We start from the raw sequence: 144,179 nt of genomic DNA, 5'->3' as shown, positions 1-144,179 counted from the left end.
CTTCAGGAAAGTGCGATGAAGTTTTACATATGTCTCAGTGGCATATTTCAAAAGTTTTTATCTCTAAATAAATTTTTTAAAAAATTTAATTCAGGCATGTTCACTCCTTATGGCCTTTCATGGAGCCAAACCTTCAGTAAGCTATTAATAAGTAATATATTTTTGTTTGGTGTTATTATCCCCACTTTACAAATGAGAAGAAACCTAGCATAGAATGCCACTTTATGTATTTCATCTAAGTTAGTCATCTCAACATCCCTGTAATACAGGCATCATTATCTCAATTTGACAGCAGTGGAAGAGAATTAACTGACTTGCCCGGGTCACACAGCTAGTGGCAGAGGTCACTGTGGTTGCCTCCATCTACCTGAGGTAAACTGGTCATTGGGACAAAAATGGACAGTGATGCAGGTGCAAGTTCCTCCAAACGGACAATGCCGTGCAGGTGCCACTGACTCACCCCCACCCAGCCTCCCTCTCAGGTAGGGCTTGGGAGGAAGAGGGAAGGAATGTGTAGGTGCTAAAGAACTTTTTGAACTCCCTGAACAAGAGGGCTTTGTTTTCTAAAGAAACCAGATAGTGTCAAGAGATAATTGTCACCCAGAATTGCAATTCTGGGCAGCAAACAGGACAGCTTTCAGATCTGTTAGTCTTTTTGCCCAGCCCTTGTTGACCTTACTTCTTACATCTGACTAGTACATTTAGGAAGGAAGTAGGCAGAAGTCCTGCACTCAGAGTTTCACAGGAATATTCTTTACTACCCCAGCCCTGCATAGTTTTAAGCTGAGAGGGGGAAAAGGGAAGCCCAAGCCTTGAAAATTCAGGAAATTGTGGGTGGAGGAGAGTGAGGAAAATGTTAACCTGACATTCAAAATTAAAAGTTGTTCATAAGGTGGTTAGTCGATTGTATTAATTGGCAAGTAATTGCCAGGGTGTGGGGAGGAAAAGACCTCATCAGAGGAAGCTAAGTATAATTTAAGTAATGATCTCACTGAGACACAAAATAGACGCTGTCTTTAGATGTTTGGAAATCTGACTTTAAATGTAATTTATGGGTGGAGGGGGACTCAGGTTTGCCTTTATTTTGAAGGCACTGAACATTGCCACACTATTCCAGGTTTAGATTTGTATGTTTTAATGTTGGGCGGGGGAAGGGAGAAATGGGCAATAAGGTGTTAGCTTCCCAAATAAATGATGCCGTTTCTTTCTTAGCTGCAAAAACAGTTTGATAAATCATCCTGGGTCCAGTGGTCCACATGCAAAGGCCAACTAGGATAAGGGGATAAAAGCAGAGAGGAAGATGAAAAATTAAACAGAGATTGCAGAAACGTATCTAAAAAATAAATAGCAACAAAAATTCGGGTTGGCATTTTTGTCTTCTACTGTGCCCTGGATCCACTTGGAAATCTGATGAATATGGATAGAAATACACATGACTCTGTGCAAATCTAAGGTGCTCACTGTCCCGCTGCAGCCCCAGCATGGACCTTCTAGGCATCTCGAGTCTAGATTAAAAAGCCCTAATCTTGGCAGAAACCAGCTTTAATCTGGCAAGTGGCATCATGAGTCTCCTTTAATTTTGGAATAATTAGCTGAGACAACTTTTAGAGCTAGCTATCTCTGGAACTGCTCCAAGAAATCATTTTACTTAATCATCTGTGCTAGTTTATTAAGTATTGGTTTCCCCTGAAAAATTGATCTGCAACTTGCCAATACTTGTGACTTATTGGAATTAATAAAAGACAACCACCAACAGCCTTTCTGGCTGGAGAGAAAATACTGAATACAATGGCCTGGTTTCGTGATGTGGAGTTTGGGATGGGATCTTTAAATCCCACGAACCATTGATTCCCAGGGAATTGGTTTTGGCCTTGGCAAAGCACACAGCAAGATAGGATGGATCTTTGTTGTGCTTATCTGACAAGGGTTGTCTTCTCCCATGCAGGAAGTCATCAGCAAACATTTGGGGGAGGGTAGAGATGGTAAACCTCAGGATCCAGGGGAAATGTTCTGGGTTCCCCACCCTGAACTGGAGCTGATATTCCTCCTCTGTTCTCAGGCCATAGATCTCACTTGAACTCTCCCTATGGCTAGCCGTGGATGGTGAAACTCATGAGCCTTTAACAATTCACTCATAGGTCTTGGCTAACTTTGGTTAAGTTCAAGGAGTGATGGAAAGAAGGCCAATGACTGGCCAGTGACAGAGTCTCTCTCCTCATACTTGAGCAAGGAAGGTGCTATCTAATTACTTTCAATACTGCCAGGCCCCTCCAGAACAATGCCCTCTAAGATGTATGTGAGTCATCATCCTACCGGAAGCAGCTTCCTCTGCATGGGACTACAATGTTTTCTGAACCAAGATGTGGACCGGGGGGATTTCTGATCTGGTGTGCAATAGGGTATGTGGAGGGTAAGGTGAGTTGGGGCAGGGCTAGTCTGAGAAGCTGAGAGTCACCATAACTGTCCCTTACAATGGCTCCCCACCTGGAACGGAACCTAAATGGCCTGCACAGGCTGGTGATTTTAGGTCACAGTGACTGGAGTCTTGACACTATAGAATACCTTCAATTGTTCATAAGTAAACTCATGACAAGTTGATTACACCTCACTAGAGTCTAGATTCTGGTTCACATAAGCACTTCAGGTGGTTTTTAAGAAAAAAAGTTTTTTAATTCTTAAAATTGAGAAGAATGATATCATTAACCTAATTTTCCACCCTTTCATCTCCTTCTTGCTCCTCCCCCTATGAACTGGGGAAAGACCTGAGTTCTTTGCCTTAGAAAAAATCACCCCAATCTAACCTGTGATGCAAGAGCCTCAGCTGGGAGCCATTGGCTTAAGCTTTTAAAAGAGGCATGATGGAGAGGGGACTTAGGGAATAGAGAGAGGGAGGGAGTGAAAGAGAATATTTGCATTAGTGTTAACTGGATTAAATCTTAATATTGTCTAATTATAGCAGGCGTCTCCTCAGCCTGGCTTCTTGTTTCTCAAAAAATCATAGTTTCTCACCCAACTTTCCATTAAGCCTAACAATTTAGCTCTATTTCCAGTAGTCTGAATGGCAGTCTGGTGTGGACTCAGTGAGATTTATTTCTATTCATATTTTCTGAAAATACTTAAAATGAGAGTATAAAAAGTTATATTTATTTGTGGCTCCATAGCAATGAGGAGGTGGCTGCTGGAGTAGTTTTAGGAGGCCAGAAGCCATCCTCACCCCAGAACTCTCCTTCCACTGGCTTCCCCCATGGCCTCAAATACTTCCCAGTACATTGTCCAAGAAGTATTTCTGGATGGCAGTAGGCATATTGGAAAGAGAACAGACCAGGGAGTGAAGCAAACGCAGACTTAAATCCTATGATTTATTAGCTGATAACCTTAGACAATTATGCAGCCTTGTAGAAACCCAGTTTCTTCTCTATGGAAATGAGTGTTGTATGTATTTGTCTGGGTCTGAATACTAAAACTGATGATATAAGAAATCGATTGATACGTCATAGTACTCAATGCACATTGGTTTCAGTATTAGAGAAACAGAAAGCAAATTCTGAGGATATAACACAGGAGGAATTTAATGCAAGGAATTGATTAGACAGATGATGGGAAAAGTTAAAAAGTCGACCAAGGGACACCCGGAGATGGCAATAGCAGGAAGTTACCACTGCCTGAGGCTGGAGGTACACAGAGAGGAGACAGGCTCTCAAGGCCCGGTACCAAGGTCACCAGAAGAAAACTGGGCCACAGTGGGTGACCCGGGGTCATGAGAGAAATTCAGCTGCTGCCAGAGATGGCATCCAAGCAGGAGAGGAAAAAATTCTGTACTTCTACCCACCCCAACCTACTCTCCAATCTCCCGCCAATGAATCCCCTAGGCAACATCTGGCCAGCAGCCTGCTGACCAAGCACCCTGGGAAGCAGAGCCTGAAGAGCCCACTCTCTGCCATACAGAGCAGAGGGGAGGCTGAGGAAGAGGCCTGAGGGCAAGCAGGCCCGGACTGGACATCTTGATGCCCTGGCCTCCCGACACTGATGCCTCTCTGGACTCAGGACTGCCATCCTCCTGGTTCCAGGCCTGGGGCATTAACCCTGCTCATCTTCTCTCATTAAAGCTGTCACCATCTCTGTGTCTTGCTAAACTGACACTTGGGTAAACAGATCTTCTTTCCTCTTTTTCTATGCAATGCTATGTTCCCTGGCTGCAAACACACAGCTCCCGCTCTAAACCCATCATGTTGGGCAGGGTGGGCTGGACAGCAGCTAGAGTCGAGGGCATACAGGTTTCCAGGGCAACAGGCAGAGAACTGTCCTCAGGCCTGGGCTGAGGCACCACTGCTCTGGGCCTCACCTTTAAAACGCCAGGATTCTAAGTGCCAAGGGCAACTGGCCACCCTGCCTCTCCCTTCACCACTCCCACCTCTGGGTGTTTGGGACACTTGAATTCCCCATCCAGACAATGGGGAACATGTTTGCAGGGCCTGATTGCCTTTTCCCCTGGTCTGTCCTCCCAATGATGGACCGTGCCCACATCATGAGCATCCTTGGACTTGAGGGGCAACATTTTGCGGGGGAGTGGGCAGGGAAGGGAGGCTTGTGTTTGTTAACACAGCTTACACACCACACAGCTGGGCTGTCCATGCATCTGCACGTGAAGCCCCTTGTGGTAAGGGGTATATGTGGGGTGTGAAAAGAAAGGAACGGGCTGCATGCCAGGCACTGACGTGACATTCCAGTGCAGAATTTCAAGTTCTAAATTTGAATGTGAACTTCCAGAATGTTATGAAGGTGTAACTGTTGAGTTATGAGGATGGAACATAGTTTATTTTGTGGTTGTTAGCTTGATTTGTAACATTCATGTATTGTGGGCTGCCATTATACTCCCACCACAGCTCTCACACTTATAAAGGGAGGAATTGGTTCTTTAACCAGTGTTTGGGCTCTGAGGATGTGGGGCTCAGGCAAAGAAGGAAGAAGAGGAGGGCCCAGACCCACAGATGTTCGTGGGATGCGTGAGGGCTCTGTACCTGCACATAGCATTGGGTCCCAGGCTGCTGAATCTGGTGGCCCCGGCCCTCTGAGAAAACTGCTTTAGGCTTCGCAGGATGGCACACCCTCTGATCCTTCTAAACTAACATTTATAGACTATGGCAGACTTTGTCCTAAACACATTTCATGTATTGTCACATTTAATCCTCCGATGAGGTGGGTGATGTTATTATCCCCATTTCACAATAAGTAAACAAAGAGATTAAGCAACTGTCCAAGGCATGTCCATGAGTCTGAGTCTCAAGTGGAGCTCTTAACCACACCCTATACTCCCTCCCATTCTGTGAAAACTGGGGTCGGGAGTGGGGGAACAGGGCTTCACTGAGCACTTAAAGAAGTCTCGGAGCCCCAAGAAGTGAGGGACCACTTGCTATCGTTCTCTTAAACACTTAGTCCGCATCCTCGTCTAAGCCTTCCCTTTTCTGGGCTGAACATTGCATCTCTGTACTTTTTGTTCACGTGACAGTATCTGGACCTTTTACCACCCAGCCTGCTCTTTAGTGGAGTCAATCTAACCTGCTTCATTGCCTCTTTTGAAGTGTGGAACCCAGAACTGAAACCCACATTCAAGTTGTCTGATCTGCCCTGGGTGAGCAGAACTAAAAATCATTTCTACCCATCATCAAGGATTAGCAAAAGACAGAATTAGCCTTTAGCCAGATGCTTTTCACAAGCATTTGTTTAATACCTACTCTGCGAGTGAAAAAGCCCTTGTCCTCGAGACCTGTACAGTCCACTGAAGGAAACGGACAAGAAGATTGGTCATTTGAACAGTGTGCTGAGTGCCAGATGGAGCTGCTAGACTGGATCTTAAAGAGTGAATAGGTATCTGCAGGTAAGCTGGAGAAGAAGGGAGAACAACGCAGGCAGAGGTATGGAGGTGTGCAAGAACAAGGCGCATTCCAGAATCTGTCAAGTGACTGGTAGCCAGATCACACTTGGATCTGATCCTGTGGTGGGACCTAGCATCTTGCAGGCAGAGAGGAGCCATGAGCCTCTTATTAGGGCTTGATTCTATAAACTCATATGGAGCTTTTAGTCCACGAAGTCCTTAAGTCCTTTTCTCCCTGTGCCACTGATTTATTTATTTATTCCAATTATGTTTCATCCTATTAGATCCTGCCCATTATTTCAGTCTTTCTGGATCCTATTTCTACTTCCAAGCTATTATCCTTCCCAATACTGCATCATCTGCCCTTTATGTTATTAATAAAAATATCCCAAATAATAGGTTCGGGGCAGAGCTTTATTACCCACCACTACAGACTTCCTCAGGTTAGGTATTCAGCTGGTTATGAGTTATTCTAAATTAAAACATATCTAGTTCAAAATGTTTTGGCTTTGACTACAAAAAATTCATGAGAGACACCATCAGCTGTCTGGCCGAAATCTGGATGTACCACCTCATCACCAGCTCCCTGACCTACCCCATTAGAAGAGGAAGGGAGAGGAAACTGGCATGACTTGCTGTGAGTGGATCCCTGAAGCTTCTTAGTGATCTGCACTCCTCTCTCTAAGGAGCACAAACTGTTCACTTGGTAGCACTCACTACAATTTTATTGGGGCTCCCCTCATACCTGTAGGTATGCAGTTTGCAGAATCCGAAGTGTTCTCTCTTTTGGAAATGAAGACTTTTGCCCACCCCATTCTCTGGGGCTCTCTCCCTTTTGAGATGGTCTGTGAAATGTTCATGACAGCCACTGGGCAAGCTGAGCTACAATGCTCTTCCTGGTCAGGGGAGGGGACCGCGACCCCCTTCCAACCCTGTCATGATCCTCAGCCATCTTCTTACTAACCTTGGGCTCTGATTCCAACTCAGTAGGGTTAGTTTTCCCTTTCCTGCTTGAAGATTATTCTTAAAAGAGAAAAGGGCAATGGGGGTTTGGCATTTTGTCATACTCTTTTTAGTGCTTTGCATTGCAAGCTGAACAGGCTGAACTTGATCTGGTAAATAGAGAAGTCATCAAAAATTTTTGAAAAAAAAAAGGAGTGACGTAATCTTAATTTGGATAAAGAGTTTTAAGGTTTTCTATGGTTTCACAGCATCAGTATATTGCTCTTAACATCAACATTGAACACTAGCAACTGCTGGTAAGCATGACAGGCAGTCCAAAATATACTAGCTAAGGTCTATCATTTTATCTGTAGTGTGAGGCAGGAAGGGGAAGTGGCTATGAGTAGGATTTGGAGTCTGACAGGACTGTATTTAAATACCAACTCCATCTTTAAAGGCAGGAGGCCTTAAACAAGCACCTTATCGCCTCTGAGCCTCAGTTTTCTCATTTGTAGAATAGGAATAATAACTGCACCCACTTCACAAGGTTGATGTGAGGGTGAAGATAATGAATGTAAACCGCCTGGCTCCACAGGCAGAGTAAGTGTTCGATAAGGGGTCCTTCATCTGAATCCTCCATCTTTAGGTGTTATGACTACACAGTGGTTACCTTGCAGAATTCCCTAGATCCCCAAGACCAAGAGCCATACTCCTGGAGCAGCCTGAGGAGAGGGGTGACCTGCCATCAGATATGGGCTTCTGAAAGCAACTGCCTCCCAGAAATGGAGATGGTGCCTGCTTGTTGCATGACTCTGAGTCGATGGCTGCCAAGAGCTGCGAAGGCCCCAACCCCTGAGTAACCTGCAGCGGAGGCTGGCACTAAATTCCTAGAGTTCTGATCTCTCTCCTCCCTAATTAGCCCCACCTGGGTGTATGTTTTGTCAGGAGTTGCAGGAGTAGTAGCCAGAAGAACCGGTTTTAAAATGCACCCTCAGGAGTTAGTCTGGGTGATCCTTCAGTGGAGACTGGAGCCTGGCTGGGAGGCGCCAACCCTCAGAATTGTCATGTGTCTCAAGGCCCCATCTGAGATACCTGCAGCTTCCTGCACATGTGGCTTATCACCTCCCACACACCTGGGCCGCCCCCTCCCACTCAACATGGGTGTGTGGAGAAGAAAAATAAATTATGCCTGTGGAGGCATGGTTGGGGAAGCACCAGCCACCCCTGCATCCCACTGTTGTTAAATTATGTAAAATAAAATTTACCATCTTAACCACTGTCAAATGTATAGTTCAGCAGTATATTCGCTTTGTTGTGAAACAGATCTCCAGAACTTTTTCAACTTGCAAATCTACAACTATACTCATTACACAGCAGCTTCCCTTTCCTCTATCTCCCTGGCATCTACAAACTACCATTCTCCTTTCAGGCTCTTTGGGTTTGACTATTTTGATACCTCACATAATTGTAGTCAGACAGTACTTGTCTTTTACCGACTGGCTTATTTCACCTGGCATAATTAGTCTTCAAGCTTCATTCATGTTGTAGCATATGACAGGATTTCCTTCCTTTTTAAGACTAATATTCCATTGTCTGTATGTACTGCCATTTGTTTATCTATTCATCCCTCACTGGACACTTAGGTGGCTTTCACCTCTTGGCTATTGTGAATAATGCTGCTAAAAATGTAGGTGCGCAAACATCTCTTCGAGATCTTGCTTTCGATTCTTTTGGGAATATACCTAGAAGTAGGACTGCTGCATCATATGGTCGCTCTATTTTTAATTTTTGAGGAAACTCCATAGTGTTTCGCATCGAGGATACACCATTTCACATTCCCACGCATAGCGCACAAAGGTTCCAATTTCTCTACATCCATGCCAACCCTTGTTATTTTCTGGGGTTTTTTTGTTTTTTGTTTTTTTGTTTTTTTGATAGCAGCCATCCTGATGTGCGTGAGCTGTGGAGCCTTAACTCTTGAGGGAGAAGTCCTGCACAGACTGACTGGAGCCTTGGCTCTCCCAAATGTCAGGACTGAGACTCACACGTGGCAAGAAGAGATCTAGTGACATTTTCCCCATGGCCAAAGAAGCCAAATGATTCCTGCTGACTGGCTGCAAACCCTGAGGCAGCTTAGACTCAGAGACTCCCTGAGAGAAGGCTTTGGTTCAGTGAGCCTTTCATGGGTGACTACTGTTTTCCGTGGGTGTTGAGTGGACGTTAGTGATCATAGAAATGTAAGCTCCACGAAAGCAGAGACATGTATCTTGATCATCTCTGTACCCCTAGTACTTGGCAATAAGTGCTCAATAAATACTTGTTGAATGAAGAAATGGATAGCTTTCTAAGACTAGAAGGCAGTCCCTCTGAACTAATGTGACTGACAATGGCAGCCATTTGCAGACTGCTGGTTCCTACCACTGGTGCCTCGCAGACTTTTTTCCATGAGAGCCCCACTGTCCCTCCTTCCTCTTTGCTAAAGCATTATGTGTCTGGCTTCCAGCCACTGGCCCATTCCTGTCACTCCTCTCTCTTGAGAATAACTCTGGACTTTGTCGTTCTGACTGGGCTGACAAGGAGAGAGTTTAAAAAGTTTGACAATGATGCCTTAGAGGGAGGTTTTGGCAGGCAGTGTGACAAATTGTTAACTTTACTTCGGGAAAAAAAAAAAAAAGTGCATCTCTCCTTGCTCCTCACAGGGGAGATTTTAAGGATCTCAGCACTTTTTTCTGCAAACAATGAGATCTCAGAGTCCACCAACTCCACCTTTAGACACAAAGACACTTCAGTGGGGAATGAGAATAAAGGGATTTCGGTCTACTACAGACACAATAAAACTTGTTTCCTCCAGGGCAATATGAAGAGAGGACAACAAATATGAGGAGAGTTTGTGCTCGCCCCAATTCCGCACTCTGCTGTCACAGTCGGTAAAAAATTCAGTGAGAAAACATCCCCCCATCAGTCTTAAGGGATATATAGTACTGTCATACCCATTGTACAGATGGTGAAACCAAGCTTCCGAGAGGTTAGGTCACCGGCCCACGGTCACACAGCTGACTGGGATTTGGATGCAGGCAGGTTGTTCCACAGTCTGGGCTCTTATCTCCAAACTAGGCTGGCTCTCTTCGGTTATTTATTAATTCATTTGTTAATTCAACAACAATTTATAAAGAGCCTATTGTGGCTGGCACCAACCCCAGCAGTGAACAGACCACAGGCCTCACCCTTCCAGGCTCTCAGTCTAGCAAGGATGTTCATTCCATGTGCCTTTTCTGTTAGAGTAGCCCAGGGTGAGTGGGAATCCAGACCCACACATCGCCAAACCAGGTTCAAATTCGCCTGGTGATCAAGAGAGTCCTGACAAAGTATTACTTAGGAGCCAAAATTTAATCTTCTTTAAAGAAAACAGCTCTAAATATAGGTGTGTTTTAAAGGTAAAGCTGGCCCAGGGCAGAGACTTTGGAGCGGCTGAATGGGTGGAGGGAGCTGCTGATGCTACTGCACGCCCTTGGCACAGGGCGCACCTGCGGAACCCAGAACCAAGGAAGGCCAAGGTTTCTTCATGAAAATACCAACTTATATTAATGTCAGGTGAATTCCTGCACTGAAGTAGGAACAAAGGGGCTTCTGGGATTGCCCTCAGCTCTTCTGGGGAGCCCAGCCAAGTAATATTCATGAACTCCAATACGCCCTGGTTTCCAGGTGAGCACACTGAAAACCCAGAATGGCGAATGCCTTGCATCCCACAGACTCTCTGGGGAGAGACAGAGTGTGTATGTGTCTCTGCTTGCGGCGCAGTGGGGCAGTTCGGAGCACAGGCCGGGGGTTAATCCCAGGCCAGGGTTCACGCAGGGGACTCACCTTTCATCCTCCAGTCTCCACATCTATAAAATAGGACTATAACAACTACTAGTCACACCTTCTGCATAGAGTGATTAAGGATGAAAGGAAAGAATCTGGTAGAGTACTTGGCACAGTGTCTGGCTAGAGAAATGCACGGTAATGTTAGCTATTGTTATTATATTATCTTATTATATACTATCTACAAGTGAGTTCATCAGTTTTTAAATTCATTACATTTAAATACGTGTGCTAAGAGTATTTTATATGAGAATTTTTCCTGTGTCACTTGCAGGTAAAGCATTAACCCTATCAGACATGTAGTAAGACTGAGGCCCATTTTTTTTTTAAGTTTTCAGTGAGGTGGCAATTGTAGTAGGACCCTCGACCTCCAATTCAACGTTCTGTCCAGTAACTCAAACTTCCTCCCTTCAGCTCTGGCTTTGGTCCATTTTACATGTTCAGAATTGGAGGGCTTTGCCCAGTCCTCCCATCATGACTCCCAGCTCTGTCTGAGGTTGGCTCCCCCGGAAAACTGACTTTCTGTGCAAGTTATTTATTAAGGACGTGCTCCCAGAGGTAACCACTGAGGGAGCGGGGAAGGAGAACAGAGAAGGAGAGAAGGCCATGCAAGGGTGAGGTCTCAGCAAAGTCTCACAGAGGACAGCTTTAGAGTGACCCTGCAGGAGACCCTGCGTTGTCCCTGCCTTCGTGGGGAGAAGGCAGCCTGAAACGCAGACAAGGGAAGGGCAGGCAATGGGAATGGCAACTGTCTTCAAGTCAGGCAGATTTCCAAGGGTGCAAAGCTTCTTTGAGAGCAAGTACAGTCGTTGATTCATTCTTTACGTCTTTCTTTAGTTCACTTTCATGAAGCACCTGCTGCATAAACAGGCATTGGGCTTGGCATGGGATTGGTGACAAAACAGACTCAGGACATGCCCTTATGGTTTAAAAGGGAGACAATCACTAAATAAATACACATATAGATATGGAAGTACAAATTGTGATGGCTGTCTTGAAGGAAAAATGTAGAATGCCATGAAAGAGAAAAACAGGGTGAACTAAATTAAATCGAATTGTCAGGAAAGAGTTCTCTGAAGAAATGGCGTGTAAATTAAATCTTAAAGAATAAGTGGGAGTTAAACCATGGGGGAAAGGAGGTCGAGCTGTTGGGTGGGGTGGCCTTTCTGGGCAGAGAGAACAGCCTGTGCCAAGACCTGGAGTTAGGAAAGATAGAGACTGACTAATCTGAGCAAGAAGGCAAATTGAAACACCCCATTTTCTCTGAAGGATCCAAGCAAAAGCTGGAGCACGTTTCTTTCCATACGTGTGCAGTAGGGGTGGGTTTCAGGAGGGGATGGAGTCTGCAGTGGTGATAAACATTAGCTCCCAAATCTACTCTGGGTAGGATACGTAAATCAGACAAGACAGAGTAGTCTCAGCACATAGAACCAGACAGCTCCAGGGATTGCCATGCCCTCTGTCTGCAATCTCTAAAGAGGGCTACCTGGAGTAGGCAGTATGTAGCCTGTGCAGCAGCCATCACATGACTTGGGAAACAGAACTAGCGGGAAAGAGGCTCTTTGGAGAAGTCAGTAAAATAGTTTCATCACTGAGGAGAAAAGAGGAGGTTAGTTTAACAGTTGAGTTTTTAGTGTTTGAAGAAGCTGGAGACCCGTGAGGTGAGATGGGAGAAATAGAAGTGTGAGATGTGTTGAGATTTTTTTTCTACAACAGAAAATATTTGTGGAGTTTTATGCTGAGTAGATAATATTAAGTTAAAAAGGTGAGATCCTACCCTCATAAAGCTTACAGTCCAGTGGGGGAGGAAAGACATTAATTTAAATACTATAAAAACAAGTGTGTAATTGTAAGTTGAGAACAGGCATGCAGGAGAGGCCCACGGTGGTGGGTGTGGTTGAGTGTGTGTGCCAGGGTCGCAGCTAAGACTGGGGCGTGTGCCGGGGCAGCTTCCCTAAGGAAGTGGTGTTTAAGTTGAGAGCTAAAAGAAGAGCAATGGTTAATTAGACAAAGTGGTAGAGTGGGATTAAGGGGGAGAACGTTCTAGGCATTGGGAAGGGCATAAGCAAAGGCCTGGGGATGGGGACACCTGAAGAAATAGAAGGAACTTGGTGACTGGGCACAGAGAACATAAGAGCAGAGGAAGTCATTGAAAGGATCCTGAGACTTATCCTACTCCTTCATAACAAACGAACTGAGGAGGCAGGAGAATGAGCAGAGACTAGTTAGGAAGCTCTCAGAATGGTACGGATGAGAGCTCAGGGTGGCCTGGACCGGGGGGCGGGGAGGGGGGGGGGGGGGCGGTGGCAAGGGGGCTGCAGTGATGGAATAGGTTTGAGATATCTTTCAGATATCAATTTGGTTGAAAATTGTGATAAACTGAATATGGAGGAGCAGGCGGACTTCGAGAAGAAAGATTCATTTGATGTGAACTCTGAAAAGGAATTTATGAGATGGACTCCCCCTGGTCAACAGAGAGCTCAAATTCCATAAATAAGAATTCCACGCCATTTGCTTCTCATGCACTCTGTATGCCAGTAGGAACCTCAGACTGAGCTCTCAGCTTCCCACACTATGCCCTGTTGGTTTATGCTACCTGTGTCAACTATTGAAGGAGAGTTCTTGGTTTTGCCTTTTGACCAATGGACTCAGATCTACTCTGTCCAATCAGAACTGCTCCATGATAACCAATCAGGATGCATAATGCTGACTAATCAGGACTTCGCGATTTGGATCAATCAGAAGCATACGATGTATGTATGTTTTATGTAGATACCTCATCTACATAAAGTGAACCTAATTGGGAACCTGAGTGTGAACTTTTGCTATAAAAGGCAGTCTCCCCTTTGTCTCTGGGAGAACACAATTTAGGTTGCTACCTGAATCTGTGTCTCCTGGGCTGCGGCTCTTTTTGCTCAAATAAATGTTGTTTATTCTTTATTATAGTCTAAAATTAATTTTGGTTTACAGGGTTGTGAGGGATGGGGGGCAGAAAAGTGTCAATTGGGTGGATACTGGAGCCAGTCATCAAGTTGGGGGACCCTAAAAAGGTCCAGGCATGGGATAAAGAGTACTAATCTTGATTTTAGACATTTTGAACAGATGAGTTGGAGGTATCCAAGTGGAAGCAATTGGGTAAATAGATCTGGACCTCAGGGAGAGGTCTGGACTAGCGATATCGGTATGGGAGTCATTGGAATATGAGGATTGCTGAGGCCTTGGGCATGGAGAAGGCCCCACAGGGAGAGTATGAAAGTATGAATGTGTCTAAAGATGTGACATAGTCAGTTAACTTAGTTTGGAAAACACTGGGTTAAACATTCTTAAACTGATTTTGTTGCTGTAGGACTTCTCAGGGCCTTTAAAAAGCTAATAAATACTTATATTTCTAGAGTGGGAGAAAAAAGCTAATGAGCACTGGGAATCTCCAAAGGCAGAGATACCTTAATTCAGAAATTCCTAAATTTTTTTGACCACAGAATTCTTCTATCACAGGGCATCTTACTGTCTAAACAAATCTTTCTGACAATTAAATATGGAAACCAGGACACTACTTTTTTTTTCCCATGAGGATAAAACCAATAGAAATACCTCATATTTGAATAGTGTATCACACACTTGACTGGGTACTTTCCTATTACTTTTTAAACTCCCAAAACAACCCTGTTGGGGTGGTCTTATCCCCACTCACAGACACAGTTCAGATACATTGAGTGGCATGCCCAATGTCCAGCGTCTCACAGCTGGCAAGGGACCCATCTGGAACTAAAGCCAGTGACAGCCAGGTCACTAACTCCAAAATCATGTTGTTTTATGACCCTTAGCTATTCCCACATGCAAACACAGTCTTTAATGATATTATTAATTTAATAGTAGTGAGGCCAATGCTTGGATCCTCAGAGTCTTCATCTGATAGCTGAAAAGCCTATGCTTCTGACCCAGGCAGCTGGCCTGCTTCCTCTTAATAACCTAAGGATGGCTACACTGAGTCAGCCCCAAGGTCCACGCTGTGGAAGCATGTGGTTGTCCTCAGGGAGGTCAACATTAAAGGCAGGAGCCAAACGCCAAGCATCCCAGCTTCTCTTTAATAGTCAATTACGGATCAAATACCCACGGATTTATCTAAAAATTTTAAAAACCTATTTATGATTTTAATCTTGCATCACGACTTGGGATAGTGACATCTATAGGTTATTTCTTCCTGTAGTAAGATCTCTTTTTAATCTTTTATATGTTGATTGAAAATTAGGCTATCAGAAGAAATAAATTTCTCAAAGAGAAAGGATGATTCTTAGAGGTGAGACAAACCAAGACTACCTTCTAACACAAGCACGGGACTCCTCTCTTCATAGAATTAAATATATACTATTAGTGATGTCCTTAAATAATATCTGGTTTATTACAAAAATAGACACTGAACACCTCTTCTTGTCAAAGGTCTGGGCTGACTGCAGTAGGAAAACAGAATACACTCTCTGTAAGGAATTTTTGCTTTTCTTAATACATAAATTTTTATTAAATTTTAATATATATCCAGGTAGGTACTCAAGTCATGCATTTTCACAAAATGTAACCACCACCCAGATCAAGAAATACAACACCAGCTACCTATAAGCTACCTGTGCCCTTCTCCTGACCTTATACATTCCCTCCTTCCTTAGACAACCAGTGTTCTGACCGTCTATTAGTTTCCTGTTGCTGTTGTAACTAATTACCATAAACTTAGTGGTTTAAAATAATACATACTTGTTCTCTTACAGCTCTGGAGAACAGCCATCCAAAATCAGTATTAGTGAGCTACAACTAAGGTGACAGCAGGGTAAGTTCCTTCCAAAGGCTCTAGGTGAGAATCTGTTTCCTTCCCGTTTCCAGCCTCAACAGAACTGCGTTTTTTGACTTATGACCTCCTTTCTGTATCTTCGAAGCCAACATCATAGCATTTTCTCTCTGACTCTGATCCTCCTGCTCCCCTCATATTAGGTCCCTTATAATTAGATTGGGCACACTGGATAATCCAGGTACTCTCCCCATCTCAAAATCCTTAATCACATCTCCAAAAACCTCTTTTACTTTATAAGATAATATATTTGAAGGTTCAGGGGATTAGGATGGGAACCTCTCGAGGGGACCACTATTCAGCCGACCACAGACTGCAATACCATGAATTCATTTTGCCTGGTTTTGAATTTTATATATATGGAATCATACACTCCTTTAATGATGTCTTTTGATTTTAAAATTTTTTAATTTTTGAGTCTTATTTTGAGTCTAATATACCAATCTTTTGCTTTAAGGTGCTCTTTGTCTTTTTTAGAGAAATATTTCCTACCCCAATAATGAAGTTATTCTATGTTTCTTCTAGTTGCAGTAGTGTTTTACCTACCACATTTAAACCTACAGTATACCTAGGAATAGTGTTTGTAGATGGTGTGATGTAGTTAAAGGTTCATATTTTCCTAATATGTATACCCAAGTGACCCAGCCTGATTTGGAAAAGACTATCCTTCCTTCACTGGTCTGCATTGCCACTTTTGTCTTAATAAAACATCTGTTTTAGTGCCATACCATACTGTCTTGATTACTGTACCTTTAAAATAAATTCAGATAACCACTGATGCAAGTTTTACAATTTTGTCCTTCTTCAAGATTATCTTGGCCATTCTTGGGCTTTTTCATTGTCATATAAATTTAGAATCAGTTTACCAATTTCTTGAAATTTAATTGGGACTGCACTGACTCTGTAGATTATTTGGGAGAGCATCTTTATAATGTTGAGTCACCTATTGCCTGAACATATATTTGGGTTTTAACTTAGCTCAATAACATGTTATTATTTTTTCACAAAATGTTGTACATCATCCATTGGCTATATTCCTAACTACTTAATATTTTATACTACTATAATGATGTAATATCATTAAAAATTTTTATTTTCTGATTGTTTATTTTTGGTATATAGAAATTGACTTTTTTAGACTGATCTTATATTTAGCTACTTTGCTAAATTCATTTACTAATATATATATTATGTAGTCTTTTGGATTTTTTCTCTATACCTTTAGCTATATAAATATATGTGTACACACACATCATATACATTTCTATATATTATCCATGATGCTGACGAATAATGGCAATTTTATTTCTTCCTTTTTCAACTTGATACATATTTCTTTTTTCTTTTCTTTTCTTTTTTTTTTTTTTTTGTCTCATTGCAGAAGCTATGAATCTCCAGTTCAATGATAAATAAATGTCATAATAAATGTCATGATAATAGACATCCTTGTCTCATTTCCAAATTAGGGGGATTATGAGGTTTGCTATTTGTGGATATCCTTAGGCTGTGGTCTCCAACCTTTTTGGCACCAGGGACTGGTGCTCCTATGAGAATCTAATGCCTAATGATCTGAGGTGGAGCTGAGGTAGTGATGCTAATGCTGGGGAGCGGCTGCAAATACAGATGAAGCTGTGCTTGCTCAATCGCTATTCACCTCCTATGCAGCCTGGTTCCTAACAGGCCACAGGCCAGTACCATACAGGTCTGTGGCCTGGGGCTTGGGGATCCCTGCTTTATAAGATGAAGAAAGTTTCTTATATTTTTAATTTGCTACAAATTTTTAAAAAATCATGAGTGTTGAATTTTATTAACTTTTTTCTGTATTTATTGAGATGATCATAAGATCTCTCATTTTATTCTGTTCATGTAGAAAATTACATTAATTGAATTATCTTTTCATTTTAAATAATTTTAGACTTACAGAAGAGTTGCAAAAATAATGAGTTCCCTTATACCCAACACCCAGTTTCCCCTAATGGTCATTTTATATAACTATAGAACAATTATCAAAACTTAACTAATTAACACTGATATAATACTTTTAATACATACTTTATTCATACTTTACTAGTTTTTCCTCTAATGTTTTTCTTCTATTTCAGGATCTGTTTAATACAGTGCCTTTTTCAAATAATTTGTCCATTTCATATTTTCAAATTTATTGGCAGAAACTTACTCATAATATTCTTGTATTCTCTTTTAAATATCTGTATGATCTGTGTTGAGGTGCTCTTTTTCATTCCTGATATTCTTTGTTTTATCACTTTTTTCTTAATTATTCTTACAATAGGTTTATCAATGTTACTGTTCTTTTTGTAGAACCAACCTTAGGTTTTGTTGATTTTCTCATTGTATACTTGTTTACTATTTCTGTAATTTTCTGCTTTTATCTTTATTAAGTTCTTCTACTTTTTTGGGTTTAATTTGCTGAGTTTTTTTTACCCCTTATTTCTTGAAATAGATTCTTACATAATTGACTTTCAGCCTTTCTTCCTGTTTAACATGTGCATTTGAAGCTATAAATTGCCATCGCTGCCCCAGCAGAGCTTTTACTGAATCCCATGTGTTTTGATGTGTTGTATTTTCATTATCATTTAGTCAAAAGATTATCTCATTTTTTTCTTTGATTCACAGATTATTTAGAAGTTTATTGCTAAATTTCTAAAAAGTTGGGAATTTTTCTAAGTATATTTTATTATTGAGTTCTAACCGAATTTTACTGTGGCCATAGAACCATAAATTCTGTCCAGAAAAGGAAAAAACATTTACTACTCATTTTGTGAAGGTAATTTAACGTTAATACTAAAACCCTAGAAAGATATTATGTGGGGGAAAAAATGAAGGAAAAGATTATTTAAATCCATTGAAATTTGTCAAGATTTGTGTCATAGACCAGCATACTGTTGATTTTGGTAAACGTACCATGTGTTCTCACAATTTTTAAAGCGAATTCTGTAATTGTGTGCAATATCCCATAAGGGATAATTTAGGTCACAGTTGCATTTAATTGTGTTGTTCAAATCTTTTATATGCCTGTGATCCTCCCCCTGTTCCTCTACCCCTTGTTCTAATGGTTAGTGAGAGAAGTAAAAGGTGTATTAAAATATCCTATTATAATTGTGGATTTGTCTCTTTTTCTTTTTAGTTCTGAGCTGTCAATTTTTGCTTTATAAAATTTGAGGATGTGTTATAGGTGCAGTTGGAAATTGTTATAACTTCCAGATGGGTTGATGTTTTTATCCTCATGAAATATACTTTTTTTCTTTATCTCTTACAAAACTTCTTGCCTTAAAGATTACTTTGTTCGGTAATAGCATAGACATAGCAGTTTTCTTTCACTTAGTTAGAAATATATTTTTTTTCTTCTTTTTACTTTCATTCTTTCTATATGATTATATTTGGGTGCAGTGGTATGTTTAATTTTTAATCCGTCTGTTAGTTTTGTCTTTTAGAGTATTTAATCTGTTTACATTTAATATACTTACTGACATATTTGGGTTTAAACCTACCATCTTATTTGTTTTCTGATTGTTACAATTGTTCTGTTTTCCTGCTCTTTCTTACATTCTTTTGGATTAATCAAGTATTTTTTTATGATTCCATTTCCCACTTCTATTAACTATTTATTGATTCTTTTACTATCCTTTAATTGGTTACCTTCGACCTAAAGATTACAACATGCTGCTTTGATTTATTGAAGTTCAATATAAATTAGTACTTTTTAAAATTCCTGGATAGTGTTAAGGAGATTGGGATACTTTTAACTCCTTTTTCCTATTTCTTTTATTTTCTATATTGTTGCATGTTTTCATTCTACATATATTCTAACTCTCTCAAGATAGTATTATTTGATAGTCGATATTAATTTAGATTTTCCCATGCATTTATGCCTTACTATGCTTCTCATTTTTTTATGCCTCTCATTTTGCATAATTTTGCTTCCCTCTGGGACTCTTTTCCTTTTACCTGATAAAATCCATTTAGTTTTTTTTTTCTTTACTGTCTGTTGGCTAGTTATAAATCATCTCAGTTTTTATTTGGCTGGAAATGTCTTATTTCATTTTCATTTTTTAGAGACACTTTGTGTGGGTATAGAATTTTTGGTGAGCAGTTATTTCCTTTTAGTCTTTAGAAGTGTCCTTCCATTGTTTTATTGGCCTCCACTGTTGTCATTGAAAATTTCAGTCTTATTATTGTGTCTCTGCACAAAATTGCGTTTTGTTGTTGTTTTTTTCTTTTTATGGTAACCGCTTTTACAATTTTCTTCCTTTAATTATATCTCAGCTATTTTACTACATTATGCCTAGTTGTGGCTTTCCTTGTATTCACCTACTCGGGATTTGTAGCACTGCTTGAACCTGTGGTTTTACGTAATTTGTCAGTTTGTAAATCCTCAGATATTGTCTCTTCAAATTTGTTTATGCTACATTATTTTTCTCCTTTCCCCCCTCCCCACCCAGGACTCTAATTACACAAATGTTTATACTGGGTCTCATATGTGTCTGAAGAGCTTTTCTGTATTTCCTAAACTTTTTGTCTTACTGTAATGGTAACGAAGTCCTCATATTTTCTTTGGACCTATATTCAAGTTCATGAATTATCTCTTCAGTTGTGCCTAATCTTCTTTTAAATCTTTCTGTCGAGTTCTTAATTTCAGTCCTAGAATTTTGATTTGATTCTTTTTAAAAGAGTCAGCATATCTGATTAAATCATAACATTTTTTTCCCCTTGGTTTTCAGTTATTTGGTGCTCTTGGTACGCCTTGTATATATATTTTTGCAATGCCAGATACTATGATGCTTTTTTTATTCTGCCAGAAAAATCGTAGTGAAATTTGAGACTCTGGATGATGTTATCTTCCTCCAAAGAAAATTTACTGTGTTTCTGGGTGGCAGTTAGCTAGGAAAAAAAAATCTCCTTAATCTAATCTGAGATTAAACTGATTGAGATCTGAGTTTCAGTCTCTGTGAGTGCTAGTCAATTTTAGGGCTAGCTTTACTACCAGGGTGTTGTCCTCCAACGTTTCTAGCTAAAAGACTAAAATGTTTATGAGGACTCATCCTTTTAGAAAGTCTTGAATCCCAATTTTTTTGTTTCTTTGGCCCTATAAGACTGCCAACAGTCTGCTCAGCATCTCAGTATTTATGTAGAGTCAGCCAATGCATCGTGGGGAAAGTAGCTGCATATGTCAAGCCTCTCACCTCTGTGCTTCCTTTTTCTCTGGCACCTTAGACCCCGTTTTAGTACATTATGTAGGCTATCGGATTACAGCAAATGCGTAGGCAAAAAGGTAATTTACAAGCCTCAAACTACTTCCCCACTATTTCCCCAGTAAGTACTCCAGAAAACTAGTTGACAGCTACAGACAAACAATGAGCAAGTTTTCCTTCCACTTGTGTGCTTCCTAGTGGAGATGATAAAATGTCTGAGGTAAGCAGTAGAGAAGAATTAACAGGAGGAGGAGAAGAAAGAACAGCCAAGAGCTATGTCAACTGTCCCTGAGTATCAAGAATCAGCTTTATTTGCATTCGGCAGACACCAAATAATTGCAGGTTTGGGCCATGTGAATAAATTGGGTGACAGAAATGAGATAAGAATAGAATGCAGTGATATGGTATAATGGTCTAAGACCCTGCCAAAGAGAAATGAAGAGGATATATAGGCTATTTACCCAGATAAGCGGAAATGTACACCAAATACCAGGCATAGAGCATAGAAAATAGTAATCCCAGTCTAATTTCAGCTCTCAGCAAGACACTCTCCAAGGCCTAATACTCCTCACCTACTGTATCGTTAGGCCTAGATAATAAACAGTGTGAGCCTCATTCTTGCTATTGGGTGAAATTCTATTCTCTCCCTCTGTACTCCAGATGGAGTACCAGTTTCTACTACTGAAAACAGTCTGAGGTGGTTGGAGCATAGGCTGGAGAATAAACCTGCCTTGGTTTAAACCTTGGTCCAACTGCCACCTGGTTGACCTTGGGCAAATTATTTAACCTCTCTGAGCCTCAATATCCTCATTGTGAAATAGGGATGATGATAATAACAGTTATCAAGATGACATGAGATAATGCTAGTGAAGTGCTTGGCAAAGAAATAAAAGCAAAATAAATGTTGGCTACGGCTATTATTTAACTTAATTTAGGGTCCTGCTGTGTGTGGGAAGGTCTTACACTATGCTTATCTATTGCATTCCTCATTTGAGAGGCATCCTCGAGAGTGCTGTGGGAGGAGAAAGAAGAGCTGGAAAACACAGGAACTTCCTCAGTTTCATGGGTGAGCTTAAGTTTAATGCAACAATAATAGTGCTCCTAAGGCTGTTATCTAGATCTTTTTGGAGAAATGTTGCAAAATATATCAATATGGGTGGTTATAAGCCAGGTTTCCTGTTCTCACTCCTCCCTGGGAGGAAACTGGTTCTATTTCAGGGACATCAGATATTTCAACTTCCCCATCTACCCATTCCAGAAATACGAAGGCTGCAATGGCCTTGGACTGATCATGAATAGATGATGCCACCCCACTCTTGGGATCAAAAATGCTCCTTCATGAAGTTCGAGGGCCTCTGCTCATCCAAATCTCTTCTCGGTCAAGTATTAAACGTTAATTATTTAGATCTTAATGTAAATCTCTTAATGTAAATTGAATTAATGTGTCTTACCCAAGTGAATTTGCAATTTATGCCTTACCCTCACTCTAGAATGAAAGGCCTGTGTCTCCACAGCAAGAAGGAGAGATATGGCAGACAGTCATCTTATGAGTCAGAAGACCCCCATCTCCACTTCCAGTTCTCATGTGTGGCTTTGGGTAATTTATTTTTCCTCTGTTGTCCTCAACATCCTCATTAAAGGGTCTTGAAAGTCTCTTCCAGCTCTCAAAGCTATATCTATGAGAGTAGTTTTAGTTGGAGGACCTGAGGCAGGCCCAGAAATCACCCACTGGCATATATAGTCATCCCATACCTGGCCTGGCCCAGGGAGCTTTGAACACACCCAATGTTCCTTCTCACCCACCCCTCCCCCAGTCCCACGTGAGTCCCCCACCCTCAGGACAGGATCTCTCCTGAGCCCAGCTCTGAGGATGGTGGTAACCCAACCCCCACCCCAGCCTCACTGCGCAGCTCTCTTCCCTCCCCTCCAAATCCCCATTTCCTTTCTAGCAGATTTATGATGCAGTTCAAAGAAAGAAGGATGATATAACAGCTTTCCTGCTCCCTCCCTCTCCCAACTGACTTAGTTTAACTGGCTGGGGGCCAACAGTTTTGTTCTCCACAGCCTCCCATATGTAAAAATACTTCATGCCCCAGCCCTCCTGCCTGCGACATGGCGTCAGCTCCCAAGCCCACTGGTCAGGCTTTGCTAGTGGGTGGGAAGGAGGCAGCCCTGCAGAGCGCTGGAGTCTAATTAAGCTCTGAGGAAATAAACCATGGGCTTCAATTTTAGCTCTGAAAATAGCTGGGGCCCAGGATTCCTCTCTCTGGCCTGAGCTGGGAGACTTGTCCTGTTGCTGTGTCCTCCTGCACCTGGGCTTTGGGATTTTCTAAAGGAAATTCAGTGCTGGGGAGAGGACAGGGATCTGAGGAGCAGAGGGGGCCAACAGAGGATCAGAGTGCTGAAGCCAGTGGGAGGAGCAGACTTTGGAAAGAGGGAGATTAGAGCCCAGGGGGACGGACTATTCAATACCCTTCATCCCTATTTGGCATCCTACCCCCTTCCTCTAGAATGTGCTGGCACCTAGTTTGTAGGACATCCAGGAGTTTGGGGTTCCTCTGAATATATCTTCAGAGCCCTATGTGGCCAAGAATACTAAGCTCTAGCCAACACTGAGGTAATTCTCCAGGACGATCATAGATTTCAGTTTTGTGCATAATCAAGCCACTTGAACAATGAGGATGAGGAAAAACATCAACATGTCAGTGGACATATGGAAATAAAAGTTGTGAGTCAACCAATGTCTAACTGGTGCCTGAGCATCTTCCCGTCCACCTCTCCACTTGGAAGGAGAGAAGTCAGCCTGCTGAGAGAGACAAATGAGGAACAAGACCAATCAAAGTGAAGAAGAGGGGCGGTCCGTGTGAACTGTGGGACGGATGTCCAGAGGGGTCATCAGATTTGCCATCTGGGTTAACTCCTCGGTCACTCACCACATCCCAACTCTGACACTGCATCGTTATTAGTTGCCCACCTCCCCTTTAGACAATGGACAGAGGCTCCATATTATCTCCTCCCCTCCCCCATTCCCTGAGACATAGCAGGTGCCCGACTTAAATGCTTTTGTTTCTGTTCTGTCGCCCCTTTGTAACAGTCAGTACTGAATTTGCTTTATACAGTCATGAGCAGTCTTACTTCTGCATCAAAGGATCAAGATCAAGAGCAAGCTAAGAGTTCCACGAACAAGCTTACCCCAGCTGCCTTCTGCACGGCTGGGCTGACCCAGAGGGGACGGCGAAACTGGGGTGAGGCCGCCGGCAACAATGGTGGCTGTGAAGACCGATGTCCCATATGCCTAACACTAAGCCAGCACTCACTGCTTCTGGGGAATAGAACAAAAAGGAATGAGAAACTCAAAGGAAATCAGACTCAACGGACAGGAGTGAAGACTTTTACCTGCCAGTCCTTTGGGAAAGTGTTTCCATCAGGACAAAATTGCCAGGCAGGTGGTTCCCCTTCAGCTCATTCTTGGAGATATCTTCAGATTTCCTTCTTCTCTTCAGATTCATTCAATTCATCAATGCGTTTTGAGCAGCTACCATGCTACATGTGGTAGGTGCAATGGGGGCACAGCCAGCCACATCAATAATTACAATACTGTGTCACATTGGGAAGGGGACAGAGGGTCAAATGAAGACAGGACAGAAGGCACCTAAGGCTGGCTCCCTGGCAGTCATGGAAGTCTTCCCAGAGGGGGTGGAGCTACCTCAGGCCTGCTCCAGGCTCACTGCCTTTCCACTTCCCTTCCTCCCCTTCCTCAGCATGGCAGTTCTAACCGTCCTCTTAAGGGGCCCTGTGCTGTGGGAGACAGGCCGTCAGGAAACACGGTTCTTTCTCCAGAGCGCCTCTGGCCCCTGGTCTCCTGCTTGTCTGCTTTCAGGTGCCTCCTAGGGCCCAGCTGTTGCTCAGGCACCCCTTCTCCTGGCGGAGTCTGAGGACAGAATATGGGCGACACCGGGGCAGTAATAATAATGCTGAGAAGAGGGAGGGAATGGAGCGGCGGAGGAGAAACACCACTTTACCCTCAAGCCCCACCCTGTGGGTAACTGTCTCAACCCATAACTGTGCTTGTGGAGGCACAGCTCAGTGTGGCCAAACCACAAAGTCCCCATTTGGAAGATCCCGTTTCCTAACCGCCTTGGCCCAACATCAATAGCAATATTGCCCCACAAGGAGTGGCAAGCCATTTACTGTGGAACCACCAGTGCCACGGCTCAAAACCCAAGTTCAGACACGAAGAACTCCCCTCTGGAGTGTAAAACGGAGTTCAGAAATAAGAAAAACAAAGTTTTCAGCCCAAGTTTCCTCCATGGAGACACCCTCAGCGCCCCTCCTCACAGCTGCCTAGGCCTCCTTCCCGGGCTGGCCTCTCATTAGGGACTAATGGTCCCCAGCTGTGCCAGCTTCCAGCCTCCTCTTTAACCCCTTGGTTTCCTCCGTCGCTGGCAGAAAACTTTAGGCCTCGGAAACCCTGTGCAGCGAGCGCTGAGAGGCAGAGGGCACTCAGCACGCAAGTTAATGGTGCGTACGTTCCCTCAGTGCGCCTTACCCATGGGCGTCATTAGCCCTTCTGTCACCTCTCAGCTTCGCAGCAACACTGGGAGACAGGAGTCGTTTCACCCATTATATGAGTGAGAACACTTGAGGCTTCGCAGCTCGCAAGGAGTGATAGGATTTAAACTCGGCTCAGTTCTCTTTTTTGCCCACCTTATCACTCGCGTTGAGCTAAGTTTTATTCTCAAATATGCAGATTAAAGAGATAATGACCACTCTTGTTTTGTCCAGCTGTAGAAGTTTCAAAACTTTAAAATCAGAAAACAATAGTTTGGGAATCGGAAGAACCAGGTTTTCTCCTCAACCAAGTTGGCGTGTTGACTTTGGACAAGTATCAGCTCCCTTGAGCTCCCACAACCTTATCTTCAAAATAGTGCAAGTAAAAATATCTGCCTGTCTTGGGCTTGTTGGAAGATCAAATAGATACAGCTGGGCGAAAACATCCTAAGCTACAGGGAAGGACAATGATGCTCGATGACTTCCCTGTGGGACACAACACCTTCTAAGGACAGAGAAGCTCACCCAGGTGGTTTCAGAGTAAGTTTGGGGGCCTAATTCCAAGATCCTTTTATTTGTGAGAAGCTTGTGCCAACGGTGGTCACCTGTGGAAGGTGTAAAATGCCCAGGGCCCCATCCCAGATGACCTGATTCCCTGCATCAGGGGTAAACCCCAAAGTCTGTGTCTTAAACAAATTTCCTAGGTTATTTTGGTTCAGGTGCTTAATGGCCCGCATTTTTGAGGCCCACTATTAGGCCCTTCTTCATTATATAGGAATTAAATTCTTCTGCGAGCAGACCCCTTTTACGCCTCTGTGTTTCCATCAGTAAAACGGAGGCAATTCGTTAGTCTCTGGCTTCGTAGCCATCCGAAATGGGAAGATATTCAGGTCCATGTGGGAGATGCTCCAAGGTGTCACCTGCATTCCAGTAAGCTTGGCAGCATTGACGATCTGCTCCTCTGGGGTCTGTAGCCCCAACACCTTTTCCCATAAGCTGGCATCTTGGAATTTACCCAACCTTTTGAAAAAAGGAAGCTTTAACCTTAAGAGGATATTGTTAAGATGGTGAAATCTTTGAGTTCCCTCACAGAAAGAAACCCCAGGCGAGAGGCATGTCCTTCTGGGATGAGCATAATTCTGAGCTCTAGAACCAGTCAAAGAAAAGAAGATGTGAACCTGTGTTCAAATATCAGTTCCATCACTTACCATCTGTGTGATTCTGGGCGAGTGATTTCATTTCTTGGAATCTAAAATTCTTACATTCGAATTCTTCAAGTATAAAATGGGGCTGATAACTGTACTTACTTTGCGGGGATATTATGGGTTTTGAAAGACTCATGCTGAAGTATTTAGAGGTGAAGTGGTACGATGGCTGAACAGGGGCTAAGTAACTTACCGAGGTTATGCGGACAAAGCCAGACACCTCCCCATCTCCTTCCTTCTCTTTTTCTAAGGAGCTCTTAACCACCAACTCTAGCACAGTGCTGGCACACAGTAGGCCCTCAATAAATATATCCTGAATTACAGGATGAATAAATAGGTAGGCACTTTGTATGTACTTACCCTAATCCTCTAAAGGGAGGTATTATTATTATCCCCAGGAAACAGACAAGGTCCAGAAACTTGGAGAGGATAAGACCCCATCACTGTGTCCGACACCAAAGTCCATATGCTTCTCACGGCACCAGGGCCATGCAAGTGGCGGTCCACGTGTTCTCACAAAGGATTGTTTTCACATCATGTAGTTATCAGTACACAAAAATCTTACTGCTTTAATAGTTAAAACTGGCTTTGAGTTCTGTAGTTAACAAGTGGCTTCTATCAACAAGAACCTAATCATACAACATCAGACTCCACCACTCAGGAAAAGTCTTCTTACTCCACCGAAGGTAGAGCTAGCACTAGGCAGAGCCAAGCCTGGGGGAAGTGGCCTAAGCCTTTACACTCAGGGAGGTGCACACAGCAATTAAAAGCTTCAAACCACCCAGGTAGGTTCTCTTTAATTCAATTCTTCTGCAGACACCTAGCAGGTCCAAGCGTGCCCTAGGGGAGGGATTTATTGAAGAAGCCATCCAGGCCAGTCCTGGAGACAGAAACATCAGAGGGGTGGTCTGTCTCTCTCTCTCTGTCTCTCTCTGTCTCTCCCCCCCCCCCACACACACGCGCCCGCACACACACGCCACATGCACACCAGGGGACAGTTTCCCTTCATTACCTGGGAAGCTCCCAGCCTGCTGCCATTCCCTGGACCCTCAAAACTAGCAGTGAATTGTTCTGGCCTCCTGTCTGCATCCAACAGGGCTTCCAGCTGGACCACTTCGGCCCCTGCATCATTTCACTTCTGTAGGACAGAAACTGTGTCACCAGCCAGGGTACAGGGCTCACATCTGTGTAGGGTGCACCACCTCCTCCAAAATGGACTTCACAGGTCAAGCCACTCTTTCCCACTGTCCCTGCCACACCCCACCTTCACACTCCCCCTCCCTTATCTCCCATTCTCTCTTTCTCTCTTCATCTGTTTCTCTTTCTTCATTTCTTCGTTATGTGTTTTGGATACCTGGGGCAGAGCGGGGTGGGTTGCAACAAGAAATCATGAAGCATTGAGCTTCCTTTAGACTCTGCCTTAGTTTCCCCTCTGGAAAACGAATGCGTCAGCATTTTGCCAACTTCCTGACTCACCACAGCGTCTGTGGTCCTGATGCTTGCTTTGCGGTTGGTAAAGTGTGTGCCCCATCTCTGTGCTTGTCACGACAGCTTCGTGAAGCGTATGAAGTGGACTTTGCAGATGTCGAAACTGATGCCCAGAGAGAGGGAAAGGACTCACTCAAGGCCACATAGCATTTAGTGGCAGAGCCAGGAGCAGAGCAAGTCTTCCAATCTTCTCTAGCCATGACACTTGAGTTCTTCATGATAATGGTACCAATTCATGGCACACGGCACAGAAGACATGGACCATGAATATGACCCATAGATCTGAAGAACATCAAAGAAACTGAGACAGAAAACCTTACATGTTGGTTACCTTTTATGCTTAATTACTATGCAACCTAATTATACTGATGGGGCTCATTAGTATATCAAATTTTGTTTTATGTTTTTATATGATAAAAACCAACCCCACAGAGTGTGGGCCCATGGGTTGTGTATGAAGAGAGAGGACTTCTGATGAAGGGCTTGCTGCTGACTTGTTGGAGGTGTGCGCAGTACTTCAAGGCACTCAGGTGGCCCCTCATGCCCCCACTCCCAGCATGGGCAGCATTGTTCCCATTTCACAAATGAGAAAGCGAAGGTTCAGATAAGTTAATCGACCTGCTTGTGGCAAGGCTGGGTTCAGATCAAGGTCTGTCCTGTTCCAAAGTTGAGCCTCCCTCCCCTACTGCAGGACACCGGCTCCCTCAGGGGCATGAAGGCCCTATTAGTTAGGTGACTCAGTTTCCTCTTCTGTCAAGGCCTGCCTCCTGGTTTCTGCATTTACTAATGAGAGCCTCTCCACCCCCCACCTGCCTCACCCATGTGCCAACCAGCATGGCAGGGCAGGAAAAGAATTCCTGGGCCACCAGCCTGTAGGAGAATGTTGGAGCCTTTCCTTTGGAGGAGCAAGTTCCCCTCACTTGGTGGAGGAGCCAGTCAGACCCTCAAGGCCCCTGAGTCCCCAGGGAACAGCCCTGCTCTGAAAGCTGGCAGCCATGCCCAGGGGCACGGTTGGGTCAGGGCCGGGCCCCAGAGCAGCTCTGCTCGCCCCGTGCCCAGCCAGGCTATCCTCCAGGTGGTTGTGCAATCTTGCTATGAATAGGTCTAGGTGTATGGTTTGGTGCCAAAGAGACCAGACTTGTTTCCTTCGGGTGACAGCTCCCCTCTGGAACTCTGGGAGGTGAGGGAGTGCAGCTGTGAGGTCAGGCTGCTGCCCCTGAGGCTGGGCGGGCCAAACTGGTGGCGTGAGGGGCGGAGCATGTGGCCAGACTGGATGGACAGGTTGGCAGTATGACTTTTCAGTGTGTTGGCACAAGGATGGGTGTTCAATTTTGAGTGCCAAGAGCTCCTTCTCTGTCACCAGGCCATCTTGAGTCTGCCTCCCAAGCATCTCATTCAACCCCCGCCCCTCTGGCCAGGCCCTTTTTACCTTAGGTGCAGACTTTAAACAAAGGAACTTGAGGAGAGGAAAACCAGATTTGCAATTTAATTTTTAAAATATAGAGAATATGAGGCTGCGGATTAACAGGGATTCTCATATATTGTTAGTGTTCTGAGGTGGTACTTTGGAGGGCAATTAGATCCATCTCTCTATATATACCCTTTGATCCAGCAATTCCACATTTGGGCACTAATCCTACAAAGATTCTTGCTTGTGGATGTAATATATGTATAAGGTTATTCACTGCCATGTTGCTGGTAATAACAGATGTTTAGAAGAAATTCACCATCCAGTGTCTATCAATAGGGGACCCCTGGTTAAATAAATTTTGATGTATTAATACAGCGGAATATATGCAACTATTAAAATATCTCCTCCTTGTGTGAGAAAAATCATTAACAACCCAAGATGTCCAATAGGATGTATAATGTACTTTTTGTGTAATAAAAAGGGGGAAATAAGAATGTTTTTATTGATTGTAGGTGCATGAGAAATTCTGGAAGGATACACGAGAAACTTTGGGGCGGTAGGAACTAGGAAGAAAACTAGACAGGGATGGGAAGAAAGCGTTCCCCGAGTGTACCTACATGCTTTCTGGCTTTTGAATCATCTGAAGGCATTACCTTTTAAAAGATTTAAAAACTGCAACAAAACAAAGATAATTTTGAGGAAAAAAATATCTATAACCCAATTGCCAGAATACAATGGACACATCACATCCCACATGAGAACCTTCTTTGTAAGTGGGGAGGTCAGCCAAGGGGAGCATCTTGATGAGAAGGGCCATCCTCCTCTACCAGAATGGGCCGTGGTTCCTGATGCCCCCTACCAGCAGGCAGCTCAAGTGCTCTCTGACTTTGAATTTTGAGGAAATGATCAAGGAATACTTATAGATTATTTGTGGTGGCAAACAGTGAGGTCCTGAGTCCAGTGTCGAGGCCAAATGTGTCCAGGACACAAGACTTATTTCAATTTTTGCGTTTTATCTCTTAGTACTTCTCCCCAGTCATAATTTGCACTGGCATATACTATTCCTATTTATATTTTTCTTATATCAGTATAGAAGGTTGTAAGAGCAATAATTACATTTTTAATAGTGCATCTGATATGGGCATTTTTTACGTATATGAATCCTTTTAACAGATGTATAATATTCCTTTGTTCTGATTAGGTATTTCCTATACTATGATATTCAAGATGTTAATAGAAGGAAATCATGAAAACTCAAAGTTATGAAGACACAACTTCGCGATGATACTACCTATCAGTCAGATTTCTTGTAAAGAGTAGAGATCTTTCATTTCTCCACTTTTGTTCCTCCCTAAGATGCTTCTCCCACCTTATTTCTTATTCCCTCCAGTCTCGGAAGAGGAGTCAGAGCCAGCCTCTCTGCCTTGGCTCTTTGGAAACTACATTTATACTTATAAAAGTAGCACACTCCCACTTTGATAAATTAATAGATGAGGTGAAATGTTGAAAGCCAAAGCCCTTTCTCCGATCCCCAGACTTAACCATTATCAAGCTTCTTGTGGTTTCTTCTAGATCAAGGCTTCTGAACTTGGTTGGAAAGTTATAGGGGTGCTGAGTTATGGATCCCTCAGCCCTTGGAGCAACCTGTAGGGCCAGAGACCTGGAGCAGCTTACTGTTTTTTGTTTGTTTGTTTGTTTTTGTTTTTTTAATATGGTGTGCCATTTAAACATCATCATTTTCTGTGGGTAAAATATTATGAAAATAGTTCTAGAATAACCATGACTTCTCATTTCAACATCTGCCTTCTAGGATTCAGTTCCAGTGTGCCAAGGTCCTTCCTTAAGGCCTACTCTGATCAGGTTCCTGCCCTGCTGGCTTCCCATTACCCCAGCAGAGTCCAAGCGACTTGGACTGGAACTTTCCAGGAGCCTACTTCTCTTGCCTGGCATCTCACCTGTCTTCTCTGAGCCCATCAAGACCCAAACAAGCCCACCGTTTCCTGAATATGTTCCAATCTTTCCTCCCTCCTGCCTCTGTCCCTGAGATTCATCATTTCAGCTAGAAAGCCCACCCCATTTCCGCCCTTCTGCTCAAATGTTCACTTCCTCTAGTTTACCTTGGCTCTAATTCCTTTTCCTCCATCATACCCTTAGCAGCATTCATGGATTCATCCACTCAAGCACTCATACCAGCAGGCCCACATAGCTCAGTTCAGCCCCTTTTGGCCCATCTCCCTAGGACAAACAGTGCCTAGCACATAGTAGGTGCTGGTGGAATGGACGAATGTCAGACTTACAGAGGAGGTCCTGTGCCAATATAAGAAGGGCATATAGATTTTTCTTCCCCAAGTGGGAATGGGGATGTTTGTAGTGTTTCTAGAAAATCCTGAGACGAAAGGCAAAAACAGTTTTGAGCCATTACTACGATAGGCACTGGGTAGAACTGCACACACACATACACAACTTAACTTCTTCAGATCTTAGATATTGCTAAGTCTTCTCTTAACCTTTGAATGACGAAAACCCAGTGGGAAGAGCCCTACTTCCTCCAGGCTACATCTAGTCCTTAGACCAGCACCATTGCATCTCTTTGGAGATGAAAGCAGAGCTGGAGTGGGTACCTTTCCGAATGTTCCTTTCTTCACCACTGCACCTCAAATGTCCTGCTATTCTCACCACAGGGTGAGCTGAGAGGCACCCAGGACACCACAGGTGTCTCCCTATCTCTATACCCCTACTGCCCATAGCCATCTCCCTGCCTTTCCAAGTCCCAAGGGAGTAGTGGAGGGGGGTGGACTATCTGGCAGATAGTGTTTATGAATTCTACCTCTCTCCACCTTTGACCACTGTTCTCCTACTTGGTGTGGGTGACTTGGCTGATACGTGTCACATTTGCTGGCTTAAAGTTTTGCCCTCATTATAGATCTTGAACATCTGCAAGATCAAAGCCTTAAAAGGTATTTTAGAGATTAGTCTAAATTCTTCCTCCTTTAAACAAGATGAAGTAGGGAGTCAGCAAGAATTAATTCTTTATTCATCAAAGTACAGCAGATAGGTTAGACCTAGAGTAGAAACTCATGGAGGGCAGGGCCCAGGTCCTAGTTCTTTTGGTGCCCATCATAGGACCTGGCCCATTGCCACACTTGAGATTGACTCGGTTGTAATTGATCATTAACTTTGTTTTTTGGTTGAATTTTTACCTGGTTTGGGAGCATGCTCTACTGAGGTTCTTGTGATAGCCGCCATTAGATTTCCATCTTTAACCTTTTGGGAGACAGAATCAAAATTGGGATGCAATCTCGAATGAAATCCATTACCCCACTTGGCTTGGGTATTAGAAGATGGTGAGGTTTTACCTTTATAGGTAATTAAGACAATGGTAAGGATAAACTTACAAAAGCATGACTCTCAGCCAATGTAGACTTTATCCCAAAAGCCAAACTTTAAAATCTTTTTTATCCACTTGATCTGAAACAAGAGTCCATCATGTTGCTAGGGACTTTGAATCCAATCCTAGTGGATTTGTAAAAGCTGAATAATTTTTATAACGTCTATTAAAACGAGAAACACAGCCCAGGCTACTGGGAATAACTTTATAATACAGTAGAATTCTCCCTAACTTGACTGAGGGGGCCTGAATGTTCACACAGAGGAAGTAATTATGCTGTAATATTGTGTTTGCTTTTGATTTGCAAGAGGGCACTGGCCATGACCGATGTTTATCCGCTGGACTCATGTGAGGAGGACCTTTACTAGGTCCAAAACTTTAACAGGTCAAAACCTCTGACAGTGAAGGCAAAGAGTGTGAAGCCCACCTCTTGACTTAAAAGCTTTTTCAAACACGACTCAGCGCACACCAAAAGTGCCACCAGCCACCACTAACGACACCATAAGTCTGCTTTTATTAAATCATCTGGTTGTCTTTGGAGGTCCAAAGCGGGTCAGAGAAAAAGTTTGCTAGATTCATTTAATTTACAGATCTCATGATAGAGTCTCTTAGCTTTGTGCCTCCCCCAGCCTGTGAAGTAATTTCACAGGAAGACCTTGAGATAAACTCAGCTATTCCTTTTCTGAGATTAAAGAAAGAAGAAAGAACAAAAGACTTCTTGGAGTAAGATAGAGTGTCATTGATGCTTTATTTACATGCGTCACCAGCTCTTTTACAAACTAGATTACGGTTTTAAATGGAATACACAAGGCAATATCTACAAACACCAAGGAAAGTAAGTACTGCATCTCTATTTCATTTGGAAAGGGGAAGACTCCCAAATCAAACTGGCTTTGATTCTTGAGAAGGAAGGTGGTAGAGTTAATTCATGGCAACATATGGTTAGACAAAATCCTCAGTACAAATGCAATATGATAGTGTTCGCGTTGAAAGAAAGGATGAGGCGCTTCAAACCAAAGTATCAACTGCTTGACTCTTAGGTGTCTGAATATGGCCATGCACCATATTTAATTCTAGTTGTATGGGGTATGAGCAAGAAATTGAAACAGATAAGACAGTTTTACAGATACTGTATACAGTTATTTTTCCCATTCATGCAACTTTTTTTTTTCTTAAAAAAAGTTAAACATGTGAAGCCAAAATGCACAATACATTTTTTTTAATATTAACTAATTTTTCTGGCCCTCCTTCACACCTGTTTACATTTCCCAAGTATATAATGTGCTAGGACAAGTATACGAGAGAAGACTGATTGCCAGGCAATGAGATAACTTTAGAGAAATAAGTGACCAGACACAATTTTTAAAAGCAGCTACACAAGTATTTCTGGAGCGTGGCAGAGGCCTCATAACCAATCATTCATCCAAAAACATCAAAAAACCTTACAAATAAAACTAAATAAGAGAAAAATATTTCATTCATTCAAACTGCATAAAATGTTACCCACAAAAGATTTAAAGCAAAAATAATATATTCTTTTCAGTTACTTGGGCATCTGCTATCAGATTTTGACATGATTTCACAAGGACTTCACTTCCCCTCCATTTGACCTTGTTTCCTCAAGTCTCCAGGAGAGGCTGGCTTTTTCGTACCTCTTTGCTAGTGATTGCATTTTTAAGAAATGTTTTGCTTTTCTTGATTAAAAAAAAAATATTATGCCTAATCATACAGTGTTCCCCAAATATAGCGAGAGAAAGAAAATCAGAGTTCAGAGCTGTCACGGTGTTGTTTCTGCGTTCAGAGAGAAAGGGTTACATTTTTATTTCCCCTTGCCAGCTGGAGGCAGTAGTGCTCAAAAGGGAACTGGCTGTTTGACTGTTTTTCTCCTGATGGTCCAAGAGAATCAGATGTTCCTTATTTTTTAAGAGTGTGTGTGTGTGTGTGTGTGTGTGTGTGTGTTGGTGGCAGTGGCGGCGGCAGAGGGAGGAGGTCATTAGGTAGAGACGAAGTCTGTGCCAACCATCTTTAACAGGTTTGGAAGCCACTGCAAATGACACCCTGAGACGGAGCATACCTGCCCTGAGCAGCGAGCCACGAGGTCCTGTCCTCAGGGTAGGGAAGCCTGTCATGTAATGCTAAAACCCAACACCAAGCACAGGAGTCCGCCTTGTACTATGTGTGTGTGTGCACAATCCTCCTGTCAATAGGAAAGAGACTTCAGAAATCTTAAAAACTGTGTTTCAGCAATCATTATATTACAGAGGATGCAATAAAGAAAACTGACCTCAGATTCATTCACAGTTAATGGGGTATGCTGAACCTGGCAGTCAGTCCTCATACCAGGACAGTGAAAGCTTGTGATAAAGCTCTTTTCTAACTTTGGTAAAAGTTATCTGGTTCTGGAACTCTGAAGAAAGCAACAGAGGCCCAGAACACATGTCCTGCTTTCGACATTAGTTATTCTCCTAAGTTCCCATCAAAAAGTGGAAGGCTCCCTAGAGCAGCTTATTTCGAGGCTGAGGGTTGCCTCAGATAGTTCTCATCAGGATGTAAACATGACAGTGGCCAGGCCCCCAGAGGCTTCTAAGCATTCTGTTGAGATGCTTCAGAACAGAAACTTACTGTGAGGGGCCCGTGACACTTAGAACTCCACATGGTGGCCAACAGTTGGCCCTTCCTGAAAGCAGGTCTTGATATAAGAGAAAGAGGGCTTAGGTCGAACCTCTGCTCAGTATGACCACTTTCGAACCCAGCAGGTCTAAGGGAGCCTGGCTTCTGGATGGGTAGCCAGCTGAGGATGGCCAAGGGTGACAGTACAGCTGCCATAATCCTGGACAGGCCCAATTACTCCATTCTGACCCCCTCCTGGGACTGATGCTGGCACTTGACTTTGCCCTGATCTCAGCTGTCCACAAGTCTCTACATGTAGTTGCTGTTTGAGTTATTAAAAAAATAAAAGATGCAAGGCACCCCTTCCCCTCCATTTGCCCGATCTGGTCTGTGGCCGCCCTGCTCTCATACCAGCTCTATTCCGCCCTCAGCTGTTTTAGATTACATTATAATCTGGTTCTTGGACATGTGGTAGGACACTCTGCCTGAAATCTAACAAACGCTGGCGGGGGGAGGGGGAGAATAAATGAGATGTCATATGTCTGAAAGGAGTTTAAAGTTGGAACACATTTGAGGGTTGCCTTTCTTATTCCAAAAGTAGCTCCCAGGGTCTATAAAGCTGCGAAGGCAAATAGCTATTTTGTTAGTTTGCTTGTTTCTTTGAGCTCAGGAGAGAAATTCTCAGCGCTCTCACGTTGGAAGCGCTCTGGATGCTCCCTTGTATCCAATATCCCTCCACCCACCTCCTTCCCGCTCAGCGCTCAGCCGCTGCCACTGTCTCTGAACTGCACCTCCACCCAGGGCAGCATCACTCAGAAACCCAGAGAGGCAGCCCTCCCTCTTTCACTGATCCTAGACAGTGCTTGTGCAGAGCAGACTAGCAAAGAATCGAGGAAGTGGCTAGCATTATATAAAGGAATATAGTAAGCAAAGTCTGTCTCACTGACAAGCAGACCGTGAATAGAATACATCTTTTAAAAAATTACATACTTTTAAAATGAAGATTATAAACTTGTAGCAGTTTAGAAAAGGCGACACGCGCTACGGGTCTACTATAACCACGGTTGCACAACAATTTACAGAGTCAGTAAAAGGCAGGGTGAAATCAACAGGGCCGTCGCTCAAACATGACGACCCAAGCGAGGTGGGAGACGTGACAATACCAAATGGAACTTTCCTTATGTAGGAGTTGTTATCACCACCAGTATTAGTTACCCCCAGAGACGTTATAAAGCAAAGGTGCACAAGGGGGCCCCTGGTGGCTAGTGGCGAGTGCAGGGGTACGGGTGGCACGTCTGTGTTGGTGGAAGGGAGTCAGTGCCCACTGCACGGGGCGAGCGTCAGCGAGAACTCATGCAGGGAGGTCTGTGCTGAAATACTAGCCTGTATTCCTAACGTCCATGCAGAATGTTCCATTTTTGTACTGTACACGATAAAATATATTTATACATTTATACGCCTAATGCATTTTATGCAAAGAAAAGGGTCTTCATATATCACTGTGGAGAAGTATGCATATGCTGTGCTAATCAGAGCGTTGTTACACCAGTTTCATCTGTACCCAAGGTGTTCCCAGCTATTCTGTCTGCCAAAGAAGGTCACTAGTATGATCACACTTTCCAGGTTAGACAGAAAGCACCTATACAGCACCATAACTTTTGAAAACAAAACAAAATGAAATCCATACAAGCAGGAAATTGGGGGTGGGGGGAGGAGTCAAAATCGCCATATCTTATGCTTCCATTGTGTCACTTGTACAATTACGATCTAAGATTATAAGATTATATATATAAAAAAATCAGTTTGTATGCTATTGCCTCTCACTCACACATCTAGTAGATTGGATTATACACAGCAAGGCTTAAAAATAATCAAGGGGTGTACTTAGGAAAACAGTGAAGTTAGAATTCCCTCAGCACTGACTTGGGTTTGTCCTTCTCACACATCTCTCACTGCAGGCTTAATGCTCACCTGCAAGTTCATTTTTTCTGCAAAACGAAACAGGACTTTTTTTTTTCCTTTTCTCCTTAAAATTAAATCCTTTAGTGGCATTCGACAATTAGTGGACAGGTGAGCTGATGTATTTCCTGAAAAGATCCGAATTTCTAACCAACACAGCATTGCTATTCACTGCGTTAGCTGAGGAGACTGACAGAAGACCGCAGGCCCTACCGATGTGGCGACGGCAGACCAGGTGCTGGGGTCTTGTCCCCGGCCACCCTGACTCAGGACTGAAGTGCACTGGGTCAGTGGCCATGCTCCATTCGTTCTGCCTATGCAGGGTTCAGCCCTGGACCGGTGCGCACAGCAAACAGTTGTGCCATTGTTCAGTTTTCAAAAAAGGATAGTTTTCTACCAAACAAAAGAAGAAAGAAAATCTCCCTCTAGTTTATGTAATTTGTTAGTTTATGTAGTTCCACAGACTCAAACGCTTGTGATGCCCAAAGCCAGAATGGTAACTGGTACATTTTCCTTCTGTTTTTAAATTTGACAGGGAAAGAACGATTAACATTTTAAGAAAATGCCGCAAGTTAATGCATGTGAAAAAACTCAGAAAGTCAAAAGAAAACAAACACAAAACATTTAAAACATCCCATAAACCATCGCGATATTAAAACACCACAGAAAAGCCAACAGGGGGCTCACACGGGGTGCTCGAGCCGAAGGTGGGCGGTGCTGACAGGGTGCTGTCCTTTGCTGGCAGGTGGCACATAGCCCCGTACAAGGAAGAGTTGCATACTTTATATATAGAGTTCTGTTCCCAGGGTAAGTGCTTCACCCAGGATAAGGGGCCATTATTAACAGTCTCTGCTGGGTTAGGAAAATGGCGTGGGATTCACAAAGGTGTTAAGCTGTAAACGGTATCACTGTCCACTTGCTGAGAGCAGATTTGGCAAAGGGTTTTCTCTGTAGGTCTTGTGTCAGTTTGAGGGTCTAAAAAAGGAAAAAAGAAAACCAGAAATGATTAAGGATGTTTGAACGGCGAGAGTGAGCGCCTCAGGGTCGCACAGCCGCTTCCCCTCTCCTCCCCCCACCCCTGCGCCTAGGTCACTTGCCGTAAAGCCATTTTGTGACACCAGCTTCAAAGGTCTCGGAGCCCAAGGACAAGGCATGGTGACGACTTACCTTCCACGCTTGATTACAAAATGCTCTCAAGGTGAAAAGCCCAAAGGAAACGGGGCCAACTCACTTTGGGAGGCTAACGAAGATGAGCGAAACGGAGGTGTTTCAGTGTGCCCCTGAAAGTGAGGGGAGCCCGGGGTGCAGGTGGCATTCAGTCCTGGACTTTTGGGCCAGGAATTTGATGGGACCTGGGACTTTTATGCTAAAACTGGGAAGCTGGGCACTCTAAACAGACCAGCTGTGCTTTTCTGGTTCTTTCCCACTACCTCTATGAACTGATCGACCTTGCTAACCAACCACCCTTCCACTAATACCCCCAAACCTGAAGAGATCAAATGGCCATTTTCCACAAAGGCTTAAAAGGCTGCACTGCTGGGTGGGGGTGAGGGGGTGGGGTCATCCCCTACTATAAAAGGACTAAGTAATCTCTAGGTAGGCAGTCAGTATTAGCATTTGTAATATTACATACCCAAGGTCAAGTTACCCAGGTTATAGCTCAAATTCTTAGGAATTGGCTTTTTATATTAAAAATCAGCAGAGAAAATTATACATCGCACGCATATGGTGAAAGACACCTCCCATAAAACATCCTTTTAACAATTAATAACATTATTATTTTGCCTCCAACAGTCTTCAGGGATAAGGCACAAAAGGAGGTCCACTTAGAGCATCTAATTTATACAAGTCTTATCAGACTTCATGAGAGCACTAAGCCTGCAAAAATTAGAGGATTTGTTAAAGGTACAGTTGACCTTGAACAACGTGGGGGTTAGGGGTGCCAACCCCTAAGTGCACTTGAAATCTGCATATAACTTTTAACTCCCCCAAAACTTAACTACCAATAGCCTACTGTTGACCGATAACAAACAAGTCGATTAACATTTAACTTCTGAATTATATGTATCATATATTGTAGTCTTACAATAAAATAAACTAGGAAAAAGAAAATGTTACTGAGAAAATCATAAGAGAAAATACCTACATGTGTTTTATGCATTCATGACATGCTTCAAAATTTTTTGATATTTCTAAGCTATATGGTTCATCTGTCAGTGTTTTCAAATTGTAGCAAATCTACAAAAAATTTTCCAATAGATTTTGAGGGTATAGTTGGATCCGTGCACTTCAAACCCATGTTGTGCAAGGGCCAACTGTATACTCGTAGAGATGTAGCTAAAATAACTGACATGACAGGTCTCAAGACAGAAAACCTTTTGTTTATAAAGACAGTGCTGGCTGTCATGATAAAATGGGGAAAAATGGCTCTAGTCCAAGAAATGGATAGAAAAGGGGTAGTGAAGCAACATGAACTCATGATCTGCTCACCAGATAAGGTGAATAAGTAATGAAAAATGCATCAATAAGCTCACGCACATATTATATACTTCTGCTTCCCCAACTGCAGGAGATATTGTCATGAGTTCATTTGGAATTTTCACAAGTATACTTGGTACTTTAGTCTCTTCTGTGACTGTACTGGTTGGCAGTCTTACCTTTCACCTCCAATATTCGAAAGGATAGTAGGGCTTAGTATTTGTAATATTACATACCTGAGATCAAGATACCCAGGTTATAGCTCTAAATAAAAGAATTAAGGTGGTTTTACTGGTAGCAGAGACAATAAAGCAGGAAAAGAAGCTCCTTCTTTTCCCCAACCCCAGTATTTAGTTTTCCTAGCTGATGGCTTTTTACGGAGTTACTCTTTGCTTTGTAAGAGTATGAGACAATATATCCTGGACTATAAAACAATGGCTTGTTGATTTTGGAGGAATAAAAAGCTAACCTAGACACCAGATCTCATTATCTGTGAGGAATTTAACCTCAAGAGCCAGTGCTATTCTAGTGACTCTATCTGGGACCCCTGACACATGTATGGACAGGGGTGCAGACAGGGAGGGTCCTTTGGAAGAAGATTCGTTTTTTTCCTCTACAATAACATTTATTAAACCAGAACCTACCATCAGAGGACTTTGGTCCCCAAGTCCCAATTCTGACTCACTGAAAGTACCAAGGGAGAAGCTATAAAGTATTACCTAATTCAGACCCCATCCCCCAGTTCCCTTTGGTGTTAATTATTCTGCCTAAGAACTGGGATGGTGACACATTTCTTCCCCAGGCACACAGGCCAAGCATGCAGCTTACTCTAATGCTTGGGCTCGGTCAGCACAGGAGGGAAGGAGGTGGAGGGCACCTATAGTCCCCGATGTGGCATCATTCTAGGCAGAACAGGGCATTCGCCTGCAAACCAGGGGCACGAGGCCACATGGGGCGATCTAGATCAATAACCAACAACAATCCCCAGCCCAATGTCCACTCCCGCATCAAAAGGCCCAGAATCTTCAGGGAGCATCATCACTAAAAAGGAGATGGCTGATCATCACTCTTCCCCTTTCTGTGTAATGGGATTGGGGACCCCTGTGGCACTATGTCCAGCCCCCCACCCCACCCTAGTCCCACAGGCACTGCCTCCCAGCCAGCTCAGGAAATGGCCTGTGGCCAGAGGCTAAGCTGGGAGAGGCCCAGGTCCAGGTTTAAAGGCAGCTCTCACAGGGAACAAATTTTATTTAAAAAAAAAAAACTCTCACTCCACAGAACAGACTTAGGCAACTTGTTTTCTCTGTGATAGAAGGCAAACAGATTGTAAAATATTATGAAAACATAAAGGAACCAGATACATGTTGAACAGAAATACAACCATCTTTCCAAGAGGAAAATCAGAATAACCAGTCACTAGAAAGACCTATGATTAAAAACAGTCATAAAAAAAGCAATCCTCATCTGCCTTAGATTTTAAACTGTTCTTATGGTGGCTCAATGTTTGTTTGTTTATCTGACTCCATCAAGGACTGAAAGAAGAGAGGGAGCACATTTAGGGGTGAGACCACTCCTGAGCTGGGAGCTTAATGATACCTACGTTGGGTACAAGTCTCATGGAGTTCAACGAAGCTCCCACCTTTCTTACACTGTTTAAAGCAAGATGTTTTAGCTAACTGTGAGGTTTATGTGTATACATTGACACCCTTCTAAATTTAAAAACACATCAGATTAAGCAAAACTTTTGAAAGGAAAAGGAAGCATGCAGCTGAAGTGAATTACAGCTATCGCTTCGCAGTTGCTAGGCAACAGGCCAACTAACAATAAATAAGAAGATGTCCTGTCCCACCAGTAGCTTTCATTAATAGGGAGAAGACCCCCTCACCCCACCCCACCCCTTGCCCAATAAATAAATTTGAAATCAGGCTGTTGATGCAAGGAAAATGAAATGGGGAGATAAAATGATGAAGCCCATTCTAAAAATATCTATGGATGCTGTCATCTGGTCTCTGGTGAGAGTAAATCCCTCTATAATCTTGGCATCTGTAGGGAAGACAAGTTTCTGCCTAATTATCACCACTAAATCACATGATGTTCTAAGAAAGGGCAACGCCTCCAAAAAAACTCTACACAAAACATAACAACCCCAATCAACTTTAATCTGGGAATAAACATGAATGTTCCCACTGCTGTCCTCCCACAATGTAACTCCACAGTGACACATTTGGATTTTTCGGTTGTGTTTTTATCTTCTTGGCAGAGGAGAAAGGAATAGGACCCCAATACTAAATATGAATGACATAGAAGGAAAAAGCCAGTAGGATGAAACTCTCACATCCACAAGCCCAGAAAGGTCATCCATAGCTTTCCTAGCCCAAACTAAAAGATGGTTGGAGGAAAGTCTGCCTGAAAAACAAAATTAAAGCGAAATACCACTTTCTCTACTCTTTAAACATAAAGATAATTTAAGTCAAATTCACAACCCCTGGGGCAAACTGGGGACTCAATATGGACATTTAGGTTAGAAAAGGAAATGAATGGATGTTCACTCCATCGGACAGGGAGGCCTCAGGTGGAATTCAGAGCACAGGTGTGTGTTTCAGAGTGTCAACGCTTCCACCCCCAAGTGGGGGGCACAGAAAGCTGCCTGCTCCCATCTCTGCTTCACCCCAGAGGGGTCTGCTGGATGCTCGAGTCACTGTGAGCCACACGCATCTGCCAGCATCCACCAAGGCTTTTGTAGCTGGTGTCACCCCAGGAATAAAAACAGCATTTTTGTGGGTCCTGAGTTAGACAGCTATATCTTTTTTTGGAACACCAAAATGGCGGCAGTTCTGTTGGGAGTCAACTCCATAGGCAAAATATGAAGCAGCTCAGAAATCATGCTAATGGACACAACTCTAGCTTAATCTGATAATTTTTCAATATATTCCAGGTTGGAATGGGTGATAAAGAGGACTTATGCATGAAATGCATGAAAATCAGCCTGGTGGTCACTGACATCAAAGGCCGGGCCGACTAAAATCCAGCCCTCGGCCTGCCGTGCTGGGAAACAGAGCCATCCCCTAAGACTGCCAGAGGAGGGGCGTTAGGAGGTGAGGCTGCCTAAAAGTACATTTGGCAAACACTGTCAACTTGCTGGTTTAGACGCTAAAGAGTTTACAAGGGAAACAGAACAGGTGTGGAAGTTCTGGCCAAACTGGAGGACAACGTGTATTGGGCTGAGGAGCCTCTAAAAGACAGTCAAGTTTCCAGGAAATGCAGCCCATTGGTCCTGGTGCTTTCTGACGCTCACAGAGGAGGTGAGGATGTTACAGAGCGGCTTAAAATAAGCTTTTAGCAAAGGTGACACTAAAAAGATACTAGAAAGACACTCAGCTATACGCACTATTTAAAAAAAAAGCTTAGTGTGTATAAGAGAAAAGCCTACCTTGTGTAAGTACTCCTTTCATCTATTTCTCTTAACTACTGGGCTTTCTCAAGGTGGCAGGTGAAGCCTGTCTGTGATGACTGGCGACAGGCCCCTGAAGAGCCTTTGCCTTCTGGAAATGTCAAAACCTAGACCTAGCAGGGACTGCCTTCCCTGCCTGCTTCAGTGCTGTGCTGATAAAACAGTGGAGACACAGGAGAGAGGCAACCGTCCTAGCACTCACGGCTGAGGGACAAAGGGCAGGGGTGACTTGCAAAGTCGCACTGACTTCCCTGTTGCTTAAACTATGGGGATTACCAATGGTTAAAATATGCTTAACTTAAGAATGTCCTATCTCTGTCTTTATTATTGGGGCAGGGATTATGTCAACTAATATTCTTTGTGCATAGAGTGTCAAATATGGTGGCTGACATGGCAGAAATATGTATTAACCTGTCAATAGCAAAGTTGCAGAGATTTCATGTTTTAAGATTCTTGGATTTCAAAACGTGTAAAATTTTTATTTTTTTACATTCTTTTAAAGAACCATTTTTAAGGCAAAAGACTTTAAGGGGCATTTGGATCCTTTCTAGACTTATAGTTAATTATAATATCCAAAAAGCCTTAGCTGGCAGAGACCTGTGGGGTCAGGCTCCACCGTCCTCGCCCAGCTTTACTCCCCACTACTGCTGATGGGACCAGACCCTCCTCGCCCTTGGATCAGGTGCAGCACACTGCGTCTGGTTTGCTCTCCTCACCCACGTGAAGCACACCCATACGTCTAGCCCCATGCTCCCTGGGCTGTCCCCTACTAAAGTCCTAAGACACTCACCTGGCACAGAACTCCTAAAAAGCAGAGCAGAGCCTTCCAATCCAATCCTACATTTAGGGAGAACCTACAATTTTAAGAGTACTGTCTTAAGACGTGGTATTTACCCTCAAGAAACACATATTCCAGTCAGAGAAATAAAATGTTCTGGATGTCCCAAACAGCCTGGAAAGTTGAAATATGGACTAGGAGGTGCACGGTAAATGCTGGTCAAATGAAGGGAAGAGCAGTGTGTCTGCAACAGCCCCCTCTCCTCTGCTGCCAGTTCTAATTCTTAACACCTTCCCAGTGCAGCAGCGTCTAGAAGCCTTGCAGACCTACTCCCATTTGCTAAGACTTGGTCTTATTTGAATCCAGGCAGAACCCACTGCTTGTGGGACAAGACCTAGAATTTTAATGTCTTTTTGGGGGAGGGTGGTTTCCAATCACGTTTCTAGAACTCGTATTTCTTATGAAACCTCCTAAGGAGCAACATGAGGCACAATTTTAACATCCAACTAATTTAATATTTTAAAATTAATCATTAACACATTTAAAATAGTATTTAATAAAGAATTTACCTTTTCACATCCTTTCTGTATATCCCACCATATATATCCTTTATTGCCAGCCCCCAAATTAAAAGTCCTGCTATTCCAACTCTCAAATCACTGTCATTGCTAATGTTCGCCATTCACAAACAAAGGGGAACTGTAGTCCAGGAGGAAATGCTCAGAGCCATAAACCAGGACCTGACTATTGCCATGTTTATGTTTGCTGTCTGCGGCCCCATCCTGTGTGATCCTGGAGGTGGGGTGGGGCCGGGTTGTACACAGGAGGGCACAGCCACCCCTCCAAGGCTGGGATGCCCTACAGCCCTTAGAGCTGGGTGTAAGTGTAATACATCAGCTTACCTAAGGATCCCACTACTAAGTATAAATGAGAAAAACCTCCAAAGTCTTCTTTTCCTACTTTAGATAAACAAAGTTTTGAAGATCATCTAATTTTCCCAATAATGATCCTGAAACTGAAAACACAAAATCAGCTATTTTAGTTCCATAAATAATCCAAACCACTCATCCACCTGTAAGGTATGACCACAACATGCAGGTGACACAGATGGTAGCCAAGAGGCAACAACCACACAGAGGAAGGAAACCAAGAAGGAACTAAAAGGAGCAACTCAGAGGTGGATGAAGATCAACAGAGAGACAAAGGACCATCCTGATGCCAGCAGTCTGGCTAGAAGCCCAGATCCAGGTAAATCTGCATTTTGTGTGGCATGAGTGGCCCTCGCCACCCTGCTCAGCCTGGCCGGCACTATGGTGGCCAGCACCTAGCATGGGGCTCCCGACCCCAGCCAGCAGGGCAACCTGAGTTAACTGAGGTCTGGCAGGGAATGCTCTGGCTTGAGGTACTCAGGTGGCAGGCAAAAGGAACACCTTCTAAAAGGTCTATCAGTCAACACATATATTCTGACTGCTTGTAAATATGTTGGACTGTATTGCTTTCTGATCATTTCTGAACATATACATATGACCAAAGGAGATTCCAAGTGATTAGAGTGGCATGGATACAAACGAAGGCACAGTGGAAATTAATTTAAAAATTGAACCTCAGAACCTCTGGCCTTCTCTTCTTGGCCATTAATTTCCCCTAAGGAATCAAATCGAGTACTCTATATGGACATGAATCTTTTTATTTATTTATTTATTTATTTATTTATTTATTTATTTATTTATTTAATGGTCCAAACTTCTTTCATCAGAAGAAAAAAAAAAAGAGAGAGATAGAGAGAAATGGTAGGGGAAGGGAGATGGAGAGAGGGAGAGGACATACTGATGTGCAAACCTTCAATCAAGCCAAGACTGACAATTAAAGTTTTATCCTTCAGAAACACTGGAATTACCTCTGAGGCCTTCATGACTAAGTACTTCTCATCCTTTAATATATAAATATTGTAGATTTTAGCAAAGAAGAGGTTATTTAAAAAAAAAAAAAAACCCCAGAAAATCTAGAATTACAGAGTTAGGTGCACATCTATTATTGGGAAGGGAAAGAAGTCAAACAAAACACCTGCAACCAGGTGCACAGAGCGCTTCACAGAGCAGTGTGTTTCAGTTCCAGGCTTGGTCCCGCTTCTCTGATATCTTGAATCAAATCCTTTTTCTTTCAAGAAACCGTAGGACCAGTGTTCTAAGGGAGCCCTGAAAGAAATCCTGCCCTAGAGTATTGCTAAAAAACGTCAACAACCCCTTGAGAACTACAGATTCTTTACCTGCCCCCTTTCACCCCCGTCCCTGGATTCTTGCTGAGTTTTTTATATGCCCTTGCCATACATCAAGCTCTTCTCAGCTATGGATTGGGTGCTATTCTTAGAGGAGCTGCCTGGCAAAACAGGCCCTGTACTGGTGTAAGTGTTTGAGAAAAGCCTGAACTCATTCAACAAAATTCATTTAGTGAGTACCTGGCAGTGTGCTAGGCACAAGGGATAGAGGTAAATACAACAGTGTCTCGCCTCAAGGAATGCATGGCCTGGCTGGGAAGGTGGTGCAGCGATGACCATTTGTCATAGAGGAAAAGTCTGCCTTGCATACAAGGTTGGAGCAAAGGACCCAAGGGTGTGAGGCAACTTTACATGCTTGGTTTTCTGGGACAAACCTGCTTTCGAATGTCCTATTCCATTATCACATGGTCTGTTTTTGTTTGGGGGATAAAAACAGGCCCTACTAATTCAGGCACTCTATACTAACAGGGCAGAGTTCAGACTAAATCCAGACATTGGTTTCTGTTAAAAGTCCTCAGGATGCTTGCTTTAGTTGATGTTTGATTTCTACAGCCGGTTCATCACAGTTGGACATGAGCCAGCCACCCACTTCGGCTGGCTGTCCCTGGGGCTCTGCTCTGAAACATTATTTATAAAACGTTGAATATTGAGCATTATGAACACTCTAAAAAGAAGCATTTAATGGAAGCTTTAAGTTTACAAGAATTTCCAGTAGTAATTCTGGGGATTTTTCACCCCATTTATTTATGCTCTATATAAGCTCTGTGGCTAAAGAGACCTTCCAGAAACCCACTTACAAATGCAACTTAAAGTGAGAGTCACTCAGGCTCTGTCCCCACACTTAGCGGGCTAGCTAGAGGTGACCCCAGATTGCATTAAATAACTAAAAGGCCCAGGAATAATAGCCTTAGTGCTGGATGTCACTACTTTCCAGGGAAAAGAATGCGTGTGAGGAGTGTACTGGCCTCTGCGCAGAAAGCCCCTTTTCACAACTGTGTCGATTTTCCTTTATTGCTGTCAACACTAAAAAGATTCAGACAGCCATTCTCTCTACGAATGACACTTCGGACTTCAAGCTTTTTAAAAGGTAAGAATAAAGAGCCCTGCAGATGCAGAATTCTTGAGGCCAGTGTGTTATAACCAAAGACTAGACTACAGTTTTAAGTGCAAGTAACAGACTATATTCTCCATCCAATATGTACAGATTTCTATTTACCATATGCTACGTTCCCTAACACAGAAATATCTACATGGAGAAAAAAACATGAAATGAATAGCCTACAGTATTTGGGCAGAATTAGTCTGTCCCTCACAATGTATATTTAAAGACATTATAGAACTAGAGCATTCGAATATCAGTCCAATAGGTATCAAAGAATTGCTCCTTTTGAGAAATAGCCTCATGGTAAATCCTAATGGCCTCCAGCATTGGAGCCTGCTGTTTCCACAGTAGCGTACCACTGTTTCTTTATCTTCCATATATCATCACGTATCTCTTCCTAGGGCCATTTCACAGACAGAATGTTAGGTTTCAGGTTTAAAATTATACACATACTGTACCTTTAAAACTCTATGATTCTGTCCTCTTTTGACAGATGAGAAGACTACTATTCTAAAAGACTGATTATTCTAAGAGATTGACTGGAGATATGACCAGTGGCAGAAACAGAGAGAACTTCCCTCTCTCTTCTCTCCAGCTTTTCCTGATTGTTTTCCAATCTTTATCATAAGGTAGTTTAAAACAAAACTAAATACTGGGCTGCTCCCTAACGGGGTCTCCACATGCCAAAAGATGAAGATGAAGGAGCAAGCTTGTGAATTTAGGCATCTATGACATCCAAACCACAGTGAGACTGATGCTGCTTTCCCTCCAAGAGGAGACACATGTCAAACTCAGGAGTGCTTACTGGAGGCTCCGCTTCGCAATCACCACACTAGCTCACAGACATCTCTGCTGCCAACTTTAAGTAGGTTTTTTCACCAAGCTTTATGAGTGCCTAAGAGAAGACAGTGCCCTTCACACCTCAGTAGCTGGCACTCATAAAAAGATATGGTGATTTTTCCCTTTTCCAGATAGATTCATAGGTCGAAGGATTTTACACACAGTCTCAAATGAATGACACGTGTGAAACACCCAGCCCTCCAGAGCAGCATTTCACCACAGCCCTCCAGCGAGACTGTCAGTCAACTGGACAGAACTGCTCTATTAAACTCCACAACTAGACAGCTCCAATTCAGGGTCGCATAACCTTCAGTTAGCAAGCCAGGAAGTGAGTCTGGAGGATACCTTGACTACTGGTTAAAAAAAAAAAGCCAAAAGAAGAAAATCATTATAGAGTTCTTGGGCTGCTTAATTTGGGACCTCAGGTCTGTTTTGTGAATTTCAGAGAAAGTCTTTAATAAAGTGATAGCCACCAAGTTACGTTTAAAAGTAAAGTACATACGTCTGGCCGCACATGCTTTTGTCTGTTTAGAGGAGCAATTCATCCCAAAGCAAAATGGAAATCCTAAACCCAGAAACTAGGCGCCCTCACAGCCCCCACTGTCTTTGCCACATCTGATCTCTTGCTTTGGTCATATTGTGGTTTACTTTGGTGACTTGTCATCCTTAACTTGAAGAAATATCTTCTCAAAACTACCTCCTCCAAAATCTTCTTAGAAAAACGTGATTAAACGACCCTAAGATTCCATCAGGACGTACTAAAATGTGTTATCCCAAAAGTAGTTCTTTAGTATCACAACAATTTATTATGTTTTAAAAACTTAAGTATTTAAATCTCCCTTAAAATATTTTTACACAATCTTTTGAAATTATGTACAAAAAAAGTTCTGCTATTCAACTCAAAGGAAAACCTACACTGAAAAAAAAAATCAGACAAAAGTTGATAGTACATTCTCTTCCAAACATACTCTTTTCCATAAACCAGAAAGCGGCCTCCTTATAACCACATCAAAATTAAAGCTTGTGTCTTTTGAAGTCACAATTGCATTCATCTTCTTACAGGAAGACAAACTGTTTATTCTTCTAAAAGTCAAATATCTAAATTTCTCAAGGCAAGTCTCCACCAGTCCGACACTGAACTAACTAGCATGGAAGTGTGTCACCCTATTTAGCTTCCATTACAGTCTTTTTGCCATCTCAAGGGCTTTAAATGACTGAAAACAGATGTCTGAGTTCCACCAGGGGCCTGCTGATGCCTGGGAAAGCCAAGGAGCTTCCGCATTGTGACACTCGACATGCCCCTTTCTATAGCTACTCCCGAGCTGGAGTGTGCTCACCATAGGAGACCCTTGTAATTCCTTCACCAGGGCAGAGGGTTAAACAAGGCTTAGGTTTTTATGCTTTGAATCCCATTTCTCTTTACGCCATTTAAATAAGGGTGTAAGTAGCTGAGATTTTTTTTTTTTAAAAAAAGGAGCTAGGGCACAGAGCAGAGCCCTTGAACATGGGAGGGTCTGGGGTTGCAAACCTGTCAGCAGAATGCGCCTGTGCTCATCTTACTTCGTGAGAAGATGTCAGGGCAAGCTCGTCTATTACCTGCTACTCTGGCTTTAGTTCAGAGCATTTCCCATTTTATTATGATCTAGATGAAATTAGGAAGCACTGTTATGGTTCAAGCCACTCAAGATATATGGATTCTGGGTCCAGCTGTGTGACCCTGGGCAAACTCCTTAACCTCTCTGGACTCCCTGCTTACTTATCTGTCAGTCAGTATGTGTACCTAATTACAGCATGCAGATTTCAGCCCACCGCAGTTTTACAAAGCATTTTCACATACTTCTGTGCATCTGAATCTTACAATAACCCTGTGAAGTAACAGGGACTATTTTATCTTCATTTTATAAAACTGGACGGCGAGGTTCAGGGGCTAAATGACACACTTTCAATAGCAGTCAGAAAGTAGGAATGGGACCAAACACTCAACTTCCGATTCCGATCAAATGCTTTTCTTACTACATCATGTTGCGTGATCTCTCTAGTTCCAGCGGTGTTAAAATGCCACAATTTAAAAAAATCTGTCACCCATCATGATCCACGTCACTCTCTTTGGAACCTGATATTTATACATTGGGGAACACGAAGCATATGAGTAAGCACTCTCACATAAAACTTATGCTTTCAATTTAATTATTTTGCTGTTCTGTTCTTTATTAGATGCTGAACGCTAATCTTAGTACTATGGTGAGGAATCTAACACATCCTACTTTTTGTGGAAATACTCATGTGTGAAGGAGTCTGGAATATATACTCTACAGTTAAATTAGAAGTGCCTACAAACTGTTACTTTAGTGAGATGAAGAAACGATAACGTCGAAGATCAACAATGGCAGTGTTGGACCTGAGAGTCTAAGAAAGTCCTTTGGCTGGGTCTTTGACCTCAAAGTTTGTGTGACCTAAGGTCCCCCTCCTCCCCTTCCCTGCTACCCTCATCCATCAAGTAGGGGGACAGCAAGGGTAACTGGATATAAAGAAAAATGACATCTCTGAATGTGTATGTTCTTTCTACTGGCAATAAAATTCCTGAGCTGTCAGCAAACTGTTGGGAGGGGCACCTGACAGCGCTATTTTTTCTGCAGGTAAAACTCTGAGATGAATTGGTTAGGTGGGAGCCATGTTACTGGGCACCACTGCTCCATGGGTCTCTATTTCTCCACATGGAGTAAAGTTCAAAGTTAATAAAAGGCAGCCTCTCCCCCACCCCCATCATCCCCACTTTGTTATTATGCCATAGCACTGGGCACTGACCTGCTTTGCCCACTTCCCCTTTCCTCGGTGATCCTTCAGCCTGGCACCCAGCTCTGAGATGAGGCCTGCTTAGCACCAGTGAAGTTCCCCACGTTCAAACCAACAACGTTCTGTGTGGAGATGAGGGAATCAAAGTTAAAATCCAACCCATCGGCATCCATGAGTTCACTACGGATGATGGACTCCATGTCACATTCCAAGCTCCCATTGAACATGTCCAGGTCCAAGTCGCTGGGGAACTTCTCATGGCCCATGACGGAAAGGTTTGCACTAGTTGAGTACAAGGAGGAGCCTGAGAGAGAGTCCGAGAGGGTTTGCATAGACTGGCTGACAGGAGACTGCTGCTGGTGTTTGGCTGACCCAAGGGTGCTGGAGTCGCTCAAGCCCATGTTGCTGACAGAATTCGACAAGGCACGGCTGCCACCGAGAGCGCCCTGGGTTTGGTGCTGGTGGTGGAGCAAGTTCTGATTGACCAAACTCCCCTGGTTAGGCTGGGCGGCAAAGGACATCATTGGGTCATTGCGAAGCATCACGTTTCGGCGGGAATTCTGGGCAGACACAGCGGTGCTGGCCTGAGACATCAAGGGGTCCGACTGGGTCATCATGACATCGCTGTGGCTGAGTGAGTCTGAAGCGAGCAGGTCCTGGAGTGTCTGGGTGCTATAGTGTGACATGGAAGAGAAGGTGGCTGGCTTGTTCTCTTGGATGGTCTGCATGGGAGACTGACGCAGGGAATTCAGAGATGAGGGTCCAAACACCGTGCTGTTAAAGGAGCTGGCTGGAGAGCCCAGGCCAGAGCCCTTGGTGGTGTACGGGAAGCTGGAGCTCCGCTGCATGAGCCCTCCGGTGGGGGATGGCTGGGATGACGGCAGCGTGATGTTATCCAGCAGGTCATCCATGAGGTTGTCAGCCAGCCCATCATTCAGATTCATGGTGCCCGTCATGTCGGTCAGCCGCGGCAGCTCCACGGTGCACGGCTTGCTTACAGAGGGCGAAAGGCTGGCTGAGCTGCTGTAGAGCATGGGGGAGAGGGGTGCATCATCGTCCTGGACGTCATCCAATTCTGTGCTCGCCAGGATGGGTGACAGACGGCCGCTGACCGTGCTGGCATTGGAATTGGTGCGCGAGCGGAAGTCCGTCCACGCATCCAGCTCATCGCTGCTGCGCGAGGTGGGGCTGCCAGGCCACTTGGAGAGCTGGGAGGGACTGTCGTCCGCTGACTCGGGAGCCGCCTGCAGAGCTGCCTTCTTCTTGGCTGCGCGGTTTCGGCTCTTGGTATACTTGTTGCTGTTGTCCATGGAGACAGCCCGCCGCCGGGGTGCCTTCCCGCTCTTCCCTCCATCAGGGTTGATAATCCACCAAGAGCTCTTGCCGGTCCCCTCGTTCTGGACGCGCATGAACCGACTATGTAGTGACAGGTTGTGCCGGATAGAATTCTGCAGCGAGAGAAATGAAAATGCGGCATATGAGCCAGAACGGTCTAAAAACTGAGTACCAAGAAGAAATAATTAATAAGACTCAATTTTGAAGGCTGCTCAATTTCAGAGGCTTAAAAAAAGAAAAGAAAAAAAAAAACAAAACAAAACAAATGACAAACACCTGCACGACCTTCCGTGCTTGGCGCTCAATGACAACATGGTAAATGACAAGTTTCATATTTAGGAGGTGGGAGATGTTTTCACACCCAGGAGATGCATAGGCTCACTGACGTTCCTAAGTTTTGTTATCCTTTCTGTAATTGTATTGCCTATACCGAAGTTCCCATTTATAATTTATCATCACACCACTCTCTCCTTGCACTTTGCAACAAACCTCCCTGGCTCTCTAAGGGTAATTAATCGTCTAGGGGGCTATTTTAGTCTCTCGTGATCCCTTCTTCCACTAGAGTAGAGGAAGCATCTACCTTTTCTTAACCACTTCTATAAACTCAGAACTGGTGTGAATTTTTACCTATTTCTCCAACTCCTCCAGGCACAATTTCACACCTGACAGGCATAAAAAAAAAAATGGCAGAGTAGAATTTGCTGAGTTGACAGAAGTAGGCAAGTCTCCTATTCAGAAAAATTCTAAATAATTTATATGAATACTTTCCTCTCAAGGCAATGTGGTCTGAGCACGGTAACATCATTCCAAAGAGTACCGTATGGAAGGGGGGAAGAGAGTAACTTTATAGTGGAGACACCTGACAGATGGTATCTCAGCCAGGTGATCAAGGGCAACATCGACGTGTGTAAGTCATGCTGATAATATCTACTCTTGATATGACATGATGAAAATGGCTCCTTCCTCTGTGGCCTTCCTTCCGAAACACATCACCCCAGTCTCATCATGACAAAAACATCAGACAAATCCCAGTTACGGGACATTTAACAAATGCCAGTCTAGTATTCCTCGAAACGGTCAGAAGCAGGAGAAACCTAAGGAAGCGTGATGACGAAATGTAACGCATCCTGGGTGGGATGCTGGAACACAAAAAGGACATCAGGTAAAAACAAAGGCAATCTAAATAAACTAAGAACTTTAGTTCTTAATAATATACCGATACTGGTTTATTAGTTGTGACAAATGTACTAAATTAATACAAGATGCTTACAACAGGGGAAACTTGATACTGGGTATGAGAACTCTCTGTAATAGTTTTGCAATTTTTCTGTAAATCTAAAATTATTCTGAATTTAAATATATATGCATTTTTTTTAAAAAAGAAATAGGGCAAAATATCCCCCAAACACTAATGATGACACTCATCTTGGAAGAATGCTCCTGGCTTGGTAGATAAGCACAGTTGACAGGAATGACCCAGATCCAGTTTTATCTCTGCCACTGACCAACCATGTCACCTTGAGCAAATCATTTAATCTGTCGGCAGCAACTTCACTTCTCCATCTTCATTACAGCCATAACAACATCCAAACCATTCCTCCCTGACAGGAATGATATAAGGATGATATATGATAATATACTTCAGGAGCCTGTCACGCTACCAAGGCAGGGCGTTCTTACTGCTTTATAAGGTACAGAGTCCATGGTGGAGAGAGCTTACTGCCTGGTGCAGGCTCATTCTAATTTGTAAAATGCCTCATGGGCAGTAAAAGAGAGGAGTTGGTGGTATTCTCTATATTGGGAACAGCACCTGCAGGCCAGATGAGTTTGTATTTACAGTGTGAAGACAAAAGATATTGCCTGATGCTGTATATTAAATATGAAATATACTACATGTTACCCTAGTTTTTAAAAAGTTGGCAATCACCAACTGTATTTATGTACAAGATACAAATACATGTGTTCTACCAAATGTTTTTAAAACACAGAAAGTCAACAGGCTTTTATCATAAGTAAATAACCCAAAATACAGAGTTTCTCACATATATGTCTCCATGCAAGAAGGGCCTATAGTTTAGGCTGGGCAATGTGCAGTAGCAGTCATGGGTCGTAAGCTGGCATTTCTACCATGGCCACAAAGATGCATTTGAGAGAAGAAAAAAGGCAGCATGCTGAGTATCTGATGAGACAAACGTTGCCCAAGAGACTATATATCTTGCTTCCCTTTTACCCTTATGGTTTTTAAAAGAATAATGACATATCTACTAATGGTTCAGAAATTACATTTCTTTAAAAAGGAAAACACTTTCTCAAAATTGATATGAAGCATGCTCTTAAAACTCACCGTGCAGAGTTCAAAAAGCTGACAAGTACATGGTGGCTCTACTACTGAGCACCAAGATGACTAGATATATTAAATAAAAACTTAAGCTTCTTGGTGAAAAAACAGGAAGGTCCTAAGGCTGTGTGGGGGCAATGTGGACCTGGCCTAATTACCCCTACCCTGGCCAGACACCTTCGCTCTAGATTTTGTAAAGAGTTCATACTAGCACCCCAAATTAATGACCAATCATTAAATATCCAATCACCATCTCCCCCTTTAAAAAGCATTTAGGGAACAGTATTTTTTGAAATGCATTTTTAGCTTCACCAATTCCAAATCAACAGAGAAAAAAAATGAAACACTTTACAGACCTCCCAAATTCCCTGTATGGATTTTCTAATGGTCATCTATCACTGGAATTCTAAATCTTAACAATGCATGTGTGTAATTTTATAAAATTACAAGGTACAACTAGTTAACATTAGTAGATAGAAATTAAGCTTCTGTAAGGGCATGTGGTAAAGGGGCTGGATAGCCACGTCTAGGACCAGAACCAGAGAATGTCAGGGCCCAGGTCCCTAACTGCAAGGGCACAAAAATGAGAGCCTACCTGATTACACAGCACTGTCAGCCACTGGGACGTGGGTCTTAGATTCATTGTCTTTAATCCTCACAACAAGCCTGCAAAGTTGGTATCAGTGCTGTCATCACAGATACGAAGGCTCAGGCTGAGATATTAAATAACTTATACAAGGTCACACAGCTAGTGTCTATAAGAATCAAAACAGAAATTTGTTTTCTCAACTCTAATCCACTGCTTTTACTACAACCTTTCATAGATCTGTCACCAAATTATTCAGGAATCATCATTTAACCTATCTGTGCTATCATTTAAAGAATGAGCTCATGTTTGTTTCTATACTAAGTGGCCATGACAGCATTCGTTCTAAGGAGAAGACAGTGGTTACCATACAAACCAATGTTAACTACCTTAGATTTCAAAACAAAACCCAACATATTAAATGGGTGATTAGCTTTAGTGCTCAATCTTTGCTCAATTCTTCATTTCAGAGGTTATTAGTGGCAGAATACACTCCCTAAGGCATCCTACCTACAAAACACTCAGACAGGTTTTTCCAGTTACATTACTAAGACAAAACAAACACAAACTGCGCCACAGTCCCGTATCTCAGCAGCCTTCTATCCATACAGGCCGACCAGCCTTCTATTTATAAAATCCATTCCATGAAGGTGGGAGCATTGACAAAGGCCAACGAATATGGCCCCTCTCTGTTCACTTCTAGTTCAAACGCTTCCCTCGCCCTGCCAAAGTCAGATGATGTAAATGTATGCCCCCCGCCCCCATCCACCAGGTCATGATTCAAATCGCTAGCTTCTCTAAATTTTGGCAAAGCATGAAAAGGTAAGTAAATAAATGCCAGAATTACAATAGCTCCGCATGCCTTCCTCGATAACAGAAGTTAATGGAGATATGCTCTCTGTATGATTTCACACTGTTCCTCCCTCGCTTCAGTCCCAGGAGTGAAGAAACGGGATTTGTAAAGATGGACAAGCCAAATGTAAAACCCTCTCACAATCTGTAGTTTCAAGTTCTATAAAGACCTCTCCATCAGGGTCTGTAAATTACTTTCCAATTTACTGTGTATTTTAAACTACGAAACTGCTATTAAAAATATTCTATGGTTTTCCGCTAATTCACATATTATCCCAAATTGTCTAAATTTCTGAGATTTTACATTAGTTTGGAGGTTGGGAGCTGAAGGTAAAGGAGGTCTGCTTTGACAGGACTTGAGTGATTTTTAAAAATCATATCTAAATATACTTTGAAATACCTTTTGAAGCAGGCCAGTGTTAACTAGCTGAAGTACTAGGGACGTGCTTTCCTTAGGGCTCAGGTGATAAATAGTATGAACCAGGACTCCTACTGCTAGAGCTCAGGCCATTCTGTCATCACATTTACTTACTGAAAGGGGCCAAGAAACAACTATAACTCCAACCCGAAACCATGTGACTAGTTCTGTTTATTTAAATCCACTACTAAAAAATCCAGATACTGATGAATTACAAAAAAGCAAACATCTCTATGAAGAAACTTTAGCATCAGGTACAAACATCCCAGTTTTTCTCCAACTTGGGCCCAAAGATTTAGAGAACCCTGAAAGCAACTTTACAATTATCACAATGTGACTTAACTGAGAAAAAAAAATAAAAATACTCTTCATCTTATTTTTATGTCAATCTTCTCTTTTATAAAATGATTTACACTGACGGAAAACCCTGCCCTGGGGCAGAAATGCTTTAGATGTATTTAGTTAGTGGCAGACCTGGCAAACTTATGTCCTACATGATTGCAGCTGTAATCGGTGGCCCTATCCCTCAAGGAGCCATGTGCAGTAGGTGTGTGAAGGAGGCAGCATGAGGGACCTCATGTTTCACAGTCCTGCGATTGTGGCAGGGCGGGCCACAGCTTCGAGGTCTCTTTGCTTGGTCCTCCTCAGAGAAATTAGCATAAAGTTGACTGTACTTACCAGAATCTTTGGCAATTATCTTTCTTGCTATCGTGAAGACAGCTATCTACTGCAAGATACATTTATTGCCAATGCTAAAGTACACATGGTCACTACATACACGCATGCCAACTAGTGAAGACAGATGGACCCAAAACAGGTTAGATTAGGTGTTGGAGAGCAGCTGCCTGAAATGAAAAAGTATTGCACCAATACTTTACAAAGCGGATAATTCATACACGCAGTTTAAGGCGGGCAGTGGAGGGAAGCAGTGTGATGTTGGAGGAAGGACCACTGGCTCTGGCGTCGGCCAGCTCTGAGTTGGAATCCTAGCCCTGGCATGTGCTTGTGACCTTGGCCAACTGACTAAACTTCGGTTGCCCCTTTCATAAACTGGGGATAAAAACACCTGCTCTGCCATACTCTAAGATCTTCGGGAGGATTAAATGAAATTACGCATGCAAAGTACTCATCAGAGTGCCAAGCACAAAGAGGCTCTCAACTGTCAGAAGCAGTGACATCACAGACATTCACTTACTGTTTTCTGAGCGCTATATACTTGAAACCAAAAGGTGAGAGGGTGGCTCCTTCCAGGAAAAGATTTCAAACTCTTAAAAGTATTTTAAAGGTGCTGTGCCAGTCAGGAAATAACTGGTAATTTCTTAACTGTTGCTACCCTATGTCCTCTCCAGCCCCTTCCAAACCATGTTTACCTTGTGCAGACTGTCCACTAACCCAGACACCAGCTGCATGTGCTTCCCCTGGAACACAGAGAGGGTTTTGTCTGGAAGCAACATGTGGTATCAATTTATCTTTCTCAGCAACGGCAACAAGGAATCCACTGACTTTAAAAATAAAAAGGGAGTTGTGTAATTTAACTCTTAAAGGCCCCTGTCTTTTTAAAAAAGACAGCTTGCTTTTTTTTTTTTTGCCACCTCCAAAAGAACAAAATGAGAGTTCTGGTTGTCCATTCCCAAGCCTGACCCATTGCTTCTCACCAAGCAGAATGCAGGAGTCTCCCTGGTCCTTACAAGGGAGTCTGGTGGGGACAATCTGCAAAGGGCTGCCTCTAAACACAGTACTCCTCCAGTTTGCACAGAGGACCAGCATTTCAAGTCGGTCTCACTGCTCTGCCTTGTGGGCACTGACAGACAATTCACAATGAGGCTGCCAAACGCCCAAATTCTACTACGTGCATCCGCTGACAGCAGAAGATAAAGGTCACATGAAAAGCCCAATGGAAACCACAAGTCATGGGAAACCCAGGGTGCTGTGTGCCACGGCAGAGCAGCCCAAAGGTGTAGCTTCAGGAGAGGGGCTGGGAAGCGGCGTTTGATTTATAATGGCAGGTTCTTTCAAAGGCAGTTGTCTGGGTGAGGCCCTGATTTCTCTCAAGTATTAGTTATTCACTCTGGCTGCCCATTAGAACCACCAGGGGAGACTTTGTTAAATACTCTCACCCCACACTCCTGGAGATTCTGATTCAATAGTTGTGGGGAAGGCCTGGATAGAGGAACATATTTAAAGCTCCCCAGATTATTCTGATGTGCAATTAGAGCTGACTGAGAATCTGATTCCAATCTAATGATTCCTTGTCTGCACAGGCCTGGTGTTCTTTAAATCCAAATTTCTGCCATTTAGACCAGAATGAGAATCGGGGCCATATATTAAAGCTCTGATTATATGTGCAGAGTAAAATGAAGAGTTAGAGCAATTTCTCAGATCACTGGGGTCTAGTTATCTTTCTTCTTATAAAAAGGAGTAAGAGGAAGGGGAAAAGGTCCTTGACCTTGCACTATCTTGTACATAGTCATCCATTCTGCACTGTGCCATTTCTCCATCTACCATGGATAGTCATGGACAGGAAAGAGGGTAAGTGGACTTTTGCAAAAGTTGGGCTGATGTGGGCTGGGACAGTCATTGATCCCTGTACTTTTCAGAAGCCTCCTTGAACTGGCATGCAATCTCACACAATCCCTTTTATAGACTGTCCTTCAAGCAAAACACCAGAAGATTGGGTAAAAATAACCCAATCCTGAGGTGCTTATTAGCTTCCACAGTTAAGAATACAGCAAAGTATTACTTAATGAACTTCCCTGAGAACCAAAGTACATATTCGGATAGCTTTAAGAACATTAACAACAACCACATGCTGTTTCTCATCCATCAACTGGACAGAACACTTCACCATTACAGTCAGTGCAGAGACCCTGGGGTGGACGCTGCCAAGGGCCAAGAAGCACCCCCAACTGAGGGAGCAAGGAGGGCTGGCCCTAATCAGACATTGCTAGAGTCTAGGTGTGAGCTGGCTGGCCCTCTTCTCAATTTAATCTACTCTGGAGCTGGCTAACCTGTTGCTTAAAAGCAAGTATAAAAAGTATGATGGAATAAAACAGACTCAAAATCAAAAAGTTTTTATTTCTGATTATATGGAATACCAGTTAAAAGAGCCAAACAAGCCTTTCAGGCTGAGAAGAGAACTTAAAATAAACACATAAGAGATTGCATAATCGACCCTGATGTGTAAGACAAGTTCCAGGCTGGCTCAGTCTTATCCTTGCCTAAAATACTAAAAGTTTAAACCATTAGGGGCCTTATTTTAAAAAGATGATGTTCTAAAATAAATATTGTCAGGAACTTGGCTAAAAGATTAAATTTCCAGCTAAAAACAAGATTTCCGTTAAATTTGCTGACAATAATCCTCTACTCACAGAGATCTCTGAAAACTAGCATTTGTTTCAGGTTTTCACACTGTAAGCAACAGGTTCTGGTCCTTTATTAAGAAGAATAAGATAACAGTAATAATAATAATCATGTGATCAGCATAATGAACCCATTTTCTATCCAAGCAAAATGAGACACGTGAGGCCTCCTTAGGAGAGGAAGGGCTGGGCAGACAACGTGCATTGCCCTCAACTAAAAAGGAAATCCTAGAATCCTTATTCTATTACAGACCGTTCTGTTGGGTTTTCTAGCATGGGTTTTATTTTCATATTATTATTTTTTTTCATTTAGCAATCTTCTTTTCAAGCTCTTCCACAGCTGTTTCTGCTCTTGGAGGGCAAGAGGGAACATTCCATTCCTCACAGCCAAACCTGCACTTCCGGCACACAGAGAACCCTGGCAGCCTTGCAACCTCTGCCCACACCCACTCCCTGCAGCACCCGCCCCTCCCCCCGCCCCTCCCATTTCCAGCCCCACATCCTTCTTCCCACCGACTGAGGAAGCAGCAGCTAAGGACGTGCAATCAATGGAATCAGTCTCCAGAAATCAGGTTAAAGCTGCAGTATTTGCGCCCCACCCCACTCTCCAAGCTTCTTCCCTGATCTCACTGAATCCATTTCTCCTTCCCAGAGGGCTCAGCAAACACAGGCGACTTAAATCACTTTGAAGCCCATGTATGGTTAGCCACACAAAGTGGATGCTTCCAAGGGTTAAAAGCCATAGTTACAGAACATTCTTGAAACCGACTCTGCTAAGTAGAAGACATAGAACAGAAATAACTTTATTATTAACATAATTTTCACTTAATTAAAAAAAAAACATAATAAAGCTGCAAGTTTTACCAGTTTGAAAACTTATTATAGGTGGAACTGGAGAGACTAAAAGGACATTAGAAACACATCTAGAATTTAGGAACACGTCAGAGAGTTGAATCACTTTTTATCACTTTAATGGCATTATATAAGTGACCAAAGCAGGAAGTTCAGTGAAAAGTAATGGAGAAGGCTGTGAAACCCATCTAGTAATAAGCAGCCTGAACTTTACGTGAAAGAAACCGAGGGCCAGAGACATACGGGGCGTACCTGAATTCAACCAACTAGTTAAGTAGCAGCTGAGCTAAGACAAACTCAGATCTCCTGTCTTGAGGTGTAATGAGTAATACCATCCAGAAAAGACATTAGTCCCAATGTCTGGATTACCACACCAACTAAAGGGATGAAGCCCTGGGAGCACAAAGGATGGATAATATCTACCTTCTTCCCTCCTTCCCTTCCTTCCTTCCTTCCTTCCTTCCTTCCTTCCTTCCTTCCTTCCTTCCATCCATCCATCCATTCAATTTCAGTCTATCTTCCTTTATAACTTGAGTAATACAGTCTGTCTCCTCTAACAGAGCAGTTTCCGACCTTCTTGGCACCAGGGACTGGTGCTCCTATGAGAATCTAATGCCAGATGATCTGAGGTAGAGCTGAGGCAGTGATACTAGCACTGCAGAGTGGCTGCAAATACAGATGAAACTTTGCTAGCTTGCTTGCCGCTCACCTCTTGCTCACCTCCTGCTGTGTTGGCCGGGTTCCTAACAGGATAACAGAACGATACTGGTCTGCGGTCTGGAGGCTGGGGACCCCTGCTCTAAAACCTATTAAACTTTTTACAACCAGATACCATATCTTATTATAGCTTTAGCACCTAGGTACATAGCAAGTACTCAGAAAATATTTGTTTAATCAAAGGATTAGTAGGAACAGGACAGCAGCTGAATTATACTGTTAAATGAAATGTTATATAAAACATGAGCCAAATGAGCCAAACGATCTTTACATGAGTGAAGATGGAAATAAGCTTCCATTGTAAAGTGTAAAGTAAACTCTAGGTTGTTTTAAAGTTGATAAGTCTCATCTTTGGGTATTAACTTCAATTATACAACCCAATTTCTCAAAACGAGACAAGATGGTCTGATAAGTAGGCTTAAGGTTCTTACCATCCCTGGTAGGAAGGGCAAAATGATAGTGTAGGGCTACTTGGTGGAGCAAAGGGCTTGGCAGAATGGTCAAGAGTCCATCTAGGGTAAAGAGCTGACTTCCTTCCCTGGGATGCCATGGGGCTCCCACTACTTGGTAACGAGGTTGGTCCGGAGTCCTCTGCGGAATACTCAAAACCACAGATAACATACCCTATATCTAAATCTCCTCCAAGCAAGCACATAGGGAATAGAAATACAAAATAAAGTCTATTTTACCTGTAACTTTAAAGAACTTAATTTGTTTGGTGCCTACAAGGGCCAACACCCTGAGCTTGACAAATCTGATTTCATCTTATTTTCATGACAAGCCTATCAGGAAGGTACAGAAAAGTTCAGTAACTTGTGAAGTAGGTGGTGAAGCAAGAAATTAAGCTTGAGGCTAACTCTAAAAGCGAAGCTCTCACCACTGCACTGTGTGTTTCTCTCTGAAGTCACGAAGTGCCTGAGGAGAGAGGCGCCATTGACAGGTAATAAAGAAACACGAAGCTTTAAAGCTTACAAAATCTTATTATAATCTCTACAATAAGAATTGAATGTTTCCATCTCTAAGTTTCTGCACATTGTCCCCAGGATTATGAAAAGGAGGGAAAAGATAAAAAATAACGAGCCATGAAGCAAGCCTTGTTAGAACCAGATCATTTTTAGAAATAATACTTTTGTCCTCAGACACACTCCAAAAGGGACACTATTACAAGTTCTGGGGTCACCATTTTTAGGGAGTGACCAAACAAGAATTATTGCCATAACCTGTTAAGTATTAGACCTTCCTCGGTGGCACATCTGGTGCCTTCTGTCCTCAGGGAGCATTCGCCCATGACTGAATCAAGCCAGTATGACCTGGCAGTCCCTGGCAGGCCTACTCAGGCCTTTGAACAGCTGGCACCATGCTATGGGTCCTCAAGCCAGAGGCATCAGGCAAATGTCTGCTTTGCCCTGGACTTTGCTATTACGGGGCTTAATCTGAAACAGGGGCTCAGTTCTATACTATTTAAAACATGTAATTAGTTTATTATTGAGCCAAAAAAGATGAGCTTGCCTTAAAACTATGTGAATTTTAAAATACGATGCTTTTTGCCTGCCAACTGACAGCACGACTGAGATGCTTCTGTTTAACCTCAATCAAAAATTATGGTAGAAAACTGCTTTTAGGTTGCATATGCATGCTATTTTATTATTTGTCTTCTGGCATCAAAACCTGCAAAAACAGAAATCATTGACAATGCAAGCACATTAAAGGGATGGATGTGGAGGTGCTGAGTGGGTGAGTGAAACAGCTTGAGAGTTTGACATCTGAAATCCAGGAAAACTGCTTTTCTGTTCTTAGTTTACAAACCCTTCCTTCACATGAGACTCTCTGGCTTTAGCATCACACATACAAACACAACTGTTTCCAGCTCTTCAGATGTTACGGCTTAGAAAAACCGTTCTTTTTTGTCTCGTTATTTCAAGAGCAACCAATTTCTTCTTGGTAGCTCTGAAATATATGCCAATGTGTGGGCACAGTCACACAGCTACGCACAGGCCCACACCCTGGAAAGACTGGGAGGGGTAGAGGCACATTTTTTCAGCTAGGGAAGGAAAAGGTTTGGGTTAGTATTTACAAAACAGACATTTGGAAGCAGGCTATATCTTCCAAGTGTCAGTGTTATTCTAACAGTCATCAAAAATCAAGGTGCTACTGGTAAAAGAAGCAGAGAAAGTAAAGGCCACGTAACAGAATATCTCTTGTGTTGGCTATTGCGAACAAAACAACTGATGGATTTTTCCTTTATGAGAATAAAAAATACAGAAGTCAATTCTGCAAAAACAACCCAGGTCTACATAAGCTGTGTTCACCTCCAGACCCCAGTGAAGTTCACCTAACAAGGGGCCTGCTGAGGAACTGCTGCCTATAACCTCACCTGCATGTGCAGCAGCATTTCTCTGTACTCGTTTTGCAAGATTTCTTCTTGTTTAAAACCACAGGATGCAAAAGTAGTTGATGACAATATAATGATATTGCTAAATGCTGAGTAAACCAACCACTAATATTCCAAGATACTCCTGAGTGCCAGTTACTCACAAAGATGAGTAACAGACAGCTCAAAAGTCCACATAAAATGATCAAATAAGGAACAAAGAGGACATTCCCCACTGACTAAAGTACAAGGCACTCAGAAACCATTTTTCTGAAAACAAAAAACACAAACAAAAAACCCCACATACACACTCATTGCGCTATTTATATACTGGTACATTTTAACTTAAAATTTGGATGATCCCAAATGTGCGAGTTAACACAAGCACTATTCCCCAAACTATAATGAATGAAGCAGGTTGAATATGCATGGGAAAGATCACAGTTTTTCTAAAGGCCATGACAGGAATGTAATCTTTTAGTACTAATCTATACTAGGCTCTAAGCTACTTTATGTCCACTGCCAGGTAAGCCTGAAAGCACTTAAACTGGAAGCACTAGCACCAGTACTGTAATATCTTTTACCCAGAGGGCAAGGACAGTCACGTATGAGCCTACAGAAGCTGAACATATAGAAATGAAAAATTCCTGTGACTCAGAGTTTCGAGGGCTAACGGAATTTAGAAAAGTTTTCGGACCCTTTTTATGGCTGTAGGAGGCTTTAGGAGTCAGAAGGGCTTAAGAGGAAGAGGTCAGAGTATGGTGGACAGCTGGGGGGATGAGCCCACTCCTCAACCAGCAGGTGCCAGAGTGTTCCAGAACTCACTGGTCCCTACACCCCAGCGGTAAGTGCGTCCAAAGCCATTCCTGAGGATGCAGTACCCCTGGCCCTACCACTGCCTCCACGGCTCAGTCTGACTTGGCAGGGTCAGCCCTTAGCTTCTCTCCCACGACCTCCTGGAGCCCGTCATCGGAAGTTTTTAACTCTCTCCCCTCAGTTAGGTTGTTCATTTGCTAATTGGGTATGTGTGAGCACCTGACAACATGACCAGGTACCAGGTCTTTCCTGAAGCTGAACAAATCATTGTACACAGGGCGCCCACTGAGATCAATCCCTTCCCATCAAGGCGAGGAGGAAAAACACACAGGAACAGATGCTGCTGAGCCACTTTCAGGTTCAAAGGTAGTTTTAATTAACATACTTCCAACTCTCTGAGGCATTATGTGGAACAGTATTGCTCTATATTAGCTGTTTTTCCAGAAACAAGTTCATCAGGTTCTTTCAAACAGTCCTGACTCAGCAGTCTTCCCAAGTAAGAAAGACAGCCGAGTGTTGATGTTAATTTGTGGTTAGAAAGGAAAGTTATACAAGTTTCCTATAAGGCTAACTAATCCAAGTTGGGAGACAATTCTTCACGGGTCTCTGGTATTTCTTCACATCTTGAAAGTAAAGTACTAATGGCCCTCTTTTCTGGACTATCTTTCAAGGTGTTTGCATTTGCACAGTGAATGGCCTTGAAAGATAGTGTCTCCCTCCAGCACAAAGGGCAGATAAGCTTATTACCCATTACAAAAGACTTAAGACCCCTAAACTCAGGGTTCCTCTCCCAGAACGGAACCCAAAAGTATGTGCAGGAATCAACCTGAGCCCCTATGTGTCACTCCGGTGGGACCTAGGGGTAAGGAGAGAATGAATGCAAAATATGGTCCTGTTCATACTGCTTGCTGTGCCATGGGTGAGTCATAAATTCCTTTGCCTCTGACCTAAAAGTCTCATGGACAGTAGGGTCAAATCTCAGCTCTTGCAGTTCTTGACAGTCCACTGCTTTAACTCATAAACCATGGGAATTTCCTTAATTGCAAGAGATGAAACTGGACAAGTCATCTCTATCTAGCTAACTTTTTTCCTCTACCCCTACGTAAGTGAGAAGGAACACAAGATAATGGGAAAGATGACACAAGATAAGGGGGAAAATAAGGCCATAGGTAAGAGAAGCAGACACGTATGTCTCCAGTATTTGGAATGTTCCAATTTGTCTCCGCCGAAGACCCATAAGGCTTTATGAAAACAACCCATTAATAAAAGGATTGGTGGCAGGGAGGGGGAGGAGCGCCCTGACGCAGCCACTTTGCAGTATTTCACCGGCATCAGTCACTATCTTTTGCGGCTGTTGCTCAATGTCATGGTTTTCCTGGCAAGAGCAGAGCTGAGTGAGCAGGTTTAGGTTTGTCTCTCACCTTCCTCTTCTACCAGACACAAGAGCACACCACGTCATGTCCACCCTCCTCATCTCTCTGACGACCCGCTGCCCCACACATGGCAGTCCTCTTGGTCACATTCGTTGAGTTTCTGTAGGGTCCAGGTCTCCATTATGGAGCCCTGGGCTGTTCTTAGAGAAAGACTTTCTGTTTAATCCCCTTGACTTGGCTATGGGCTGCCCCAAATTTAATCCTGATGAAAGTGCTTTCAAGGCCTTTGTCCTTGCCACAAAGTTACGAAGACAGTGACTTTGTTGTTGCAATGTGTCACATAAGCAGAAAGCCAGGATTCCCTCCTCCCCCCACATTTCGGCTCTCCCACATGGATTATCTTCATTCCCCTGCCAGTTGTTTAGCAGCTCTAGACCTGCAAAAAGAAAGACGGACTAGGCAGGTCCCTTGAACCAAGAGCAAACACATCGCAAATACACATTTACATACTCTCCCAGTTCTCAAAAGAAGAGAGTTAATTTTCTAGGTTATTCAATATGAACCAGGAGCCTCTACTATAAAATATAACAACCTTACAAGATCTCGTGCTCTCCACTTTCTAACTATTGATTTAAACCAGACATGTTCTGGTACATAGGAAATTGGTATTTTCTTTTCCCTCTCCTTTCCTCTTGGATAACCTACTTCCACTCTTGGCAAAAGGAGGCGTATATTTACTATAGTGTTCACATGTACCTACACGTCCAGTGCCTCTGGAATGATACTGGATTGTTGCCACATGGCCAAATAATGTGCTCTTTGAGAAATAATTATCAATTAGAGTGCTATAAAATGGGCCAGCAGTTCTACTCTGCTCACACTGTGTGGTATTTTGGCCACCAAACACAACAATCTTTCTTTGGTTCTCTTCACATCAATCAGAAAATTACATTAATTTGCTCTGATGCTATTTGTGGACATGCGTGAAGAGTGCAGATATCCAGGAGTAAATTAGAATCAACTCACTCTGCTTGGACAGCAGGTCCCCACAAAGGCACTCCAGATACTAACATGATATGGGGACCCCAGTCTGGGCTGGGTGGTGAGGGCTGCAGTAAAAAGGAACTATTAGCAACAATCTGTAAGTAATCAATTTTTAGTACTTTCGGTCTAGAGTAGCTGCCAAAAGAACTTGGCAAAAGCCATCATTTAAAAAAATACCTCTTTAAGCTACATGAGTTATTCTTACTATAGTAAATAGGTTTTACTCTATCTATCTAAACCTACATATGAGGTTTAAAAATAGAAAAGAGTAAAGGTTTAAATTTTAGATACCACTTGGTCATTAAAAAAGTCCTATGGTTTTCTGTCCTTCTTCCTAACAGTGCTCTTCTGTATGGTACTATTTTAGTGATGATTATTAAAATGTTTCTGGGTGGGGGGCGGGGGTGCATAAAAATATGGGAAAATCATGTGAGAAAGCAACAGGGAAGTATTAAATAGAAAAATAAAGTACAACTTCATCTCTTTTTCTATGCTGAAGGTGCGTGACACAGGAAGACTCTGTTCCTTTTCTTGAAAGGATAAACGACCCCCCTCCCTTTATTTTCTCTTTAGAACTAAACCATGCTGAATTAGGTTAGTATCTACAATACAATCCAGGAAGTCTAGCATAAAGAGATAGACCCTCTCTTTCCCAGGTTTTCCATCTCCAAAGAAATCTGTGTTTAGCATTGAAAGTCACAGTAAATAATGTATCACATTCAAATAAATTGTCTCGAACTTCGAAAGCACTTAGAAGTTCAAAATGTGGATATTATTCATTTTATTAGAAATGATACTCCTGCTTCAAGTGGACTTCACAATACAAATAGAGTAGGAGAGGACATTTTATTTTGATTAAGATTCAGGATTTTTTTTTTTCTGGTAACTGTGGGAAAATAAACATTTGGATTAATTGGCAAAAGTGTTAAGTGGGTGTAAACTTTAAAAATAATATTCATACCTACTGATATTAAAAATGTAGACAACCTTTGACAGAGTAGAACAGTACACTCTATTCTCGTCCTTATTAACAGAATGTTGACTTTTAGCTGGGTGCATGGCTGCCCAGGAAAAAAAGACTGAATTCTCCGGCCTTCTTTGAAGCAAGATGTGGCCAGGTGACACAGTCTTGGCCAAGGACACGTAAATGGAAGAGTTCCTCGGAACCTGCAGGAAGACTGTTTAAAGGCAGCTGACTCAGATGAGAATCCCTTTTGTTCTGCTTTCCTTCCACCTGCTGGCCTGCACCTGGATGGACCACGAAGATGAAAACTACCTGCTATTGTGGGACAGAATATGGAAGGAGACTGATGCTCAATCATTTCTTAGACTGGCCATATCAGCCCTAGACTTCTTTTATGTGAAAATAGTTCACTATTAAATTTTGGGTTTTCTACTTTATGTAGCCAAACTTAACCCTAACTGATAGACCAAGCAACTCTATTTTCAGAAATTAATCTTATCGATACACCCTTCTGCACATTTTACTCTCTTACGCGCGCACACACACACACACACACACACACACACATCTTTTGTGTAATTTAGATAACAGAAAATCACTGATTACAAAATTCCAAGTGTTAATAATAGTAAACTTTTCTAACCATATCAAGTAAATAATACAGTGGAAAGATCCAGCAAGAAAGGTCTTTCTATGCCTGTCTCCTACCTACTTTGATGTATATGTCATCAGGTAGCTTTTCAGTGAATGACTGTGTGTGTGTGTGTGGTGTGTGTGTGTGTGTGTGTGTGTGTGTGTGTGTGTGTGTTGGACACCGTCACCCTCCAGTGTTACAAGGCTGGCAGTGTGCACAGTGATCCCCCTGACCCCAAAGTTTTAACAGTTCTGGCATAGAGGCCATTAAAGACAGGGACTCAGCACATCTGTGATGAAATTATATCATAACGAGGCTTTTAACACGTCTTGTTTTGAGTTAACCTGGATTTCAGAAGAAAGTGATTTAGAAATTTAAGACATAAAAGTGAATTGTGGGAAAGATAGATTGGAGATACATATGGTCTTTTCTTGGCATTAAATTTATGGTACAGAATATATAAGGCTATTTCTTACCAATCATGAGAATTATGCCTGGGCCACTGCCTTAGCAACAATTTTCACAAAACTATCAGAAATAGCATCAACAGCCAGTGAGCGGAGAATATCTAGAACATACCAAAATATCATTACGTGGACAAAAGTTTATGCTCTTCTGGCTTTAGAGCAACATGAAATGAATGAAAAGAAGGCAGACAGTGACATATCAGTCTCCACTCAATCCCGGAGCATTGAATCCAAAAAATAAAAATGCTATCCAAGAAGACCCACAGTGTCATATCTGGACATTGTGGCACCCCGTAAGAGTATTTTTAAAAATTCTATACGGCCACTGAACCAAATTGTGGTCAATTATTCTTCCTTAAAATGAGTTTTCAAAAATCAGGAAATGAGTAAATGTAGTCACTGACTAGCCAATCCTAGGAGGAGAAGATGGGCAATTGGTTCAGAGGACAAGAGGTTGCTCAGTAACTGATATTTTATAGACATTTTCCTGATAAATGCTACATATTATTCCTCTTAAGTCTGTGTGGGATGAAAAGGGTTTATTTCAGAGTTTAAACTCTTCCTTTCAACATCTTCTAACCCCTTCTTGATATGCCATCGACTCCACTCCTGGTCTTTCATAAAAGAACCTGTAGAGCCTTAGGTCTGAAATTGGTCCTGCGGCATCAAGATCCATGCTATAGGATAAAGTCACTGGGCCAGGGCCACCGACTTCTTTGAAGCTCCTATCACAGGGCTGTGGACTCCGCAGACATTCTTTTTCATTAAATACAACCACCGTAAAGGAAGCTTTAAAAAAGGAAAAACCCTCCAAATTACAATAAATGTTTTATGGACTAACAGCTGTTTTGGAAAGTAATTTTAGTTTATTAACATTTTGTAGGTATAAATACCCTACATCAAGTCCCAATTTCCTTTTGCTTAGGGATTTGAGCAAACCACCCAGGATGCTACTGATGATGAAATGTGTTTAAATGCATTAAATCAATAACTTAAAGGCATCATAAAGAAACCAAAATTAGCTAAAATGATCCTATTACACCAAAATACCGAGTTTCGTTTCTACTCAGTAACAACACAGTAGGACCAAATAGATATTTGTTGAATGAACTTATGAATAAATGAGATCCATTGACTTTGTGGAAAATCCTAACATGAAGGGATAACCATTACTTCCTTCAAGTCTCAACTGGAAACTCACTACCTGCAGCAAGACTGGCTCCACCCCATTCAGATCACTGCTGTGCTCCTCTGCGTTTTCAAAAGGCGGGGACTCCATTTTGAATAGCAGAACTGTCTCACGCTCAGTGCTTTGCAGTATGAACTGGTCTCTGTTTCATAGCTGTGTGGTTTTGTCTGATGTTGCCATTCCAACTAGACTGTAAACCCCAGGACCAAGGAGCAAGTTTTCTTCTCTTTCCATACCTCAGAATGAATGGCAGTTTGATGCATGCAGTGTGGTACTCAAAAATATTTAGAAAGTTAAATCTACAGCTTTATGCTATAGGACCGAGACCACAATGTATTGATCATCCAAGTTCTGTCCTCTTAAAATTGAGATGTGCTTTTCAGCGAGAGTTAGTCCATACGTAATTTATTCAAATTAAATATAGAAGGAAGTTGTAGTAGCTGTATTTTCGTGGGGAAGGCAGGGTTGAGGGAAGGTGAGGAGAGAGCATTAAGCTCAACCGAGAGGTAGGTCCAGCTCCATCTGCTCCTTTTAGAAGGGCCCCTGTCATAGCTGTCACCTGGGCTCACCGCATCCACACTTTAGCAGGGTTTTCCATTCCAGGCACTGCTTTCTGAGCAGTGCATAACGAAAGATGGTCTCATCTGCCTTTCTCTCATTTTAGTCCAAAGCACTTGTCAACAACAAGCTGGACTTCTGATTTTATTTATAACACCACATATTTTATGTACATGGAGATGAAATTTTTTTTTTTTTTTTAAAGGCAAAGAACTAATGCTTAAATAGTGTAGCAACCAACAGAGTTCTGGTTTCCTTCCCCAGAGGGGTCTGGGTGATGACATTAAGCTTTGCATGTGAAAGGAAGCAGGACCTGGACCTCACCTGCCTGTGGCCACGAGAGGTGTGGTTGGAAGGAGGACACCCTACCGTCAGGTCAGAGGAGCAAACTGATGCCAGATTGTCTCCAGCCAGAAAGGACAGATCCTGAGATTACCTTTCCCCATGGTCCATTAACATGAAATGTCTCCTGTTACAGACCCGGATATCAGCACAGCCTCCTCACACCCATCTAAGGCCATCTAGATGGTGTTGAAATAGCAGTTGAAAAAGGTTCTGGAAATGAACACTCAGACCTGTTAGCCGGGATGAGGTGCCACTTTTCTGGCCCCTTTCCTACTGTCTACTGGAATAATTTTAGAATGAGATAACTTACCATCCACTTTTTCTAAAGAATCCGAGCCTCTAATCTAAATAAAAGCAGCAATGTACATCACTGTGCTGGCTCCCACCACTTCTCATCCCGACCACATACTCCTTTAGAATACAAACCACAAACAAACCCTTGAAGTGGTCTGCTGTCCTGCAGGTGGGTTAGCAGGGGAGGCTGGGAATTACACTCCTTTTCCTGAAGTTACTTATTTTTTGACACCACCTTAAATGTCAGAGCTCTAAGGGGCCCCCAGACATTACCTCGCCCTAACCTGTCATTTCAGAGATGGGAACATGAGAGTCTAGAGAACTGAAGTGACCTGCACAAACTCACATGCTGCTAGGTAAGGGCTGGGCAGGGCCCATGCCCAGGTGTCCTGGCTCTGACACTGAGGTTTAATCTTGTCTCTATGCAAGTGGTTTTCATCCCTTCACTTTAGCAGAATCCTTTTCCCAAATGAAATCTTAAGCAAACCTTGACTCACAAAGCAAATTAAAGTGGAAACACTGGTTAAAGTCGGGGGTAGGAGACCCAGAGCCCATTCCCACAGCCCCGACTTTCCCTCAGGGCCCTGCAGCCCCTCTGAGGCTCTCTGGGGTCTCTCAGGACTGCGCATAAAAACTACTGCTCTACATCATGCTCCTTAACACTCACTCCCACACACCTAACAATGCCATACAGATGAATATATGTGTGTGTGTGTGGGGGGGGGGGCTTGTAAATATAAGTATGCATATAATGACATTACTGAAAACACGGAAAACAGGGTAAAAAGTTACTCATATTCCCACTACCCTACCAAAACATCGTTGACAGTTTGATATATTTTGTTTTCATTTTTTCTTCTTCTAAGGAGATTTGTTTTACAAATTTGAAAACATAATTTTCTGTCTTATTTTACTGACTTGACATTGGGTATATATTTGCTTAACATTAAATTTTTATTAACACTCATGAGGAATTCAGAATGTCTTTTTGATAAATGACTACCTTTTAGAAATACATCAGAAAACTTGAACATTATAATCACTCAACCTAAGCGAAGGGGAAAAAAATTTTAATACAGATAATATCAGCTATAGGAGAATACGACCAAAATCTACTGAAGAGGAGACAGAAATGACCAGGACAAGAGGAAAGGACATACTGATTTTCATGTAGGGAAAAAATTCAGGAGGAAGAAAGGCTAAGGAAATTCTTAGTGGAAATACAATGTTATAGAACCACAGCTCTGGAAAAATGAACTGTTTCTTTATCAGGAGTCTGACAGGTATAGTAAACCCCATACAGACGTAACCCAGTACTCTTACATATCCAGGAAAACACTCAGGGGCTAACCCCCTTCTGTTACTGACCAACTTTGCCCCCAAGATTCTGGTGAACCAAGACTAGATTTTGACACCTTTAAATCCGCAATAAGGTACAAGTGAAGCGGGACTCTAGGACGAAGACCTCTGCGTAGTTTCTAGGCTGATTTCTGGCTTCCTAACTTTGCTCTGTATTGTCTCACTGGGCCAGCAGCACCTCAACAGGCTAGTGATTTGCATGCTCACATGGAACTCATCAAACTTAATATTAAATTTTTTTTCAAGTGGTGGTGAACTAGCCAAACAATTAAGAGATAAAAATAGGTAACAGAAAAATAACTTCTCATATGTGTTTTCTTTTAATATCTCAATTTATATTATTTTTTTTTTGCCAGCTTTGAGGAAAACTTTATTAAAGGAGGACATAAGAGTTATAAACTAAGAGGACAATGGCAGTGTAGCAGAACTCTGCCCAGCACCCAGAATGCCCTAACTCTGCAGAAGTCTGCACTTCCCCTTTATTCCTGCCTGACTGATGATCTTTACATCCATTTACAGGGCTGTTCCTTCAGAATAGCTGCCACTGAAATAGAGGCAATCCAGTGGGACTGCCTGGGGGAAGCAGCAGAGCTGCCCAAGTCCCTGGGTCCTCTAACCTCTCAGCTTCTCCCAGGGAATGCAAATGAAGTGGGTCCTCCCAGAGAGCAGGGCTCTGCCAGCCTGGTTGGTCTTTCCTTCCTGTAGTTTCTCACCTGGCATACACCAAAGGGAGGTCCCTTCTGACTGGTGAGTTCACCCCAATCCTCATCCTCACAAACTTCAGAACACACCATAAGGACCTCCATCCCTATTTAAAGGAGGAGGCCATTTTCCGGAAAGCTGGTGTTGAAGGGGGCTGGTCTGGTCTTCCGCCTTCCTCAGATTCTAGGACACCAGCACACAAGTGCTAAAAGCAGGGTCTCTGAGATGCTTGGTCTGCTCCATACACCTACTTCCCCCCAGCTTCAGGTGGGCTCAACACAGGGTCTGCTCTATTAGCAGAATGTCTAACCTTTGAGGCATGTGGGGTTTATCCTTTCCCTCTGTTAAATGAGTTTTCCTGAGCATAGGAAATAGTGATCTCCTGTTGAGAGGTTTGGTGAATAAAAATACCAAAGAACTGAATGAATATCTTACGTCTGTATTCCGAGATCAAGTTAATGGTTTACATGTGCATACTGCACATGCTCACAACCCCCAACATCTATAAATACATTAAGTCCCACACAGAATGGAACCTGGAGCACAAGGATCAGTCCAATCTCTGAGTCTTCCTCCCTAGAAACAGGAGGGAGAGGCACAGATGTGCTAGTCACATTTTAGAAGCTGGCCATGAATCCAAGCCTCAGAAAAATAGGTCTTCTCACTCCCCAGACTGAGAGCTTGTCTCTGTCCGTAGCTGAGGGGTGACACAGCTTAACCCTGCTTTGTATGGGAAGGCTGACAAGATTACCACAATGACAACCAATCAGTAGTAGTAGAAACAGCTTTCTTTTTTCCGAGAAGTCTTTTCAAGGGAACCAGTTATTAAATTATACACAAAAGCTATCCTTTTAAAAAATCTCCCCTTTTCTTGTTATCTCTAAAAACTCAAGTCATTGTAACTAACTCATCTCCCATGACTTAGCCCAAACCTTCTGATGAAGGCAATAGGTCAGCATGTTCCAGAAAACATGGACATTGCCAACTGCTTTAATTCTGACTCCATTACCTCCACTTCTCCTGATCCATGAGGGCTTCTATCCCATCCTGCAATTGTACCAGTGGCCAGCCATCTGATTACCCCTGCCACAATGTGAAGGATAGGGCATAACATCTCTAATAGAGAGGGAAAGTCCTTCTCACACCTCCTGCAGCTTGGTTCCTGACATGTCTAAAAACCCTTCTTGCTATAGAATCATAGCATTCTATTATTCTATTTACTATATAAGTATATGTGCATAAATATATAATATTCTTTGCATTTTTAAAAACTTTATATAAATGGCATCACACTGTCTACAATTAAGCAACCCGTATTTTTTTCAATTTTTAAAAAGCTTTCTTATAGAAAATTTCAAACCTATGCAAAAGTCGAATGTTATCATAAACCCCTACATACTCATCCTCCAGCCTCATGACCTTATATCTATATCCAGATTATTATATCTATCCCCTAACCACTCATTTCTGTCCCTCCCCACCACCAGCAGGCCCCCCAATCACTCTGAAACAAATCCCATACATGCAAAACTTTTAAAGGTTTTGTTTCTATAGGAGCTGATTTATAAAGAGAAGCCAAGGCAAAGGGGAAAAAATGCAAATACATGACCTGGTTCCAATCGCCCCAGGAGAATTATAGCTCAAAACGTTAGCAAATAGATCCAAAAAGGCAAAAAGAAATGCCAGCATTGGTTGGGGCCCAATGGTTGAAGCATGAGCTTGTCTTTTCCAAGTGGCTTTGAGGCAGGGAAGAGGTCATCCCTGAACCTTTCCCTTGCCCACTACCTTCAATCTCAGCTCAGTCTTCCTTCTGCATACTCAAACTGCTCAAGATAATACCCTCTTGTCATGTAGAAAGGAAAAAACTCATCCTCACCCTCCTTCACATGCTTAATATGTGAATTGCATCTCTAATTTATACACATGCATATATAACAGTAGTTGCTAATGTTTACCAAGAGCCTTCTTTTCACCAGGCATTTTTTTTTTCACACCTTTGGTTGTACTGCTAACTGAAATTCAACAGATGAGGAAACTGTGTCAAATAGCTAATAAGTGGAGCCACATATTGAAATCAAGTGGACTAGCTCCAGGGCCCACATGCAACAGCATGTACTGCCTCCTTAGCAAAAGAACCAGTTCCCAGGGGAAAGCAAAGAAGTCATAGGCTTGATGAATGGCTGGAGATAAAACTCCACTAGCAAGTATGTGATAAAAATCTGAGTAACCGAGTCAGATTGAAGGCTGTGTCTACGGACTGCTCTGGGCAGTTGGTTCTCAGCTCTATGACATTCAACTTTTCCTTTTAGAAAGTCACAATCAAATTGACTTCTGTGTAAGAAAAGTAAAAAAAATAGTACAAAGGTAGACAAAAGCCATTCATTAGTCAAGCTTCCCCCCTCAACTTTACCCTCAATAGCCACTTATACCAGGGAATCAGAAAAGAGTAGATCAGGCTCTTAATGCCCCCAAACATGTGACCTTCCTTTATCTTGAGAATGTGGTGTCGCAGTATCAAAGAGCTCCTTGTATTGCATGCACAAAGGGGGGCAGAATTGTGATGACCTAAGTATTTGACCTTCATGCTGTAAATGCACCACAGCTCAGACTCTAACAATTTTCAGTCATTTGTAATATAAACTGGTTTTTAGGGAAGAAATGCCATTTTTCTTTTAAAAACAAAATCCAGAATTATATTCAGCAGCTTGTTAGGCTTTGTATCTTAAAGGCTCTGTTCTTCCTAAACAAATAACTTTAAAAAAAATCAGCAGATAAGGTGAATCCTATCTGCCAATGGGCCTGCCTGCACGCCTCTCCCCCCTCCTCCCCCCTCCCACTCTGATCCACCCCGCACCTTCCTCCCACTCTCTCCCTCTTTCTCCTCCTGCTCCTCCGCCCTATCTTTACCCTGTAGTGCCTGAGTCAAAACAAAGTTCCTCATCCAAGGTGGATTTTTCACTGTGATCATATTGTTTACTTGCAATTTCTAAACAAGAGCAAACACTACTACCCTAACATCTCATTTTATTTATTCAATCAATATTAACTAAGCAGTGAGTACCCAGCACTATGTTAAATGCTGAAACACGAACTTTAATTTGAATATACAGAGGAATTTCCTCTTTTGCTTAAGTCCTTAATTTATGAAGCCTCAAATGAGAGGACATCTTCCAGCTGAAATTTTATTTTCTTATGAGAAAGAAAAATTTATAAGGCATGGAGACCGGGTAGAGAAGAGACAGGTAAAAAGACTGTAATATAGTAATATACCATTTCATAAGCAATATTAAAGTTCCAGTTTAAAGTGTAACCTCTCAATAACACACCTCCAAATGAAGGGAAAGAAGGAAAAGAAATATTCAGGTATCCGCTAGAAAGTTGACTTTTTTTTACACCGTACTCTGTTTCCATGCTCTAAATTTACATGGGTTAGGTAGGAGGAGATGAAGAAACAGAGTCAGTTGACACCAGTGAATTACCAGTTCAAACACGGTGCCAGCTTTCTCTTTTATCATGAACTTCACTTGCCTTCTGTGTGTGTCACTGACTAGATGTGGTAAGTTACAGGGATGTCTGCAGGTCCTATCCAGACCCAGGTGCACTATAAAAGGCAGCTACAGCAATGTTACAGTACCTCAAATAATGCAATGCACAGTGGGTTAGGGGAGAAAAAAGTTATTCAAGAAAGAATTGTATGGAATAAAACCGGCTGTAGAAAAGCATAGTTACTACTATAACTAATTAATACTTCATTAATTTTTTTGGAGTGTTAAATTTCAAAGGCTTTTAGGCAATCTCTCTTGATACCTGTTCTTTACTGACTGCCTAGCTCTTGACTTCCTGGTCTCCAGCCACATTTTACTTATCCTCTGTCATGCTGCTGGTCACAGTTTGCTTCCGAAAAGAAGTATAAGGCAGTTAGAACTATGTTTTCTTCATCTCTGCAGTCCCCGTAGTGCCTAGCACTGTGCTGACACCAAACTCAGAGCTTACCAATAAAAATGTTTACTTAATTAAATTAAGGAGGCTTTCCCTGATGTGAAGCAATGTGAAGGACATAGCACTATGCCACTAAAAAGGCTGACCCTGAATCTAATCATCACTGCAGAGCTAATGTCCAGTTTGACACCACAAGAAAATAGATATGTCAAGAATGTGGGACACTCTCACTTTCTGCAATAAGTCAATGGCATGAAAGAAGAAAGGGGGAGGAGAGCTGGGGACTGCTCTCGATTAAAAGAGACAGACCATCCAAACGCCATGTGTGGACCTTGTTAAGATTCTGATTCTAACAAAACAACCATGAAACACACACACATATACATTTTTACACAACTAAAAGAAAAATTTTTTACCATAAACTGGGCATCAGAGGATACCAATAAACTATAGTAAATATACTAGTCCTAATGGCAGTGTCATTATTTAAGAGTACGCCTATAGCTTCAAGGGGCACCATGAACTATGCAGGTGAAATAACAGGCCTAGGAGTTGCTTTAAAATTCTCAAGACAAAAAAAGAAAAAAAGATTAAGTAAATGAGGCAAAATCTCGGTAACTGTCAAATATATACACTCTACACTTTTGAGTGCATTTTTTCATAACAATTTTTAAAGAGGCTCAAAACAGTAACTTAAAAATATGTTACATATAAACTAAGCAAATATTTTCAAACCTCTCTGACCATATTCTCATATTCATCTGTGAAGTAGTTTCGAATTGGCAAATGTTCACAGAGCCTCACACCTGTGACACTGAAGAAAGAGAAAACGAGAGTATACAGATGTGCAAGAGTCAGCTCTTTGACCACCAGTGGGAGACACCCCAACAGTCAGTACCTGAGGAACGGTCTGGTCTGTTCCTCAAAACACCTGGAAATGAGACACGTTCACTTAACACCTGGTTCATCTGACGAACAAAATCAGCTTTTTTTCTGATGACCTTTACAAGGACAAAATCTTTTACATTCTGTCAGGTGAGTAATAAACAGTAATGCTATAAGCTATAAGAAGTGTCCACCATCAGACGGTCTCTTTAGCAGACCACTGGCACTCTTCCTAAACCAGAAAGGACAGCAACGAACAGTAATAAATACTAAATCTGTAAGCAGTGTCCATTCGTAGGCACTGTTTCTCCAGCAAACCATCGGCATGTTTCCTATACTAGAAAAGGCCCAGGCCTCTGGAAGCAACTCTGAAAGAGAACTGCTGTTAAGAACAAAAGAGAAGAGACTTGGGAAGGTGCGTTATTGTAAGAAGCACGGTACCATACTTTTCACAGGTTTATTATCTACAGGTGCTTGAAGACAAGTGCTACTTTGTTCTCTTTTAAAAGTCTGAGAAAACAACATAGAAAGTAGATTTCTCACTTATTTAATGTCTTCTGTAAGAAAAAAAAGTGTTTTTTAAAGATTATAGAGTAATCATTTAGAGTAGAAAAATCCTAGACCAACACTATGCTGTCTCTGCGTATATCAAAATGTGCCCTTCTCTTTACCAATGCTTCTCTTTCTTCCTCCCTAGCCCCAAGAAAATGAAACCCCCAAACTGCATAAGGACTAAGAGGCTAGATGTTTGTAGACCAGAGGTGTAAATGACCAAATGTATGGATAAGTCAGGTCCCTAAAAGAGAGTAATACTTCATTTACATGGAGGCAGACTGACAAGTAAAACTGACATTCCCCGCACTTACTGGTCTGCAGCATCGCTCAGAATTTACAGACTAAAACTGCAACAGCGCAGGGTGGTGTCTGTCTTTGCTCACCACTAGACCCCCAGGTGCCCAGCACACAACACACACACTCTCTAATGAATCAGAGTGAATGCAGTCCTAACTACCTCGATCTTCTTTCTTCTCAAAATCAAATGAGCTAAAAAATACTGATATACATGATGATAAACTAAGTTCCACAGCTTTAGTTTAAGAAAGCAGTACAAGTTAATATATTTTAGAAAGACCATTATTAGAATGTCTAAAATAAACGGGCTTAGGCACTTATGTATGCTTAAAAAATACCAATCAACCTTGACCTAATAAAAGGATTAAAGAATCCGAAAGTTCATGATTATTTTATGCATCTTAATCAATTAATTAACAAACACAGCCTTTTTGTGATGGCTCTCGAGAAGGAATACAATGATCCCTGGTGGCAAGGGGAGAGAAAAAAGGAAGAGTTTGAGAAAGTCTAATTGAGCTTTTCTTCTTCTTTTTAAAGTGAAACAAATCACAAAAAGTTATAGAGAAGCAGCAAGACTTTCACAGGAGAAACTTAGAGAAAGTGGGTGGAAACGTAGAACTCTGAGCCAACAAGGATAGACAGACCTTAGTCACAGGACCACAAGAAATTAACATAAAAGAATAGGCAAAGTTGCCTTCTATTGTTTCCTTCCCACTCCAAAGCACAGAGTTCAGGTGATCACATCAGACACAAATGCCCCAGCATTCCCTAGCTCAACCAGGTTCCAAATGTCACCCTGGACACCCAAAATGTTCAAATTCCCTTCAAGTTTCATGGTCACAAAGGCATCTTTCAGGCGCTGTCTCCCTCAAACTGAAGGCATCCTCTTTCTCCCAATTCGTCCACTTCTACCCTTTGGTCTCGGCCTCGTCTTTGTCCATCTCTACCTAAAAAAGTCTCTGTCCTCTCTGGGTTGTTTCTTATTTCCTATTCTCACCATTCTGCCCTCTTTTCCCTCTTGCCCCCACCTCTTCATACCGTTCTCACTTTTTGTATGACAATGATTCCCACTCTTACTTGTTTCGATCCTCTCTCCCAATTTCTGTACCTACCCCCCTTCCCCCCTCCACTCTATACCTAGATTTCTCTGAAGCCACCTGTCTTTTGACCAAACCAGGATATAATCTTCTCTTAGAAAAGCCAACATGAAGTTTAAACCAATATAATATTCAAAAATTGGTCAAGTTAAAAAATGTTTTAAATATCTTCGAAGATGACTCAGAAGTAGTAAGGAGGCCCCCACAGCTTCAGGTGGGCTTTTCCTGAAGTGCAAAATTTACATAGCCAGGCAAATGTATCTAAATCAATCTCCTGGTATATGTTTCTAATCCTTTTATCATTAGTTCACCTTCAAGGGCACAGGGATTTATGGATGAAAAAGATCTCTTTTCATGGGTTTATTATCTAAATTCCTATCAAAGGTACTCAAAGACAAGTGCTACTTTATTCATAAAAAAGCCTGAGAAAAGCACATAAAGATCAGATACTCCACTTATTTAATGTCTCCTGTAAGAAAAGAAAAAAAAAAAAAGTGGTTTTTGTTAAGATTATAGAATAATACTGCTGAAAGAGAGGTTTTACTACGATGTGAAAATGTTACCTAACTAAAGCTTCTACCTCTTCTTTATCCCTTCTGAAAAGACAGAACACTCACTTATAACTTTATCATCCTTTGACTTTACAATGCCATCAAAGCGCAACCTGTTGGTTAAGAAGGTAAGAGGAGAGAAATAAACAAACACCTCCCTCCAAACAGATAACTACCAAACCTCTCCCTGCTGGCAGTTCTTCACCGGATTCCACTGTGTCTCAGAGCTCGAGACCCACAGGTAGAAGATGCCAGAAAATGACACCACCCTCCCCCTCAAACTTACTGCCTTTCTATAGAACTGAACTAGGAGGTTTCAGAAGGGTCCTTCAGATCTAGAAGGCAACTTTATCTCTCGCCCTTGAGAATACCGCCTGCTTCCTCTTCCGCCTCCTTAGCACCTGATGTTGCTGGTGAACACTGCTATTACCAACACCAACGGTAATGGTAAGTTTTAATTTACTTTTTGCTAAGAACTATGCTAAGCACTTACTATGTATGACCTCAATATAATCCTCAGTTGGGGTTTTACCTATGAGAAGTAGGGGCACAGAGAGGTTACAGACTTTGCTCAAGGTCCTCTGCCAGCATGTCAAGGAGGTTGGCCTGGAACCCAGGTCTGTCCTAAGGCCACAACTCTAAACTACAACGCAACCTTAGGCAAAAAGGATCCCCCATGCCTCCAACCCAACTCTAGAAGTGCAGAGGCCCCTAGTGATCAGAAGACCACCAGCACTCATTGTGTAAAAGCCTTTCACCTTCCCAAGCTTCCTCCCACCTTTGCCTTTGCCTGGCAGTGCCCAGTGGTGGAGGAAGGAGGTGTCCTCCCCGCCCTATCCCAGGGTGCTGTTCCACTTCTTCCTAATTATAACTGGCGGATAGTATGTGTTTAAACTCTTTCAACACCAGGGAACCTGCTGAGAACCTGACGGAGCCTCCTTCCTCCTGCCTGTCCCCACCTTGGGTCCTGGATGAAGCAAATGGACCTGGAGAAGTCACATGCCAGGCAACACAACTCCATGGTGAAACACCACTCTTCCTGCCCACCTCCCCCAAACCCTCGGGGTGACACTCTTTCCAAAGGACTGCCAAAATGTCCTATTCCTGTCAGCTCTTCTCATGTGGGAGAAAAAGACTGAGAAAACGGGTCACTATGGATTAGCTATTAAAAAGCCCCTGTTGAACTCGTGCATTCTCTTAGTTAATATTAAATATGCAAGTCAGAGACTTCAAGCTCATACAGGGCTTCTGGAGGAGGGGAGAGGAGTACACAAAGGTTAATTGTGTTGTTTATCTTGGCAAGGAGGAGCCCAATGATAAAAACATATTTTGTAGTAAGAAGTAGATTCTGAAACTGAAAGCAAAAGCAGATGACTAAAATACATGATAACTTCCCATATCTCTGTGGAGGGAGAACCAAATGAACTTATAACAAGGGGCAGGTATCAAATAGGGAGACTAATAATGGTTCCTGCTGACTGCGCACTCACTCGCGGCCAAGCTCTGTGCTAGATGTTTACAGACACTTGACTAGACCTTCATAATCTTGTGAAGTTTATTAAAAAGAGGGAACAGGCTGAGAGACTTTACCTCCAAAGTAATTATAGTACTTCCTGGGTGCCAAACTCCACTCTAAAAATGAATATATTGACTCATTTAATCTTCATAACAGACTTATGAGGTAGGTGATACTATTACCAAATGAGCAAACTGAGAGAGAGTGTCACTAAATTACTTGCCCCAGGTCACACAGCTGATACCTAAGAGTGAAGATTTAAAGCCCAGGAACTCAGACCTCAGCGCCTGTGCTCTTCAGTCATTGGGCTATACTGAAGATACACTCCCTGGGCTTTTGTTTGTTATATTTTATTTCTTCTTCATCTTTCTTTCTTTTCTTTTCTTTTTTTCTTTTTTTTTTGGGGGGGGGCTGTTATTTTTCCAACAAGACTGAAAGCTTTAGAAGGACAGGGAGGCTTTTCATTCCCCACTCGGCAATTAAGTACTGTGAACCAGCTAAGGCAGAGTCATCAATAAATAATTGCGTGTGGTGCAACACTCACAGCTCCACTGCCCTGACCCAGACCTCCAGGTCCTCCTACCTCAGCAACCCCCAAAGACCCCAGACCAGCCTGTGTTGTGTCCATCTGGGGGCTATGGGAAGGCAGACTGGTACACACTGAAAATGCTCTAACATAAAGATCAGATGTCTTTACTTCATTTCCAAAACACTAGAGAGCAACTCATAGCAACTGGACCACCATGTCCTGCTCCATCCTCCTGCTTGATGTCCAAAAGAGCTCAAAGCTCTCCTTGCTAGACCCAAAAGTGAGCTCCAAAGCCACCATCAATCAGCATGTCAGCATGCAAGGGGGGATCTACCGACCGCCCCTGCCTTACAGCAGAAAGAAGGCCTCTCATGGGCTCCAGTCCACCTTTTGGCAGACTGTTCCACAATCTACCCTTACCTGGAGTTCCTACTAGTTAGTCATTTGTTCCTTTGACAGCCATGTACGGAGTACCTACCATACACCAGGCTCTCTATTAGGTGCTAGAAATACAGGGTGACCCAGAGACACACAATGTTTGCCCTCATGGAGCTCATCCACCCTTCATCTTGAAAAATTCTGGTCATCAAGGCTTGGCTTACACACCACCTCCCATGCGAAACCTCTGGATATGCTCCTTGTTTCAAGTAGCTGGTTGAGAGGGAGTTCCATCAGAGTGTATAGTAGATTAAAAATATCACCTAAAATCCTCATCAAAATCCTGGCATGGCCAATTGGGGAATAAAAAAAAAAAATCCCAGATTGAAGAAAGTAAGATTATCCTCATAGGATATTTCATTCTGAAATATGCATAATGATAAAAGTTAAAAAAAAATCTGTGAAATCAATGACTCCTAGGAATAACAACAACAACAAAAATCTGAAAAGGCAGAAAACCCTGAACTACTATAACTTATAAACTGCTTTTATCTTTCCCTCCCTGGCTACATAGCTGTTCTTTATTTCAAAAATCAATGGTCTGCCTGTTTATCTCTGATATATGTGCCCAAGTCATTAAGTAACCTAAGAACATGGATTAAAATAATGAGGCGTGCCTTAAGGTAGTGACGGACACCCCAGAAAATTGCTAGGACGACAAGGTGCCATAGGTATCTGGGCTGGCAACATGACCAACAAGTTTTGACACCTCAGGAAAGAAAGCTAGCATCCTCAGAGACCACACTGTTAACAGTGATTTAAATTCTACCCAGGCCAACTGATACACCTTACCTATCTTGTACCACAGGAAAAGATGGGGATTACACATAGGTGAACTTTTCAAATATCACTTTTCAGTGCCAAAATATTAAATTGTTAGCCATGTTAAAAGAATGTACTAGATGTAAATTAACATTTTCTGGATGTCTAGGGTCATAACAAAGTATGTTCCTACACTAAATAGATTCGGACTACTTCCTCTCCTCCAAGCCTGCTTCAAGCACTTCCTCTCCCCACCCCCAGCTGACTACCTAAGGAAAAACAGATAACTAAGGTTATGCGACACACCCGCTGAACTTCGACACCATTCTAAGTCAACATGCTCTGGCCATCCTTACCAGGAGGTACAAGGCAGGGAAAGAAAGCCCAGTACGCTACCTACCTGTGGCAGAAGAGGCCTCAGCATCTGATAATCTCAAGCAACTCAGCACATTGTAGTAATATTATTTCTATTTTAAAGATAAGGCAAATGAGTCCAGACAAAGTTGTTGCTCAACCAAGATCTCATGGCTGACAGATGGCAAGGCAGGGTGGGGTCCCAGCCTTCTGACCCCAAATTGCATCGTCCTTCTATTACACCAAAGTTGAGTCAGAGAGGACTGAAGGTCACCAGAAGACTGTAACACAGGCAGTAGAGCTTACAACTCCTCTCACCGCAACTTCCCAGAGGAAGGATTTCTTTAGTGGTAGAGAAATAAATCCTTTCACGACCATATTTTTTTTTATCATCATATCTTTTAGAACTTAAAATGTATTGGGTAGTGAAAATAATTAATACATTGAAGACAAGTATCTCAAACTAGACACACAAGTGTACCTTTAACTGTGGTCCCATGAGCAAGCCTGGATCTTCACTACTCTACATCAGTAAACTTGGAGGATGAAATTAACTGCTAGGACCATCCACCCATCTAATGACCTAACAAAATTAATTATTACTTCAACTCACCAAAAAGCATGGAAATGTTAAACTAAACTTTTCCCAGGGAACTAAATAATAGTTATTAAGAAAGCCATAACTGCAAGTATATGCTAGTTCATTATATATAGTTTTATCAACACTACTGTTAAAACTGTAACAAATACCACATAAAACGCTTAATCCTATGCACATGGCATGTGTTCAGTGAATAAACTTTTTACTCTGAATCTTTAAAAACTTTAAGTAACCACACGCAAAAAAAATTACATACATGAGAAATACCAGCACCCATTTCCACTCAGTTGAGGATGTGCTTCGACCTCCACTTTATACACACAAAAAAGTTCATTTTAAGAAATATAAAATACCTCTAAAGTTTTACCAAAATGCAATACTAACTTTAACTTTTTACATTTTGATTCTTTTCTTCAAAAATGAAGTGGCAATTTAAATTCTTATTTCCAAGCCCACATAAAAAATGTGCCGTCCAACTACAAATAATGGTTTCTAAAAAATGCACTCATCCTGGACCTACAGCTTTACTCTTGACACTATTTATTAAGGAAGCAACCTACTAGTCTGGATAAACCCCCTTTACATCTTGAAATATAACTGTAAAATCTAATCCTAACTTGTACTTCCTTGGGTTTGTGCCCAAAGAACTGCATTTTTCTGGAGTAAACCAAGAGATTTATTTATTTATTTTTTAGTTTTTTACTGTCAGTCTATCCTAAGAAATGTCCCATCAGAACAAGGAAAGAAGATACATCTTAAATTTCATCGTCCGTGGGCTTCTAGGCTTTGATTCAGATACAGGAGAAATCCTTGGAGGCCCGGGTATAGTCAGATCTGGACCTTGCTCTCCAAGTAAATAAAAGAACTTCTCCCTCAGAACATCCCCAAACTATCAAATAGGTTCATGGGAAGAATGAAATTCTCTTGTTCCTGCGGGCCCAACATTATTCTTTACAATGTTTTTGTCACCGTGTGTATACAATCCAGATGTCAAAATCTTGGTGGCATCATGCCTCCTACCTGCCCATTAACTTGATACATATTTTCACTGAAGAACACAAATTTCTCCACTTCTTCTAAATCCATTTAAGAAATGAACCTACACAATTTGCAGGTGGTTCTCTTTAGCTGAAAGGAGAAATCTCTCATATCAAATAAATACTAAAAACAGCATCGTGGAAAGGAGGAAGGCTTTTCTTGGTAAGTCTAGTTTATGAATCCGCAGCCCAAGACATGAATTTCCTTCTTTCCCACTTCATTTTAGTAGCTGAGATTATTTACTACTTAATGGAACAGACAGCACAAACTAATGTATACTTTATTTACTACACCTGGGTTTTCTAGAAAGGTGGGAGGCTTGTGAGTAGTATATTCCTTCGCCTCCCTGGAAAGAGGCCAGGTGATTTTGTATAATAATTACATCAAAAGAGCAAATACCCAGGAGCAAAAAGTGTGACAAGGCCTGCCCAGGAAAAACAAAAACAAGCTTTTCCAAAACTGCAGTCAGGCTCAGGGGCCCACAGTGGGGCTGAGCTACTGTCTGTCAGTCCCAAACCTGAGATAACCCTAAGTTGTTCCTTAGGGAGGAACCTGGAGGTGGAGCTTCTCCATCCAAATGGAGGAGGTGAGGTCTTAAGGAAAGATTTACACGTGGAGGATTCAGGAAAACCTATCTGCAACAAAGTATCTTCTACTCACCCACAAAATATCCTACAACTCCTACCAATGAGCCAGAAATCCTGAAAGGAAGCCATCTTATAAGCTCATCAGAGAAGGCTCCTGAGACAGTGAGGGCTCAGGATGCTTCCTGAGGGCTGGCCTGGAAGCACCACCGATTCCTCCCCAAAACAGATGCTAGAAACCACCGGCAGACTCTGGCAGGTTTCTGAGGCATGACTTAGTCCTATGGCATGTCCAAGATGAGAAAGAGAACTGTGCCATGAAATGCAAGTGGGCATGTAGCATCTGCCCAGGCTCAGGTCTCTCTCTCTCTCTTTTTTTTTTCCCTCTCCCACTGTCCTAGAAGTAGTCAACCCTCTTGCTACTTCCATGGCAGCTCAGGAAGGGGAACACTTCCAACTTTTCTCACACACAACTCTAGAATTCCAGAGAAGGAAGTTTCTGAAAGAATGGCTGAACGGGAGACACAGGAGGCCCAGCTCTCTCACAGACATGCAAAATGAGTCACTTCACCTACATCTGTTGCTGGTGCTGTTGCTACCCGTTTGGAATAAATAACTATAGCAAAATGGATCCATGTGGGACCCCTGGAAATCGGGATCAGAGCAATGGGGACGGAGTGACCCACGAAGAACGTCTGCTGCGCAACATGTGCTGGATCCTTCCCTAGAGGGGCAGAAAGGCTCCCCTCAATGTCTGTGTGGTTGTGGGGAGAAGGGAGGCCAAAGGAAATACCGGGAAGGGAAAGGAAAGAGAGAGATTGGAAAAAAAAAAAAAAAATCCCCAAAAAGCAGGGGAAAAACTCTCAACTCAACCATATTTTCAATAATTCTCCAAGGGGCAGGCACTCTTTCCTCTGATTTAATCCCAAAGGGAAATTACTATGAACAAAACCCATCTTCCTTCCCTCCTCTACCTTTTCCTGGCTAACTCAACTGGACTCTCAGGTACAAAGCAAACCTTAATACAGAAAGCTCCGCACTCTCCCTGGCTCTCTTGCTCTCCAAGAGAAAAGTAAGAAGAGCTGCCCTACCCACTCCTCAAAGTTTCAGATGCCTCCACTTCTTTCTTCCCTTCTTTCTTCCCAATCTCCAAACAAAACTTTTGATTTACACTTCAATGGAATCTGGCCATGACCATCCCCAATGTCACACAAACATGACTTCATGAGACCTGGGGCCAAATGCAGAACTCCCTTTAGCACATCCTATCATTAGGCATTGCCTACCTGGTAAGCATGTAAGTGGTCTGCCTTAGGGGAGCTAAAGACCACTCACCTCCTTTTTTTTTTTCTCCCCCACAAGTAACAAAATAGTTTGTACACCTACCTGTTAGGCTTAAGGCAAAGTTTCTCAGCCTCAGCACTTCTAACATTTGAGCTGGGCAGTGCTCTGTTGTGGGGGCTGTCCTGAGCATTGTACCATGTTTAGCAGCGTTCCTGGCCTCTACCCACTAGACTGCAGTAGCAGCCCCCAGCTGTGACCATCAAAACTGTCTAAATGTCCCTTGGCGGTAAACCCCCACCCATCCACACACCTGCCCCTGTTGAGAATCACTGGATTAAGATATCACCTCTGCATATTCTCTTTGTTAGATTCCTGTATTCTTGGAGAAGATAGACAGGAACTGCTACAAGCAACTAAGGCTTAGGTGTGAATTAATCTTTGCTCTGAGAGGTACACAGCCTGACAAGGACAGGATGACCCTGAGAGGGATGGACCTTCGTGGCAAGGTGGAGGTGGGGGGAGGGAATGGTGAACGCTGCCAGTAGGAAACACACTACAAGGAGAAACAGCTGACCCAGGACTCTCCGAATGGGACTTGAAGCTGCTTTTTTCCCTATTTGTAAGGGAACAGAACCGAATTCAAGTCTGTCTTATCCAAGAAACACAGACTTGACACTGTAAGAGCCTCCAAGGCCTTAGAAAGACTGAACCTCACCAAACATCCATGACCAAAAGGTCAAACTGGACCTGGCCAATGGAACAAAATAAAAGTTCCGGCATTTCTGCCTGAGGTATGTCTCTAGGAGCACTTGACAAATAAATGCCTTGGTGCCCCACATAGAAAAACTGGAGTAGGTGAGACACAACTCTGTGATGTGGAGTGATAACGGTGGCCTCACAGGAACTCGGGACCACAACGAAAGAGCAACCTACAATTATCATTCTAGACGATCTAGATGATATACAAAAGAATAAAACAATAAAACAAAATCAGCCCTCAAACTCCTGACAATCTAGTTGGGAAAAGAAAAGATTAATTACACATTCATAACATCTTCACTGCCTGATAGCAGCAGCTAAGGTTTACTGGAAGTGTACACTGTGCCAAGCTCTATGCAAAGCACTGCACAGCCATTATCTCTTTTAAATCTGAGGAAAACCCTATAATGTAGGGAATATTACTATCTCTATTCTGTAGCTGAAAAAAAACTGAAGTTCAAAAATGTAAATCAAAACCACAATGAGATACCACTTCACACCTGTTAGAATGACTCTCATCAACAGGACAAATAAGAAGTGTTAGGCTGTAGGGAAAAGGAACCCTCATACCCTGCTGGTGGGAATGTAAATTGGTGCAGCCACTAACGGGAATCTGTATGGAGGTTCCTCAAAAAACTAAGGACAGAATTAGCATATGAACCAGCAATCCCTCTTCTAGGTATTTACCCAAAACACCTTGAAAACATTTATCTGCAAAGATATATGCACCCTGATGTTCGCAGCAGCATTGTGTTCACAGTGGCCAAGACACAGAAACAACCCAATAGACGACTGGATAAAGAAGCTGTGGTACATATATACAATGGAATATTACTCAGCCATAAGAAAGGATGAAACACTGTCATTTGCAACGACATGGATGGATCTTGAGATTATCATGCTAAGCGAAATAAGTCAGACAGAAAAAGCTGAGAACCATATGATTTCACTCTTATGTGGGATATAAAAGTAAACAAACATGACAAAAAACAGAGACACATGGACACTGGATTGATTAGTGGTTACTAAAGGGAAGAGGGTAGGAGTGAATTATATAGGGGAAAGGAGAGGGTCAAATATTTGGAGGGAAATTTAATTTTGGATGGTTACCACACAATGCAATATATATATGACGTATTATTGATTTGTACACTTAAAACCTATTTGATTTTAGTCATCAAAGTCACTCCGATAATTTTAATTAAAAAAATTTGAGGTTCAAAGAGACCAGGTGACTTGCCCAAAGTCATACAGCTGATACTGGTGGAGCTGGGATTCAAAGAGATTCCTTCAATTCAAACCCACTTATAGCGACTGTGCAATGCCATGCTAAAGCCCACAGCAGTGCAGCAGTGTGAAGGGGCCGGTGTGCCGGCAGGTGCGAGTCCGCCGGGACCCTCAACAGAAAACCAGTGCTGGGATTGGCCAAGGAGAAGGAAAGTGCTTCCAAGGCAAAAGGTCTTTAAGAACACTTCAAAAGCGTTTACACTTTACAAGGTCAGGAGGATATGAATACCTAATTTGGGCCCAGGTTTTGGATTTTACTTTTTTAGGAGTTTTTATTCTAAGGATCCATCTACTCCTTCCAATGTGGGTTTGTACCATACCGAAGAGAGACTGGCCAAGGTAGTGAAAGATTCACTCCCATGGTCGTTCGCTGTAATAGTTGAGGTAGGCCATGCACTACTTCTGGATGTTGGCTTGTTAATTATATTCTGAATGTGACTCCTGCCTGCCATGGCCTTAAAAAGAACCAAGGCAGGCCCTGGTTTGGCTTGATGGCATCTGACGCCTTTGCATGAACAGGGGGTGCTTCAGGCGTCACCCTGATGACTTGACTACGGCCTGGAGGAACTGCTGCTCCTCACGCGCAACTCCTAGCTTTTCAGGCAGAGCAAGGACATACAAGCCTGGTTTCCAAAGTGCTTAGCAATGATTACACTGGTTTTATGATTCACTACGCAGTACAGGATGTGCCCAATTATACACTCTTATTTTTTCTGACCTTATTTCATAAACTCCAATTTCACAAGAACATAGATTCTCCATCCAAACAAAATTATCCAACTTGAAAAATTGAAATACTAGTTATCTTCAAAACTCTCGTTGGAAATGAGAATAGAAATAAGACATGATTTTAATATGTTTTGGTCGTGTCCTTCATTCAAACATTTAGAAGTACCTACATTTTGGATATTGTGAGAGGCCCACAGACACACAGAATCTTTTACTGAGTGTCGGTAACAAAAAGCACTATGCAACAAAGACGACAGATAGGCGCCGTATCAAATAAAACAACTTTTATCAAGTAAAAACATTAATAACATTTTCCACTTACTCCCACTCTAGATGAAAGACGAAATCTTTAGCAATAAGCTGCCAACAACAGGTGCTAGTGAAAAATAAAATTCTTGCTGTAAACAAACTATTAGTTCTTTGCAAGATAAATAACAACTTGGTGTTCTCATCGTCAGACTCAGAAACATGGCTTCATAACTCAAATGACCCCAGCTCTACCAGAAAATAATCCTACCTTCAGCCATGCACTGCCCCTTCCATCTATTGAGTATTATGGGAGAAATACAGAAGGCTGTCTGCAAAGAGCCAGTAACTTTATAGTTTTTTGGGGAAACATCTACATCCCACATGGAATAAACTAAAGTCACTCACCACCACATGTTTTCCTCCTAAAGAAACAGTCTCTCTCCTATTTAAGGAAAAGGACAGACAAAAAAATTATGTACTGTTAAATGTGTTAAGAAAAAATGCTTCACACATAAAAACAAATCAAAGGGCTGCATGAAACCATGTAAGACCTTTAAGACAGGAATTAGTCAATGATGCTGTGTATTTCTGGGCTCCTAGATACAAACATGGTTTGTTTTTCTGACCTCAAAAATATAATGAAAGAATTAAATTAACATACAAATCTAAGAGTGAACACTATTAGAATTGGTTTAGGAAATGAACCATGCTCTCAGGCACGGAATGCTATTTCTTCTGTTCTAAGAATGATCTGTGGAAATTCCCTATGACTCCTAGCAAACTTCATCCCATAACTTAACTTGTAAGGAACCCTGGCAGGTTTAGGAAATAAGGTTCCAGGAAGGTGTTTTAGCCTGGCATATATGGAAGACTCATTTGTCAAGCTTTGCAACCAAGCTTAAATGAGATTTAGGAGTAAGACACGCCAAATTAAAACCCTTAAGAACCATTAATCACACCCTCATGACTTCAGATACAGCGATATAACATATGCTTATGTAGGCCTGGTCTTTATTTTTAATCAGCAGTATTAGCTTCCTACTGCAACAGCCTATAGGAGGAACAGTTTCAAAAGTGGGGCAAGCATGGTTCAGCCCATTCATTATTTTAAGTAATTAAATAATAAAGATATGGCTATTAAATTTTTGTTATTCTTAGACACGAACAGATGGCCAGTGAGAAAACGAGATCAACTTTACAGCTGAGAGTATACTATATTCCAAGAGTAGACTATATTTCTGAATGTCAAAGCTTAGGATATAAATCCAAGAATCCAACTGGTAACCAGAATCAAAAAATTATTTTTATTTCATTTGTTTGTAATACTCCAACTGTTAAGAAGTAGGGATAAGTAGAAGTAATGCCTAACAGAGCACCAACTACTCAGTGGGTATCTAGTAAGTATTACTTGGATGACTAAAAGAAGAATATTCATACAATGACTATCATATCTAAAATTCAGGTGCCTTCTCCTCAAATCACAAATGCCCCAGGTTAGAAAGCAAAGGTACCATGTCTGCAGTACATAGGCAGAATGCTTCCTTGGCCCGATAGCTACATGAACTCCTTTTATTGCTGTCCTTGTAACAGGCTCTGCTTTAAACAGTTAATATAGTAGGAAATTTTGGCACTGACATCACATTTATCATGGATTACAGCTATGATGGAGTAATGGCTAGAAAACTTGACAGAATACATGAAACAATTTTTTTTCAGACATTGGACAACAGGCATCACAGGACCTAATTCTTGAGAAGAGTGAAACAAAGGAGCCAAGCCCCATAACTGCCTGAACTTACTGCCAGGTAGCAGTTTCAAAGCCACAGCACAGAGCAGGAAAAACTCAGAGCATGGCAGGCACACTGAGTTGAAGAGGTGAAGGTCAGTACTTAGGGGGGGCCAAGACAGCTAGTACTGGCAGGGCAGCACACCTGGGGAGAGAGAGCAGCAGAGAGGCCCCCTAGAGGAACCCTTAGGTTGAGTTCTGATCCGTGTGAGAGAAGACTATGTAAAGTCAGGGAGGAAAGTACCAGAAAGCAGCTGGTCTAAGAAAAAAGTCCCAGAGTGCACATGGGACTAAGAATAGTTCATGTTTCCACCAGAAAAAGTGGAAATAATCCATAATACACATGGCATTGGATAAAATCCTCAGAAAAGTATCACCTTAGTATTGAAGCTAAATCATCCCTAAACTCATGGCTGCTCTGGGCCTACCCTAACAAAGCCTAAATGCTGGCTTCAACTAACTCCCAGTAACTTAACTGCATGTCAGAACAAAGTCCAGCAGTATGTAAAGGAATATAACGAAATCCAGCACCCGACAGTGTGTGTCTGGTATCAAAGCAAAAATTATCAGTCATGCAAAGAAAAAAAAATTATAATCCATATTCAGGATATTCAAGCAACAGAAAGAGATCCAAAAATGACAAGAGATGATGAAATAGCAGATGAGGGCATGAAATAGGTTATTATACTGGTGTATTATACTGGTTTCGCTTCTTTGGAGAACAGTTTGGCAATTCCTCAAATGGCTAAACAGAGTTACGATATGACCCAGCAATTCCTCCTAAGTATAGCAAGTCCTCACTAAAAGGTTCTGCGACTCTACGCCAAATGGTGTATTCAAAACCAATTTTACCACAGGTTAATTAATATAAACAAGAGTTAAGTTCCTATAGCATCTCGTCAACATTATAACATGATGACATTATTCGAGGACCTGCTGTATATCCCCAAGAAAAATAAAAATGTATGTCCACACAAAAATTTGTACACAAATGTCTGCAGCAGAATTTAGAACAGTCAAAAAATGTCCATCAATTGATGAGTGGATAAATGTTGTATATCCATGAAAGGGAATATTATTTAGCAATAAAAATGTAGTGCTGAATCATGCTACAACATGGATGAACCTTGGAAACATTATGCTAAGTGAAAAAAAAAAAAAACAGTCGCAAAAGACCACATATTACATGGTTCCACTTACATGAAATGTCCTAAATAACCAAATCTATTGAGATAGAAAGTAGATTAGTGGTTGCCTGGGCTGGAGGAGTAAGACAGAAGGGGGAGAGTCTGCTAATGAGTACGAAGTTTCTTTGTGGAGTGGTAAAAATCTTCTAAAATTAAACTGTGGCAATAGTTGCACAATTCTATTGATATACCAAAACCACTGATTTATATACTTTAAATGGGTAAATTATATACCAATGTGAATTATGTCTCAATAAAACTGTTAAAAAGTTATTACTATACGTACACTCCATGTATTTAAAGTCTCATCATGTTCACCTACCAGTGTTTGTAAAATCCTATATTTGGGATGCTTTTTTTTAATAATAAAGATTATTATTATTAAGTAATAATAAATATTATTAAGTATTTTTAATAAGAAAATATCATTTAAAAAATATATACACACACTACACTCCATGTAGTAAAAAAGGAAGCAAAGAAATGACAGATACACAACAAATCCAGTGGCACGTCTAATGAGGGAAAAATAATATATCTGAAATAAAAATACACTGGATGAGATTAGATATTGCAGAACATCAGTCAATTTTAAGACACAACAATAGAAACTATCCAAAATGAAGCACAGAGAAAAAGACTGAAAAACAAATTAACAGATTATTAGTGACCTATGAACACAATATCGAGTCGTCTAATGTATGCATAATTTGGGTCAAAAAAGAGAAAGAGAGGATAGAAAAAATAATTCAAAAATTATGGCTGAATTTTTAAAAAGTTTGATAAAAACTACAATCCCATAAATCTAAGAAAACTTAAACCCTGAAAAGAATAAAGAAATGCAGATCATATCAAAACTAGTAATAAAGGAAAAAAAATGGAAGCAGGAAGAGAAAAAAAGAATACAGAGAATAAGAGCAAACTGCTTTTTAGAAACTACATAAGACAAAAGACAATGGAGAAATGTCCTTAATAAGGGAGGGAGAAAAGAGATCATCCTAGAATTTTATACCTAGTAAGGATGTGTTTCAAAAATGAGGATAAAACACTTTAAAGATAGACAAAAACTGAGTGAATTCACTGCGAACAGAGCTGCACTGTAAGAAATATTAAAAGAAAGTTCATCAAGCATAAAGAGAATGATACCAGATGAACATCTGACTTTAAGCGAAGGAATGAAGAACTTGGAAATGATCAATATATAGATAAATATAAAAATTTTTTTCTCATTTTTACTCTTTTTAAAGATAATGAGTATTTAAAACAAAATAACAATAACATATTGTGGGGTTATAACATGTAGAAGTAAAAAAGAGCTGAGAAAAGAAAGAAATGGTAGCATACATATTGTTTCAAAGACATTATACTCTATATAAGTGGTACATTATTTGAAGACTGGCTACAAATAGTTTAAGATGTGTAAACCCTAGAACAACCATTATATAAAATAACCAAAAAGTGTAGCTAATGAGCCAATAATAGAGATAACAAGGATTCATTTAAATGACAATAATGACAACTTAAAAGAAGAAAGAACACAAAGAACATAGAGAACAAATAGAAAATAAATGACAAGATGGCAGATTTAAACTAAACAAATTATAATTACATTATATGAAATAATCTTTTTTTTTAACCTCCGAATAAAAGGCAGAGACTGTTAGAGTGCATCAAACAACAGCAACAACAAACACAAAACCCAACTATATTATGTCTACATACACAGAGACACAGACAGTCTAAAAATAAAGACAGGTTAAAAGGATAAGGAGAGAAGAAGATATACCATACAAACGTTAATCAAAATAAAGCTGGAGTCGGTCACTACATTAATATCACTTTATTAATACAGATTTTAATAAACATTATTGTCAAGATGAAGAGGGACATTCCAAAATAACCAAAGAAAGACCATATGATCATCTCAATAAATGTAAAAAAAAGCATCTGATAAAATTCAATATTCATGATTCAAAAAAGAAAAATAACAACACTCAACAAACCAGGAATGAAAAGGATTTCCTCAATCTGTAAAGGGCAATATAAAAAACTTATACTTAACATCATACTTAATAGTAAAAGACTGAATGTTTTCCCTTAAGATTGGGAACATGGAAAGATCTCTGCTTTCACCACCTGTATTCAGGAGTGTACTAATGGTCCTGACCAGTGAAATAAGGAAAAAACAATAAAAGATACATACGTGTATATATGCAAGGAAGATATAAAGCTCTCCATATTCACAAACATGATCATTAAAGTAGAAAATTCTAAGAAATCTACAAAGAAATAGTATGAGAATACGTGAGTTTAGTAAACTGCAAAATGTCAATATACAAAAACCAACTGTACTTCTATATACTAGAAATGAAAAACTGGAAACTAATTTTAAAAATAGCATTTACAATATCAAGTATAAAATACCTAGGGATAAATCTTACAAAGATGGGCAGGACCTGTACGATGAAGCATATACAATATTGCTGAGAAATTAAGGAAGATTGGACCGAGAACAGTCCAAACGATCTTGAAAAAGGACTAAGTTGGAAGACTTACACTATCTGATTTCTGGATTTACTATACAGCCACAGTAATAAAGACAGCACGGTACTGATATAAAATATATATGCAGAACAACAGAACAGAGCCCAGAAATAAATTAAAATGTCAAGGTGATTCAATGGATAAATGAACAACATGCTAAAATTAACTCCCAAAGGATCGAGACTTAAAATTAAGAGCTAAAACTGTGCAGCATGTTGAAGAAAACATAGGAAAAAAAAATCATTTTGACTTTGGATTAGACAAAAATTTCTTAGGACAGAAAATGGACTTGACCAAAATTAAAAACTTGCTCTTCAAAAGACACTACAAAAAAAAAATGAACTAGCAATTCTCAGACTAAAAAAAAAAAAATGTCAAAATGTATTTCTAAAAGAAGATTTATATTCAGAATACATAAGAAATTATTACAACTGAAAGTATAAACACAAATATTCCTATGTTTAAAAAAGGTAAAAGATTTCAACAGACATTTGGCCAAAGAAGATATACAAATTACAAATAAGTACATAAAATACATATAACATTATTGAGCAAACACAAATTAAAACCATAAGTTGTTTACCATTGCACACGCAGTATGTTCTCCAACAGATACAAGCAAAATGATCAACAATTACAAATGTTGGTGAGGACAGGAAACAAATAGGACTCTCACACACTGCTGTTTGGGCAGTAGTTGCTATGGCAATTTCTTATAAAGTTAGCATACACTCTACCTATGACCCAGAAATCCTATTCCTAGACATTTACCCCCAAAGAAAGGCAAAAATATACACTAAAAAGACTTGAATGTGACTATTTATAGCAGCTTTATTCATCATAGTAACAAAACTGGAAGCAATCCAAACGTCCACCTACTTACTGATGAATGGATAAAATATTGTGCTATATTTATATAACAGAATATTTATTAAATGGAGTACTTCTTAGCAATTAAAATGAATGAAGCACTGATACAAGACATAGATGAATTTGAAATGCACAATGCTAAATGAAAGGAGCTAACGCAAAAGGCTACATACACAGTATGACTGTTTATACAAAATTCTAGAAAAGGCAAAAAGCAGCTCAGACATTGCCAGGGGTCCGGAGGAGGGAGAGGGTACTAACTGATAAGGGGGCATTTGAGGACTTTCTGTGGTAATGAAAATGTTTGAAATGTTTTATATGATTGTAGTGTTACACAACATACACATTTATCAAAACTCGAACTGTCCACTTAAATTGGTTAAGTTTTATTGTATTCGAACTATATAACTCAATATACCTGATGAAATTTTTTTCACAGGTGAATTGCAAAAAAACAAAAAAAAATCACCATAGTTTTGTTTTGTTTTTTTTAAAAAGAGAGACAATTTTATTTCACTGTAAAATGATCCAAATGTTTTAAACATCAGGCTTTCAGGAAAACAGTCTTTATATTCTTTTGGGTTACAAATTGTTGTGGAGTAAGGAGGATGGACAAGAACAACAACGTAAGAAAATCTGAACAGCGTAAGTACAAGAAAAATGTGGAGGTTCTCTGAATTGTTTAAACTGCTCTTACACACTTCAGATTCTGCCCAACCCTTACCCCTATCACTTATATCTATCTGTAAAGACCACAGAACAAGAGGTCCAGTCTCATGACTTTCATTTGTGCAGACTTAAGAACACTGACTCCTCTGCTTAATTCTACTGCATTTCTTGTGGGGCAGATTTCCCTATAGCTAATTTACTGTGAGTTTCTGGTCAGGAGTCCACAGTTAGAACCTAAGCAATTTATGATTCGGTCCCTTTAAAATTATAAAAGCAATAAGTGTAATATTAAAGAATATTAAAATTTTAAAAACCAAGGGTTCTTCAACAGGTTAATAGCTAAATAAATTATAAATCCATCCAATACTTGCCCTATTAAAGTAATAACTTTAAATAATCATTATGAAGCCTATGTACAGATAAAAACAAAACACATCAAACAAAGAGCAGAAAATCTCTTAATGTGGCAAATAGCTCATGTACATATGACCAAATCTGAAGGAATCACATAAATTAAGAGGAGTTATAATAGCTTCTCCCAACTTTTTTCCTTTCAAAAGTGCACGAATGTGTGTATGTGTATTTGCGTTTTCCAATTCAACGTGTGCATATCCTGAGTTTAACAAAAGGACTCACCTAGGCAACAAGCAACCCTGCAGGCAACAGCCAAGTTCTCCGGGCACGTTACCAGCGTGTCAACACCTAAGCTACAAATGAAAGACCATCAATATGTACCTCTGACGGGGTGTGACATGAAGAAAGAGGCAGGTGAGAACACCACTAACTTTCAACTTAAGAGGGCACTTTGTTGGCCCATGTGGCTGACCCAGAAACACAAATATTTAGCCCTAAAGGTGATTCACAGCATATTATAGAGATACAGTAAGAAACAAGTTCACTGGCCTATCTGGTATTTAGCCTTCTGCCTCCCTTCTTAACTATACCACCTCCAATCTCAATACTGTATTTTCACCACCCTCTTGGTAGGTCAGACAGATAGTATTTTGGCTAATTTTAAAACTAAAAAGATCAAGACCCAGAGCTTTACAGCTTTGCCCCCAAAACACTAAGCTACCAAGCAGCTAAACCTGAAGTTGAACCCAGGACTGTCAGCACCTGGGGAGGTAACACTGTGGTGCCTCTGCATGAACATTGGACATTGTCTTCCCCCAGTCAGCACAACTATTCCTACCCACAGCCTCCTCCTAGAACAACTCCTGGGACCTGTCTCGTCTCTAAGCACTCACTGAAACAAAACCTTTTGGAAGTGACGTGACGATTCACCATTCATTTTGGGAGAAAGGCTAAACATAGTAAGGCTTAGAGATAATCCATTTACTCAGCTTACCAGTTATAAACCATCACTTTACGGAATGTGAATTACAATAGGCTGATCTTACAAGACATTTAAGAACTAACCTCCAATAACCCCTTCTGCATCACGTCCTCTGGTAACTGTCCATTTGGATTAAGGCAAAATCTTGAGGTCTAACAAACCTTTGCAGCTGTTAGTAACTCTCTGACTACCTCAGTTTTAAATATAGAAAACATGCTCTATAATGTATGTATGAACTGCTTAAGCAGCTCTCTTGAGGTTGAAACAAATCTGTCCAGGGAATTTAGGGCCAGTTTTCTGACCCTCAAAGATAGGGATAAAGAAAAAGAAAAGATTAAGCTTTTATTTTTTTTTCTCTCTTAAAATAGCATATTTCTCTTCAAAGTTTTTGAAGAACTATTAGAAATGTTAAACTTTATAAAAGTACCAAGGCCGAAAAAGAGCTTTTAAATTGTTTTCCACTTATAAACACACTGGAGTGGTTTTCAAAAAAACCCTAAACTAGCTAAAAGGGATCCTAAATGGTACACTCTGTTCAGAACCCACTGAGTTGGCTAGCAGGTAGGATATTTGGTTTCCTGATTTGTCAGGTATTTTTGTTTCTGGATTTTATTTTTTATAGAGAAACTGCACTAGCATCAGAAAAGGAGTAGCTTTGGGGGAGGTTTTACCCAGCAAGTTCTGAAAAGTTCTTTGAATATCCTTATATTTTGTTTACATTGTGTCTCTAATCTACTCCATGTTCCATTTCTCTCTGGGGGGAAAAAGACAATACCCAGTTAAAATAACCCTCTTTGTCAGAACTACTTGTAATACCAGAAAATAGGTCTGTGATAGTCAACCTCAATCATCTTTAAGTAGAGGAGTGTCAATTTACTCATGCAACAATTTTCCAAGGGGCTGAACTAGAGAGTTCACTCAACTCAAGCATTCTAAAGATGATTCTGAGTATAAAACAGACACTTAGGTTGAAAACAGAGAAACTTCAGGTGATCTTGAGGCTGACTGGGGGTTTATATATGAAATGTCATTGTTCCCCATAAATAAAATGCAAGAACTAGACTAGAATGTCTATATATCTTTCAACTCTGACATTCTATGATTCCAAGGTCGTTGGAAAATGGCACCAAACAGAGCAGGACTGAAGGTCAGACCTGCCATCACCTCTCAAATGCTTCTGTGCTAAACTGAGAAATTGGTAATGCTCAAGACTAGTTCTAGGATAATCCTAGAGAATATGCATTTCAGTGCTTGGCATGTAGTAGGCATCAATAAACATTTATTGAGTGAATTAATCCATTCCTTCCTTAGCATCTGAGTTAAGGCACTTGAATAATTTAATCTGTGAGCCTCTAAAAGCAGGGGTCCTCAACCTCTGGGCCACAGACTGAAACTAGTCCATGGCCTGTTAGGAATGGAGACACACAGCAGGAGGTGAGTGAGCAAATTTTCATCTGTATTTACAGCCACTCTCCAGCATTAGCATCATCACCTCAGCTCCACCTCAGATCATCAGGCATTAGATTCTCATAGGAACACTGGTCCCTGGTGCCAAAAAGGTTGGGGACACTGCCCTAAAGAATGTTTATGTCTTCCTACGTGTCAAGATAGCAGAAAAATAAGAACATGGGGATTCCCTTCAGCCTTAGAGACTGCACAGAACTTATCCACAATCACCTGGGCATCTGAATAGAGAAAGACAAACAGGGCTACAAACGAATGCATCTTATAATTCCGTTTCCAAGATATGTAACCTTACCAGGACTAGAAAACACATTATTAGTGAAGCAAGTTTCTGAGAAGGAAGTATAGAAGGTATTACTATTCTACACTATTTCAATTAGTAATGAAAAAAATCTTTTGTCTCCTAAGTATGTCTTTTTGGGTATGAAAAACAAAACACACACGTTAATAATTTAAAAATTCAGATCTAAATTCCATGAGTCTGAGAACCAATAACAACACCTTGTCCCTAAATATTCTAATAACCCAGGGGTTCATTTGTTTTTTAAAAAATATCAATACAAAAAATGAACCTGGACACTTGCTGGTTAAACTAGCACTGCCTTCTTCAATGTGCTCCTGTTGAGCCATCTTTATGGGACCATGACCCCTAACCCTCTTATCACAGCAGGCAACAAAAATGAAAATGACACACTACAGTGGCCAAATAGTCAGCTTTAAAACAGCTGTGCAAACTACCATGTGCGAAAGGTGATCAAATACACATTTTAGCCATTCAGAACATGCAGACTGATCAGTAAGGCCTTGATAAAAGTAGGACAGGCTGGTAAAAGAACTAGGAAAGGTCTGTTGGCTCTCTGGCTTTCTGAACTTGCCTGTTCACAAGACTGCTCCCTGGGAAGGAGGAGAAGAAAGTTGTTCAAATGGAGCTTCTTTAATCCCAGAGTGGCAGAACTATACAGACACATCAAATTTAAGACTTTTTTTCCTTTCCTCCCTTTAATTTTTATTCTACAGTGGCAAGGCCACTATGCATCAAGAACCCAAAGAGTCTGAGGGGAGGGGAAGGAATGTCACTATTGCAGAGGCCTGATTACTATGCAGAAAACACCGCCCTACCAGACAGAAGAGCCAAAGAACCGCCCTTGGGAAGAGGAGCCAGGGTACAGTCTGTGGTGGTGAACAAAAGGGGTGAAGTACTGTGGAATTAGTTTCAAAAAGAATTCTTCATCTCCAGAGTATCTGGAGTTCTAGGCAAATGCAACAATTAGCCATTAACTGAGAACATCACTGACAAGCAAGGAAGAGGCTCTGATCAGCCTTCCATCAAACTACACAGAATTCAAACCCTTACTACCAAATCCAACCCCATCTCTTAAATTTATAATTGTTCTGTTTCAGACCAAAGTCACTTTGTGGTACAAACTGCCTTAATCTACTTGTAATTCTTACATTTAAAAATCCAAAACATTTTACCAATGACAATTTGTAAAAAGTAATTAATTATCAAATACCACATGCTAACATTACAAGATAAAACTTTTTCTGGTCTTTTGGGTGATGTGAAAGTACCACATTTTCTTTTTTTAAAAAAATGCATCTTGTGACTTCTCCCTTCAACCTAATTTTCTTCTAATCTCTTTCTAGGGTAAATTCCAATCATTCTTGAAACATGTGTGAAATTAAGATAATTAAATCTGAAAGCCCACCCCTTTACTTACTAGAAGTGCTGGTTTAGGCAAGCTTTTAAATGATCCAAATCTGTTTCTTTTTGAGACATAAGTAACTTTAAACATGTGGCTTAGAAACATTGTATATAAAGGACCTAGTACAGTGTCTGATACATAGTGGGTGCTCAAAAAATTAGTAGTAGTTAAACAGAAGGATTCCTGCAATAAAGAGTGTGACTATGAACTTCACTTACCTCAATTAAAAAAATTTATTTTGGCCTACACAATATCTTAACCTTAAAAAATAAAAATTAGTAAAGCTAAGAGGCCACATCCCTGTGGAACAGTATGAAAAAGTCTATAAAACAGTAGCCTCTGGCTTTCAATACCCTCTTCTCTCTTCTCATTGGGCCACTATAAATTCACAGGTGAGCCATGTCACAACAAAATGAGAGAATCTCAAATTCACCACCTGCTCATGACATTCCGATGTGGCATATAACTACATCTCCACAGATATGAACCAGAGCTAAGACAATTCTCCAGACACTAAATAAGGGCACAAACCAACCAAACAAAAAAGCAACAACAACAAAAACCAAATCTCAAAAAACTTAAAGGGGCCTGAAACATCCAGGCTGGCTGTTTTCTTTGGCTGAATTCACAGGCTGTTCAATTCTAGCAGAGACCCTAAAACTATAGCATTTATTTGTTGTTCAAACACAATAATGAACAATGAATGTGAGTTGAATATTTCTTGTTCACAAACAGGTCAATGTCAAACACAATATTATGTACTAATAAATCATATAAGGCTTCCACACTTCAAAGAATACAGTTTTAGAATGGGACTATTCACTCATTCCAGGCAAAGGCATGTGTTATCGAAATCCAAAAAGAACAAAAAATGTGTCAGGAAGTACTTCCACACTGCCATACAAAGATACAATAATCCACAAAAACTTAAGCTGCCACTGAAGAGGGCAATGGAATTTTTGATTTTCACCTCATTTACTGAGAAATATACTGTTGTCTTTTGGTTTCTCTTTATTATCATGGCCACCATAATTCTAGATTTTTAGGAGCAAATCTTTCCTGAAACACTGCTCAATAAATCATTTGTTTAAAATATAAATTTGTATCTCCTCTAGTACCTTCTGACCTCAATAAACTAATTTTGCATGATGCTGACCTGTCTTCCAAAACTGCACAGATGAGAATCTAACATCACCATTTTACTCAAAGTAGTGAGGGTTTGATACTGCTGCTTGCATTTCATCATCAACACCACATTCTTTCAGGGTAGCTTGTCACCACTCCCAGTCTAGTTCAGAGTCCTCACACCTGTAGATAATTCCATGCTCAGTACAAAAATGCTTCTTTTAAAATAATTTTTTTAAAAAATTATCCATAATGTACTATGTAGACTAATAGAACTAAACTCTGAGCTTTGATAAAGTTGACAGATTCCAGGGCCCTTCTATTACCTGGAAGGAAAATGATGATACACACTTAGTTTGGCAAAGGCTGTACAGGCTGAACTCAAAAAATGCTATATCCAAAACTCCCTCCATGGTCACCACTCTCTCCTTCATTAAGCAGAGTTCCCTTCTTACATTCTCTTTATACCAAAACCAGGTTATACATAATCCTGGAGATAAGAATGACCAACTTGATGTTCAATACTATACTTTCTTTCCTAGACCCAAATGCTTGTGAATGTTCTAGGTATTTAATGTTAAGATCATCAACGCTATAAGAAACATGATAAATTAGGGGTGAGGGGGGGAGATGACAAGAAAATATTTTCATTATTAACCCTGAGAAAGTAAACAGTTTGCATGGATGACACTTTATTTGATCTGCTCATCTCATTATATTCATTATTAGTCTTCAGCTACAAACTGGTAGAAGGTATTTGAATGGCTGAAAGAATAAGAACTTCTTATGACTTTAAAAAGAGAAACGCCAGATCCTGCCAGCCTCCTTTATTCATTTACTGGTAAGAATGAGGTCATTTTTTGTCAAAGGACAGTAGTTTAGCACCAAACAAGTGAGTGAGCACGATCTCTTCTGAAATCACCCAACCTTCTATAAGAGTAATCTGCCACTCCAAGCATACAATTTTTATTGAAATCACTCTGATTCATCTCTTAAATATTATACCACAGGTAAAAAAGAAAACAACTACAGATCTTGAAACACAAAAAGAGAAAAAATGTCTTATATTTGGAGGAATGTCAGTTTGCCATATTCTACTGGAAAGTAATTTTCAAACCAAAGATTTCATTTATCTAAGAAATACAAATAAATACATGTTTCAAGTTTTAGTAGATATATATTCTGAACTCTCTTGCTTCAAAATCACTGCCTAGTCAGACAGAGAGAAACACTAAACTCCTTCAGTGTAAGCAGGAGTGGAAGGGGCGGGGGGAGAAGCATCTTACCATACTCTGTCTACTCAACAGTTCCATTTAGTCCAAAATACCACACTTATCTCTCAAATGGGCTACTATACTGCCTAAGACATGCACACTCTTTCCTATATTGTTTAAACTATTGATCAGGCTTTATAAAAAGTGATTCACGTCTCAAAGGTTTGTTTTCCATTTTTTAAGGCTATTGATTCTGATGGCCCACACATGTCTACTTCTGGATGAACAAGAGGTACAAATATGAGACAACACACAAGAACAGGTCGACTGAGAGCACTTCCTTGTAATTCTTTTACCCAGCTTATACCAAATCCTCTGAGGCTCTCCAAAACTACTTCAGCGGAGTTCCAAACTTCATGCTAAACCAAGATCTTAGTGGTATCTACTGTTCTGAAATATTTTCTCAGGCAAAGTGTGACTAGAAAGCTGTAATATATGCTACAACAGGGGCATGGCAGAAATGTACAAAGATTTTTTTTTAAGAAATAACGCTCTGTGTTGGCAAGGGTATGAGAAATTGGCTCTTTCATGCATTGCTGGAAGGAGTTTAAAGGTTTTTATGAAAGAAAAAAGATACTAAGGGGAAAAGCAAATCTTTAAAATTCTGCATAATCTGAGGCATCAATTCTACTTCTAGAAATAAAAAATGTGCATTAACACCTAAAAGATTTTCATCAGTGATATTTAGAACTGCAGAAAAACTGGGAGGAGGGAGCAGGGTGTGTAACTATCTATCTAGAAAAAAAATAGCTAAGTAAATGACATTTATTCATACAATAAAAACAATGTTATCCAATGAAATATTATGCCATCGTTAAAATAACATCATTGGGCATTTATCCCAGAGAAATGAAACTTATGTTCACACAAAAGTTCATAACAGCTTTATGCAAAATTGCCAAAAAGTAGAAACAACTCAAATATCCATCAAGTGATAAATGGATAAAGTGTGATATATCCATATGATGGAATACTATTCAGTAGTAAATAAGAACAAACTATTGATATGGATAACTTGGATGAATCTCCAGGGAATTAGGCTATGTGGAAAAACCCAATCTCAAAAGATCACATACTGTATGATCCCACTTATATAACACTTCTTGAAATGACTAAATTATAAAACTGGAGAACAGATTAGTGGTTTCCGGAGTGCAGGGTGGAGGTGGGAGAAGGAAAGTGGGTACGGCTATAAAAGAGCAATAGGAGGAATCCTTGTGGTGATGGAAACGTTCTGTATCTTGACCGTATCAACGCCAGTGTCTCTGCTGTATGTACTCTAGTTTTGCAAGATGTTACCATTGAGGGAACCTGGGTAACGATACCTGGGCTATCTCTCTGTATTATTTCGCACAACTACATGTGAATCTACAATTATTTCAAAATAAGAGGTTTAATTTTTTTTAATGACATCATTATTGATTTAATGACATGGAAAAGTATCTATAATCCATCCCCCTTTATAAAAATTAGCCAAGACATAGGGCCACACAGTTCCTGAGGCTTAAGGGCAATACCGGGGTTTAAAGGTACAGATACAATACATAGCTTCAGTCAAACGAATGACCAGAATATAAACTCAATGAAATGTTAACAATAACCTAAAGAATAAAAGGTAATTTTTACTTTCTTCATTTTTTGCAATTTGCAGCTTTCAAATTTTCTTCAATGAACACAGATACTTTAATAATAAAAGGAAATAAACTTTTAAAGGCATTGGTGTTAGGTAGGATCTCCTAGGTCACACAACTAGGTTTTGTCAGTAGTCTTTTAAAGTGAATGACTTAAAAAAAAATTTGAAACTATGTGCGATGATGGATGGTAACTAAACTTATTGTGGTAATCATTTCACAGTACATATATACACATATCAAATCACTATGTTTTACACCTAAAACTAATACAATGTTATATGCCAGTTATATCTCAATAAAAAATAAATACCACGGAAAGGAGAGAAGGGGGTGGGGGAAGAAAGGAGGAAATAGCTTTCCCCTCAGAAGTCTTAAAAGACATAAATACCTAGGGGCAAGTAGAGCTGGGCATCAATTCAATCTTGCCAAAACAGAGGGCTGACACAGATACAGATGGGTCTTTAAAGAAAAAATCAGCAACCCAGTGTTTTCTTGCTGACATGTGGCTACATTCTGGAAGTAAACTTGAGATGGGACAATCCATAGCCACAATAAAGCATAATGGGATATAAAGAAAAAGCTGGAATTTTTCTGAAGAAATGGGATAGCTCTTAACTGAAACAACCACATATGGTGGGTGTGAGGTGGGCTTTTCAGATACTGATTTTAAGGTATTTCTAAGTTTGTGAGTTAGATTTTAATGGAGTAAGTTTTTTTTTTTTTTTTTAAAGGAAAGTGGGAGAGGGTTTTAGAAAACTAAATCCATGAACTATAGTCAAAAGCTGGCATATTGAACTTGGGAAATCTTTCTGTGGCTCATTATCAAGGAAAAGACCACAGTGCCTTTCTGGAAACACAATATTCCCTATCTCGTTCCAGGGCAAGGCACATATTGTGTGAAGAAAGGTCACTGCAAGAAGCATTATGAAAAGCCTAAAATTTTGAACTATTTATGTTCCTTTCTAAGTCAAATATAAAACACCATTCAAATAAAAACAAATAACTGTATTCAAAACATTAAACCTATAAACTACAGTTGTGATATGAACACACACACACACACACACATGCACGCACGCACAAATTTCAGACATAGCTGAGAGCACACAGATGTATAGAAATTAATATTTTTGGTCCTACAATAACCAACAAAGTTAGTACCTAGCAGAATTATATCTTTCTCTTTTATACAAAATTGCTCTGTCTTAAAATCCCCATTAAAAAAGGTTAAGTCTTTAAAAAACACATTCCTGAACCTGTCTCAGTTCAGAAGGGTCATTTACTCATTAACTGGAATAATAACAGGAAGAAAGGATGGAGGATGAGGAATAAAAAACAACTTGCAGTTATTCTGGTCTAGGATAAGCAAAAAGATCTCATCCCATTTTCTAAGAACTCGGTTTACGTCTCAAGTTTCTTATATAACAACTGTTAGTAATCTTCTTACTAAAATCATCTAAAAAGAAACAGGAGAAAGCACATGCACAGATGAGAGCGAGACACTCCTTCCTTGCCATTGTAAGGAGCCAAGAGTGAAGGAGGTGGAGCGTCATGTGTGGAGAGAGAGGGTCCCTGCCCTAGGTGGAAATCTCTGACCACCACCAGGCTGAAGTAGCAGGAAAAAAGATTATCGACTGTACGCATCTTGCTGCGTAACTCCAGTTGGCATTCCTGGAAGCCATTTGTCTGCCAAACCAATTCCATGAATGGGAGCCTTCCCAGAATGTACTCAGAATTCTTTCCCTAAATGTCTGTCTCCATGATGGTGAATTTCCAGTAAGTCAATCACCATAAAATGTGTAACACTCTGCCTCCCCTCCCCCCTCCCCAAATCTGGGCAGACCCAAACCTTTGAAGTTATGCTTCTGACTCATGTTGCATTCAATAACTTTGTTCAAGAGAGGGCTCTAGATTTCCCCCCCATTTCCCAGCAGGCTCTTGAACAGATGGCTGGCTCAGAGCAATAGGGCAGTGTATCCCAGTGGCTCTTTTTTCACATCCTGCTTGTGGTTGCCTCGGTTCAGTTTATCGCTCAGTAACTGCTTGGTAATCCCCGGTCATCTCCACCCCACAAATGTCCATATCAGCAGAGCTGGGTAGCAACAAGTCAGCAGAATTTGGCCAATCCATTCCTCTTCTGGGGCGGAGGTGACTCAAGTGAAGTAGAAGAAACTACTGAGGAACACAATTCCAGGGCAAAAAAGACTGCTTCAGAGTAAGAGAAGCTAGGGGTGGGGATGTGGGGGAAGGAGTTACCTCCCTAAACTGGGAGAGAGAGAAGGGACAGTCAAGAGGAAGAAGGTAAAGATGAAATAATATTGTATGTTATGAACTGCATAGGAACCGATCCTTACAGGAAAACACATCCCCACCAAATAACTGGGAATCTCAAAACTCCATGAGAGAAATTATGTTTACATTTTTTTATTGTTTTTTTCTTGCTACTTTAGTTTGAAAGTTCACAAATTTCTGGGTTTAGATTATTTAACAAATATGGCTGACTACAAGTAGTTTCAGCAAAGAATCACTAATTTTAAAAAACTAAAGTATGAATTCTAATTTTAGTACATCTTTAGTACTGTAATAGGTGGCATGTGATGGACTCTGTGATACATCTCAAGAGTCAGGCAGACCTAAGTGCTTATTAAAAATTAGAGGAAACATGAGGTTTGTTCTGGAAATAGCTCTCTGGCTACTGCACATGCTGCGATGGGACTCAGCCACAGATAGGTCTATAATATGAGCCACCAAAGCCTACTAATACAGTAGAATATCTGTGCTAAAAAAAAAATCCTCAAAACGTATTAAAACATGGGGCATCTAACCAAGAGAATGCTGGGCTCAGCATACTGATAATAATGCATAATGGAATCAAAGTACCCCTTTGCCTTGCACTGCTAGCTCAAATTTAGCCCATGGAATCTCTATTTCACACAGTCATTACCCAGTATGGATATGAATACCACACAAAGGTGTCCTGATCCAATTAAAAACAATACAATCATTTCATTTAATAAGAAAGCAGTTTCTCTTAAATGAGTATCCTCACAGCTGAAAAGATGCCTTCCACATTCAGAATCACAAGCAATTTTTTGTGTCTAAGCCTATTACCTAGTCTCAGCTTGGTGAACTTCTGGATTTAATGGGAACAGAGAAGCTAAAAGAGTAAACCTCTAGCGGGGTGATGGGGACATAGTTTTTAATGGCTCAACTGGACACTCCCAGGTCTGGCTCTCGCTTTCTCATCTAGCCATGGTAAGAATTTACAACCTCTGAGTTTTATGTCTCTCAACATAGTCCAATGGCATCACCCACATTCCAGCAATTCCCCTTTGGGACAAATGAAGACACAACTGCGTGACTTAGTTATGTTCTCACTTACCACCTCCTGAGCAAAACTTTCTCTTTAATCCTTTGGGACTTTTCTCTCCTTACTATAGTTTGGGATACTGTCTATATCTCAGACTCTATAAAATTAGAAAGGACAGTTTATCTAGTCCAGTACTTCATTTCCCAAAGTGTTTTCTGCTATCTTCTGTTTGAAAGAAAGGAAAAAAGGAAAAGAGGAAAAGGAAAAGGAAAAAAAAAAGAAAAGGAAAGAAAGAAAAGAGAAAAGAAACGAAACAAAAAGAAAAGAAAAGGAAAAGAAAAGAAAAGAAAAGAAAAGAAAAGAAAAGAAAAGAAAAGAAAAGAAAAGAAAAGAAAAGAAAAGAAAAGAAAAGAAAGGAAAGAAAAGGGGGGGAAAGGTTCCCTTGGACCTAAAACTGTTTGGGAGATGCTGGGTTAAACAAAGTAAAACAGGTTTCTTTACTATAGGAATTCTCAGAGACTTTAACCTGCTGATATGTGTCTAGAAGACTCTAAAGGGTAACGGAGTGATAAGTATTTTCCAAACTCATGGAACCACAGAGTTCTTTTGTTAGTAAAATGTGTGATTAGGCTAGGGTTCCAGATTCTCCCAAACTCCCTATAATTTTGCCTTCGGGTAAGTACATATTTACCTTCTTCTTTCCCCTAAATGTCCCTTAGTGTTCCTATCTCTCTGATTTCCATTTCCTGCTTAAACTTTCCCACCTCTTCACAAACACTTTCCTGCTTACAAAACATCCTTGAGATGTTCATCATTCATCAACCTTTCAAGTAATCTAGACATGTTTTTTCCCTATGTGGATCTCTGGGTTCACATTCTGACTTTTACTTTGAGCAATTTTTTTTAAATTTAGGGTATTAACCAGCAGTACATGGATGGTATTTAGAGCATCTATAAAGCCCCTAAAATCATGTGGATCACATGCAGAATGTTTTATGTAACTACATTCGCCTGGGGATAGGCTGTACAACTTTCTCGGGGGGGTCCGTTACTTCTCAGAATTTGAAATAATAGCAAAAAGGGTGTTATAAAAATGTTTTTAATGCTAAGGGATAACGGACTAGAAAGGAGAAATGTTGAAAGTAAAGCATTTGACCATTATGATAAAAAAAACACATACTGACAGATTTTAAGTTTTAGGGCATTCTTCAAAGTAAGAGAACATTTTAGGAAGAAAAAATAAGGATGGTTAAGTTTAAACCAAAAAGGACAAGAGGAAGGAAGCAGGGTCTAGGCAGAGTCTGACAATGATGGGGAACAGGGCTGCCCCCATTAAAATATTTATTTTACTGTAATCTTGAAATATCTTATAGTTGGCCCTTTAATACAAAATCTATTTCCAGAACTATGAAGCTCATCACTAGTAAGGTAAAATGAAAGGCTGGCATGTTAACACCAGCAGACCCCTCAGAACATGTAGTCACTATGATTTCATGTATATGCAAAAAGCTCCTTTAGATAGCAATTACTGTAAACAGAAAGGCAGGGTTTACCCTAAATTCTTAAAAATGGAAGACATAAGAAAACAGGTTCTATAAAATTTCTGCTTTCATTACTCCTTTCTTTTTGAAAGTGAATAATCTTTGGGATTTTAACCAACTTGTCTTCTTTCTAGAAAGACATACTTCTAACACAGATCAATCAAATAATGAAAGTTACAGAAACTATAAAAATGTATTTAAATAATCTCAATGAAAGAGCAAAAGCACCTCCTGTACCCAATAACTTTTGCTGGATTTTTAAAAATAAAAACTTATGTTGTATTTTATATAAAACAATGACTGTGCCTGGGAAATGAATTCTCAATATAAGTATCAGAGTTTTTCTATATTAGTTGGATTCAGCTTGAGAATTGGAGGTGACATTTATAATGAATAGTATTTTCACTCTACTTCCTTTTTCAGAAATATTTCTAGTATTCTTGAAAACTCAATTTGCATTCCACTACTTACCTAAAAACACTATATGCTCACATCTCTCCTAAACTCAACAAAAACAAGCAGGAGGCTTCTGGCCTTGACAATTCTTAGCTTAACAAGGGTTTGCATAACCTAGCTGCTTAGGGGAGGGAGGAATAAGAAGGATTGAAGTTATGCTTCTAAAAAAAAATTTCTCCTGGAGTACAATGTTAAAAATACCTGGCGGATAAAGTGATCTCTTAATTACTACTAGTGTTGTTTGGAAAACCACCATGAAAAACCTTGGATCACAAGCATATCCCCCAAAATCACATTCCCCCCCGCCCCCGATACCACTATTACACGTGTTCTGAAATGGTTTCGATAAGCAAATAAAGGAAGAGAGAGCCCCTCCACCTCCAAAAATCCGCCAGGTGAAGCCCACTCTCATCTCACACCACAGGCTGGCAGCAGTCAGTTTGGAAAGAGCTGGGGCTCTGTCAGATTCAACAAAGCCAGATTTGAGGATGAGGCCCGGCTGTCCTGACCTAACCTGACTCGGAAACTGCTGAGCCCCAAGGAGCTCAAAGGGGCACAAAAACCCAAGGCCACCACCAGGGAAGCAGAGCTCAGATCTGCCATCTATATTCTTAGAGTTCAGAAAGCAGTAGTGTTAAAAACAACATGGCCCAAGGCAAAACAAGGGAAAGTTAGAGGGAGGCAGAAGCAAAGAGGGCAACGTGGCTCAGATGGAAGAGGAGGAAAGAAAGTGCTCAACGCCTCTCACCTTCCAGAAAACCCTGGGGAACCTGCTGGTGCAACTGCGGTCCATGAGGCCATTTCATACCTTAATTCTATTAATAAGAAACCAAAACTCCAGTAACTTGACAGCTTTATTTTCTTTATTTGGCTTCTAAACCTTAGGAGCATAAACCAGGCTTTTGATATTCTACACCTGAGAAGAGTACGGAGAACACGGATTCTCCTCTTCTCTGAAGTTTTGCAAACTTCATCTGTTTTCATCTTTTTATAAACAAACATAAAGCTTAAACCAACCTAAAACTCTCAAACTGCCCCTCCTCCCCCCACCTGAAATTAATCTGCCAACAAAAAGGAAGCTTACAACTTTGTGCCATCCCTCCTCTCTTGGCTTTAGCAGTTTTTAAAGAAAAGTCAGTTAACGAAATACAACACAAACACAAAACCAAAAAATGTTCAAAAGAAATACACAGAAAAGAAAAAATATTTACTTTTCCCTCCCCCACCCACAATTATCTAGCTTGCCTTAGGCATAGTTAACCTCTGACACTTTCTTCACTCTTTCAAGCTCTTCTATTTGAAAAACAGTAAGATCTAAAATATCCACACACCCTATTTCACAATCAACATCGTTTGATAAACCAGGAAATAAAAGAACATCTTGTTACTATAACGTGTAATCCTCCCATACAAGAAAAAAAACACTTGTACCAAATCCAGCTAACAAGATCCATTAAGAACAAGCTAGTTTTTTCTTAGAGGCCAAGTATGACTACATACATGGAGGACTTGAACTTTAAAAACACTCGACAATATTCCCAATACTAGATTTTCAAATTACCCAATAAATTATACATTTTGAAGCACATATCCATTTCTCTGTGAACACACTGGAAAAGACCCTTTCTAATTTCTAATGCTATTAAGATTAAGATTAAAGACTGGAGAGCAATGAAAGCACTGAGAATCCTCTCCTTCCCTTACCCATGGACCATTACTATTCACAAGGACCATTCTCAGTGTGCTCAGCAAAAGGCTTCTCAAAGACTCTAATACCACAACAAACATGTAACCTGAAGCCCCAGCTGTGGCAGAAAAATGCCAGAAGCAAAATTCATGACACTCTCTTTTAGCATTCACACAGAAGCTTAGACAGGTGTGAGGAACCACGGCACAGTTATATGAAGAACATACACCCTCTCTCCCATTTTAAGCATCAGATGAATTTTTGCTATATACCAGTGTAACCACCACAGCAGATACAGAACATTTTCATCCTCCTAGATCTTTACCTTACGCTCTTTTTGAGGTCAACCCCCTCCTACCTTCACGGACTCAGGCAATCTCTGATCTGCTTTCTGTCACCAAGGGTTAGTTTTGCCTTTTCTAAAACTTCATATAACAAATTCTTCTGCATCTTTCTGAGATTCATCCATGTTTTATATCAATGGTTTGTTCCTCTTCATTGCAGAGTAGTACTCCACTTGTATCAACATACCACAATTTTCCAAAAATTTTTAAAGTAAAAAGGTGTCAATGATTAACTTTAAAACATGTACATAAACTTCTTAAGAATACCATCATTTCTTTCTTTCAGAGTAATTGGAACCTGTAAGTAACTGTATAAAGAGCAAATTCCAAAACTCTTGGCTTCAGGAGCACAAAGTTTTATTTTATTTCACATCCCTATATAATAAAACCTGTTCAATCAGATGGGGGAAAATGATAACTTGAGATTTTTGTTTATTGCCAGCTCAAGATGTTATTTCAAACTGCTGAAGAACTATGAGGAAACTGTATCCAAGCGAATTTTCATGTGCTGCTTCCTGAATGCCTGACCAAAAAGTGAACTTCAGGGCTACAGTTTAATATGATTCTGATCCTTCTCCTTTTCCTGATTAGTCAGAATTTTGGATTTCATGCTGACTTCTGAACTACCCTACCACTGACAGGACTGTCCCAAGGTGGGATTGCCTAGAAAAGTCCTGCTTAGAAAAGAAAATAAATACACCATTTAAATTTTATTTAACTTAACTGCCCAAGTCATGAAGCTTACTACTGTTTCCAAGGAATACAATTTGGGAAACATTGTTCTAACAAATATAAAGTACATCCTGCACATGGTACTGAGCTTTAGGATGGCTGTCTGTCTGTAACAAGTATGGTTATCCTGAATGTAAATGGACCACTCTATCCCCATTGTTGGGTATAAAGATGAAAACAGAGGTTCTGCAAAATCTTCCAGTGAGTGCCACCCAAACCTGGGTTGTGAAATAAGAAACTCCCAATACCCCAAAAGCAGCAAAAGGAAATCTTTGTATCCTCAGCCCCCAATGACCTACCCATGTCCCAAGAAGGTCTTTGTAATAATCACAAAGGCAGGCAGCAGCATCTCCTAAAGGAAAGGGTCAAGAGTGAAAAGACTCTTTCCTGACCACTCTGCCTAACCAACTAGCTTGGGCTCTGACCACCACCAAGTTCTGGGTCTCAGATTCTTCTAGCGACTAAGGCAGCTGACCCAGAATGAGCTCTAATGTTCCCTCCAGTCTGGAAGCTGTAATATGAGTCTCGTGAAACAGTACTAATGCCAAGACTAAGATGAGAAAAAGCTGCATAGTTTTAGAACCATAATAGAATTTGTGAGCATGACGTCTAAAATTCTGACATAAACATCAGTGTCAATTCTCCTTTCATAATTCTCGCCTGTTATAGTCTCTAAATTAGTACTTTTGTATCTCCATTATATTTTTCCTTTCCTCTAATGAGTATTATCCTTCAAAAAAGGATTTAAATTAAGTCCTATTAATGAGTTGCAGTCTTCACATTTAACTTTCTACATCTACGCGCCTGTTTTTGTCTGAATACTAACACTTAAAAGAGTTTTTATTATGACTTACTGTATAGAACATATCCTCTGATTAAGAATAAATATCTAGAGGGTGACAGTTCCTTCGAAAAAAAACATACCACTTGATTCTGCAACAGTTTCATCCTAGGCAGCAGGCTCTTCTTTTGACTATTCATGAAATTGCAAAGGATCACTTAAGCTTGACTAACATTCAGTATAAAAGTTTTTTTATACACTTGCAATTAGAAGGCTGTGTATTAGGATCCGCATTAGGCAACACTGTATACTCCAAAAGCCCCTTTAATTTCCCATAAGCATCTAAAGAAAGCACCACTTTCCCAAATATTAGTCATAGGATCTCTTGCTGTATAGCCAGCCACCTTGCTCCAGCAAGATCCAACCCCTGCCTGACTCCTCCTCCTGCTCTTAAAGTTAATAGCAGCTAAAGCTGAGGTTGCACTGCTGGGCTAGACAGCCCAGGACTGGGCCTGCAAGTCTGCACTGGAATCCGGGAAAAGGTGCATGGCTGGGGAAAAATGCCTGCACTCGAAGAACACAAAAGCCTGCCTCATGGATGAAGCGCTTTCTAAGACAGTCGAGAATGACAAGGCTGTGAGCAAATGCTGGCAGGAGTGCTCGTGCAGGCGCACAGTCCTTCTTAGTACTGAATGTCCCCAGCACTGGGAGAGGAAGTAAACAAGGATCCGGGATGTACATGTGTCTGTGTGGCCCAGGCCGGCTAAGGCCTGGCCCAGCCAAGACTCCCAACTCTCAGTCAGGGAGCACTTATGTCACGGAGCTCCAAATGTGGGCTGCGTGTGACCAGAAAAATTACAAAGGTCAGTTTAAATACAGCCTATATTTCTCTCTACCATTTAGATTTTCTTTTTATTTTCAAAAACAATAATTTTCTGAAGAAGTTAAGTAAAGCTGGAACATGGAAAACAGCTACATGTGGAACAGTACAAGGCACCATGATGTTATCTGTTTTTCTCCTCAAAACACATTTGGATCAAACTACCTCAGCCCCACCGGACCCAAAACAGACTTGCTATTTTGTCTTAGGAAATATCCTCAGGAATGTTAATTTTTAAATGGTCTACTGCAGAACCTACGACATGATGTTTACTTAATAAACGTTAAGAAATTGAGATACTATCATTACTTTCCATCAAAAATTTTAAGTATTCCCTCAAACTTTTAAGTATTCCCTCAAATTTTTTTGTTGTGTGTGTGTGTGTGTGTGTGTGTGTGTGTTTTGTCTAGTTGCAGAAAATAATCCCAGCAGAGCAGAAACGCCCTGAAAGCGCCCTACTGAGGCTCTGAGTGTGAGGGCAAGGCCGAGTCAGGCTGTTATTTGCTCTATTTCTCTAAACTACTAAACTCTGGGAGGCCCAGACCGCTGTTTCCCAGCCAGAAGGATGCTCTCAGTGTGTCTTGATATTCTAAGCTTCTACTTAGCCTTTGCCTTTTGCAGGGAGAAAGAAGGAAACTAGAAGATGATATAAAGTAGAAGCCCTGCTGACCAGAGCGAGCAAGAGAGAAAGCTCGGTCTGTGTCTATGTACACGTCTCATTTTGAATCACAAAGCATTGTTGTAAAGTTGGCTGTAAATGAATTTCTGAAATGTCTTAAATATAGCAGCTCACTAATGAAAGAAATGTAATTGTATAACAACCTGTTTATATCTTTTTGTAAATCTAAATTTTTCATATAGTGTAGCTTAAAAATTATATCTAGTCAATGGTCCACGCAAATGAATTAGCATACTAGCAAAAAGCCCAAGTGCAGAGGAAAACATGAATTGAATTCTAAAAAATATATTAAAGAATAGTTCAAAAGTAATTTACTCAACTCACACCTAGTATATCTTCCTTTGTTGAATTTATCAATTTAAAAAACGAAATAAAACACATTCTTATAAGAGCAATATAACTGGTTTACAGATTATCACAAGAACTTAGAACTTTTAACTCTATTATTGTTGCCTTAAAAATCATCTTCATTTCAGCTGGAACCTTGGGAGTCAAGTCCCTTTTGCCTTACTGCAAGCGAGGTATTGGGAAGGACAGCTAGACTGGCAAAAGCCGGTGGCGAGAGGGGGAGCCCTTCTCCACCTTGTGTCCCAGTTAATGTCACCACTTTGAAAACACTAGTCTGAGTCATCTCAAAATGCAGGAATACTTAAGTTTGCTATAAAAAATACTGTCCTGTGATTGACTTTATGCGACACAGGTGCTCAAAAGGAAAGTTCTAGGTTCCAGAACTAAATGTACCCTCAGGCAAGTCAAATGAGTAAAGAAAACCTCAGAGAGAAATTAAACATTTTGTCAAGGTTTCTGATGACGATGCAAAAGCAGTAGAGTACACTGTACTTTAAACAATGCTTTGTCTGTACGAACACGAACTGGCCTAAAATAGAGGTGAAAAAAATACAAGGACAGTACTGAGCCATAGCTTTCACTTTGAAGGCAAAGTGTGTCCCCCCGCCCCCACCCTGCCCCTTCTCCCTCTTCCTCTCCCCCTCTCCGTGTGTGTGTGTGTGTGTGTACACATACATACATATATTATTGTATGAACTGGCAAAATATATGTACCACAGGTGGGCACAGAAAGCTCCCAGTGCTGCCTGATACCCTACTCCCATCAAGCCCCATATCTGATACTCCTCAATAGAACCACTTCACTCCCTTGAGCAGTTTGGGGACCAATTCTGCCCAGGAAGAAGCAGTCTCCGATCCCCTCATCTGTTGCCTAGAGGCTTATTCTAGCCCTTAACAACTGTTCTAAGTGACAGAGACCTCTGATAAGAGTGGGAACCAGGAGAAGGAAAAGGCAGACTGCGTCTGTATTCACTCTGCCTCTCAGAAGCTGGGTGAGCTGTGGTCCACTGGAGGCACCAAACACCTACTGAACCAATCAGGGGCCAGACTCAGCTCTGAGCCTCAGTTTCTTCAACAATTAAAAAGGAATAACCTTTGCTTTCAGGTTTATTGTGAGGATGTGTTCAATAAATGTTAAGGCAATTTTTTTCCAGGGTCCCTAGTCCCTTCCCTAGGGCCAACTTGCTGAGAACTAGCGTAGGCTGTGAGTCTGGCTGGAGGCCAGACCATGCCAATGCACCTGTGCTGAGCACCAGCCACTCACCAGCTCCAGGGCGCTCCCCTCAGCCCCAGCTGCTTCTGCCCAGTCCCCGCTGCTACTTCTTGGTACAGGCAATTCCTTACACCAAGACCTTTTTGCCTTTGGTCCACTTCTCATTCCTCAGTTTCCCCACCGTCTTGGTTTTCTCCCAAGGGCTGCTCCAAGAACTTTCCCAAGGAATCTAATCCAACTGCTTCATCTGTAAGTCCCAGTTCCTTCCTAAATCTGGAGCCATACACACCTAGCCAAACTTCTGGTATGTAAGGAAAGGATTTACAAGGCTAGACAGACATAAATATATCACTAAGGAAAGTATGCTCAAACTGGCTGGCTCACGACCTTAGAAAACTAAATTTCAAACATGAGAATGTCATCTATTAGATCGGTGTTCTCTTTATGACATCCTAAGAGAAAATGTCTCTCAGTAACAGAAAAAGCCATGCTTCTTCTGTGAAACTGATCTGTTTTTATTTAAAGGCAATTACAAATTTGGAAGCTGATCTTATGTCCCTTTTTGCTTCAGCTGCTATGAAATTCAAGAGCCAAATCTGTGGCCTAACTCTAGCACCTGTCAAATATTATACTGTCCTTACCCTTAGGCTTCATCCTTTCATACTGTATATATTTTTATAAGCTACCACTATGGTACAACAGGAGCACAAACATAAATTTGAAACTGACATCTTATGGTAAGGTGGTCTTTGCTTTTCCACAGGCTTGCATCCATCCAGGAATGGCAGATCTGTGTCGGTTTTTAGAGGCAATAATAAAGCAAGGGGCCTGTGAGAATGTGGATGGAACTGAGATGGAAGCAGTACTGTGCCCGACACCTCTCTCCCACGAACCCTTATGGGCAGGGCCAGAATAAAGGGCACAGAAGCATACCCCACCACTCTGTGGAAGCCAATTTTGAATGATAATGAGTCCAATGTGTATTTAAAGTGGTTTAGATTTTCATTTGGCTAAAACCTAGAAGACTATTGACTAATAGAGTAATGATAGCTTTTCCTAAGGCGCCCTGAATAACCTTAGAAGAACTCTAATGGGAGGTAAAAGGCATCTCTAAATTGGAATAAAATACGAGGCACACCTTGTAGAGGCTCTCAGTTGTTCTGGGAAAGAGAGCCCAGCTTCACTCTGCTGAAGTGCCCAAAAGTGCAGAGGGCCTCCTGGAGAGTAAAGGAGCCATGAACACACTGTCGACTCGGCTCCAAACTTAACAGTGAGCAGCTGGTTCCAGGCCAAGGGGCCTGCGAGCCCTGACCAGCTTTTTAACCTATCTGGCTTAGATTTAGGTATCTTCAGCAGAATTTAAACTTCAGGTGGGAAACTTCTGCTCCCAGGAGCTGAGAAAATAAGATGGCAAAGACTCTTCAATGCTGAAGACTTTGCAGAAACAATGCTTTGTGGCTGAGGGTTCAGAACAGGCCTTCCCAAGATGTGCTACTTTGGCATGAGGATTATTCTGAGCTGAAGGTAATGGAGAACCTACAAGCTCATGAGAAATGTTTGCCCTCCCTTAATTACCTACATGAATCTAAACTGAGGTCCTTGTCCATAATGATAGTTATCAGCAGAGATAAACTTTTATGACCTACCTATAGTTACTGAACATCTGCTCGATCGTCCTACAAATAACCTTCCTTCCCTCTAAAGCCCCAGGTGCCTGACCTCATCCCTTAGTTCAGGATGCCATATGTACCTCATTTTAACTGTCTCTGAACCTCTCGTGTGTGGGGTCTCTAACTCTCTTGTGTATGTGGGGTTCCAGTATGTAAGCATGTAATTAAATTTGGTTTCTTTTTGTTGTTATTGTTAATCTATCTCATATAGATTTAATTGTTAGACCAGCCAACCAAGAAGGGTACAGTAAAATTTCTTTCTCCTCCACATGACAAAGCAAGAGCCAAAGCCACAGGTCATGAATTCAACTTCTCATTTCAAAAAGGACAGCTCTATGACCCTGTGCAGGCTACCATGTTTGAATTTCATCACTATGAAATAAGATTCCTCCTGCCTTTTACCTCCTCTTAGAGTGCTTCAGAGGCTATTTAGGGCTCCTTAGGAAAAGCTATCATTTTTATTATTCTATTAGTCTACAACCTCCTAGGTTTTAGCCAAATGAAAATCTAAACCACTTTAATACACATTGGACTCAGTATCATCCAAAATTGGCTTTGTGTCCCAGTAAATGCAAGTTTCCAGATGGCAAGACTCTAGGTGAAATCATCAAAAAACTACATAAGTGGCACATATTATTACGTGCCTTCCACTCATTAATTCACCCAACACTCTGCATGTTAGGGATGAGCCAAAGTTATCTCCTTTACAAAAAGCAGACTCAGTATTCTTTCGTGGTTACACAAACAAATCACAAAGCCAAAGCGAAAGGCAACTCCCTCCTCCCTGTGCCCTGCAATCCATCAAGTGAGGTTCTGTGTTTTATCACTTTTCTTTGAGGGTTGCAAAACTTCTACATGGAATTCTTTGATTACTGTAATACTTTTATCAACAAAAGAAAATTAACTCTAACAACACACTGTACTGTCAGAAATTTCTTCATCAAAGGTGAAAATGATGACAGATGGGCAGAAATACATGCCAGGATACGCAGCTCATCAAGACTTCCCTTCTTTCCAGGCAAGGTAGACTCTGGGCCCGTGGGGGCCTTCCTTACTGCAGTCTCCCAAGAAATGCTGTAACTATTTATATGTACATCCCTATCATTCACGACTCTGTAAACTTATCAAAGGCAATGCTGACTTCCACATCCATTTTGGTCTTCCATGCATCACCACACTGAGTGAATGAAACAGATGAACGAATAATCAGGGCTGTGGCCCAGGCAGCACATTCCCATGCCCTGTCCCCAACTGACCATGTCATGTGAGCCCTGGGGTTAGGCCTAGACCCTAGCCCAGACTACAGAAGCTAGCACCACTGCCACCAACATGCTGCCGAGGGACCAGACCACCTTCTAACCATTTGTGTGGCTAAGAAAACTTTATTCACAGAAGTTTTATGCAAGTAATTTGCTATAGTTTTAGTTCACCTTTAAAACATGTGCAGAGTAATTCACAACAGCATTAGAAATCCCATTTTATAAACATTTCAATAATCATTGTGGAGACAGAAATCTCCTGGTAACATTAAAAGTGACCAGAATTGGCACTTTTCCTCTCAGTGTCAAAACCAAAGAAATCGCCAATTCAAAAGACTACCGCACTTCCCCAATGACTACAAAAGAGATTAGCATTATCAGACTTCAAGAGTTAAAAAAAGTTACTTTGGGGACTTAATTCCCAACAAAAGAGATCTGGGTCTACCAAACAGTATGCCATATATGGGCTGTCTTGCATTAAGACTGATAGAACTGTGAATTTCCCTTGCAGCAAATTGCTGCCAGTTAAAGCCACTGATCCTGCTAACTGTACCCATTCCTCTGGTACAAAGTAACTAATTCTTGGAAACACCACACACAGTGTAACTCTTTCCCAAAGTCACAGCCCTCAAAGTCACAACCACTTAGAAATCTCAGGCCCCAACACTCTGAACTAGAGGGCTGCCACCAGACGATCCTTCTTGCAAGTTTGGAGGTTTATAAGGCAGCATTCCGGGCACCTGAGGATGTCCCCCACAGGTACATTTCCACAGAATGCCTCCACACTGGCCACAGCAAAATAAAAAAATAAAAAATTAAAAAAAATTTTTAAAAAGCCTTGTTCCTCCCTGGAAGATAATGTAGTAGTGTCTGAAGTGAGGGACATGTCTGGGCAGACAAGGGCATGATCACAGATCCTCACGACAGTTGGGCAAGTCTTCCTCTGACAAAGTTGTGGTGGCTGTGGTGAGCTCCAGAGCCAGTTCATAACCCATAGTGGCCTCACTGTGCACTTTCAGGTAGAGCTCCTTTGCATTGTTCATCCCTAACTTCCTCATCCAGAAAAGAGAGAAATCAGATGACATCCAAGGCATTCAGTTCTGGAACTCAGAGCTTTAATTTGCTTCTCAGATTAGTCCGTTCCCTATAAAATCCCCCAGGAAACAAGGTCCAGGGGAGATGGACAGAATGTTAGGTGCATAAAGTGGATCTGCCAAAAAGGGCAGTCTCAGTTTTAAGAGTCAGCACTGGGCTGGCAGATGTGGGGCCAGTTACACCTAGCATAGGTAGTGAATAATAGATCAAGGTGCACACTGACCTCCTGCACTCTTTTTTATGGGTCAGACTTGGCTTTCCTAGCTTTATATACATGAGATAAAAGAAAACAAACTATAAAAAAATCTGCCCTGAAAATTATCTTTTTGAAAAAGAAATAGCCTTACCCTTTAACATCTTCTAGGAGTCACTTGTCATCCACATTACAAAAACCTAACTGGCAGTTATTAAGTTAAAGAGGATAAATGCATCATCTTACAAACAGCTCATTTAGTTTCTTCTAGCTCTTTTAAGGCATCTGCTTACATGCAGAATGCAAAATTTTCATTATAAAAAGTCCAAGCTCTTTTAAAAATATATTTGTCAATGACTGAGAAAAGAGATGTTTCTGAATTCTTACAACTAGATAGAAAAATTTCCACATGACTTCTCAGATGAAAAACTGCCTTCCACTAGAACGCTGGGCCAGGAATCTTGGACTTCTTAGTACATGCTTCACCTTCACTTCACCACAAGTTCTAGGACAAGTCACAAGCCTGTGGGCCTGCTTCCCACATGTGGAAAACAGGATGTTTAGGATGATCCCCATAGTTAATCTAAAAACAGCCGGTAGGCACTTACTTAAGCAGCCATTAAATAAATGGCCAATGCTGAATCAACAAAGTAACTGATTTCTCCTTTTTTTCTGGGGGTTAAGAGGGCAAGGAAAATATTGTCCTTATATGATAATTAAAAACTCAACTTATGTAGTATTCCAGAAATAGCCTAGGTTGCTTTTAGGGCTTTTTCTTGGAGTATACAGCCTATTTTTTAAGTATTGAGAAAGCTTTATCTTTCTTATTAATCTCAGGAAAAATAGTCACTTTATTTTTCATGCAGATGAAAAATATCAGACAACCAAGTTCTTTTAACAACGTCTTGGCAGCAAGCTGCAGATCATTTTTCATAAAAGGGTGATAATGGAGAAAAGATGGAACATACAGTTTCCTATTTCTTTCTTCTCATTCCTTTGCCCCTCAAACACAGGGGACTTTGGGAGATTTAGTTTACAGACAGAATGCCTGTCCTACTTTGACAAAGAAAAAATTATAATTCTGAACTCCTTGGAAGACACTCACAAAACAGAGAACATTATTACTTTTTTGCTATTCCAGAGCCACAGAATGACTTTGCTTTTTCTTCTTTTTCCTTCCAGAGTAAGAACTACTATAGTTCATTTTCCTCCCCCAAAGTTTCTCAATGGTTCCATGACTGAGACTGAAAGCAAATTGTTTGCATTTTAATTATAACATGTGCTCATTACTGATACCATTTGAGAGTACGTATGTGTTGTTTGATAATGTTCTTTTAAGAAATTACATAATGGCTCATCTGTCCTGAACCCAGCCACTGCCCCTAATATTTCACCATAATCACACAACTAAAACTCTCCAGTTTCTGCCAAGGTATTTTTACTAGGCCATCACCCAATGCTTCTAGATCCTTCTTTGCCAATCAAACAATCAATCACCCATGGCCTCCCATGGCTTCCATCGTTCAACACCTGTTCACGTCAGGTCACCTTCTTGAACCATCACACACAACGTCCTGGGCCTCAAAGTGCGCAACAGACCCAGAGAAAAGAATGAAAGCTAGACCTAAAGGAGCCACTGGCTTCCAAAGCCAGGCCAAGCATGACGTGGCTGCGTACCCAGTGGTGGCATACAATTAGACCGGTTCCGCTTCCACAAGGAAGAGGGAGACTAAGCAGTAACCACAGGGGAGTTTAGATGCGGTTCAGAGTGACAGCATCTCTGTGTCTCAGTTCTGAATCTGCAGAACATAACCTGAGACACCCTCCTTGGAATACACATCTACTTTGCAGTGAGGAGACAACAGGCAATTTGGAGAGTCCCATCCCTGAGAATAACTACACTTTACAGGAGTGTAAGTCGTAAAAGCCTTTTGTGTTCAATGTGAATGCTTGCTTACCCACAACCTAACACTCGAGTCTGCTCTTTATGGGTTCTAAAAAGAGTGATGAGCCAGGTAGAGCACATCTGTCTTAATTTTAACAAAAGATCATGCAAAACTCCCCTCCTTTCTCTTCTTTTAAATCAAAATGAGAGATATGATAGGAAGGAACAACCCAATGAAGTCTCAGGCAGTATTATAAAATCAAAATCCTTAAAACTTGAATAAATTACTGATTTTAGAGTTTATTTCATCAAAGTAAAGACATACTAATGCAGATATCCCACCTCCATCACTTACCAACTATACAGCCTTGGCCAAGTCACTTAACCATCCTGTGCCTCAGTTTCCTCATCTGTAAAGAGGAAGAGCTAAAATGCATAAAGCTCTCAGCAGTGTCTGGCACATAACAAACATTCACTTAACAGTAGCTTTTAGTTATAGCCATGAAAATGATGAGTAAACCTAAGGATGTGATTGCACGCATCACACCCTTTTGAACCAATTCAGATTGAAGATATAATGGTTTTTGCCCTTTGTAGGGGAGGGGAATAAAAGCTTTTCCAACTTCAACTACGACTCTCCCCAGTTCAGCATTATGTGGAAGTTGGAGTACCAGGACCTTCTCAAACAGCTTCCTAGAGGGGCTTTTCAAAAAGGGGTGGAACAGATAGATGTCCTTATTACCGCCTTCACATCTGGACCACAGGGGTCAAGGACTCAGATCCCCATGATTCTCCAGCCAGGAGCCAAGCTTTTTTATCTGCGGCCAGCAGGCTTTTTCTTATAAGTCTGATTGTTCCTTAAGGTACTTTAGTCCTCTGTATACACATCCTAGGTGACAGGTTTTTTTCAAGATATCCCCCTCTCCCAGTCCCCAAAACATGCAAGCAGCGGCCCATCCTTTTGGAAAACCAAAAAGGAAGAAACTGACACATACTGACACATTTCATCTGTGAGTAGTGGCAGCTTAGGGAAGCAACCTGTCGTCCAAAGTGCTTCGAGTTCCTACCAGCTGCATCTGACTGACTTCTGATCTTAAAAATCCCTAGTATTCTCCTGGAGTCCAATTCTGAATACTGTCTACAGTTAAGGGTACAGTATTCAGAACTCTCTTCCAAACTCTGGCCCCAGACATAAGTTCTCATAAGCTTACCCTGCCACTGCATGAAACTTCTGATGTCTCAAAACCTGGACCTGCCTTCTTGATCCTTCCTTCTCAAGAATCTTGGTAAATCTGAGGGAATGACTTGCCTGCCTTCCCCATTCCCAAGGAGATACCACAGATCACTGTCCCTCTGAAGCACGGCACCCAAGCCATATCATCTTGGGATAGGGCTTCATGTAGGAAAAGTAGGAAAAGGTATGCAACAGCAGAATTTGTAACCAAACTAATCCCGTTTTGTTTTGTTTTGTTGTCTGTTTAACATGTCAGATATAAGAGTATTTATGAATCTCAGGCAACATTCTGAAGCAGCTGCTAAGAGGTCCTTAAATGAACTTTCAAGTCCTGGCCAATCCACTGTTCTTTGCACTATTTATATTCCTAAAGCCATCAGCTATGTTTGATATGGCTGATCATGAGGCCCTGCCTAATGGACTACAGAATCCAATGATACCGACAAGCAGCAATAGCTTGTTTTGATCTTTACCTGGCTTCACCTTGCGGTGGGAGAGGCTATGCGGCTTTCCAGAGTCTGAGCCAAGATGGATGCTATCTCCCCACCACTGCCTCTCGCCCCTGAGCTCTCACGAGAGCTGCTTCACTTTCCCCTTCACTTCGCTCATCCTCTCACACTGATTACACCCAGCACATTTTAATCTTATCTTTCTCCCACATGTCCCACGTCCGTCTGTGGATGAGTCAGTGCAACGACTCCCCTGCCTGATGCAGGTCTGAAAACTAGGAACATTTCCCCCAAAAGACCAAAACAAACAAGTAAGGGTAAAAGATCATGAAACAATAGGAAGCCAGGCTAAACACAAGTCCTTTGAACACAATATACACACTAGGGTGAACAGTGGGCTTCCTCTGTGCACCTGAGCAGGTGCCCTCCCCTCCCCCGCCCCTTATACAGAAGGCTACATGGCAACAAGGATCTGCAGGGGCAGGAAGGGGACTCTAGAACATTCAAGCCAGGTCTCTGTTACCTTTCAGCAGATATCACACAAGATGCTTGTCATCTTTTCCCACCCCTGTCAGAATTCTGAAGCCAGGATGGTATGAGAATTTTGATTTTTGACTCTTAAGCTGTCACCAGAGGAATTCAAGACTTAGCAAATGACTTAAAGCAGCAGATCTCACACTTCAACTTGCAGTAGAATTACCTGGAGGTATGGTTACAGCACAGATTGCTGGGTCCAGAGTTTCTGATGCAGTATGTATGAGTGGGCCTGAGAATCTCCATTTCCAACAGATTCTTGGATGTTCCTAGATGCTTAGATATTGATGCTACTGATATGGAGAGCACACTCTGAGTACCACCAGCTTAATGCTTCCGAATACAGGAGAACCGTCTAATGTATCAGATTTGGTTACACAAAGGAGGGGTACTAAATGCATGTGTCTCGGTTTTCAAGTCTTATGCAATGACTTGAAATAGCGCCATCTCTTCTTACAAATTCCTGAAAACTTAAAATAAGTTAACTGGGGTCTAGCCGAGACTAGAAAAACAAGTAGGAGTTGGAAACTTAGAGAGACCACATTCATTTATAGGAAAGGACGTGGAGGAGGAGATCCTAAACACAGTTTGTTAAGTAAGGCTGCCCTTATCTTAGAAGCCAACTGTTCTCCTAGATCCCAGCTTTATAGTGCTCCTTTTTTATACGGTGCTCCCAGGGAGCAAACTCCACCTTGTAATCTTCCCAGGGAGGAGAAGATAGAAATAGGTCTAAAGGTCAATACTGGTAGCTAATTTCCACAGCCAAAATCTCTTATTTTTCTGATAATGGTTCTCAACCCTAACTGTACATCTGTGATCACATGGAGCTTTAAGAAACATAGATGCCCAGACCCCATACCTAGAGATTCAGACCAAATTGGTCTAGAATAGGACCTAGATATAGGTGTTTTTTTTAAAGCTCCCTGGGTGATTCTCAAATACGGCAAGGTTAAAAACTATCAATAGAGGAAAAAGAGACTAAGGGGGAAGCTGGAAAGAGAGAAGAGTAGCAAGCCTCCTTTAGATGATGTCTAGTGAAAGAGAAAAGGAGAACAGCTGGGAATGATTAGGATACGTAAAACTGAGGCTCTTAGATCCTGCAACTGATCTAAGGATCAACCCTATGTCAGCTGTCTCGGGTTCAAAAATCAGAAATGGCTGGATGATCAAGGAAGTGCCCTCATTTGCCAAAAACCTGGTAACAGTCCAAAGATCTATTCAGAAACCCTTTTAACAAGATATACTTTTTTTTAGAAGAATTAATAACTAGAAATTTGAAGCAGAGAGCTTTAACTTCTCACAAATCCTCTGAAGTTTCAAGCTTTGAAATCATGTATCCGAAAAACAATAAAATTTATCCTTGAGCAAAATTAAATTTTTGTTTATTTGTTGTTGTCGTTGTTAAGGGAAAGCAAAAGACTGAAGAAGTAACTTTCAGAGCACTTGGTGATTGAAATTATCCTCCCAGTAACCACACCGACAGCTTTCGAAGCTGTAAGATCATGAGATGTGGATGATAAAATCAAGATAGAGTTATTTTCTTCTCTTCCTTCTTGACTAGCATGAATGCACGTGTTAACAAGCTGGGGAAAAAAAAAATGTCTGAAAGCTTTACAATCCTGTTTAAGGCAGAACAATGAACACAAAACAGACCAGGGACTCTCAGGGCAGGTAACACAGACAGACGTCAGGTGAAATTAGGTCTGCTCACATTAACAGGCCAAACACTAGGAGTAGAGAGAAGAAAAATCCAGATGTATTTCCACTGCGTGTTAACAGGTAAAACTGATTCATCAAAGTTTTTGACTTGATTAGAAAACAAAAATGTGGAAAATCTGCATTTTAAAAATGAGAATTTCTTATTAAAATGATCATTTTTGATAAAAACATACATTAATTACTTTAAAGTCAATTTAGAATACAGTAGTTTCACTAGCATGAGATAGCTTTCCTAATTTAACACATGGTACTTCACTTATTCAGTACTGACTGCCCACAAATTAACTCAAAGCATTCACTGATTTTATAAAACTTTAGGAATAAAGTTCCCTTTGCCTCCTAAATGAATATACCTACTAAATGATGCCTATAGTCAAGTGCCAAATTTCACCTTAGTAACTCGCATGAAGGTTGAAAGGGGTGAAGCCTAAAATATGGTCCAAATGACCTAGACTTTCAGCCTAAAATAAGGACCTTTCTTGGAAAGGGAGGACTGATTTAGACAATTCAATTCAGCAGAGGACATACATCTATTCAAACAGAAAGCTGTAAGCTTATCTTTATTAGACAGGATTGGAGATAGAAGGCCTGATCTAGGCCACTAATTTCAAGAAAAGTAAACTAGCTCACCTAGGAAGTTATCTATCAGGAGCTTAAGAGCCCAAGCTACCGAAGAAAGCATGCTCACACTGGTATTACCTCAAAGATAACTTTAAAATAATCTGGCTCACAACATATTCATAGCCCATTCCAGGCTTCTCAGGGTTACACAAATGATGTACCGGTTCTAACTGATTATTATTCTTCTTAAGAAATGGAGAGGAATGCTCAGGTTCAGTTTCAATTTTTATTTAGAAAAAATCACCTTGCTTAAAATTTAGTCCACGGGCCAGTATCTATTTGCATGATAGGTATATTCATATATGGCAAATGAATGTTAATGGGACTATACTAAAATATAACTAGTGAATAAAGATATGCCTCTTCTTATTTTACTCACTAGAAAAAAAAAAAAAAAGGTACCCAACACAAATTAAGATGCAGATGTACAAGGGTTATATGTATGAAGAATTACATTAACAAGTCCTTGATTTGGAAATGAATGCTGGCACAAAGCCCCAGGATAGCTCTTGCATAAGGTAAAAACTGGAAAAGAAACACTGAGTTTTAAATTAGGTAAATATGTTTTTAGAAATTTACCAATAGGAAAAGTTCTAATGGAGAGATCTAGAGAAGGCATTTTAATTTATAAAACCATTACGGTATTAGAAGAAAGTTAAACTACACTGAGTTTTAAAATTTAAATAAAAAGAATAAAGGAAAGGAAGGTAAACAGGCTTTAAACATCACTCAGCTGAGCTCAATATGAAATATGGAACTGAGACAGTTATCTAGATAATTTATGATGAAAACAATATCATTTTAAAATTCAATTATAAGGTCTATGGCCATGCTACCCTTAACAAACTGATCCCAACTGATCTCGGGAGCTAAGCAAGGTCGGGCCTGGTTAGTACTTGGATGGGAGACCGCCAAAGAAGACCAAGTGCTGTAGGCATAAAAAATAAAAAAATAAGGGATTGTAAGCTAACAAGGTCCTTGCATCTGTGAGGTCAACCAAGGGTTGCCTCGGCTAAAAAATTTAATAAATAAATAAATAAATAAATGAAATCAATTATTAGAAAAATTGGGACACTTCAGGAAAAGAAAGGCAGTTTTGAAATTTGAATTACGTGAATTAATGACTTAACACTCCACTTGATCTTTCTAATGTTGCATCAATTTTCAAGGAGACATCTGACAAGCTATATTTGATATCATTTTACACCCTCCTTAAACTTCAGGTTTACACCCGGAGTTGTGCCTTTAAAAGTCCACCCTGGCCATGGCCACCTTCCGCTGCCTTCAGCCCCACCACCTCCTCCACTCCATGGCCATATTCAGTTATCAGGCAGAACCATCTGCCTGCTCCACATTTATCGTAGGGTTTCAGTCTATCTTCTGGACACAATCCAGACACTACTCACCTATCTTTACCATGAAACTGAGAGTTCTGAAATTTTTTCCAACATGCACAAGATTAGTATTCTGCTGGCCACATTTTATCTTAGGGCATATGGGTCCTGCGTTCCTGTGGCCAATTAAAGCCATCATTTCAAGTTCTATTCATACATATTTCTACCTTGAAGACAAAAATGGAAAGCTCTTTAATACACACTTTAACACGGCCAGCAACTTGCATTATGCAACATTTTCTGTTTCTGTCTTGGCAGCTTGCCTTTAAACCCTAGTAACTGCACTGCAAAGAGTCACCACCTCACAAAATATTTTTAATACCTTTAATTATGATATTTGATTCGGCAGCCAAACTTCTGCCAGGAACTTCTTGTAAATTTGGTTTTTCCTGAAATCTGTTTTTCTTGGTATTTTCTCCATTCATCTACCTACCTGAAGCCTATAAAAGCACAGATAAACTGTTCGTCCAAGGCAGAAATTTCTCAGATAATAGCCCAACCCAAAGGCTTTCTACACACTACGTATCACTCTATTAGTTCTAAATAGTACACTTTGTATCTGACTCATAGTAAACCATGGTCGCACAAGGTAGTGACCAAAAAGAAATGAGAATCCCCAAACCAACAGGTTTCTAACTGAATTCTAAACCCACGCCTTCTACTCTCCTGCTAAAAGCCCAGGCACTGACTTGATTCTTAAGTCATTAGCTCATGTAAAAATCAAGGGAAGGAGCCTAAATCATGAGTTAAAGTCTACCACTCATCAACACAGAAAGGTGTTAGTTACCCTGGCGCAGCCACAACTGGAAAGATAAGCATTCGAAACAGTATTCTGAAGGATTGACATGGGGATTAGTGGTAATATAGGAGAATAATGTGGCACACAGTAGCAACTCTTAAAATGACAGCTATTTTTAAAAAGTACAAATTTCCAGTTATAAAATAAATAAGTCACGAGGATATAATGTAGATCCTGGTGACTGCAGTTACTAACACTATTGTACATGTGAAAACTGCTATGAGAGTAAATCTTAAAAGTTCTCATTACACACACAAAAATCTGTAACTATATGTGATAGTAGATGTTAACTAGGAGCTGAGAGAGCTCTAGAGATTCTGGCTTAGCCTTACTACCATCATCGATGACAGTGAATTGGACAGGGCTCCATTTTCTTAAGCCCCGACAGGGACAGGGATAAGAGGATTCTTTGACACTATCCTTCCACTAAGGACCCTAGGCTCTTCTCTCCCCTTGAAGACTGACTGTTCTAGACCAAAGCTCTCAGTCAGCCTGCACAGCCTGAGGTAACCCACAAACCCAGACTCCACAAGCACAGCATACCACCAACTTCCCAAACGAGGCCGGGAAGAGGAAATTCAGTAAGGGGAGTGGGGACGGAGCCAAGGACAAATGCTAGTGGAAATGGGAGGGAGGGACAAGTTCTAATAGTTCTAATTGGGAAATCAAGGAGAATCCATGGGTCCGTTCAGTCCTTCACAGTAGGATGAAGAACGAAATTTCATTTACCAGAAAGTTACCTATGAATGACTAAGATTTTAATTTTAACAAAATCTTCTTATTCTCCTCTATTTGCAACCCTCTCTTCCATCCCTATGCTCCTGCACTCATGTCCTACAAAAACAAATTACCACCAATTTGGGGACTTAAAAAACAAAATGCAAGATGTGGTTCCACAGTGTAGCTTTACACACAGAAGGTCCTGGGTTCACACCACAGTGGAGCCATGGGACATGGTCTAGGGCCATGTCACCCTCAACAAGCCCAATGTCTGACCTCGGAAGCTAAGCAGGGTCGGGCCTGGTTAGTACTTGGATTGGATGGGAGACCACCTAGGAAGACCAGGTGCTGTAGGCATAAATAATAATAATTTAAAAAATGCGGCTAGCATTAATATGATGGCTAAGTGGAAGGCCAGGGGAGGAAGGAAGCAATCAGGGAGATCATTCTATGAACAATAAAGATGTCTAACCAATGTACTGTATACTTGAAACTAATTTAAATAAATAAATTTATTTAAAAAAAAAAAAGGATTCTCACAGTGCTGGAGACTAAAAGTCTGAATTAAAAGGTGTCTGCAGGGCTACACTCCTTCCGAAGGCTCTAGGGGCGGGCCCTTCCCTGCCTCTTCCTAGTAGCTCCCACCAGTCCCTGTTGTTCCTGGGCTTGAATCTGCATCACTCCAATCGTTGTCTCAGTCTTCCCTAGGCCTTCTCCACATCTAGTGTGTCCTCCTTTCTTATTAGGAAACCAGTCACTGGATTTAGGGTCTGCCCTAAGCCAAGATGACTTCATCTTAATTTAGCTAATTACCTCCGGAAAGACCCTATTTCCAAATAAGGTCTCGTTCTGAGGTTCCAAAGAGACATGAATTGTGGAGGGATACTCTTCAACCCACTACAGCTCCCAAATTAAAATAAATCACCGCCACCAAGATAGGGGGCAAAGTGGTGAGACTTGACAAATCTCAGCATCACAGAACTATAAGAAATGTCAAAGTTATAATCTCCAGGGGATCCATGGGCACTAAATCTGAGTTGGAAACAATATATCTTTTACCTTTCTCTCAACCCATGGGAAACTGATGTTTTGGAAAACATTAAAAGTCTCAAGCAAAACAGCACTACAACTCGGGACATTCCACTGACCCAACACCTGAGTGAATACTGTGAAGTCTGGTATGAGGTATACATGAACATTCACATATATATTATCTATTATCAGGAGTGGAGTAGCAAAAAGATGAAAGGCAGAGGAGGACATTTTCCAGTTAAACAGACTTTTCATTTAACTATGTAGGGATGGGATGTGGAACATGGGTCTTAGAAAAGCAAGGTTTCCTTTTAAAACATTACTTTAGGTTTTTAATCACCCCTCTTGCAAGTTATCCTTTTCTGATGATGACATAAGCCTACACAAAAGCATCATATATTAAATATTTTTTCGTTTTGTTTTTAATCCAGGTATTACTTTTGCTATGTGAGGAAAAAATACTTGAGATCAGCTTAAAGTCTTGTGTACTCCCTCTGCTGGCTCTGAATTTAAAATAAATTCTTAATGGCTTCAGGAGCCAAGTTATTAATTTCTCTAGCTATCTAAAACACAAGGAAAAATACGCTATGGATTCTCCCCCCCCCACACACGCAAAGGTCTTCAAAGAAATAAGTAAGGAATTAGAAAACACATACTGAAAATTGCCAAAGCCATCACCCTCTTGGCTTTTTTATGGATTCACTCCAAGGGAAAGCTAATGCATTTCATTTGAGGCAGGGGTCACTTCCTGTGTTGGTCTTGTCCCTTAACAAGTATACCAGGAGCTTTTCTTACTCTGTGCTCACCTCTCCACTGCAGAACTAGGGCACATTTGGATAGCCACAGCAGGTGAGTCGCAAGGACAACCTGACTTCCTCATCTTAAGTGATTACTAGAGTAGAAAATTACTGGAAGGACCACAGCCCATCAGAGAAGTTGGTCCATTTCTCTTTGTAATTTTATCTCATAATAGTAACTGCCACACTACAGAGAAAAAGTCTCAAGATTAAAATCTCAAAAAAACGTCCAAGTAAAAAGTGGAAGACGTACACTCTAGAAAAGCCCGGCTTAAAACATACTCCAATCACACATTTGCATTTTACCAGGAAGGAGAAATACTTCACAATATTCTATGGTACCTGCTACTGTACTTCTTTTTTCCAATTGGGGAAATTGTGATATTGAGAAGTGACAGTTGTTTGATCAAGAATAAAATGGTTAAAGATACTGAGTCTGTCTGCAGCTGTGATGCAATCAGAATTGGAGTCTTCTGTCATAATCCCTAGCCTACCCACACCTATTCAGAAAACTCTATCTCAGAAGAGCTACAGACTGGCCCCTTGAAAAAAATCCATCTCAAAGACTGCTTGCTTCCTCTTCTTCATGTGTGACTTCTATTTTCCAATCCATGGATAGAAAACTTCGAGTATATCTGGGACTTACACCCCCAAATGCAGAAGATTATGGACAACTTAGTTTTACACAACAGCTTTGCTCGCGTAAAAAGTGGACAAGTAAATTTTAGGCTGAACAATTCCATGGTGACTCTTTCTGGATGGTACATATTGACACGGCATAAAGTGGGGTACACACAGAGGGCAGGTTTGATTTAACTTTCTCTTAACGAAAGGTCATTCCAAGATCAGATTTCCCTCAGTTTCTGTGATGTGTAGAGACTGGCACTGATGAAGTTTTCAGGGACTTCTACAATAGGAAACGAGAAATTGAGAAAATGCCTTAGATAGCAGAACATTGTTTTATAATTACGCTACATCATATCAACATCAACACTAGGAGGTCCAAAACTTAGGTCACTTTCATAGCTACAAGCATTCAAAAGATTCTACACATGACATTACCTTACTCTTGAGTCACAACACCCCCTCCTTTCAGTGTCAAGTCCCAGAACACAGCTATCCTCACGGGGTGAGGACATAGCGACCCCAAAAGCAGCTCCAAGAATCAGAAATGCTTATTTATCTGGTAAATACATTCATTCTCTGCCCTCAAGGCTCTTACACTGTACCTGAGAATATACGGGAGTCACAGAAAAATGACAACAGAAATGGGCAGGAGTCAGGGGGTATGCTGGGTAGGGTGTTGTGAATAGAGTAGGCTTTTTCAGCAAGATGAGCTGAGAGTGCTGATGGGGAATGCAAAAAGAGAAACACAGCTACTCCAGTGTGAGGCAGCCTAGAGGATGGGGGAGGGAAGCACAGGCGAGCAAATGAAGTAAGAGTTTGCAGAAATGGAGGCACTAACACAAACAGCTGTGAAACCACAATGGTTAGCAGCAAACATTACAGAACAGTGGTGCTCTGGGCTCGCAAGGACACACTCTGAACTCCATCACTGCTAGCTGTGGGTCCCAGAGCCAGTCACCCACATGTTCCTAGACTGTTTCTTCGCCTGTAAAATAGTTCGATGATCTCTAAGATTTCTTTTAGTTCTAAACTTGAGGCAAAAGTAATGCAGATGAGCTGTCTGTATCAAGGCTCCACATTTACTCTAAAAGGAGGCCAATCCTACAGCTGGCCCCATGAGACAGAACTGGGATCCCAGAGGAGTCCAGGGCCTCAAGTGGGTGGATTTCCCTAATCTGGGTGGATATGGAAAAGCCCCAGCTTCTCCCAAACAGACCCAAATTATAGGAGCCATGTTACATGGCCCTGCATCTCCAAAGCAAGCTGAAAATAATCCAAAGAGAATTAAAGGCCAGCCCCAAGCCAGAGCTCAACACCAACTTTGCCATTTGCTGATAACTTCTCTGCAGACCTGAAACACAAAGAAAAGCAGAAGTACACATGCAAAAAAGGCAAAGAGAATGGACAATAATGACAAGTTCACAGAACACAGATTTGCAAGTTTATTTTCTGTCTTCTCCCAATAAAACACAAACTCTCGTTTGTCTTGTGCTATTATAACCCTGGGCCGTCAGAATACCCTGCACACAGTATGCCTTTGACAAATATCTGTTGAATGAATGAAATGGCATGTGATTTAAATGGGTAAAAAGAGTTTTCTCTTTCCAATCGTTTACTCACTTTCGGTACCCCAGCTGTAATGTCCACTGATACCCACTTGTACGTATGTCACCCCCAGTTCCTTCTATAGCAGCAAAGAGCCAAAGTGGCCCTTCAGGACTCCTCAATTTATGATACAGGAAAAGGTGGGGAGGAAAGCAAGGAGTCAAGAATAGGATAAAGTCTGTTCCCTACAAGAAAGATGAGTGAGAATGAAAATAAAATAAATTCCATCTTCTCTTCAGCCCTGGGAATCTGGAATCTGATGCACTGGCAATGAGAAAGTAGGATAGCTCACCAGAGAACACACAGGCCTAAAAGGGTCTTATCTTCGCATTTTTTAATCAAGATCTTTGGATGGATGGAGTCTGCTAAACTTTGTCCAGAGCAAGTAAATGACTTTTTAGTGGGACAATGCCTCTTCATTAATCTTCCAAATAAAAATATCTTCCATATTTTAAATAAGAATCACAAGTAGAGTACTAAGAAGTTTAACTACAAGATGTTCTTCTACAGTGTCATTCTCTTAAAATAGAACCCTCCTAAAATCTCCTAAAAATAAGTCTGCATAGTTTCATTTCATTTTCTAAGGAGATAAACATCAAAACACTTAGCTTCTTTTTTAAAGCATCTTTCTGCTACATGGGGCTCACAGATCAAAGTTTAAAAGGGCCAATTTCTTCACTTCGTAGGTCAATGACACAGCTTTGAAAAAGAGGAAAAACAGTCCCCCTAGTGTACTGCTGCTGTAGGAAGAGGAAGTATATTAGTTGAGAATCACTGACGAAGACAGTACTGCCAAAGGAAATTACAAAACAGCATTTTAGCAACAGGGACCAAGCAGAAGACAGATTCTTCACACACAACCATAACCAGCCCTTTGGTGAGTTACTCCAAAGGTAACTGAGGACAGAATTACAAGACAATGTGTCATTATTATGATTTTGTCATTTTGAAATTTAAAAAATATGTGTTTTTAAACATAAAAGTTGCAGTTAAAAATAACATTTTCTTAATACCGTATGTTGAAAAGGAACTGGATGCGCGAATCTAAAAAACAGTGATGGCATAAACAAGCATTGTGTGGCAGGTTAGCCCTCATCTTTTTACCTTGGGAAGAAGCCATATGAGCGGATAGTCTCATATGAAGGAAGACTCGGTCTCTTGAACTACCCCCTGAAGTGGCAGCAGAAGTTCTCGCACAGTATCTTACACTTGTGAAATTGTGGAAACCACCACAGAAACTCGTGGTTGCCTAACATCTTTGTGCCCTGACCCATGGAAAAGGCAGGTGTGTGGGAGTGTATAGGAGAGAATAAGTGATAAATTGGGCTTACAAGGGAATCTAGAGTCTTCGAGGTCTGCCCAGGACAGGAGGAACTGAGAGAACTTACCAGTTTAGTTATGGGTGCAGTGCAAGTAAGCTTAATATGAATTGAAGGAAATGTAACCTTTTCCCCCTCTTAACCACATCTGATTATTCATTTCTACTTTAATGCCTGAGTTAAGGGAACCTGTGAGATATCTATCACCTTTCTCCCTGGCACAGCATACATTTGACAAACCTAAGTTAACCAAGAACTTCCTCCTTTTGTTAAAATGCTCTCTTCTGTGCCACCTTTATCACTTCATAGTCCCCAAATACACATACTGATAGGCACTGAACAGCTACACAAACATGATGCACTCACTCGGCCTACATCAATATTCATCTATCTTTTGATCCTGAAAATAATAACCAAGATGTTTTTTAGACTGAGGCAAATATGCTTTTCAGGAAAGCAACTTCTACTTATGTAAGACTACTCATTGCTTAGTAAATGGCCTTAAAAAAAAAAAAAAAGATCAATTCAAAGAGAAAAATAGTGTGAGAACAAAGACTAAGAACTGTGTCTACTAATTACTTCTTACTAACTAGCTGTGTGATCTTAGAAAAGTCATTAACTTGAAGAATCAGGTTCTTCACCTATAAAATAAGGCCACTGAACTAGATCGGTGAACCTCATCCCAGCAGTACATTAAAATCACCAGCAAGACTTCAAATCTCTCCCCACTAACCAAACACTAAAACCTCTCCCCTACCACACGCCAGCACAATTAAATCAGATTCTCTGGGTATCAGTATTTTTTTAAAGACTCCCTGGCGATTCTAATATGCAACCAAGGGTTTGAATCACTAGTCTCAATTCTTATCTCCAAGGCCTCTATTCTAATTCTTTCATTCTATGATCTTAGGGTAATAATCCGAGTCACAGGATCTCACAATGCAATGGCCCAAAAATCCACAAAAGTAAAGTCTAGATCCTCCATACTGTGCCTATAGTACACACATGACTAGGAGACATTAACCTGAATTCTAGACATTTTAAGAGTTTAAAAAAACGAATGCATAACTCAGAATGAAAGTAGTGTGGTTTAAATGCACACGCATGCTTTCCAAAATGACTAATCATGATAAAAATCAACTCCTGAAACCTGGACATATGGACATGGGTCACAATTAGCTCCTGACCTCTCCCTTTTCCCTCTTCTGGCCCCACTAAATCACAAGTATAAAAAAGGCTGGCTATTAGTCATATCGGAATATGAAACCAGCTCCAGTTTCAAAGGGCCTTTTCCATCATCAAAGATTTGGAAGTTCCTGCATGGTTGCATCTTTTGATAAAGGTCATCTTACAAAAACTCTAGATTATATTCCTACAGTCTTCAAGGATTAGTTGTCACACAATACTCAGAAATATAACTGGTGTAAAAGTTTAAATTAAAAATAATCATAAAATGTGCCCCTGTATTTTAAACATGTTAAAGGTTGAGAATTTCAATTTATACTATTTCATAAGATTTTAAAAAGAGATTGAAACAGCAGAAAAGGGAAAAAGAAGCTATGAGACCAAAAAATGGTTAGGACATGAAACCACAAAGTTTATGACTAGGCCCAAAATCTCTATTGCGAATCCTGCAAACTACATGAAAATATAATTGTCTCAATTCTCCCAGTCTCAATTCATGGCTTCTTCTGGTAATAACACTTTCTCACATAAATCTTTCCTTAAAAAATCAAATGTTTTAAAACTGTTATTATTTTTAACTATAAGCACAATAGCAAGAAGTGGTATTTGTGGAATTACTCTTGTAACCTTAAAAATCATAAGGTGAAACCCTTCGTATGTTAACTTTTTAACTAAAAGTTAGCTAACTTAATTAACAGATATTCTGCACCAAATTAAAACATGCAGGACTAAATTTCAAGTGTGAGAAATCTGAAAAATATTCCAAAACCCCAACTCTATTTCTTAGATCCTGTAAATTCACCCCTTCCTACCATTGTACACTGAGATTAACCCTTGCTGTCCTCCTAGAAACTCAGTTTTAAAAGGCATCACATTAGCACTGCTTTAAAAATGGAACTCTCATCCTTTCTTGTAAATAGCCCTCATATCACATAACTAGCATTCCTTTGCAAAGAAATAAAGTCAAATCAAATATAACATTCATAATGTCAGCACTTGTTAAAGGAAATGAAACAATTGTGAAATAATATCACAGCAGACGTTTTGCTTTTAAAGTTTGTTTAATCTAAACAAGGTTTAAATCTAAATAAGATCTCTCCAACACTGGCCATTAAAAAAAAAAAAAAAAAAACAAGCACTTTACTGGGGTTTTTTTTAAAGCAAATTAATAATCAATACCCTAAATTCTTTAGCTTCTCACATATGGTTTCCTCTCTGGTGCTTCAGTTCTCCACTAAGGTCAAACTTCTTATTTCTTACACCTACTTGAACCCAGGAAGATACAGGGCTCCCCAAAGATAATAAAGGGAGAGAAGCAGGAAGCAGTTACCCATTAAAAAAAGAAAAAAGGAAGAAAAAAAAAGCTAATTGCAAAGAGAAGCAATTGCAATTGTACAGGACTCTCTTTTGCCTTGGTACTGTCACATTCATATACTTGGATAAGAGGCTAGAAAAATAAGGTGCCAGGAAGAGCAAAGCAGCTGGGTATCAGCAGAGGCACAGGGGCTAATCTCTTTGGATGCCCAACTGCAGGAAGTCATTACATCATAGGCCTTTCCACACCTCTCTCCCTACCACGTGTCCAGTGCCCCAAGAGGCTGAAAAGGAACAGTAGAGAGCCTCTCTTCAGGTTCACTTATTGGTAGAAGCCATTACGGCCAAACCTCTCTCCCAGAGGCTTAGTTTAAAGCGCTGGGCCCTGAGTCCTCCACACCTGGACTCCGCCTCAAACAACGCTAGAGTCCAGCCTCAGCAGGAGCAGCAGGTGAGGTCAGATCGTTTCTAGATGGCAGAACTGGCTAGTTCCAGGCCCCAGAACATCTCAGAGGCTACTGGGGACAGATTTACTGAAAAGACAATGCTGAACAACAAAAATGTCAAGAAAGAGGGCCAGGAGAAGGCTTGCAACCACTGCTTTTTCTAACGAGATCTTTATGCCTATAGGAGTTAACACCCACAAGCCCAAAACTTGGACCCAGGGGTTCTCATCCAGCTAGTGACAACGCACCACGCTCCTCCAACCTACTGAAAACCACAAATGCAACCCCTCCACCGGGCACCAAGTCCAAAACACTTCCCCACATTCCCTCGCTCCACCTGCAGGGCCCTCACCGCACCTCCACTATGTTGAATTCTACTCCAAAGTTGGGCCCCAGACCTACCTCCTCCGCACTGTCTCGGGAATCTGGCAAACGCACTCATTTCCGTCTGTCCTTCCCTCACCGGAGTCTCCTGCCCCTTCTCCGCACCTGGCCATGCCCGAAAATTCCCAGGAAGCCTCCTTCCCCCGGACCCCCTCTGCGGCCATCCCCAGGTTCCTCTCCTCCAGAGGTAACACAGAATCCCCAAAGCCTCACAGGGCAGGCTCTCTGCCAACCCCTCTCCCCGGTGCCTGCAGGAGCGCTACAACGAATGGAAGGCGCGTCTCGTACTGCGCAGGAGGCCCAGCGGGTCCCGCCGCCCGCCCGAGGTGAGTACGCACCTTCCAGCCGGCAGAGCTGTTGCTGTCGCCTTTATCCTTGAAGTAGGGCACGCAGCGCACCATCCACTCGTAGATCTGGGACAGAGTGAGCCGTTTGTCCGGGGAGCTCTCGATGGCGCGAGTGATCAGATCTGCGTAGGACAGGTTCCCCCAGGCGTTCCGCCGCGACGAGCATTTCCGCGGCTGCCCGGAGCCCCCAGCCGCCCCCGGCTGCGGCGGTGGCAGCGGCTGCTGAGGCTGCAGCGGCGTCTGCGTCGCCCCGCTCGGCGCGCCCGCGGCAGGGGCTGGCCCGGACCCGGGGTCCTGCCCTCCGGGAGCCAGCAGCCGGGCCGAGTCCTCGAGCAGCAGTCCAGCGCCCAGCGTGCCGCACCCGCCGCCGCCGATCGCCATGGCCGAGCCGGCCCGACTGCTGCTGTCCTCGTCGTCTTCATCGTCCTCCTCCTCGGGGATCATGGAGTCAGCGGCCGCCTCCCCCGAGGGCTTGGCCGGGCTCCCCTGGAGCTCCGGCCTCTGCAGGGGCCACGTACAGGAGCGCGGCCGGCTCTGGGGCTCAAACTCCGGGTCCAGCTCCACTTCGAGTGGAGAGAGCGGGGCCGGGGAGGCCAGCGCCTCTGCCATCTTCGCCGCCCGCCCGCGGCTCGGGCTCTCGCGCTCTCCTCTCGGCCGGGGCGGGGTGCGGCGGGGGAGGGACAGGGACGCCGCGAAGGCTCGGGCTCCCGGGCGCCGCCGCCGCTAGAGCCGCCGCCGCCTGGAGAAGCACGAGAGGAGAAAGAAGGGGAGTTGGTTATCCCGGGCTGGAGCCGAGACCTCGGTGAGTCCTCACTCGCCGCCGCCGCCGCCGCTTCCCGACCGCACCGCGCCCGCCTCCCAGGATCAGGCAGACCTGGAGACGTGCGCCCCGCGAACCTGGCGCAGCAGACGCCGCCCCCTGGTCAGGCCGCTGGGGAGACGCGGGCGAATCGACGGGCTCGCACCGGGCAGCCCCCTCCCCCCGCCGCCGCCGCCAGATCTGCAGGTCTCTCCTGGGCTAGGTGGCTGGGCGGGGACGAGGGGGGAGGGGCGGGGGCGAAGGGGGAGGGGCGCGAGCCGCGCCTTTAAAGCGGGCAGCGGCCGGAGCTGGCGCAGCCCAGCCGAGGTCTGAGCCCGAGACGGGGCGGGCGTGCGTTTGTTTATGTTTCGCTCGGGCCCGCTCAAGTGCTTCCCGCGGCGTCGCCGCCAAATTCTGTGGCGCCTTCGGCTCTTCTACGGGTCCCTGGCCCTGCCGCCTCCGCGCTCCCCCGCTCCCCCACTCCCAGCGGAGGGGACCCAACTGGCAGCTCCTTTCTCCCCTCTTCGCCCGCGGACCGAGAGGGCGGACGTGGGTCCGAGTGCAGACGGGCCCTTGTCACTTCCAGAAAAAAGAAAAGACGGGAAGGGGGACGGACAGCTCGGCGGGTGTTTGCAAAGGGTCGAGCCGCACAAGAACGGCCACTTTGGGGTTTTGTGCGTTTTATTTTCTCACAGACGTTGTGCCCTCCACCCACTTCCCAGTAAAGGACAAGGGGAGGGGACAAGTAGAAACATAAATCTTCCAACAGGTCGGGAATCACCAAGTCTCCCGGGCCGCCAGAAAACCCGGACTAGCACGTTCATCACCTCCTTGCTCCCGCTGCTGCCATCTTGACAGTTTTCCCCCCTTCAGTCAAGTCCTTTAAAAACACTAGCGGGAGAGAAGGAAGACGCGCACACCGAGTCACGGGGAGGAAAAAGGGAAGCGCCTGGCCCAGCTCGGAAGCAGATCCGGAGTCACCGGGAAGGCGGCCGCCCCGCTGCACAGCTCTGGCGCCTACCTCGGTTCCTTCCCTTCAGGGACGAGGGGGGAGGACGCACAATCCCGCGCGGGCCGGGGGCACGGCGAGGAGGGGGCGCGCAACCTCAGCGAAGGAGAGGCGCTCCGGCCACCGCCGCAGCCCTCCAGAAGAACCGCCTGTCAGCCTGCGTGCTGCCGCCTTCCACATTCCTTCTCCTCCCTTCCACGAGCAGGGCGGCCGCGGCAGCAGCACAAAGTTATAGACACACGCAGGGTGCCTCAACCTAAGCTGACGGCGGGCGGGTCCCCGCCCAGGGGGAGGGCTGGGCAGAGGGCCCGGGTGTGCTGGTGTCCGTGTGTGTGTGCATGTGTTTGCGTGCACTCGTGCGCGCGCCTGCGCGGCTCGGCTCCGCGGGGCTGCAGGCGTGGGTGTCGGGGAGCGCGCCGCCGGCCCGGACTCGGCGGGCTCCCGCAGCGGTCCCCGCCCTGCTCCTCCCCCCTCCCAAGAGCCTCAACCACGACAAAGCGCGGCACTGGCCCAGGAGAAGAGGGAGAGGGAGAGCAGAGCCTCAAACTCTCCACGAGCAGTCTCGTAGCACCCGGGGTCCCCGGCAAGCGCGTGTGTCCGCCAGCCTCTGGGCCCGCTCTGGTGTCCGGTTCCCCATTAGAACTGGACACCAAGTAACACCTGAGATAAAATGCTGATCGTAGATAGCAAGGGTTACCTCGGCGTGGAAATACTGACAAGCCAAGATGCTGGTGCCTTCAGGACTTCGATAACCTGATGCCCTCAGATTTGATCAGGCACCAAGCGGGTACACTCTTACCCAGGACACTCGACCGCAATCGCATTTTACTTTTCAGGGATTTCATGGCATGCGAGGGGAGAAGTGTAACTAACTGGAAAAAGCAAATTATGCCATTCTTAAACCCAAGAGCAGAGTTTGAACAACTGTGAATGGGAAATAATTTTACTCTAATTTGTAAATGACAGCAAACGTCTAATTGCGCTTTTTTGACTTTTTAAAAACATACTCCTTTAGGTTTAGAAAAAAAAATCTTTACAAGCCTTTATCCAATGATCAGTGCCCAATTCATTCGTTTGTGCACTTGTGCACTAAGAATAT

At 41.7% G+C, this 144,179-nt stretch overlaps 1 protein-coding gene and 1 pseudogene across 2 annotated transcripts; one reads left to right on the top strand and one right to left on the bottom strand.

Annotated features, from left to right (window-relative positions):
- Positions 1 to 33,489: 33,489 nt before the first annotated feature.
- Positions 33,490 to 143,202, bottom strand: FOXO3 (forkhead box O3). 2 transcript variants are annotated; one of them, XM_036220666.1, is made up of 4 exons: positions 143,093 to 143,202; positions 141,264 to 142,011; positions 51,064 to 52,499; positions 33,490 to 38,309 (listed from the first exon to the last, which is right to left on the bottom strand). In XM_036220666.1, the coding sequence occupies exons 2-3, from the start codon at positions 141,879 to 141,881 to the stop codon at positions 51,099 to 51,101; spliced, it is 2,019 nt and encodes a 672-aa protein (XP_036076559.1). In that variant the 5' UTR covers positions 141,882 to 142,011; positions 143,093 to 143,202; the 3' UTR covers positions 33,490 to 38,309; positions 51,064 to 51,098. The 2 variants fall into 2 exon arrangements, with proteins under 2 accessions (XP_036076559.1, XP_016015668.1); XM_016160182.2 differs by lacking the exon at positions 143,093 to 143,202 and having other exon boundaries at positions 141,264 to 142,818.
- On the top strand, positions 130,123 to 130,240 carry LOC118605316 (annotated as a pseudogene).
- Positions 143,203 to 144,179: the final 977 nt, after the last annotated feature.

The sequence above is a fragment of the Rousettus aegyptiacus genome, unplaced genomic scaffold (assembly GCF_014176215.1).
Source record: "Rousettus aegyptiacus isolate mRouAeg1 unplaced genomic scaffold, mRouAeg1.p scaffold_m13_p_1, whole genome shotgun sequence".
Classification (NCBI taxonomy): domain Eukaryota; kingdom Metazoa; phylum Chordata; class Mammalia; order Chiroptera; family Pteropodidae; genus Rousettus; species Rousettus aegyptiacus.
Note: the sequence above shows the minus strand (reverse complement) of the source record. Positions and strands in the feature narration are given on the sequence as shown.

What these genes read in the sequence shown, in the direction of transcription:
- FOXO3 (XM_036220666.1), bottom strand. Translation starts at nt 141,881, where the DNA reads ATGGCAGAGGCGCTGGCCTCCCCGGCCCCGCTCTCTCCACTCGAAGTG. An exon ending in ACAGCTCTGCCGGCTGGAAG is followed by an intron (nt 52,500 to 141,263) that starts GTGCGTACTCAC and finishes CTCTCGCTGCAG; the next exon opens with AATTCTATCCGGCACAACCT.